The sequence below is a fragment of the Polypterus senegalus genome, chromosome 2 (genome assembly GCF_016835505.1).
Source record: "Polypterus senegalus isolate Bchr_013 chromosome 2, ASM1683550v1, whole genome shotgun sequence".
Lineage (NCBI taxonomy): Eukaryota > Metazoa > Chordata > Cladistia > Polypteriformes > Polypteridae > Polypterus > Polypterus senegalus.
Genome location: NC_053155.1, coordinates 10,866,779 through 11,010,957, shown reverse-complemented (window position 1 = coordinate 11,010,957; position 144,179 = coordinate 10,866,779). Strand labels below are relative to the sequence as shown.

General features: G+C 46.6%; 2 protein-coding genes across 2 annotated transcripts; both read left to right on the top strand.

Annotated features, from left to right (window-relative positions):
- The first annotated feature begins 24,500 nt into the window (after positions 1-24,500).
- LOC120522645 (A disintegrin and metalloproteinase with thrombospondin motifs 5) lies at positions 24,501-95,463 on the top strand. The gene is made up of 8 exons (XM_039743456.1): positions 24,501-26,038; positions 75,375-75,507; positions 82,954-83,121; positions 86,162-86,445; positions 88,790-88,973; positions 89,064-89,239; positions 89,395-89,570; positions 93,119-95,463. The coding sequence occupies exons 1-8, from the start codon at positions 25,016-25,018 to the stop codon at positions 93,675-93,677; spliced, it is 2,703 nt and encodes a 900-aa protein (XP_039599390.1). The 5' UTR covers positions 24,501-25,015; the 3' UTR covers positions 93,678-95,463.
- Positions 95,464-115,338: 19,875 nt separating this feature from the next.
- adamts1 (ADAM metallopeptidase with thrombospondin type 1 motif, 1) lies at positions 115,339-121,535 on the top strand. The gene is made up of 9 exons (XM_039743454.1): positions 115,339-116,095; positions 117,358-117,698; positions 117,801-117,933; positions 118,046-118,213; positions 118,324-118,613; positions 118,732-118,918; positions 119,007-119,182; positions 119,288-119,463; positions 119,562-121,535. The coding sequence occupies exons 1-9, from the start codon at positions 115,549-115,551 to the stop codon at positions 120,277-120,279; spliced, it is 2,736 nt and encodes a 911-aa protein (XP_039599388.1). The 5' UTR covers positions 115,339-115,548; the 3' UTR covers positions 120,280-121,535.
- The last annotated feature ends 22,644 nt before the right edge of the window (positions 121,536-144,179 follow it).

Below are 144,179 nucleotides of genomic sequence, written 5' to 3'. Positions count from 1 at the left end.
TAGTGCTAATGACTGATAAGAGAGATGCAGTCTCTACAGTTAATCAGCAGCTCTAGTCAGGGTGTGCTAAACTGAAGTCGTGAGTCTTCTGAAGCTGAGACTGAAGGGGCATCTCTTATAGTAACAGGCAGACCACTCCACGTTTTAGGGGGCCCTGTAACTAAAGGCTCGACCCCCCCACTGTTATTTTATTAACCCTTGGAATCCTAAGCAGACCGCCATCTTGAGATCTTAATGTGCGCTCGGGTTTGTACGTCATGATAAAGTTCAGACGAGTAAGCCAGACCTCGGCCATGTAAGGCTTTATATGTTAAAAGGAGGATTTTGATAATCTGCCCTAAACTTAACCGGGCGCCAGTGTAACGACTCTAGGACTGGAGTGATGTGTTCGTATTTTCTTGTCCTTGTAATGATTCTTAAACTGGAGGCTAAATAAAGAACAGTTAGAACATCCGGTGAACACAGCACTGCAGTATTCAATCCTACTAGAGATAAAGGCAGGAATGAATTTCTCAGAATCCTGCTTATTTAGAAATCGCCCTTAATTTCCCAACCTTTTTTTTTTTACTAAAGCCTTAAGTCCGGGCACTGACGTGTCTCTCTAGCGCCGATGAGCTGCATAGGTTTATGAAGAAGAGGGAGACAGATAACAAAACTCCACATCTAGAAGCCACAAAATCGCACTCTGGCTTCTAGAGTCTACAGTGGCTATAGAAACCACAGTCACAGGGCACCAGTTTTCTTAAGCCTATAGTCGTCCTCACAGGCATCCTCACCCCAGGTGGTCCTGGGTACTAAAGCCTTAAGTCCGGGCACTGACATCACTCTAGAGCCGCTGCGTAGGTTTATGAAGAACAGAACTCGACACCTAGAAGCCATACGTCTCCTTTCCGGCTTCTCGAGTCAGTGGGAGCTATGGAGTCTAGATCCAGTTGCTTGGTTCAAGCAGTCCCAGTTGTGTCAAGTGCAGCCGAACTTCGTCACTCCAGCTGGTCCTGGGTGCTGAGGGTTCGATTTTATAGCCTTTTGATGTTTCTCTCTAAAGCCTTTTTACAGGGAACTGCAGTCTAGAACCCGGTACCGCCATTCTGGAGCCTAAAGCCACACTCTTAGTTCTCTTCAATGGGCGAGTCCAGATTCAAGGCTTGTCTATAGGCCACCATGACCCCATCGTCTCAATTCCAGTACTTATTGAGCTGCCATAGTTTTACTGGGCACAGGGCACCACATAACGTGCCCTCCCAGTTCTAGAAGGTACTCTTCACTGGGGTCCTTGTGCAGTACATTCAGGGCTAGAAGCAGTAAGCAGTTGAGATGGCAGTCCTCTGGCTCCTTCAGGTGGCACACAAGCCAAAGCCCCCACCTTGATGCCCTCTAGCGACACGCCGCCCCTGTCAGTTCCCGCTCTCCAAAGTGCAGTGCCACCCGGCCGCCCCGCTGAGCTGCTGATCTCACAGCATTACCTCATTGCTGGCTGCTGCCAACCCATAATGCCTCTAGGAGGCTGGCTACTGCTTTATTGGCTTTGGCTCCGATACACAGCGTTGCCCGTTCCCAGCCATTCCCTCTTCACTTTGGGACTTATAAAGAAGATGCAGCCCCAGGGTGATGGAGCAAAGCTGCCTTTGATAGGCCTCGCCTTGCACTGGCATCCTGGGGGAACACTGGCGATGCATGAATGGGCTCACCTCTCGTGTGTTCACCGGGCTTAGCAGGGACCTACCTGTTCAATTGACTCACAGGGCCTTCCAGATGAGCGGCTGGGACATGGCAGCGGCACCCCTCTCAGATCCTGCCCGTTGCCAGCGGCTCGGTGATTCGTTGCGCGCCTTTGTCAGGCGTGATTTGTCAGCGTTTTTTTTTTTTTTCAAGAAGGCCCCCCTGTTTACACGTCGCTAATTTCATTCAGATTGAAATCTTGGCCGGGCTTCACACCTCCGCGCTGTCGCTTCCGGGTGTTTCTTGGAGGTCTGAGATCTCATCCAAACCCGGCAGCTGCTTTCGAAATTTTCACGGCACTTCCATCTAAAAGAGATTAACAGAGCCGTCTGCTTAGTTTAGCTGGAGCCTTCGTGTTGAATCGGAGCTTCCTGAAGAAGACTGGCATCCAGGGTGGTGGGAGAAAAAGTCAGGCAGGTGCCAACCCCACGGGCAGTGCCAGTCAATAATATGGCACCAAACACATCTCATCACCATCCATCCATCCCTCTGCTATTGAACCTACTTAATTGAGTTCAGAATTGATGGGCTCTGGGGCTGTTAAAGCACACACAGCAGAACTAACACCATACAGTGGGCACCATTCCATTGTTGGGCACCACTTCTGTTTCAACTCCATTTTTAAACATCCTCTGTTAAACCTGCTTCAGAGTTAAGGGGCTCTGGGCCAATCTCAGAAGCACAGGGCAGAGATAAGAGAACCCGTTCACAGCTGAGTGGGTCACACCCTATCACAGGGGGCAAGCCCTGTAGGAAGTGCCAGTCCATCATATGGTAACAAACCACGCCGTCACCATTTTACCTGAGCAGAGCCATGCTCCCCCACTTGTTCTTAAAGCTTACTTAATCCAGTTCAGAGTTGAATGGGATTCAGCCCATCCCAGGGTGCAAGACAGGAACCACGCTTGTATCAAGTCCATCTCAAGCTGGCAGACTCATCTCATCGCCATCCATCCATCCATTCATACACCTGCTGCTCAGTCTGCTTCGTTCACTTCTGAATTGGAGGCTCTGCAGGCAGAGGTCACCAGCCCTGTACAGTAGAAGGTGCCACTCCAATGGGGTTGGGGGCGTCATGCCCGTATTGTCTCCAACCCTGTATTAGTTATTAAACCTGCTTATTTCAGTTCAGAGTTGAGGGGTCTCGGGATCTATCCCATGATACTCAGAGGTTTTTCCAGCACCATTCCCTTGTGGAGCGCCACTCCTGTGTCATCTCCATTCCTCTATCTGTTATTAAGCCTGCTTATTTCAATTCAGAGCTGAGGGGTCCTGCACCTCTCCCAGCATCAGTGGGCACAGGGCTGGAATAAACCCTGCAAGGGGGCCCTCAGTCCACACCTTTATCATCGCCATCCACCCATCTGCCTAATACAGTTCAGAGTTACTGGAGGGGGCCTGTCCCGAGAGCCCTGGACACAAGGTGGAAACAACCCCAACAGGAGGGGTGCCAGTCCATCATACATCACCAGTGTGTCTCAGCCTTTACTGTCTTGTGCCCCAGTTTTACCTTTTTAAATGTACTGGTGTCCCAGAAGTGAGGGTGGTTCCCCCTGACTGTAAGAGCTGTTGGGGTCGGCGGGGGGGTGGGGGTCCCCATTCATTACAGACACAAACAAGAACAAATACCACATAGCACTGTTGTTCACTTAGGCAACCCACTTGTGCTCCTAACAATGGCAACCTATGACCCGCTGGAGGCTGCCAACCAACCCACAAGTGGGTCGTGACCAAATGGTTGAGAAGTTCTGTAAACACCATACCTGCATCGTCACCAGCCATTCTTTACCCTTTTTGAACTAATTTAGAGGTGAATGGGCCACAGCCTATCCTGGGGTGCAAGAGAGGAACCAGGCCTGTAGGAAGTGCCAGTTCGTTATGTGGCACCAGAGCCATATCATCACCACCACCCATCCGTTCATCCATCTGCTACTAAGAGATGAGGGGTCCTGGGCCTATCCCATGATGCTCAGAGGTTTTCCAGCCCTGTAGAGGGCACCATTCCCTTGTAGGGCACCACTCCTGTGTCATCTCCAATTTGCCAGCTGTAAGGCGAAGTAATTAAGGTTTTGGACTTCAAACCGTGAGGTTGTGGGTTCAAATCCCGACCATGAGTGACTCACTTTACCAATCCTCTGCACCAACTGAAAAAACAAAAGAAATGGAGCCAATTGTATTTCAAATATTGTAGGTTGTCTTTCGAAAAAGCCAAATAATAAGTAATAATTATAAGTCGAGCTCAAAATGGTTGGCAGATTAGGCCCCTGGGTGTTGGACTAAACTGGTTTACCCAGGTGCTGTCCTTAATTAGGCTGCTGTCCCTTGAGTGTGTACCGCTTCAGATTGTTTGGCAAACAGACTCAAACCGAGTGGCCATGGGCACCACGGTGGTGGTTTGAGTGCCAGCTACCCCCTGCATGGAGTCTGCGTGTCCTCCCTGTCACTTTGCAGATCTCCTCCTGGTGCTCAGGTTTCCTTGCACTGTCCAGAGAAATGCAGGTTAGGTGAACTGGTGACACTCATTTGGTCCCAGTGTGTGTGTGTGTGTGTCGGTGTGCCCCCTGTCCAGTATGTGTTCCTGCCATGCACCCTATGCTACCTGAGTTAGGCTCCAGCCCACCCCTGACCCTGGTGTAGTTTGAGCTGATTACAAAATAACATGACAGGTGCTGGGGTCAGTTAGCCTGCAGTCACCTGAGAGCCCACTAATTCAAGCTTAAAGCGGTTGGCAAATAGGATTCTCAGGGGATTGGTTGACATAAACAATCCTTATGATGCCAAACTGGATTATAAAAGTCTATACCTTTAGTACAGGGTGCAAGCCAGGAGGTGCCAGTCCATCATACTACACCATACCCATCTCATCACCATCTGTCCGTCCTGTGTTATTAGACCCTCTTAATGCTGTTTAGAGTTTCAGGGGCTCAGCAGCTTTGGGCCCCCAATTATGAGACACCAGGCTCATATCATTATCATCCATCTGTCCATCTCTGTTATTAGACCCACTTAATCCAGTTCAGATTTTCAGGGTATGGGGTCACAGCTTGTTCTGGTGGCAATGGGCACAGGGCAGGATTAAATAAATTTAAATAGAGTTGCCCTATTGTGACAGTGTGGCAGAGTCTATTTAGATAACCCCGCCCTATCATCACATTGTATTACATCGTATTACAAGGTCTATTTAAATAACCCTGTCCATTCATCACTATATTACAAGGTCTAGTTAAATAGAGCTGCCCTATCGTGAAAGTGTGGCAGAGTCTATTTAAATATTACAGTATTGTATTATTAAGGTCTATTTAAATAGAGCTGCCCTATCTTTATAGTGTAGCAGAGTCTAGTTAAAAGGACTTACCACCCAGGGGTCATAGTAATACATTACAGAGACTATTTAAATAGATCCGCTCTGACGTAACAATGTAACAGAGTGCAGAGTCTATTTAAATAACTCCGCCCATTCATTATTGTATTATTAAGGTCTATTTAAATAACCCCGCCCATTTATCACTGCATTACAAGGTCTATTTAAATAACCCCCCCCTATCATCACGGTATTACAAGGTCTGTTTAATAGAGCTGAACTATCATGACAGTGTAGCAGAGTCTATTTAAATAACCCCGCCCATTCATTATTGTATTATTAAGGTCTATTTAAATAACCCCGCCCTATCATCATGGTATTACAAGGTCTATTTAATAGAGCTGAACTATCATGACAGTGTAGCAGAGTCTTTTTAAATAACCCCGCCCATTCATTATTGTATTATTAAGGTCTATTTAAATAACCCCGCCCATTCATTATTGTATTATTAAGGTCTATTTAAATAGAGCTGCCCTATCTTTATAGTGTAGCAGAGTCTAGTTAAAAGGGCTTATACACCCCCCGTCATAGTAATACATTACAGAGACTATTTAAATAGTTCCGCCCTGATGTAACAGTGTAACAGAATGTATTTAAATAGCACTGCCCCATGGTCATAGTGAATCAGGTTTTATTTTGATAGCCTCTCCCTATCATTACAATATTAATAGTGTCAATTTGAATAGCCCCACCCTATCACTATAGTATAGCATAGCCTATCTAAACCCATTTCCTGTCACACTACAGTAGGGTGTATTTAAATAGCCTCTCCGTATCACTACAGTATAACAGGTTGTATTCTAATAGCCCCATCACTACAGTCTTTGGTCATCTATTTGAATTGCTCAACCCACAGGAGGTGCCAGCCTATGTCACAAAATTCACTTGACCTTCATCCACCCCTCTGTTACTACATCTGGTTGTAAAATGCTGCTGGGCTCAGAGCAGGAACCATCCAGGGGGTGCCAGTCAAAACACCTGGCCAATATAAAGTCACCAGTTCACCTAAGAAATACAAGTCAGAGATTTTTTTTTTGTGGTCAGAACCTAAACAATCAGCTCAGGGTGAAAGGCAAGAATAAACCCTGCAGGGGGCTGCAGTCTAACAAATCCACAAGCTATCCATTCATCCATACATTAATCAGCTTATTCCACTTCAGAGCCATAATGGGGTGTTATAGCTTATCTCTGCCCTGTTTGGCACAAGGGAGGAATCAATACTGCAGGGGGCGCCATTCCTGATTTCATACCTCATATTAGATCTGCCCTTAAATATCAGTGTAACATAGTCTATTTAAATAACCCCGCCCATTCCTCTTATACTATACTTGCCTAATCCAATGTCAATTGACCTCCAGGGGGCACAAGTCCATCATATGTAAGAGTTTATGAGTTGACCGGAACTGACCCTGGAAGTGCTTATGGGCCGTGGCTTAAAATGGACCCTGGGCCAGAAGGCCATTGAGCTGAGTCAATAGGAGAGGCAGACAAGGGTTCAACTGCCCTATGCGTTTAAGTGAAGGCATCGGGGTTAAGAAAATGGAGTGCCTGATATTAGTCTGAGGTGGGCTTATTTTTTTTTTATTAGGCAGTGCCTAAAGGGCCAGGTGTATGGTTTCTTTTTTTGTTCCTGTTACGTGGATACCTTGAGTCCTCGCTTGTATTGTCCCTCCTTTTGTTTATTTTTAATTATTTGAGTGGTCTCCTTGGAGTATTACCCATATTCAAAGAGTGCCAACCAAAACCCCTGTTCCAAAAACTTAGAGGTTTCCAGTTCTATTTACAAGGGTTCAATTTCTGGCTCCCTTCAGGCCGGTGCTGTGCCTTCCTGACGCCCCAAGATAGGACAGAATGGTAGTACCTGAGGGTCTTGAAGACCCCCACCCCCAAAGTCCTTCACAAGGTGCTGAGGTTAAATCTCTGACTGGGGACAGTTAATATGGGTAGAAGTCACAGGTCAGGACTGCAGGAGGGTGGCCTCACCTTCAGGCGTGGTGCCCGGCCATCGACTCTCATTAGCGCTCACGCTCGGAAGATGCGGGGACTTTGGAATGAATAAGCAGACCAAACGAAACAAGGCAGGCAGGCCTCGACAAGCAGAGAAACGAAGAACAACAAGGTGACGCTAATGAGCTCTTGGCGGCAATCCTCATTCTCACCTTTTAATTGCCCACCTACACTTGAAAGGTAAAAATAGAAAAGGAAAGAAGGCAAACGGGAGCTGAAATCTCCTCACATGGCTCTAGGGGGTTTTCTTTCTTTCTTTTTTTCTTTCTTTCTTTCTTTCTTTCTTTCTTTCTTATTGAACCCAAGTCACTCCATTCCATCACTTGCCTATTCATCTCTGCTCTAGAAGTGTTCTATTTTGCTTCACTGCAGGATTCCTGCTGGGGGGGCGACACTTCCATACATCCCTGCACAGCTGTGGTACATTTGCATAGCAGGGTCTGTGTTGAATAGCCCCACACCATCTTCAACAAAGGACTCAAATCCAAGTGGATGGCACCTAATAATAATAATCATTACAGTACAATCGGCCCAGCCTATCCTAAAAGTGTAACAGGGTCTATTTGAATAACCCCGTCCTAACATTACTGAATAATAGGTTGTATCTTATTAGCCCCTCCCCATCATTACAGTACAAAAGGTTTTATTCTAGTGGACCCCTCATCATTGTAGTCTTTTTGAATAGCCCACCCTATCATTACAGTATAACAGGATCTGTTTAAATATACCCGGCCTATCATAACAGCGTATGTAGAGCCTATTTAATTTGCCACGCCCATCCCGCTGATATTCTTTTCACTCTGACACAGTATATCTGACTAGCCCTGCCCTATCACTACAGTATCACAGGGGTCTATTTAAATAGACACGCCTCGTTATGATGGCGTTAGAGTCTATTTGAATAACCCCGCCCTGTTATTACAATTTGACAGGGTCTTTTTAATGCATCATTACAGTATAACAGGTTCTATTAAAATAGACCCCCATGCTCCCATCACTACAGCCTAAGAGTATATATTTAAATAGCTCTGCCCGATAATTATAATATATTACATAGGTTGTATCTTATTATCCTCTCCCTTCATTACCTCTTTAAATACACCCACCCTATTATAGTATCATAGTAGTCAAACAAAGTCTATTTAAATAACCCTGCCCTACCATTACTGTATAATAGGTTGTATCTTATTAGCCCTCCCGCTGATATTCCCTCTCATTACAGTATAAGATGTTCTATTCTAATAGACCCCTCATCATTATAGTCTAAGAGCATCTTTTTGAATAACCCACCCTATTATAGTAGTGAAACAAAGTCTATTTGAATAACCCCGCCCTAATTTTACAGTATAATAGGTTGTATTTTTTTAGCCTCTCCCCTTCATTACAGTACAAGAGGTTTTATTGTAGTGGACCCTTCATCATTATAGTCTAAGAGCATCTTTTTGAATAACCCACCCTATCATTACAGTATAACAGGATCTGTTTAAATATACCCGGCCTATCATAACAGCGTTTGTAGAGCCTATTTAATTAGCCACGCCCATCCTGCTGATATTAAACCATCACTTCACTCTGACACAGTAGATCTGACTAGCCCTGCCCTATCACTACAATATCACAGGGGTCTATTTAAATAGACACGCCTCGTTATGATGGCGTTAGAGTCTATTTGAATAACCCCACCCTGTTGTTACAATTTGACAAGTAACAAGTTCTATTAAAATAGACCCCCATGCTCCCATCACTACAGCCTAAGAGTATATATTTGAATAGCTCTGCCCGATAATTTATAATATAACAGGGCCTCTTTAAATACACCCACCCTATCAAAGTAGTAAATTGAAGTCTATTTGAATAACCCTGCCCTATCATTACCATATTACAGATTCTATTCACTACAGTTTAGGAGAATCTTCTTTATCATTACAGACTCCTAGGGTTTATTTAAATAGATCCTCTTTGTCATCACAATTTGAAAGGGTGTATTTAAATAGCCCTTCCCTAGCACTACAGTATAACAGGGTACCATCACAGTGTAAGAGAGTCTATTTACATAACCCTGATCTATCCGAACAGTATGACAGGCTCTATTTACATGGATCTGCCCAATCACAACAGTGTAGTAGAGTCTATTTAAATAACCCCACCTCATGGTCACAGTCACACAGTCGGAGCGGAGTGGTGGCTCTGAGGCTAGGGATCTGCACTGGCAAATCCCATAAATGGCAAAAGTTACTCTACTTCATTGAGCCCTTGAGCAAGGCCCTTAACCTGGAATTGCTCCATCCTGGGCATGACGTTAATCTGCATCCAGCACTGCAACTTGTACCCGTTAAATGGCTTCACTTAGGCCCTAATCTGGGATCCTGAGTTGGTTTGTCATGTGGTGGGTGTGGCAATGTGCTGTATCAGCGCCCACTCCTAACCTCTAATGTCTATGGTCACAGTATAACATGTTCTATTTAAATAATCCCATCCTATCATAACTGTATCACAGGGTCTATTTAAATAGATCTGTCCTATCATGACAATGTAGCAGAGTCTATTTAAATAACCCTGCCCATTTATCACTGTATTGCAAGGTGTGTTTAAATAGCTCCGCCCTATTTTTATAGCGTAGCAGAGTCTAGTTAAAAGGGCTGACCCCACCCCCCGGTCATAGTAATACATTACAGAGACTGTTTAAATAGTTCCGCCCTGATGTAACAGTGTAGCAGAGTGTATTTAAATAGCCCCACCCCCCGGTCATAGTAATACAGGTTCTATTTTGATAGCCTCTCCCTATCATTACAATATTAATAATGTCAATTTGAATAGCCCCGCCCTATCACTGCAGTATATCAGAGCCTATTTAAATCTAATCTCATTTCTTGTCACAGTATAGTAGGGTGTATTTAAATAGCCCCTCCTTACCACTATAGTATAACACTACAGTCTTCGGCCATCTATTTGAATTGCCCAACCCCAGAATATGACTGGACCTATTTGAATAGACCCACCCAATTTTAATAGTTTAAAAGAATCTGTGCATATACAGTAGGTACATCCTCACCATTATAGTAAAATAGGGTCTGTTTGAATAACCCCACCTCATCCTTATAGTATCACAGGGTCTAGTTCAATAGCCTCTATTTATCGTTACCTCATTACACGGTCTATTTAGATAGCCCTGCCACCATTAACATCTAACAGGATCAACAGTAATTAAAAATGAAGAATAACAATTGAGTTGAATTAAATATTATAAAAAAAATAAGAGAGTTTAACAGGGTCAAATTAAATACACACCACCCAGTCATTACCAATAAGTAAGGTCTATTTAAGTAGCCCCGCCCCTTACTATAATAGGCCCGATTGGTGTACCTCAGTTGGTCAGGTGGTCACGTCTTCTATTTCATTACGTGACATCCTCTGATACAGGGTGACACAGAAAAACGTGAACTTTTAAAAAACCCAATAAAATAGAAGAAATCCAACCAAAACAAATGTATTGACCGCAATTGAACCACAACTTGCCTTTTAAGAGACAGAAATCCAAATTATCGATGTCTGAAAATGACGTCCCGTCGATGGCGTCCTCCTGTACGTATGCATTCTTCCAATCTGCTGTTGAGGTTCCCCATTGGTCGCTGCAACATCTCAGCTGGGATACCACGAATTTCGTCTTGAATTCTTTGTTTCAGTTCATTCAGCGTCCTTGGCCGAGTCGTGTAGACCCGACTCTTAAGGGATCCCCACAAGAAAAAAAATCACAAACGGACAAATCCAGTGATCTGGAGGGCCAGGGAATGTCACCGAATCTTGAGAGGACACGGTTACGAACAATTCTTGCAGAGCTGCCATTGATTGCCTTGCAATTGATTACTAAATTACTAAACGGTAGACTGTTTACAGCTCCAGGTCCCAGTTCCGCAGTGCTGCCAACTGCACATGGCTGCCACTACGCATTTCAAAAGTTCCCGTTTCTGTTACACACTGTTATATTAGAATAGCCCCTCCCCTTTTACATAATTAGGAAGTCTATTTAAATAGCTCCGCCCCACACTGTTGTGGACTAATTGCTGAGCTGCCCTCACTCTGTCCTGACCCTTTTCCACCGGTCCCAGTTTATGTTCTCTTTGCCTCTCGTCTCTCATCCCGTGTGCGCATGACTCCTGCCGTGTCTTCTGTTCCTGTCACATCTTCCATATTTGATCAATTTTAATTCTGTTTCCTATGATGGATGGTTTCCATATTTGAGAGAAGTTAATAACCGCCTTTCTATTGCTGTTTTACATGAGGGTGCCTCAGAGCTGCAGAGTTTTGAGAGCAGGCGAGTGGTCATGCATGGTTAGGGTGGTTTGCAGCTCTCAGTTGGGCTACTGTGGGTGATTATACCCCATGATGGACGGGCAAAAAATGGCTTTGTGAATGCTTTGTATGTGTAAATCAGGAGAGTGCTATGCAATGATTAAGCATGAACTAGACATTGTTATATAGCGCCTTTCCAATGTTCTACTTCATCCATTGTTGCCAGTGATCTCCCAAGTGCGGCCTACACCGGTTAGGTGATTCAGTGATGGCCAACTGACCCCCAACAGGAGAATCAGCCCCCTAATGGTGTGTGAGTTTCAGAATCTGCAGATCTTAATTGGATGGTACGCCAGTATCGGGGGTCCTCAGAGGGGCTGCTGCGTTCTTCTCCTCCTCCTGCCTGCACTTCACACAGGACACCAGACCCTCATTACTGGCCATTTCCTCTGTTTACGGTTGGTCACAGCCTGCTGCAAATTGCACGTTAGCGTTACGATTGAACCCGGCTCTGCTGACTCAGCACGACATTTACGGGCTGCACCTCCGTGGCACCAGCCAGCCAGCACCTTGGGGACTTGGAAAGGAAAAACAACTCCAGAATGCCATTGAAAATCCCCCGAGCTGTTTGAAGACGATGCTTGTGTGGCTGCAAGAGCAACAGGCGCTGCCGCCCAGATGAAAGGAGACAAGTCGAGACCTCGGCCGGCGTGCGCGCTGACACTCGGTGAGCCCCCCGGCGCTGCTGCTGCTGCTCCTGTCATCGTCTGCCTGTCATCCCCTCCTCTCTCGCAGCTCATTTCGGCAGCTTATCAGCCTGCAGGAGAGCGGCCGGGTGGGGCTGAGCAAAGGAGGAGGTGACGGGAAAGAAACTCGGGTTAGGATTACGTTTTATAGCGCCTTTCATGCGGTGTCATTTGAGGAAGGAGTAAAGCACACAGCGTAATGCAACACTCTCCGAGGGTGAGTGTGCACCTGCAGTACATAGTGCTTCCTGACTCGGACTTGGTACTGCTGGGACAAACAGCCGAAACTGTCACTTTACACATCCATGAGTCAATCGCTGAAAAAGACCCTCTGCGATATCATAGGCTGGACATCTAAAACACGTTCTGATTGGGCTGACGCTTTGGAAATCCAGCTGCTTCCATTTCTCCAGCTGGAGTGCAGGGCACAGCTCAAGACAAGCCCCATCATCTGGGCCCATTCTGTTGGTTTACAAAGGGGTCTTGAAATCCAGCCATCCAACCATTTATCGAATCTGCTTATTAATCGAGGTCAGTTAGAGTGGGTGGCACAAAGGCCTACAACTTCAAAACAAAGAGCTGAATCCTACAATGGGCCTAAGCCCGGCTCAGATGTCTTTATATCATTTTAGTCATCTTAAACATTATTTTGTTATTGAATATCTTGCTGTTTCCTGTTTTCTGAAGATTATGCACTCTTTACTTTGGACTACTCTGTGCTTTTATTACAGTGTTGGGTGGCGCAGTGGTTAGCGCTGCTGCCTCGCAGTTAGGAGACCCATCTGAGTTCACTTCCCGGGTCCTCCCTGTGTGGAGTTTGCATGTTCTCCCCGTGTCTGCGTGGGGTTTCATGCAGGTTAGGTGCATTGGCGATCCTAAGTTGTCCTTGGTGTGAGGGTGTGTGTGTGTCCTGCGGTGGGCTGGCGCCCTGCCCGGGATTTGTTCCTGCCGTGCGCCCTGGGATTGGCTTCAGCAGAGCCTTTGTTAGGATACAGCGGGTTGGACAAGGACTGACTGACTGATTACAGTGTTACTACTGATAGGTCGCTTTCCTGAGCTTAAGGGGCGGGGCCTCCTGAGAGTGCAGCTGTGGCTCCACCCCCCAGGCCTGTTTAAGTGAGTTGCTTCAGCTCTGCCTTGGACTTAAGGAGTTAACTATTAATGTTTCTTTGCCACCATATACCCAAAACTGTCGCATTCTTTAAAACAAATGTATACCTCGAGTGCACATACAATGCATACGTGACTGTGAGCCTATAAATCAGTCTGTCGTCCATTTAAACTTCCATCAGCGCGTTCTGCAGGTGACACCATATCAATGGGTATTACAAAATAAGCAACAAGAATCCTCCATTTATGAAACTGCTGTGTCCCATGACTGGCTGGCGCTGGTGCCAGTTACAGCCAGACCTCTCAAGTTAGCCCCGAGTAGGGGACTGGGTGAGAGTATCTAGGAGTGAATGACAGAGTGTGTATGCGTTGAGGGTCTCTGAGGGAATTTGGGCCAAATCGATCTGACTGATGAGCCCTGCTGTAACGTGTCACATGGCTTTGAGACTGGCAGCTGTCATCAGACTACAGTGACGTGTCACTTTGGACCCCCAACTCCGCGCGTCTTGTCAGCTCAATGTCAGATTTTCCCAGCACCCATTTGAGACCATCTCAAAACATCTCCAAACCAGATGGACCTTCGAGAGAAGTCTTCTGATGTGACAAGTCACATCTCTGGTTGTGTGGCATGAAAGGCAATTCCAGCCTGGCATCTTTATTTTACTCTATGGTTTCAAGGAGCTCCTCCCATTCCCCCGAGGTCACAGTGCCCCCCTCAGAACACCTGCCTTGACTTTTCCCACTTGTCTTTCTTCCAAAAGTGCTGTAGGAGAGCAGAGTGGAGCGTCTCCCGCTGCCTGCGCATGTTACATAAGACGTGAGCATTATGCACGGCCGGCCACGCTTCACTGAAATTAATAACAGATACAAAAAAAAAAGAAGGCTTCACTTGTAATCTATACGTTGGCGTTTTTTGGGGGGGCTGGAGGGGGCTCTATGAATTATTTGCAGTCTAATCAGGCAACTGTGGCTTGTCTTGACAAAGGGCTGAAAAATAAGAGCTTTATGGGATGCAAATTACATGGCGTCCCTTACCTGTCAGCACAGAAATATCAGGACGCACGGCAATCAGAGCTCACGAGCTGCTAGGCCTGCTCGGCGGCCCCCTTCACGTCTAATCACAGTGAAATCAATGTGTCTGGGGGTGGGTGCCTGTGTGTGTGTGGGGGGGTCACTTACCTGCCTTTAAAAATCCTGGAATGGAGAGAAAATCAGGGCAGGGTCACATTTACACTGCGCACCCCACAGTGCTCAGGCCTGGCTAACGACAAAGACCCTCAAGTAGGACGACCATAGGTGTTCAGAGCTGCGCTGACTTGGTGTTTAAAGGCTCTTTAAGGGCACAACTGAGGCCATGGCGCATTGAGCAGGGGAGCTCTGAGAGCTCTCTGATATATAATAATAATAAGAAGAAGAAGAATCATATAAATAATCATAATAATAATAATAATAATAAAAATAACAAAAATAATAATGAAGTGTTGTCTATATAGCACCATTCCCACGCTCAAGTGCCTTTCACATGTCTGTGTATTATATAGTGCCTTTCATGACTCTCATGCTGTTATCAGTCTTTCTATTACAAACTGTCTTTAATATTCGTCAGTTATGTAGTGACTTTCATATTTATCAATTATACAGTGCCTGTTACGTCTGTCTGTCAATTTAATTTAATTTGATAGATAGATAGATAGATAGATAGATAGATAGATAGATAGATAGATAGATAGAGTGAAAGGCACTATATAATAGACAGATAGATAGATAGATAGATAGATAGATAGATAGATAGATAGATAGATAGATAGATAGATAGATAGATAGATAGATAGATAGATAGAGTGAAAGGCACTATATAATAGATAGATAGAATAGATAGATAGATAGATAGATAGATAGATAGATAGATAGATAGATAGATAGATTAGATGAAAGGCACTATATAATAGATAGATAGATAGATAGATAGATAGATAGATAGATAGATAGATAGATAGATAGATAGATAGATAGATAGATAGATAGATAGATAGATAGATAGATAGATACTTTATTAATGAAATGAGGACACTAAAGGGTCAGATCAAGTTGGAAGACAAAGTCAGAGTGGCAAAATTGCGTTGGTTTGGATATGTGCAGAAGAGAGATGCATGCTGGGTATACGGAGAGAAGGGTGCGAAGGATAGAGCTTACAGGCAAGAGGAGAAGAGGAAGACCTAAGAGAAGGTTTATGGATGTGGTGAGAGAAGACATGCAGCTGATGGGTGTGACAGAACAAGATGACGAGGACAGGAAGAGATGGAACAAGATGATCTGCTGTGGCACCGTCTCCAGCCCTTATCACACAGCTGGGCTCACTGCCGTTCTCTTGCTGATACCCATCTGTCACAATGAAATGCAAAATTGACTTTCATCTGAAAAGTGGACTTTGGACCACCGAGCTTTTAACAGTCCAGTCCTTCTCCTTAGCCCAGGTAAGACGCTTCTGACATGTTCTCTGGTTGACACTTTGGGAATCCCCCCAAATTCTTCACAATCCTCTCCAGGCTGCGCTTATCTCTGATGCTTGGGCACCTTTGTTCCTTCCACTCCACTTTCCATTAATCTGCTTGGATATGTCACCCTGCTAACAGCCAGCTTCTTCAGCAGTGACCTTTAACGGTGTCCCTTCCTGTCAGTGACCATCTTCTGGACGACTGTCAAGTCAGCAGTCTGAGGGTGTGGCCAACTGAACAAGACTGAGGGACCATTTCAAGGCTCAGGACCCCCTTTGCAGGTGTTTTGGGTTCATTGCCTGAGTGGAGTGGGACACCAGGAGTCTACAATTTGTCACAATATTCTAATTTTCTGAGATACTGAATTTTGGGTTTTCATTACCTGTTGGCCATAATCAGCAAAATGCAAAGAAATAAACCAGTTAAATCTTTCACTCTGTGTGTAATGAATCTCTAGAAAATACGCGTTTCACTTTTTGAATTGAATTACTGAAATAATGTCATTTTGTGACGATATTCTAATTTATTGAGATGCACCTGTATATCTAGCAACACGGTTCTGTTACTTCACGCCACCTCCCGCTGCAATACAGTGGACTGATGGTGTAGCCGCCGAGGCGTAAGGCGTTGTCAAGCACGGGTAAAACGCGTCTCGAAAGAAATCTCACAGTCCAAAAGTATGTTTTAAAATATTTTGTGAAAGTTAAAAGCAAATAATCCACACGAGAATAAAAGAAAAGATAGTTACACGTGTAGAATAAAAGGCAAAAAAAGGGGAAAATGTATCTTCTCGAAACGTAGCTTTTCTTGAGAAACTTTAGTTATTTCTGTACTTAAAAGTTCTTTACTTCTTCTTCTTTACTTAAAGATTCTTAGCTTCTTCTTCTGTATGCTTTAAACGTACGGCACAGCACATAAATGAAGAGCTGTTTTCTTCCATATTTACTTGACACACCCAAAAGGCCCGTAGGCCGGTTGGCATGGTTTAAAACCTTATGCCTTCCACACCTTACTCATGGCAAGGCTGTCACTAACTGAACTATAATGTTTACTCAAAGCTGTTAGAAACGGCAAGAATATACCAATACAGTTCTATTTATAGGGGTTATAGGAACCTCCCACAGATTATGCTTTGTCATCTAGTAAAATATTTATGAATCTTATCGAACTAGGAAAATGGCTCTTATCGATGGTATAACAGTAAAACCCCTCGACTTGACTCTTTATTGTGTGTGGTTGGCACACATGCCACCCACATCTGCAAGCTGTGCCCACTTTCCCAGGCTGAGTCGCTTGCAGCGCCTTGTCCCGCCAAGCCTTCTGAGAATCACCTGATCCCCCATGGTAGGGTCACAAGTCAAAGGCCGTTGCAATGGTCAAGCAGGTTCACCCCATTCCACCTTGTGACTCGCCTAGACCTGAAACCGAAGCGGGCAGGCGGGCATCATCTGAGTCTGGGGAGACAGACGCACAACACGTCTTGACATCCAGCTGGGCGAGGCAGCCGACCATAAGCTGGGAGATGAAGCCCCCCTGCTGAGTTATGTGCAGTCATGTGGATACCCAGTGATCGGTAGGGGGGGTTGTGGGGTCTTTACTGGACTCAATATCCCCGGCGTGAGGATTTGAAGAGAAATGTGAGTGCGGCTGCTGGAGGAAGAAGAGACAGAAAGTGAGCAGGAGATGAATATGAATAAGGAGAAAAGAATAGAAGAGGGAGTGTCACACATGCCAGCTGGGGGTCTAACTCCATCCAGGGGTCTAACTTTCTATTTTAGTGGTGCCTCCCTGGCTTTACGTTTTGTTCATTCTGTTGGGTAGATAAAGCAGGACCCCCGAGTTCCCGAGGGCTCTGGATACTGTTGTGCTGTTTTACCTGACAGGCCTCATCAACATCACATTGAGGTTGAGTACAACGCCTCGAGATTGGCAAACTGGTTTCGTGGCCCCCCCTATTTTTTCTGATCATTTATTTAGTGATTCCCAATTTTAAGAAGGTGTGCTTCAACTTTGAGGTTGGTGTCACACGACTCAGCCTCCCTGAAAATGAATTTCCCCTTGGGATTAATAAAGTATCTATCTATCTATCTATCTATCTATCTATCTATCTATCTATCTATCTATCTATCTATCTATCTATTATATAGTGCCTTTCACATATCTATCTATCTATCTATCTATCTATCTATCTATCTATTATATAGTGCCTTTCACATCTATCTATCTATTCTATCATATAGCGCCTTTCACATCCATCTATCTATTCTATCATATAGTGCCTTTCACATCTGTCTATCTATTCTACTATATAGTTCCATTCAAATCTGTCTATCTATTATATAGTGCCTTCCACATCTATCTGTCTATCTATCTATTATATAGTGCCTTTCACATCTATCTGACTATCTATCTATTATATAGTGCCTTTCACATCTATCTGACTATCTATTATATTATATAGTGCCTTCCACATCTATCTATTATATAGTGCCTTTCACATCTATCTGTTTTTCTGTCTATTACAGAGTGCCTTGCATGGCCAAGCATTGATGTCTGTATATATTTTATAGTGCATTTCATAGCTATTGATCTATCTCTTGACTATATAATGCCTTTTATTTTAGACATTTCATAGTATATGTTTGTGAACTTTGATTCTGAAGCACAGTTTTGGGCCGGGCCCCTACAGTGGAAGTTGGGTCACCTTCTGCTGCCCCTCCTCTGGGTGTACTGGGGAGACTCAAAGCCTGCTTCTTTGGCTGTTTTTGAAGGCCTCACACCACTCTTTCCACTATAAATCATAACTGTCGGTTACACAATACGTATCAACATGAAGGGCGATGTTTCTTGCTAGTCGCCCATTCTCGTATATGAAAGCAGCTCAAAGTGCTGTACAATATTAGTAGCTAAAAACAGTTGAACATATCAAGTGACAACTACAGAACTGCTTTTGGTGTGGGCACCACATGTCAAATCTTTGAGGTGCGTTTGTGACTTTTGCTTGTTTTTTAACTTTTCTGTCTTGCCTTTGGTTGTGTTCTCGTGTGAGAGGTGGTCCGTGGCCCAGAACAGGGTGGTAAATAGATGATCGAGGCTCAGAACGGGTGCAGGTGAGCACGTCACAGCGCTCCTGCTCCGGTAGGTGATCACGCTCTTATGTGCAAATGTGAGCAGATCAGTCAGGTAGGTGGCATTCACACCTTGGATTGGGCAGAGGGTGACAATAAACCATACACAACAAGAGCCCACACAGCTGACGGGGTCAGACAGAGAGACAAGGAACAACAGAGAAAGAAAAGAACAAAAAGAAGAGAGAGTCAGAGGTGAAAAGAGATCATGGAGACGGACGGCGGGATGGGTTGCGGAGGAAAAGAGGTGGGCAGGCAACCGAGAGGAGAGCCCCCAGAAAGAGAGTAGGGCCGGCGCTCGAGGGGGGCTGAAGAGGGTCACTCGAAATGAACAATTCTTGGGATCCGCTACTCTTTCCCCACATAAGGCTGAGGAGTGGCAGTGGCAGCAGAAGGAGTGAAGTGAGGTGAGGCGCGGCCCCCTGCTGGGGGTCCGGGGTGATAGCAGTCTCCTGACTTGGGGTTTTGGCCTCGTTTCTTATTTATTGATTGTTTTAACCTCCACCATCACAGCCATTATTTTTTATAGATATATTTATTGGATGGGCAGCACGGTGGCGCAGTGGGTAGCGCTGCTGCAGTTAGGAGACTGCGTGGGTTTCCTCCCAAAGTCCAAAGACATGCAGGTGAGGTGGATTGGTGATCCTAAATTGTCCCTAGTGTGTGCCCTGCCTGGGGTTTGTTTCCTGCCTTGCGCCCTGTGTTGGCTGAGATTGGCTCCAGCAGACCCCCCGTGACCCTCTAGTTAGGTTATAGCGGGTTGGATAATGGATGGATGGATGGATATATTTACTGGATTGATTGATTGATGCAAAGAAGATTGCACCGCACAGTGTTTGCTTTGAGACACCTTATTGATAATAAAAGTCAGGGCCATCTTAACTCATGGGCACATTGGGCACGAGCATAGAGACCCCCTGTTAATCTTTGTATGTTGTGACTTGCTGAGTGGTTGTGCACTGCTTTTCCCCTGGGGGGGCCTATAATGCTATTAAGATGGCCCTGATCTGATAAAAGCCCTGACACTTTTACACCTGCCCCATGGTGTGTGTGTGTGTGTGTGTTTTCCTGGCTCATCTCGGTCCCTGACCATTGACGGTTTCAGGTTGGAAAGGCTAAGGGAGCGTGGAGCCGACCTGGACCGTCATATCTAGTAATGTGGCTGAAGCCGAAAAAAAATGGCAAAACCAGGTCTCAAAATACACCAAAATCCAGGGCCGGGACGTGACGGGGGTCTACCATGAAGCAGGCCTCACCTCTTCAGCCGTGCCCCAGATTTTAAAAGGCGAGCTTTAAAGGCTTCAAAAAATTCAATACACCAAATACAACAAAAAAAATGTCCTTCAAGTGAGAGGATTACTGTAAACCTCTGGCTTGAAAAGACAAGAGGTAATGAAGAACCGTCACCAATACAGGCTTACTTTATAATGAATGATGAAAGAAAGGCAATGACAAGCCAAACAATAATAAGAAAAGAGGGTATGCCGAAAAGAGCGACCCAAGAGAAATCTGTAATCTGAAGGGAACAAAAAAAAAAACAATAAACAGAAACAAGAAATCCACAATAATCGGAAAATCCACTGCAATACTCACAAAACAAATCTTCACGAACCTCTGAGGGACCTGCAGCTCACCCGCAGAACACAAGGAACATAAATTAGGAGCGCACAGTAACGAGGCAATGCCTTCACGCTAACCAAGAAATAAGCGTAACATTATTAACAAATAATAAGATATGACAAATAAAAACAAAAAGAACAAAAAAATCTTGACTGAAATAGAACGGCTCCTTCCATAAGAAAGCACAAAAAAAAAAAATCAACAGACGATCTCCAAAAAGCCACACGTCACCCGACCCCAGGGTCTCACCTCATGTCACATGTCAGCTCGTTCCTCGGGGTCAGACTGTTTTTAAACACCTCACGGCCATGTGGATTGTAAGCTCAGCTCTATAGTGTAGCTTCACGTTGACCCCCGGGGTCATCCAGCCACTGAGGTCTGCCTGTTCACCTCAGGGTCACACCACCTATACACGGTTAGACATTGACCCCAAGATCACTTGACCACGGCCCCATATTGTCAGTCACTAAGGTCTCCATGTTTACACTGGTGACACATGGAGGACAGAGTCTGCCACTTGACTTCAGGGTCTCACGGTCACTAAGGGCTACACGTTTAACTCGGGGTCACACCACCTATAAAGTTTCACAGTGATCTTGGGGTCACACGCTCACTAAGGTCTGCTTCTTTACCTCAAGGTCCTACTGAACACAGGGTCTGCCACTTGACCCCGGGGTCATACCTTTTTGCCGTCTCTACAATTTGACATTCACCTTGGGGTCTTACAGTCAGTAAGGTCTGCATGTTATCTTTGGTGACACATTGAGCACAGAGTCTGCCACTTGACCCCCGGGTCTCACAGTCACTGAAGTCTGCATGTCTACCTCGGGGTCCCATTGAGCACAGGGTCTGCCACTTCACTCCTCATGCTGTCCCTACAATTTGACATTGACCTCGAGGTCCCACAGTCACTAAGGTCTACACATTTAACTGCCACGGGGTCACACCACCTATAAAGTTTGACATTGACCTTGTGGTCTTACACTCATTAAGGTCTGCTTCTTTACCTCAGGGTCCTATTGAGCACAGGGTCTGCCACTCGACCCCCGGGTCTCACAGTCACTAAGGTCTGCATGTCTACCTCGGGGTCCCATTGAGCACAGGGTCTGCCACTTCACTCCTCATGCTGTCCCTACAATTTGACATTGACCTCGGGGTCCCACAGTCACTAAGGTCTACACATTTAACTTGGGGTCACACCACCTATAAAGTTTCACAGTAATCTTGGGGTCACACCGTCACTAAGGTCTGCATGTTAGCTTTGGTGACACATTAAGCACTGGGTCTGCCACTTGACCCCAGGGTCATACCTTTTTGCCGTCTCTACAATTTGACATTCACCTTGGGGTCTTACAGTCAGTAAGGTCTGCATGTTATCTTTGGTGACACATTGAGCACAGGGTCTGCCACTTGACCCCTGGGTCTCACAGTCACTAAGGGCTACACGTTTAACTTGGGGTCACACTGCCTATAAAGTTTCACAGTGATCTTGGGGTCTTACAGTCGCTGAAGTCTGTATATTTACCTCGGGGTCACACTGAACACAGATCCTACCACTTGACCCCCGGGTCTCACAGTCACTAAGGTCTGCATGTTAGCTTTGGTGACACATTAAGCACAGGGTCTGCCACTTGACCCTGGGGTCTCACAGTCACTAAGGTCTACACATTTGACTCGGGGTCACACCACCTATAAAGTATGACATTCACCTTATGGTCTTACACTCACTAAGGTCTGCTTCTTTACCTCAGGGTCCTATTGAGCACAGGGTCTGCCACTTGACCCCCGGGTCATACCCTCTCACCATCTCTACAATTTGACATTGACCTTGTGGTCTTACAGTCACTAAGCTCTGCACGTCTACCTCAGGCCCACACTGAGCATATGGTCTGTCACTTGACCACAGGGTGACACTTTACTCTCCTGTCACCCGAGCATTGAGCTGCCTTTTCAGGGCACCACCAGATACAACTGCCCATAATGGCCTTGACTTGTGGCTCAGATGGCCAGTCAGGTGTGACATTTGACCACCAGGCCGATCCAGCTTCCCTCCCCATCCTGATGTCTGACTACAGGGCCCTGCCTCTCTCCGCTCTTATTCCCCAGTCCTCACCTTTGATCGCAGATCTCCCTGCTTCCTAGTCCTCTGCAGAAGACGTTTATTTTTCCAAAGTCGGACCTCATTTTACCCTCACCTTCCTCGTGATGGATTAAGAGTTGATATTGAGAGGAAAGAGAGTGCCGGACACATCCCGCGCAGTGTTTGTTTAACAGCGAGAGACGGAAAAGTGAAGCGGCCATCCTGTGAATCGCAGTGTGAGCCCCCAGCTCAGGAAGCCCCTCTCTTTGCTTGCTTGTCTGCACCCAGCCGAGCTCCAAGAGGAAAGCCTGCCTGAACATTTATGATCCGTCCGCTCGGCACTCCCAGAATGACATTCAAAGTGGGCCCCAGAGTCACGAACCTGCCCGCTCAATAAGGCGGCACACCAGTCTCCTGCAACTGCTACTCTGCTCCCGTCAATACCAATCTCTGAAATGGTGCCACAAAGAGGTCCATGGTATAACGGGTTTGCTGCACTACCACCTTTCCCTCCATCAATACCAGCGCATGAAATGGTGTCACAATATGTCCCTTAGACACTGATCTGCCCAATCGACAAAAAGACACACCAGTCTCCCACACTGCCACCTTTCTCTCATTAATACCAATTAATAAAATGGTGCCACCCTCCTTATTACTTGTGAATCACACTGTACTCCATCAGTAACCTTACATTCCTCCAACCTACTATATTTTTATACACTGGTGCCAGGCCATTTTAATTATAAAAACACTATCCAGCTCCTGTCTTCCCTCCGAATCTGAGAATGGCAGTCAATGCACTGCACACAGCCCAGTGGTGGCCATGACCCGCTCTCCTAATCAAAACCTGAAGCACATGACTCATCCTCACCATCTCTTAGTACTATGAAGTATATCGCTCTTCGGCGCTGCCACCCTGTGCCCTCTGAATAAATGAAACCCCCTTTCCTCTTTGTCCTCATGTCATAATGAAGTACATCACTCTTCCCAGCTCGTCAACGCCGCTCAAGTGCGTGACTCTTTAATAGGATCGCATAACAGCAAGAATAAAGTGCGTCGCTCTCCGAGGATGATCCGTCTTTGGCAATGCCACTTGGTTTCTCCATTACGGCTTTGACACTGGCATAAATAACCAAATAAACTTTCTTCGGCTCACCCTGCTGTTGTGGGGACACGCGGTCGCGTGACAACATTTCTCATTTCAAAAAGCTCGCAAACAGCTCTGGCACCAACAACCAAGCCCTCAGGTAAAGAGGTATCAGCAGCATAGGGGGGCTACCCAGTCAACAGGTGGACGCGCCCATTGACAATGTAGGCAAACGCGAGTGTTTTGCTTTAAATTCTTGAAGTTGCGGAGCCGAGGAGAGCGCTCCCCCGGGTGTCAGCGCTTAGCGAGCTGGCGCGCGTCCCAGTCAGCGTATATTTCCAAACTGTTAACTAATTGCGCCCCGGCCTGTTTACATCGTCATCAAACATTTGGAGGATGGAGTCATCCTGCACTCGCGTTACGGCCGCTGGAGTCGGATCACCGCAACCCACCCACCCCCCACCTAACGCGCATCAGTAAGTGTGTCTAGCGCAAGCTCGTCTATTGAAAAACCAAATGGAGTAAAAGAGCAAAGGAATGAAAGAAGGGAGGGGGCAGCGATGTTGTTGGGAGATGGTTTGAGTTTACCCTGCCTTGAAAAGAGCGCGCTGTAGAAAGGGATTCGGAAAATGTCTGTGTGTGTGTGCGCGAGCGCGAGCGCGTGTGTGTGTGTGTGTGTGTTCGTGTGATGGGAGGGTGCAGATATAACCCAGCCTTGAAGAATGTCCTACTCCTTGCAAGCATCATTTCTTGTCTGGAGTGTGTGTGTGTGTGTGTGTGTGTGTGTGTGTACACGAAGTAGTGTGGGAGTGGTGTGTGTGTGAGAGAGAGAGAGGGATTCTCTCTCTCTCTCTCGCTCTCTCTCTCGCTCTCGCTCGCCCTGCTGTGACCAATTGCTGAAATAGCCCAGGCAGCAATGTCATTCCGCTATAAATTCATTGTTCAGCCTCTTCTCATCTTCACATTACACCCTGCGCTCTCCGCGTTCACATCTGGAGATTTGGGGAGCGCCGGCGGCCTCGAGTGCGGGCGCCCGACTTATTTATGTCTTGTTAAAATTGTGCGTGTGTGTTTGTGTGCGCGCTTTAATGCTTGTTCACTTACGCTTGTTTTTCATTCCCCTACTTCTGCGTGGAGGGCTTCCTACCTGCGAGCAGGAGAGTTTCCACATGCTCAAGTTTGCGACGGCTCCGCCGCTCTTTCTACCGATGTGCCGGTTTTTCGGGACCTCGCGACGACTGCTGCTGGAGCTCTCAGAGGGGATTGAGCGCCAGCACACCAATTAAAGCGCTGGCGCCGGTGGAGCCGCAAGCTGCTTTTATTTATTTATTTTTTTTTAATACACATATAAATTTTTTCCTACTTCACCATGGTGTCTCCGAGGCTGCTTTGGAGGTTCGTGCTTCTTTGCTCCGTGAGCGCGCACCTGGAAGAGTCGGATTTATCCCAGTCGAACTTTCCTGCCCGAACTGCCCTGCCACCTGTCGCGGGAGGCAGGCTGCAAAGCCAGCATCGGACACACCGACCACCCCGCAGGAAAAATGGCATCGTGCAGAACATCGACCAGATCTACTCTGGGGATGGCAAGGTGGGATACCTGCTGTACGCCGACGGCAAGAAGTTCCTGTTGGATATGGAAAGGGATGAGTCCGTCTTGTCCCACCACTTCAACAGCAAATACGTGGACGCGATCCAGGGAGACCCGGCGCATAGGGAGTGCTACTATCGGGGGACAGTGGACTCGCACCCGGAGTCGTTGGCCCTCTTCAACCTGTGCGGGGGGCTGGACGGCTTTTTTGCCCTTAGACACGCCCGCTACACCGTAAAGCCCCTCATCAGGGCTAAGGGAGCGGAGAACGAGGTGTACGGCTCGGACCAGGACTCGCACCGGGGTCTGCACTACTACACGCGGGAGAGCTTTCGCTTCGAGGCTTCCGTCCCCGCTCTTGACACCTGCGGGACGCGTTCCCGGAAGGGAAGATGGGGGTGGCACCATCAGGAGCAGGTGCTGGCGAGGCAACGCTTGCGGAGATCCCAGGAGGGAAGCGTCCACGGAGGACGAAATCGGAGATCGGTCTCCAGGGCGAGACACGTCGAGCTGCTCTTGGTGGCCGACGAGTCCATGTCTAAGAAGTACGGGAAGGACCTGCAACACTATCTGCTGACATTGGCGTCCATCGCGTCCAGACTGTACGGACACGCCAGCATTGAAAACCCGATCCGACTGGCGGTGGTCAAGGTAGTGGTGCTCAGTGACAAGGAAAAGGGCATCGAGGTGAACAAAAACGCCGCCACCACTCTGAAGAGCTTCTGTAAGTGGCAGAACCAGCAGAATCAACTGGACGACGACCACGAGGAACACTACGACGCGGCCATTCTGTTCACCAGACAGGTAAGCCCACCACTGGGGCTGGGATCGCGGGGCTCGAGGCGGGACTCTGATTCCCATCTGCTTGTGACGCCACATTTGGCGCGTCACGCGACTCTCCGGCACACCTGTTGCTGTGGCCGCCAACACGATTGGATTCGACAAGTAAACGGTGCCAATCCGCTCATTACACCGATGAAAAGTGAGCCGAAGGAGTGGCTCCAGTCCTCCCCTGCGGTTTTACAGAGCAGACAGAGTGCCCCGCTTACGGGGTCGTGAGAGAGATCTGTAAAGTCTACTCGACCCAGTGCGCGCACCCCGCCACGTTTATTTTGGAAGCCGCGCGCTTCCGAAAACTGTTTTCCATTACGGCCATTCCAGGGTGAGCGGTTCAGGCGGCGCGTTTCATCGAGGCCGCGCTCCCGCACGCTCCTTGAAAACTTCATGAAACTCTTGTTACATTCAATATCCTCGGCTGCGCGGCTATTATTGTAGGCACAGAGCCCACCCTTTAATCTGAGAGCCCCTCCCAGGCCGACCCCCAAAGCACTCTTGCATAGGCGTTATTTGATGTTAGGCAGCAGCTCGTTGCAGATGCCGGGGCTTGTTGAGTTTTGACAAGTTTGCGTTGCGTTCCTGTTGTTCGGGATTCGAGGGTCGTTTAGGGAGAGGGACTGCGAGGAAGTTCAGGAGTTGGCTGCTGTGTTTCTGCGCTAGGCTGTCGTATTTGTCGACTTATCAGTTGTATGTGGCGTCCTTCATAACATCAATATATCCGTCTTTCAATCTATCATTTGTATATAGCGCCTTTCATATGTCGATCTAGTTGTTACATATAGCGTCTTTGCTTTCTCTCTAGTTTACAGCGCCTTTGATATCTGTCTATTATATAGCGCCTATCAAATCTATTATATATAGCACATTTGTTTTCTAGATCTTATTGCGCCTTTCATATCTACCAGTCTATCATATAGCACCTTTTCTATTTATCGATCTAAAATATAGCGCTTGTCAAATCTAACAGTAGTATATAGCACTTTTTGATTTATCTTTATCTTACAATGTCTTTCATATTGATGTGTATTATATGGCACATTTCGTATCTATCCATCGTTTTATATTAGCCTATTTATTATATAGCGCCTTTCCTATCTACACACACACACACACACACACACACACATATATATTAGTACCTTATATATAACACCTTTCAATTTTTTTTATCAATAGTAAATAGCACTTTTCAAACTCGTGTATTGTACAGTGCCTTCCATATCTATCAGTCGCATATAGTGACACTGCTTTCTGTCTTATAGCGCCTTTCATATAGCGCCTTACGTAGCTATCAGTTGTATATAGTGCATTTTGCTTTCTAGCTTATTCCGCTTTTCATATCTGTTTATCAGATGTATATATTGTCAATGTTTATCTGTCTTGTAGCATCTTTCATATCTTTTAGCATTATATAGCACTTATTGCGTTCTAGCTTATACTACTTGTTATATCTATCAGATGTATAAAGCACCTTTCTCTCTTATAGCGCCTTTCATATGTCAGTTGCATATAGCGCCTTTCACATCTATCAGTTGTGTATAGTGCCATTACGTTTAACTGTCTTACAGAACCGTTCATATCTGTTTAAGTATTATATAGCGCCTTATTATCTATCTATCATTTGTGTATAGTGCCATTACTTTTATCCGTCTTACAGCAACGTTCATATCTGTTATATAGTACCTTTTTATATCTCAGTTGTATATATTGCCCTTTGCTTTCTAGCTTATTGAATCACTCATGTCCATCTATCGTATAGATAAATCCCGTTTCACATCTCTCTCTCTCTTTCTCTATCTATCTACCAGATGTACACATCGCCTTTCCTATCGGTTTATCTACCTATTCAAATCTTCCGTATCTCCTCCCTACACCCCCCGGCTTGGCTCCTTTCCACGCTCGGTTTGCCTTTTTTCCTCTGCGCTCCGTGATAATCATTTGCACGCACAGTTTGCACAAATCACCTCCGCACACCGACAGCTGCACTCTGGCCCAAAACACCCACCCCACTCCTTTCCTTCAATGTGGCCGCTCCACCAATTTGCGCGGTAGAATATTTGGGTGGTAAACCACGGCAGTTGAACACGCACGCTCCCGCGACTGCCGTGCACGCCGCTCGACACCTGCCTCCTCCTTGCTAATGGGCTCGCGCATCAAAATTCGTGAGAGGAGAGGTGTTGCAAAAATAAATATATATATTAAAAAAAAAGTCTCGAGCCAGCACAAATTTGGTGTCCTTCCCAAGCTCGTTAGTTTTATTTACAGTTTTTACTTAAGACTGAAGCGAGCAGACGGGCTCCAGAGCGACTGCAGTGCACTCTAGCGGGCGTTTGAGAATCGTGCCTTCGTGCGCCGGAGCTCCGGTTCAAATCTGTAGGTTTGCCCGACCATTTCAGTGTTTTTTTTTTTGTTTTTTTTTATCAATTCACTTGTTTGTACGAGTTCAACACACAGCGCTACTAAATACACTGAAATATTTTTGGTGTGCGAGCTCTCTTTTAAGTCTCCCGGTCTCGTATCTGATCTTTATTTAGGTCATGACGCTAAGTTATTTTTAGCTCTTTCAGTTGGCACTGTTCTACCATTACACCGTACTTCACGTCAGAGGAGGCTACAGCATGGCACGGGGCACAGCTTCTTCTTTACCTTATCACTACAAGCCCGAGGCTGTCCCAGCTGCAACGGACAGAGTTCGGGAGCAAACCCTGGACTGGTGGTCAGTTCCCCGCCATGCACTCGTCCTGGGCCACGTGTGAATATCAAACTGTGTGGCAGTAAGCCAGACTTCCAAAATACCACAAATGCAGGAAAAGGAACACAGAAACACCCCAGACTGAAGTCCATCCAGAGTGTGCTATTGTGTCACCTATTCCTGAAGGAATGTGTTATTTACATTGCAAACTTTGGCACAAAGGATAACCACCTAAAGAGCTCCTCAAGATTAAACAGACAAACAGTCATATACATTATAAAGTGATCCGCCGTGGATACAAGACTACCGCAAAGAGTTTTAGAATGCGTTTGACGTAACAACAAATGGCGTCCGCTCCTTCATTGAATCGCTGTGTTTATAACGGAGCCTCCTCACGGAGAGCACGCGGGACAGAGCGGCGGGCAACACCGGGCAAGTAATGCAGCAGCACGCCGCACGTGGTACACCGGCGCTCTGATAACGAACACAGATGCCGTTCATTTGATATGGCCCTACTCTTACACTCCCATCACGGAGAGCTTTGTGTGACAGCTCACAGTACAGAGGCGTACCATCCTGGCCTCTGATGATCTGTTTAATGTTAACTCTGTATAGCGCCTTTCACTGCAAGCAGTATCACTGAACACATTATGGACACTAAACTGTAAGGTTCTTCAGCAGTGCCATCTAACACTTGTCAGTATTTATTTAATAAGGACATAAGTAACAAGCCTTCGCACATACAGTAGCTGTGGTCAAAAATGTTCACGATAGATAAGTCAGGAAAGGCGCTATATAGGAGATAGATAGATAGACATGTAAGGGACTATATGACAGATAGATAGATATATATGAAAGGCACTATATAAGATAGATAGATAGATAGATAGACAGACAGCTGCGCCCTGCCCAGGGTTTGTTTCCTGCCTTGCGCCCTGTTGGCTGGGATTGGCTCCAGTAGACCCCGTGACCCTGTAATTAGGATATAGCGGGTTGAATAATGGATGAATGGATAGACAGATAGATATGAAAGGCACTATATAGTTTTAGATAGACAGATATGAAAGGCACTATAAAAGATAGATATGAAAGGCACTATATAATTTTAAATAGACAGATAGATATGAAAGGCACTATATATTTTTAAATAGACAGCTAGATAGATATGAAAAGCACTATATAATTTTAAATAGACAGATAGATATGAAAGGCACTATATAATTTTAGATAGACAGATAGATAGATAGATATTAAAGGCACTATAATAGATAGATAGATAGATAGATAGATAGATAGATAGATAGATAGATAGATAGATAGATAGATAGATAGATAATGAAACACACTATATAATTAATAGATATGAAAGGCACTATTTAAGATAGATAGATAGTAAAGGCACTGTATAATAGATCGATAGACATGATGTGAAAGGCACTATATGATAGAGAGACATGAAAGGCGCTATATAAGACAGATAAATAATGAAGCACACTATATTATTAATAGATATTAGGCAATATATGATAGATAGATAGATAGATAGATAGATTTGAAAGGCACTATATGATAGATAGATAGATAGATAGATAGATAATTTGAAAGGGATAGAGAGACATGAAAGGCGCTATATAAGACAGATAAATAATGAAGCACACTATATTATTAATAGATATTAGGCAATATATGATAGATAGATAGATAGATAGATAGATAGATGAAATACACTATATAATTAATAGATGTGAAAGGCACTATTTGATTGATAGAATGAAAGGCGCTATATAATAGACAGACAGACAGTACTTTCTTTCTGTATCTTTTTTATTGTAGTACTAGGACACGCCGGTCCTCACATTTCCTTTTTCTTTCCCAGTCCTTGACGAGTGATTTGTTCCTTCTCTCATTTTATTAATGCCCTCATTCCTGGCGTCAGTTATGAGGATGCTTTCCTTCATATTTCTTTCACACAGCGCCTTTCCCAGTAAGTACTCACTCAAAGTGTATTTCTAGTCCTTCACACAGCGTGTGCCTGGCGAGCTCATCCGTGGCCGCGTCTTGATTTTAGGCCGGGTGTCCTCCGGCTCTGGAAATGGCCGTCTGGCTGGCTGCCTCATAGTAAACGCTGTGCTGTACAGTTCAGTGTGATGCCGAGTACAACATGTATACAGAAATGTGTCAATCAATATTTACTTTCTAAATTATCTTTCATATAAAAGAGCAGACCACAAAGCTCCCAATAACAGAATCAGTACCACTGCTGAAATTCTCTCCAAGAGTGACTGAATGAATGTGCCGGTCTGAGCTCTTAGTGACCATTTAATTCCTGGCCCGATTCACAAATCACTTGAGAAGGACGCATGTCTGAAGGTCGTTGCATGCATGCAGGCAGGCAGTCCATTACATAGCACTTTATATAACAAATCCTATGACAAAAGTGTTATCCAAGCCGTTGACAGGAGAGAGCGCCACCAAGCACTTCAAGCACAATATGCACTCAGTTAATAAAAGAATGGCTGGCCGTGTCTTCGGCACACCCCTCAATGTCAGCCACACATACTGTAGCAGCACAAAGTGTCCCACGTGAACTGTGCGTATTGGAATCCAGCTTTAGTTTACAGAGCATTATAATAATAGATAGTTTCACAAAATAATTCACATTACCATTCATTCATTAATTCATTGTGTGTCATAGAGTGTCTTTACGGCAAGTAATTAATGCATCAGTCAATATTGCATATAGCACATTTTATAACAAGTGGTCCCTGCACTTTTTAATCTATCATGTAGCACCCTTCACAGTGAGCGTCATCAAAACTCTCAGAGAGAACACTTCACGTTACCATTGAAGAAGCACCTCATGAACAGAGTCTGCCTATCTGTTCAATCACTCATTAAATATATTATATAGCGCCTTTCATGGGAAACACTGTCAAAAGTCTCTTAACAAAGCAATTCACATTACCATTCAAGAAATGTTTGTAGCCTTCATCCTTAAATTAATGCATCATATAGCATCTTTATGGTAAGCGACTAATTCATTTATACGTAGAATACATGGCACCTTTTTACAGTAAGTGATTCAGTAACTAGTCGATATATCATAACGCACGTTTCATAGTGATAGCTGTCTCTTACTAGGAAAGGAGCTTAGCATCTTTTAGAGCAAGTTATGCCAATGTATTAATCGATATGTCGTATAGTGCCTTTCAAAGTTAAACACCTTATAAAACAATTCAGGTTCAAAAAGAGTGAATGCACCCCTTGGACACTGATCAAATGTCATATAGCGCCTTTTATACTAAGCTCTATCAAAAGGCTCTTGACAAAGCAATTCACATTAAAATGAGTGCCAGTCCAGGCATTCACTTATTAAATGTCACATCCTGTAGCATCTTTATGGCAAGCAACGAATGCATTGATTAAATATTATATAGCGCCTTTCATGGTAAGCACTATCAAAAAATCTCAATACAAAACAACTCACACATTAACACTGAAGAAGACAAAAGGTGACTCATGGGATAGAGTCGGTCCACCTCTCAAATGACTGACCAAATATATCATATAGCGCCTTTCATAGGAAGCACTATTAAAAGTCTCAAGCTATTCGTGTTACAATTCCAGAAGACTCAGTGGCCCCCATCCTATACTCGTAGCCAGTCCAGGTATTCATTCATTCATTAATGTATCAGATGGCATCTTTATGGTAAGCCACTAATGCCTCAATCAACATAACATACAGCAAATTTTATAATATGTGATTTATGCACTGACCTGCGGTGGGCTGGCGCCCTGCCCGGGGTTTGTTTCCTGCCTTGCGCCCTGTGTTGGCTGGGATTGGCTCCAGCAGACCCTGTATTTAGGATAGAGTAGGTCGGATAATGGATGGATGGATGGATTTATGCACTGATCAATATATAGCGCCTTTCACAGTGAGCACTATCAAAACTCTCTGCACAACACAACTTACATTACCCTTGAAGAAGAAAAGTCAGTGCAATGAATGTGTTAATCAGTATGCCATATAGCGCCTTTCATAGTAAGCCCTTTCAAAAGTCTCTTAATAAAGCAATTCACATTACCATTCAAGAAGATGCAGTAATCCCCCCCCAAATGGTCACAGTGAGTCCAGCTATTCATGCATTCATTCATTCATGTACCACAGTACCACATAGCATCCTTATGGTAAGCAATGAAGGCACCAATCAGCATATCGGGAAGTTTGTTTCATGGTAAGCTCTGTCAAAACAAGTCACTTTAACACCGAGGACACAAAGCACCTCATGAACAGTCTGCCCATCGATATAAATCATATAGCGCCTTTCGTAGTAAGCACTATTAAAAGTCTCAAGCGATTTACATTGCCATTCAAGAAGATTCAATGAACCCCATGCTCACACTTAGTCCAGATATTCATTCATTCATTAATGTACTGCATAGCATCTTTATGGTAAGCAATGAAAGCATCAATCAGTATATCATACAGCAAGTTTCATGGTAACCTCATGAACAGTCGATACATATCATATAGTGCCTTTATAGTAAGCACTATTAAAAGTCTCAAGCAATTCACGTTACCACTCAAGAAGGCTCAATGCCCACCATGGTGGTAGTCAGTGCAGGTCTTCAGTTCATATATTAAGGAGATGGCATCTTTATGGCAAGCTACTAACGCCTCAATCAATACAAAGCACAACAACTTTTATTATGAGTGATTTATGCACAGATCGATATATCATATATAGTGCCTTTCACGGTGAACGCTATTAATAAAATGCTCTGCACAGAACTCACATTAACATTGAAGACATAAAGTCCCTCATGAACGGAGTCTGCCCATCGATATATATCATATACTGTAGCACCTTTCATGGTAAGCACTGCTTTTCACAGCAGTTCACATTACAATACAGTCATTCATCAGTCAGTCGGTCAGTCATCATCCAACCCGCTATATCCTAACACAGGGTCACGGGGGTCTGCTGGAGCCAATCCCAGCCAATACAGGGCACATTACAATACAATACAATTTATTTTTGTATAATAGCCCAAAAGACTTTTGACAGCCCCCCTTCCCTCAGCCTAAAAAAAAAAACTCTTGTAAGGGGAAAGAAATGGAAGAAACCTTAGGAAAGGCAATTCAAAGACAGACCCCTTTTCCAGGAAGGCTGGGAGTGCAGTGGGTGTAAAAATAAAAGGGGGTACTATACAATACACAGAACAGAACAAAAGTATTCCTCAATACAATATAATAGTAAAATCGAAATATTACAAATATTCAACAGTAGGTGATATCCCATAATACGGTTTGGATTTGTTCAGAAGATGCACTGCACCCCATGGATGTTGCCCGTAACATTTTTTTGTGGTAATCAATGAATTCATTAACATGTCCCATAATGTAACACCTTTTATTGCTAACAATGGATGTATTAATCAGTATAACACACAGCAACTTTCATAACAAGCTCTGTCACAGATCTCTCTTTACAAATAGAGTTTACATTGCAGCACAAAATGACGCGAACATCTCCGTGAGTGAAACGTCATCCATTGTAGAGTGCCTTTCATCTCTCTATATATAAAATCCAACGTTTTGTGTCGGGGCCATCTTCATTCGCGCGCCAGCCTTAGGGCGTGCACCATACCTTCACTTACCTAGCGAACGATACTACCACTGAATGAATTTAGATCGGGCTTTTTTTTTTTCTAGAATTTTCTTGAATGTTCCGGTTGATTTGGCGACTTATCTCATCACGCTAAGTATCATAGTTCAGTTGCGGCACCGATATATATTAGCGCACCTCTGAGACGCTTCGGGCCAAGGGGAGGGGGGAGTGGGCGTGGTCCTCCTCACTCACCCCCCAGTCGCTCTAACTTCTCACCACGTGTTCTCTCAGCTAGCGATGCCTGTTTGTTCAGCAGACATGATCATCTATCCATCCATCCATTATCCAACCCGCTATATCCTAACTACAGGGTCACGGGGGTCTGCTGGAGCCAAACCCTGGGCAGGGCGCCAGCCCATCACAGGACACACACAATTTAGGATCGCCAATTCACCTAATCTGCATGTCTTTGCACTGTGGGAGGAAACCCACGCAGACACGGGGAGAACATGCAAATTCCACGCAGGGTGGACCTGGGAAGCAAACCCCAGGTCTCCTAACTGCGGGGCAGCAGCGCTACCATTGCGCCACCCTGCCTCCCTCATTATCATCTACAGATTGTTAATTTTGAGAGAGAAAGAGAGATCAGAACTACTGTACTTGTGTTTTAGAGGGTCGGAGATATCACGGCGACACACAGGGGACGCTCTCCCGTCAGAGCTGAACACGATCGGATACAATGCCAACGTTTCACGTGGAAGCGTACCTACCTTCTGTTTGGCCAGAGATACCTTGCCAACTTTTTCCATTTCTGGCAAAGAGATCACAGCTATACTGTCTCGCCCCAACAGCAAAACCAAAAATAATGTATATGAAGAGACCCTCAGATACCAAAGCTATCAATATACTTTCTTCTCAATATAAATTGCATTTGTTTTAATTGATTTTTAAATTTTGTCCTGTTTCACTACACGGGACAGCTAGTACTAAATACCTATGCAGGGTATATCTAAAATACCACTGACACACTCATCACGAAATCTCTCGAACCATGAGGACTTGGGATTTGAAATTTGGAATGTAGGTTACCCTTGGCCCAAAGGTGCTCGCTAAGAAACAGCTTTAAAAATGTCGTGGTCCAAGCACGTTCTGTCCACTTTTACCGAGAGAACTACTTCACGGATTTAGATCGGGTTTTTTTTTTTCTTCATATAATTTTCTTGAACATTCCGGTTGATTTTGTGACTTCTCTCATCGCGATAAGTATCGTAGTTTGCTTGCGGTACTAATTTATTTGCGCAAATACAAGGGGAGGGGCCCCTCCTCACTCACACGCCAGCCTTGGCATGATTCGTACCTCCACTTATCTAGCAAATGAGAGAACTACTTAACGGATTTCGATCGGGCTTTTTTTCTAGAATTCCCTTGAACATTCTGGTTGATTTTACGACTTCTCTCATTGCGCGAAGAATCACGATTCGCTTGTGGGAGCGGTGTATTCACGCTACTCCAAGACAGAGGCTGTGGGCCGAGGGCAGGGCCCTCCTCACTCACGTGCTAGCCTGGATTCGAGCCGCTCCACCTCCGCTTAGTTAGCGAACGAGAGAATTACTTCACGGATTTAGATCGGGTTTTTTTTCTATAATTTTCTTTAACATTCCGGTTGATTTTGTGACTTCTCTCATCGCACTAAGTATCGTAGTTCGCTTGCGGTACCGATTTATTAGTGCGAATCCGAGACAGGGAGACTCATCGGGCCGCGGGGCCCTCCTCACTCAGGCGTCTGCCTCGGGGCGTAACCTTAATTCCGCTTAGTTAGCGAACGAGAGAACCATTTCACGGATTGAGATCTTTTGTTTCTATAATTTGCTTGAACATTCCGGTTGATTTTGCGCTAGGAAGCAAAGTTCGCTTTCAGGAGCGATATATTCACAGTAAACCAAGAGACAGACGCTGCGGACCGAAGGGTGAAGAATGACGTCAGCAGTAGGGAGCTGGGGTGTTTTAGTAACTGTATATAACCCTTTATGTTAAATAACAGCCTGTGCATTAATCAGTGCCACCAAGCAAATTTCAAAGACTCTCTTGTCACAATGCAGGGTGACCTGAGGCTCTTCGTGACTGGAGAAGTCAAGCAGTGAAGTGTTTCTTTTCTGTCCTGCACATTATTGTGGGCACTGTTGTATCCAAACACAAAAACTCGTCACACACGGGTTGTGCCCAAATGTTTTCTTATTGTTTTTTTTATTTCAACCTTTTTTCCCACAAACCATCAGTTCACCACACCCTCTTTATTCCCATCCTGCCTTGTCTTTTAGTAAATCAACTATGTACAAACTCTTAAAGAAACACAGGGTTAAATTCTGGACATAACAGTCACCTTTTAAATGCACACAGACAGGCAGTGGTCGGATGAATGAATGAATCTTTATTTAATAAGACCGACAGCATTGTAAGCACGTGTCACCAAACATTTGATAAGGTGGCGGAAGAATGAATGATCTGGAATGTCCCTTTGACACAACACACAAGTGCAGGTCAGAATATAAAATCCAAGCAACATGGCAGCACAATGCAGAGAGCAGCCGATCGACCGCGCCCCGGCTTAAGTGGGGATTCATTACAGCGTGTAAGAGCAGCTGGCAGACATACCCTCGTATATAGAGATGCCGCGTTAACACTTTTGGGCGAGTGTGCAGCTGAGGGCGCTCCTCTGTTTGGTAGACAGTGACAATGAATGTGAACTTGAGCCCGGGTGCCATTCTTCAGCATTTCACACGGCAGTACCAAGCGAGTCGGTGAAGGGATGAACGAATGAATGAATGAATCGGCGCCACTGACAGATTAACAGTGTGCATCATTACAAGGTGCATTAGAGAATAAACAATGGAGGCTCACTGACTCAAGAGATCAGAGCTAAAGCAGCAAATGCAAATAAGAATACAAACATGACGCTGATGGAAGCCAGAAGGAGAATGCCATGCAACTACAAGGAGATGCATTTAAAACTACACAGAAGACTAAAGGGGTGCAAGCCGTGGGCCAGCTGAAAACTCAAATCTTCAGGACAGTCCATTGGCCAGCATTGGGGGGTTCACTGCTCTCCAAATGACCGCCTGAAGCTCCCGAAATGCAAGATGCAAACAAGACAGGCGCGCCTGGAGTCTAAATTTGAGCGTCTGCAGAGACGGAGCCTCGCAAATAGACCTGGAAGGAGAGGCTCAGTCAGGCGGGCCGCGTGTAACGAATACCACTAGCGAATCGATACCTCCAGCTCTATTTATAGAGCGTCTTTCATGGTGCGCGGTCGCAAAGAGCTTTTTAGAGCCGCTCGTGTTACAGTAGAAAATGGTGCCGCGCATAGAGTCACTCGATCAATGGACTGATTGCTTATATTACATCCCATCCTTATCGACATAAATCCCTTTATGAAGACATTCTCAGAGAATTTTAATCCAATTCAAAGTGCTGAATGGCCAGGGCATGTAGAGGAAACACTGGGTGTATAGGACTGGACACAACACCCCGGACGGGATGAAACTCCATGACAGAGTCTGTGCACTCGATCACACTGGCGGACGATTCACCCAGCAGCCCAATCTGTGATACCTCAGCTGCACACTCATCTGTTTACCTGTTTATTTGACCAAAGAGCTTCTGTAAAAAGCCAAGGGACAAATAAAGTTATATCTATCTATCTACCTAGTGCCTCTCACTCTATCTATCTATTATATAACGCCTTTCACATCTATCTATCTGTTATATAGTGCCTATTCTATCTATCTATCTACTGTATCTACTGTATCTATCTATCTATCTATTATATAGAGCCTTTCACGTCTATCTATCTATTATATAGTGCCTTTCATCTATCTATCTATCTATCTATAGTGCCATTCACATCTATCTATCTGTTAAATTGAGCCTTTCATATCTATGTATCTATCTATCTATCTATCTATTATATAGAGCCTTTCATATCTGTCTTTCTATCTATCTATCTATCTGTTATATTGTGCAATTCATATCTATCTATCTGTCATATAGCACCTTTCACATCTATCTATCTATTATATAACGCCTTTCACTCTATCTATCTATCTATCTATCTATCTATCTATCTATCTATCTATCTATCTGTTTATAGTGCCTTTCACATCTATCTATCTGTTAAATAGAGCCTATTCTATCTATCTACTGTATCTACTGTATCTATCTATCTATCTATCTATCTATTATATAGAGCCTTTCACTCTATCTATCTATCTATCTATCTATCTATCTATCTATCTATCTATCTATCTATCTATCTATCTATCTAGTGCCTTTCACTCTATCTATCTATCTCTCTCTCTCTCTCTCTCTCTCACTAGCTGGCCAGTCCCTGAGAGATCACTCAAAGTGCAGAAATGTCATCCAACAAAGTTACTGGTGACATTCCCAGTGCAAAGCATTTGTCATGTGTACTAATAAAATGTATTGCATTTTTCATTCAAACACATGGAGCATAAAACCAACATGACAACCTAGTAAAGGAAATTTTACACAGGAAATATAGAAAAAATAAAAAAGGCTGATCTCACTGGGGCCCACTGACCACCACTGAGGTAACAAACTCTGGACCCTCAACTGAGCGCTTTCCATTTTTATTTTCCGGAAGTTGTTTTGTTTAACAGTAACATGCCTTTGTGACATTGTAAGTCTACAAATAACCGAGGCTGATTAGATTTTTAGTAAAACTCTGAATGGTAAATTGTGAACACATAACAATGCGGGATGCCTACAGTTGATCTCTTAGACATGGGCGGCTAGGTATTATGATCTTTTAAAATGCCTTCTTAAAAAGGCTCCATGACAGAATGCCAGAAACGGGGCTACCAACTGACATGTCCGCCTTAATACGGAGCGATACAGAGCACGTAAATGACCACCATTCAATAAGCACATTAAAGACTTAACTTAGCCTTTAATTTGATTATTTAGTGCCACATTAGAACAGCGGCCATCTACACTGTGTCAGCAAGTCACTAACTGCTATACAACAAGAGCCAAACAACGGCTTTACTTGGTGTTAATTTGATTTACAAATGTCGAATGAGAACGCAGAACAACGTGGGCTGCCTACCGTTCATCTCTCAGTCAGTCACCGACTGCTATGTTTCAAGGTCTTAATACTGTAAATGTGTGGTCTGGTTCTGCCTCCATGACAGCACACTAGAAACGGGTCTTCTGTAGTACAACAGACAATCACACTTTAAAACTGAGCAATAAGGAGCACCCTGGGTATAAAGCCACTGACCGCCATTCAATAAGCAAATGAAAGACTGAAATCAGCAGCCATCTGTAGTGTGAAGTGTAAGTCGCTTAGTGCTGTACTGTATAGCGAGACCTTAACAAAGGCTCTATTAGATGTTAATAACACTTAACTAAGGTCAAATGATGACATGTTGGAGTGTAGGCAGCTGAAACTGACACCTTGATCACTGACCGCTGCGTATCGAGATCTCAGTAATGGCCGTGTGTGATATTGATAAGAATTACTAAGTGACAATGACAGCACGCTAGAGCAGGGGGTGACCTGCAGTCCAAAGCACAATCACACTTTAATACTGAGCAATAAGGAGCACCCCAGCTAAATAAGCAAATGAAAGACTGAAATCAGCAGCCATCTGTAGTGTGAAGTGTAAGTCGCTTAGTGCTGCACAACAAGACCTTAATAAAGGCTCTGTTAGATGTTAGTAACACTTACTAAGGTCAAATGATGACCTGCTAGAGCACAGGTGTCGAACTCCAGGCCTGGAGGGCCGCAGTGGCTGCAGGTTTTCATTCTAACCATCTCCTTCATTAGTGACCAGTTTTTGCTGCCAATTAACTTCTTTTGCTTTAGTTTTAATTAACTTGACTCCGGCCCCTTAGTTTTCTCTTTTTTAATCAGCAGCCAGACAATAATGAGACACGACCAGCTCACCTGTGCCTGTCACACAATATCTGAACATAAAGAAAGGTGAAGGTCTCAGTAAGGTTGATCTGCTCAGGTCACCAAAACACCTTGACGAAGAGAAAATTCTGTAGCAGAATAAGAGCAGCAACAGACCACACAATTAAACAACAGGCAAGAATCAGCATCTCATTAATAGACTGGTTGGAGTGAAATTGGTTGGAATTTGACATCCCAGTTCAGCTGCTCATCTGTTGGCTCGCTTCATGTCTCATTTCTGTTTGACTGCCATTTCATGAAGAAACGAATCAATTCAAATGAAGGGGAAAGAAGTTAATTAGCAGTGAAAACTGGTCAATGGTTAGGAAAAGGGTTCGAATGAAAACCTGCAGCCACTGCGGCCCTCCAGGCCTGGAGTTTGACACCCCTGTGCTAGAGTGTAGGCGGCTGAAATTGACACCTTGATCACTGACTGCTGCGTATCGAGATCTTAATAAAGGCCGTGTCTGATATTGATAAGAATTACTAAGTGACAATGACAACACGCTAGAGCAGGGGGTGACCTGCAGTCCAATGGACAATCACACTTTAATACTGAGCAATAAGGAGCACCCCAGCTAAATAAGCAAATGAAAGACTGAAATCGGCAGCCGTCTGCAGTGTGAAGTGTAAGTCGCTTAGTGCTGTACAATGAGACCCTAACAAAGGCTCTGTTAGATGTTAGTAACACTTAACTAAGGTCAAATGATGACATGTTGGAGTGTAGGCTGCCTAAATTGACACCTGGATGACGGACTGCTACGCATCAGGATCTCAGTAATGGCCGTGTGTGATATTAATAAGAACTACTAAGTGACAATGACAGCACGCTAGAGCTGGGGGCGCCCTGCAGTCCAACGGACAATTCCACGGGTGACCTTCATTGAGTGTGATAAATGCGCATGGTCTAATAAAGAAATTAAAACGGGTAGCACATTAAGAAGAGGGACTAACTACAGCGTGCGTCTGCATGTCACTTCATGATCTACAACGAGGCCTTCACAAAGGCTCAATCAGGGGTTAATACAGTCTATTCAGGCCGTGTTAGAGTGTAGGGAGCTGAAATTTACCTCTTGATCACAGACTACTGCGCATCAAGATCTTAATAATGGCCGTGTGTGACACTAAGTGACAATGACAGCACGCTAGAACTGGGGTGACAACGGACAATGTTCCGGGTGACCTTCACCGACAGCAATACACAGCACCCCGCCTGAGCTTAAAAAGTGAAAGATGAAAATTGGTAGCACATTAGGACATCGGCGGAGCTTCTTTGCTCCGAAAGACTCCAAAGAAAAGCTTTACTTTGCGTTAATAAAACTCAGCGAGGTCCTACAATGACGTGTGGACTTACACTTCATTGTCCTTTTGGTGATCGGAAACACTATGCAGAATACCATGCATTGGGTCGCTCTGTCATTAATGAGTTAAAGACTCATCTTTATCTGATGTTACACCCAGCTCCAGCACAAGGTGTTCGTTCACCCTTTTTCCATACCCGGTTACCCCATTCAGGTTTCACCATGGGCACTGGAGCCTGCTTCCCCGGGCATCATCATCATCATGTTCAAGACAGGACCCAGCCCTTAATGGGGCACCAGAGTATCACGCGTACACACCTGCACTCTTTAATACAGAGCTGGTTTAAAGTCGCATTCATTTATTAAACATGTGGTAAGAGTTGGAGAAGGCTTGTCTGCCATTGGAGAAATGCCACCATGGCACTGTAGAGTAGCAACATCTTTTTTCTTTCAGCTGCTTTGCCACAGCGGATCATCTTCTTCCATTTTTTTCTGTCCTTGTCATCTTGCTCTGTCACCCCCATCACCTGCATGTCCTCTCCCACCACATCCATAAACCTCCTCTTAGGCCTTCCCCGTCTCCTTTTGCCCAGCAGCTCCATCCTTAGTATCCATCTCCCAATATACCCAGCATGCATCTCTCCTCTGTACATGTCCAAACCAACTCGATCTCACCTCTCTGACTTTGTCTCCCAACCGTCCAACTTGAGCTGTCCCTCCAATGTCCTCATTTCTAATTCTGTCCATCCTCGTCACACCCAATGCCAATCTTAGCATCTTTAACTCTGCCACCTCCAGCTCTGTCTCCTGTGCCACCGTCTCCAGCCCATATAACATAGCTGGTCTCACTACCGTCCTGTAGACCTTCCTTCCCTTTCACTCTTGCTGATACCCGTCTGTCACAAATCACTCCTGACACTCTTCTCCACCCTGCCTTCACTCTCTTCTTCACTTCTCTACCCCAATCCCCTGTTACTCTGTACTGTTGATCCCAAGTATTTAAACTCATCCACCTTCGCCAGCATCCCCACTAGAGTAGCAACATGTTGTATGTTGCAGATTTGCACCTGGACTAACCAGTAAACCAAATGGGGGCACTAAACGGCCAACCTCATGCACAGAATAGCCAGTGGGGGCCACGCCACCTGCTTCTCATTTAAAAAGCAGTAGCGGTTGTGTGTGAGTGGGACTGGTGCCCTTTCTGGAGTTGGCACCTGCATCCACCCAGTTCCGACTCCCTGACATCCCCAAATTGGATTTGAGTAAGGTATAAATGTATGTGTGCCCACAAGGGTAGGCATTTACTGGCTTCCTGGCACCAGTGACCCCTTTCTTAATACTTGAATCCCTGAAGCCTATGAAAATAGTCGTAATGCCGGGCCACCTTAAATTCCTTCGCACCTCTCCATCGGTGTCTTTTGTTTTGCAAATGTGTCAATCAGCAGCAGACAGCCTGCTATCCCATCGCCCCCCAAAAGTCTGTTTATTTGGGAGTGAGGTGCCTGGAGTTGCAGAGGGTCAATAATATGTCGTCTTTTGGAACACAAGCATTTCACGTGTGTGTTCCGTGTGTAACAAAAGACACTAATGGAGAGGAATTTAAGGTGGCCCGGGATTACGACTTTTCTCGTTTTGGCTTCAGGGATTCCAGTGTTAACTGGGATCATTTTGCCCCACCGGCCCATATACGTGGCATCAGAAAGCCTCATCGCTCGTTTTTAGAGATGGGCTTGAAATCACAGTCGGGGGAGAAAAAAAAAAAGACACAAACATAATAAGCTTTTAATGTCGATTACATAAATCTAAAATGTCAAAAAGAGGCGGGCAGCTTGCAAAGCACAATGTGAACCTTTCACTCCCCCACATCAACCCTGGGGTGGGGTTGTCAGCCCACCGTGGGACATCTGAATATCAGAACAAAGTGTTTGGTTATCCCTCTCGAGGCCGTATTCAGTGTGCAGCCAACTGAAGCTCACTGATCCGATGAGGACATGCCCAAGGGCGCACTGGCACTGCCACCATTCCCACTGGAGTGCACGTTAGCGAAAGGCTGGAGACTTCATTTTGTTATGTACATCTTGTGCTTGTGGATCAATTAGTCCATGTGACATTGGCAATTCTAAATTGTCCCTAGTGTGTGCTTGGTGTGTGTGCCCTGCAGTGGGCTGGCACCCGGCCCAGGGTTTGTTTCCTGCCTTGCACCCTGTGTTGGCTGGGATTGGCTCCAGCAGACCCCCCTTGACCCTGTAGTTAGGATATAGCAGATTGGATAATGGATGGATGGATGGATCCATCAACAAGAGCCTGCCACTTTGAACCTGTGCGGGACAGGACTGGCCAAGGCCTTGGATTTGGTTTAACTCAGCGCCATTCACTCCCCTAGTCAGCTCCGGACCTGCAGAAGTCTTAATTGGAAATGGAAATCGAGAGAAGTCACAAAGTCAAAATGACGAGGCAGAGGTCAGAACCGTGACGACGTGAGATAAATAAAACAAAGTTTAATTAAACAATTAAAGTCGGGATTTCAGAGCCAAAATGGGGAGAAGCAAGCAAACGATCATCGCAGTCACGCAATGGGGGGGGAGACCAGGACGCTAGCAGGAGTGGCCGCTAGAGGCCTTAACTTGGGAAGGATCTGGAATTTCAGATTGACGAGAAGTGCACGACACTGACCTTTACGCAGTTGCACTGATGATGATGATGTCACGTGTTGCACACTCCCTGGTAACCGCATAGCAACCGTCAACAGAAATGGCGGCGCCTGTAAGAAAGCAATACAGCGTCATGGATGCACAGAAACCATTTAACAAACAATAAATGTAAGACTCTTTGCAAAGAATGAAAAAAAACAAAAAAAAAACAAAACAAGCATCCCAGCCAGATCATGTGTCTTGGGGTCACGTTCACAATACAATAGGCGCTACATACTGTGAAGTTATGTACTATGACATTCCCAGACGCCCCTTCTTGGATACCTCCAGCATCCTTATCTGTCTATACACACACACACACATCACCCTGTGCCAAGACTCTCCACTTCAGACCCCCAGCCGCAGACCCCTGAATGGTGTCACACAGGTCTGCAGCCAGACTCCATTGGCTTCATCGCAGTTTATAACAACAGCAGTAGGCGTGAAACCCTAGATAGGTTGCTGGTCCAAAACAGGTGCCACCCATGGGAAACACCCACATCATGCCCCTTAACGCCAACCACATAAGTATTTTAATAGAAATCATCTCTTATTTTGGGATGCCAGGAGACCAGGGTTCGTGTCCCAGGTCCTCCCACCATCCAAAGACATGCCGGCTGGGTGGATTGGCGATGGTAAACTGGCTCTAGTGTGTGGCTGGGGTGGGTTTATGTGTGTGTTTGCATTGCAATGTACTGGCATCCATTCCAGGGGTTTAATCCTGCCTTGGGCACTATGCTGGCTGGGGTAGGCGACCCTGTTCAGGACTATGCAGGTTAGATAATGACAACTGATTTGGGATCCTGCACTGACCCTTTAAATCAGGGCTGTTCCTGGCATAAGCAATCTATGCCAGTGCCCCCCAACTCACACGGAGGAGGAAAGGTGACAAACCCTAATATTCTGTTTAAGGCTCCAAAAAAGGCAAACCATTCAGCCCTAGAGTGCATCTGCTGCTGTTCTTCTTATACTAAATCGTATCTATGGGATTGGTAAAAGGAAAATGAACCAACTGTCCTGTTGTTTTTAACAATTTTTGCTACAATGCATCTGATGATTAAAATCTAAAGGCGTCACAGTAGTCAGAGTAGTTTGTCGTAATTCAATACAGGGCAGTCCAGTCAATGCTCTCACCTTCACCCCTCAGGATCACACAATGTGATATTAGCTTAGCAAGCAGCACCCCCTACTGATATCAGCTGGGACTGCAGATTACCAGTATCGCCCAGGACAGTACAGTGGTTTGACTGCACTGGTGACTGGAGCTCCGTGTGTGTGTGTGTGTGTCCTGCAGTATCTCTGTGTGTACCTGCACTTCAGTGTTAATCCCCGATGGGCTTTGCCGAGGACGGTCCTGTAAAGTCGGGGAAAGTCGGATCAGGGGGCTAGATGTGTAGTCGGGATGATCATCTTGCACTCATGCATGACGTGAGTTTGGTTGTTTCATTCCAATGGCCGTCTCCCCACCTGTTTTTAGCAGCCAAAAATAATCCATCCATTCATCATCCTGCTTATCCAGGGGCAGGGTCTCGTGGTGGCAAAGCTGGAGCCTACAACAACAACAACATTTATTTCTATAGCAAATTTTTTCATACAAAAAAGTAGCTCAAAGTGCTTTACATAATGAAGAAAAGAAACATTAAAGCCAAAATGAGAAATTAAAATAAGACAACATTAGTTAACATAGAAAAGGAGTAAGGTCCGATGGCCAGGGTGGACAGAAAAAGACAAAAAAAATAAACTCCAGACGGCTGGAGAAAAAATAAATAAATAAATAAATGAAATCCCAGCAAGCACTGGGCACAAGGCAGGAGCGACACTTGGACAGAGCTGGCAGTCCATCGCTCGCGGAGTGCAGCATATCAATAAGATTCGTGAACTCACTTGAAAGGGAAAGCGTACTTTGGATTAAATGAATGCCTTCTGATTGTTTTTATTTGCGGTCAAAGTTAAACGTACGTGAACCCTTTTGGACTGATCTGGTTTACTGCATGACATGGTCATAAAAAGTGATGTGATCTTCATCTACGTCACAGGTCCTGATATACACAATGAGTCTCAAGCCAATGACACACAAACAATTCTACTCTTTCACGTCTTTATTTTACAAACTCATTCAACGTTCACAGTGGTAGTGGAAAAAGTACAGTAAGTGAACCTTGGGATTTAATAACTGGCTGACCCTCCTTTGGCAGCAATGACCTCAACCAGGCGCTTCCTGTCACTGCAGATCAGACCTGCACATCGTGTGGGGGGATTTGAGCCCATTCTTCCCTGCAGAACTGACTGAACTCTCCCATAGTCTTTGGTCATCTTCTGTGTGTGGCTCTCTCTCTCTCTTCAAGTCCATAGCACTGAGATCTGGGCCACTCCAAAAGGCGCAGTTTGTTCTTCTGAAGCCATTGTGCTGTGGATTTGCTGCGATGTTTTGGAGGTCATTGTCCTGTCCTGTCACATCACCCAGCCTCTTCTGAGCTGAAGTTGACGGACAGACATCCTTACATTATCCTGGAGAATTTGTTGAGAAACTTATGAATTCATTTTCCCCTCAATGATGGCAGGCTGTCCAGGCCCTGATGCAGCAAAGCAGGCCCAAATCCTGATGTTCCCTCCACCATACTTTACTGTAGGGATGATGATGTTGATATGCAGTTCCCTTTTTACGCCAAATGAAGTTCTGCTTGTTCCTCCCAAATAGTTCAGTTTTGGTTTCTTCACTTCACAAAACATTTTCCCAGTACCGTTGTGGAGTGTCCAAGTGCTCTTTCACAAACTTCTGGCGTTCAGCAATGTTCTTTTTTGATAGCAGTGGCTTCCTTCTTGGTGTCCTGCCGTGGACTCCTTTCTTGTTCAATGTTTTGTGTATAGTTGACTCATAAACAGAGATGTTAATCAGTTCTAATGACTTCTTCAAGTCCTTTGCTGTCACTCTAGGGTTCTTCTTTATCTCATTGCTGAGTTGGCGTTGTGCTCTTGGGGTCATCTTGGCAGGGCGCCCACTTCTAGGCAGAGTCGCCACAATAACAAATTGTCTCCGTTTACAGTCCTATGAAAAGGTTTGGGACCCCCTCTGAATTCTTTGGATTTTTGTTTCTCATTGGCTGAGCTTTCAAAGTAGCAACTTCCTTTTAATATCTGACATAACTTATGGACACAGTGGTATTTCAGCAGTGACATGAAGTTTATTGGATTAACAGAAAATATGCGATATGCATCATAACAAAATTAGACAGGTGCATAAATGTGGGCACCCAACAGAGATATGACATCAATACTTAGTGGAGCCTCCTTTTGCTCCTTTGAGCCTCCAGACGCTGTCCTCCTGTAGCCTGTGATGAGTGTCTGGACTCTGGATGGAGGTATTTCTGACCATTCTTCATACAAAATCTCTCCAGTTCAGTTCAATTTGATGGACAGCCTGCTTCAAACCATCCCATAGATTGTCGACGATATTCAAGTCAGGGGACTGTGACGGCCATTCCAGAACATTGTACTTCTCCCTCTGCATGAATGCCTTTGTAGATTTCCAACTGTGTTTTGGGTCATTGTCTTGTTGGAATATCCAACCCCTGCGTAACTTCAACTTTGTGACTGATGCTTGAACATTATCCTGAAGAATTTGTTGATATTGGGTTGAATTCATCGACCCTCGACTTTAACAAGGGCCCCAGTCCCTGAACTGGCCACACAGCCCCACAGCATGATGGGACCTCCACCAAATCTGACAGGTGTTTTTACTGGATTGCGTGTTCTTCTTCCTACATTCAAAGCGCTTTTTGTTCTGACCAAATAACTCCATTTGTGTCTCATCAGTCCAAAGCACTTTGTTCCCAAAATGAATCTGACTTGTCTAAATGAGCATTTGATACAGCAAGCGACTCTGTTTGTGGCGTGAGTGCAGAAAGGGCTTCTTTCTCATCACCCTGCCATACTGATGCTCTGAATTGCAGAACGATGTACAGATACACCATCTGCAGCGAGATGTTCTTGCAGGTCTTTGGAGGTGATCTGTGGGTTGTCTGTACCCATTCTCACAATCCTGCCATATGCCGCTCCTGTATTTGTCTTGGCCTGCCAGACCTGCTGGGTTGGTTTAACAGCAACTGTGCCTGTGGCCTTCCATTTTCTGATTCCATTACTTACACTTGAAACTGACAGTTTAAACCTCTGAGATGGCTTTTGTAGCCTTCCCCTAAACCAGGAGACTCAACAATCTTTGTTGTCAGATCTTTTGAGAGTTGCTTTGAGGATCCCATGCTGTCTGTCACTCTTCAGAGGAGAGTCAAAGGGAAGGAAGCACAACTTGCAATTGACCACCTTAAATACCTTTGACCACTCGTGATTGGACACTCCTGTCTATGAAGTTCAAGGCTTCACGAGCTCATCCAACCAAGTCATCAGCATTGAGCAGTGACAGGCATTCAAATCAGCACAATGACAAGGGGACCCACATTTGTGCACAGCCAGTTTTTCACATTTGATTTCATTTCATTCAACTGCATCACTAAAAATCTTTGTTCGGAAAACACCGCAGTGCTCTGATGTTCCTAGGAATGAAAGACAAGCCACTGGTATCTTTAGTGTTGAAAGGAGAGTCCATTATTATGCAGGCTGAGAGGGGCTCAAAAACCTTTTCATATGACCGTATACACAACTTGCCTAACAGCAGACTGATGAAGATCTCAAATCTTTGAGAGGACTTTGTAACCCTTTCCAGCCTTATGTAGATGAATTCTCCATCGTAGCTCTTCAGACAGCTCTTTTGTGTGAGGCATGATTCCCATCTGGATATGTTTCTTGTCAATAACTCAAACTTTTATAGTGTTTATTTATCAATCAAAGTCATTCTAGGCCACCTCACCTCTGAACTCGTTTCATTAAATGGACTCCAGGTGTGCTAAATTCGGACTGCAGTGAGCTTTTTAAAAAGTCATTATCTTAGGCTTCACTTATATGTCCAACCTTCAGTTTCACAGTTTGAATGATTTATTCAATATGGTCAAAAATTCTCTGAAAATCTGTGTATCTTTAGTTATAGGAGACTGTGTTTGTTCATTATTGGGGCTGACATGAAGATTCGGCCATGTTTTATATGGGAATTAGACATAAATAGAGAGAATTCCTAAGGGTTCACATACTTTTTACTTTGACTGTACATTCTCCTCCTGATATTTACATGTGGACCATTCTGCGGCTGCTCAGGCCTCCATATCTACCTGTACAGACAGTGTGGTAAGACAGCCCCCCGTACACAGACAGACATGACACCAGATGTCCAAACACACCTACTATTGATGATGTTTTTCTTTTATTCAGCACCTCACAATGCCCTTCCAGCCAACCTCAGCCCCTTCTTTTCTTCACTCTTCCAATACTTCAGCCGCCCCTACTCCTCTCAAGCTCCGTCTTCTCCCCCAGTGGAGTGAGGCGGCCCCCTTTACACTGCACCCGGAACTGCTCCAGGTGCTTCCTAATTAACATCCAGCAGCACTTCTGGGACCACCACAGTCACCGAGAATACCACTGGTAACACACTACACCGTAATGGATTGAAATCTGGCAACACCTGCAAGGTTCCCCCCCCCCTGCTCAAGAAGGTACATGTATAGGCCCGGATGTTCACTGGCAATCTTAAGCCAGACCGACCAATAGCTGTCACCTTGTCACCAAGCTTCTTGCTGATGGCCTTGTTCCTGACGTCCTTTGACAGCTCTTTGGTGTGTGCCGGCCGTGGTGGAGAAGCTGTGGACAGGTGGGCTTTATAGACAACAGGAATTGACATCAGGAGTATCTGATTGATTGATTGTAAACTGTGTGCCATGTGGGCACACATCTAGTCTGTGGGAGGCAGAATTCTGGCTGGGTTGTAGGGCATCAAATCCTTATTTCTCTCCATGGCATGCAAATCATGTATAACTTTTATGTGATGTGTCTTTTCTGGATTTTTGGTTGTCCATTACAATGAAACGACCATCAAAATTCGAGACTCTTCATTTCTTGGTAAGCGAGCAAATGTACAAATTCAGCAGGGGGGTCAAATACTTCTTTCCCCCACTGTACATATGTTGTGTTGTGAAAGGCACTATATCAGCGCCGACCCAACACAGACTGACACCGGAGGCACACGTAAAATAAAACACAAAGATTTATTTTCTTCACCCGTGGGGCACATCTTCTCCGTGTGCCACAGGCACTACACAGTGCCACACCAAAGCACACCAAAAAAATGGTCTTCCACTCCTCTCAGGCAGCTTCGTCCTCCTCCTCCCTTTATAGCCCACCCGGAAGTGCTTCAGGTGGTAATTAACCTAAATTAGGCGTCACTTCCGGGTGTCCACACGGGCTCAGGAAGCCTTGCAGCTCCCCCTGGCGGTGGCCATGGAACCCAACGAGGATGAGCTCCGGTGTTCCAATGCAACCCAGGGGCGCTGCCACCAAGTGTTCCGGGGGACGTAGTGCGCATCCCATGGCTGCTCTCCCTGATCCAGTGTTGAAGGGTTGTCCCAGCCAGGCATGCCGCCACAGTGCCCACATGTGTGTGCCCCATACTTCATTCTATTTACACGCGGACATGTGTATGAAGTGATGAGCTGTGCATATTCACATTTATTTAATTTATCTGTTTGGCTGATGCCTTTCTCCAAAGCGATACAACTGGTTACATTTCTTTTTTCTTTACCCAATTAGAGCGCAGGCAGATGAAGTGCCTTGCTCGGGGTCACCCAGTGCAGTGTCTGTGGGGGCATTTGAACCACCAACCTCAGGGTGTCTGAGGCCCAAAGCCTTAAACCTTAACGCGCTACACGGCTTGCATATGCTTACTGAACTGCGATACTCCCACACAGAAAACCTCGAAGTGTCAGTTTAACAAGTTAAATGTGTATATCGGGCCACTCTTGCCATATGGTATACTGTAAAGACAACCCCTGGGGTGCCAGAGATGGAGGAATGAAATTAACACTCAAGGCAGCACTCTTGGTAACGAATGGTTCATTTGCGGCCGAAACCGCCATCTTACCTCTCTGGCCGCGCTCCGGTAGTCTTCCGTGAACATCTGCCGTCTCCCATGCCGGCGCATTCACACCACCGACTCGGCCTCACAATGGGGTCAATGGGGACACCCTCTGCCACACTGTGCCAAGATCCTACCCGAGAGTCTTTGGTGTCACACCTAGGCAGGGGAGAGGTGCACGTGGCATTATAAACCAAGAACTGCACAAAAAGGGCACACAGACTCCCTACTTTTTATCACTCTTGCCGATACCCGTCTGTCACCAATCACTCCTGACACTCTTCTCCACCCACGCCACCCTGCCTGCACTCTCTCCTTCACCTCTCATTCACACTCCCTGTTGATCCCAAGTATTTAAACTCATCCACCTTCGCCAACTCTGCTCCCTCATCCTCGCCATTCCACTGACCTCCCTCTCATTCTCACACATGTATTCTGTCTTGGTGGTCCTACTGACCTTCATTCCTCTCCTCTCCATAGCAGATCTCCACCTCTCCAGGGTCTCTTCGACCTGTTCCTTACTATCACTACAGATCACCATGTCATCAGCAAACATCACAGTCCACGGGGACTCCTGTCTAATCTCATCTGTAATCCGGGCCTCGACCAGACTGATTCGGTATGGAACTCTTTATTGTGGTCCGCATTTTAATCTGGCAAAATTTTACACCGGATGCCCTTCCTGACATAACCCTCGCCATTTATCTGGGCTTGGGACCAACATGAAGAAAACACACTGGTTTGTGCATCCCCTGTGGCTGGGTTTATAAAGTACATCTCTCTCTCTCTCTCTCTATTTTATATATATATATATATATATATATATATATATATATATATATATATATATATATATACAGTGGTGTGAAAAACTATTTGCCCCCTTCCTGATTTCTTATTCTTTTGCATGTTTGTCACACAAAATGTTTCTGATCATCAAACACATTTAACCATTAGTCAAATATAACACAAGTAAACACAAAATGCAGTTTTTAAATGATGGTTTTATTATTTAGGAGAAAAAAATCCAAACCTACATGGCCCTGTGTGAAAAAGTAATTGCCCCTGAACCTAATAACTGGTTGGGCCACCCTTAGCAGCAATAACTGCAATCAAGCGTTTGCGATAACTTGCAATGAGTCTTTTACAGCTCTGGAGGAATTTTGGCCCACTCATCTTTGCAGAATTGTTGTAATTCAGCTTTATTTGAGGTTTTCTAGCATGAAGCCTTTTTAAGGTCATGCCATAGCATCTCAATTGGATTCAGGTCAGGACTTTGACTAGGCCACTCCAAAGTCTTCATTTTGTTTTTCTTCAGCCATTCAGAGGTGGATTTGCTGGTGTGTTTTGGGTCATTGTCCTGTTGCAGCACCCAAGATCGCTTCAGCTTGAGTTGACGAACAGATGGCGGACATTCTCCTTCAGGATTTTTGGTAGACAGTAGAATTCATGGTTCCATCTATCACAGCAAGCCTTCCAGGTCCTGAAGCAGCAAAACAACCCCAGACCATCACACTACCACCACCATATTTTACTGTTGGTATGAAGTTCTTTTTCTGAAATGCTGTGTTCCTTTTACGCCAGATGTAACGGGACATTTGCCTTCCAAAAAGTTCAACTTTTGTCTCATCAGTCCACAAGGTATTTTCCCAAAAGTCTTGGCAATCATTGAGATGTTTCTTAGCAAAATTGAGACGAGCCCTAATGTTCTTTTGCTTAACAGTGGTTTGCGTCTTGGAAATCTGCCATGCAGGCCGTATTTGCAGGCCAGTCTCTTTCTTATGGTGGAGTCGTGAACACTGACCTTAATTGAGGCAAGTGAGGCCTGCAGTTCTTTAGACGTTGTCCTGGGGTCTTTGTGACCTCTCGGATGAGTCGCCTCTGCGCTCTTGGGGTAATTTTGGTCGGCCGCCACTCCTGGGAAGGTTCACCACTGTTCCATGTTTTTGCCATTTGTGGATAATGGCTCTCACTGTGGTTCGCTGGAGTCCCAAAGCTTTAGAAATGGCTTTATAACCTTTACCAGACTGATAGATCTCAATTACTTCTGTTCTCATTTGTTCCTGAATTTCTTTGGATCTTGGCATGATGTCTAGCTTTTGAGGTGCTTTTGGTCTACTTCTCTGTGTCAGGCAGCTCCTATTGAAGTGATTTCTTGATTGAAACAGGTGTGGCAGTAATCAGGCCGGGGGGTGGCTACGGAAATTGAACTCAGGTGTGATGCACCACAGTTAGGTGATTTTTAACACCGGGGCAATTACTTTTTCACACAGGCCCATGTAGGTTTGGATTTTTTGTTCTCCCTAAATAATAAAAACCATCATTTAAAAACTGCATTTTGTGTTTACTTGTGTTATATTTGACTAATGGTTAAATGTGTTTGATGATCAGAAACATTTTGTGTGACAAACTTGCAAAAGAATAAGAAATCAGGAAGGGGGCAAATAGTTTTTCACACCACTGTATATATATATATATATATATATATATATATATATATATATATATATATATATATATATATATCCATCCATCCATTATCCAACCCGCTATATCCTAACTACTAGGGTCTGCTGGAGCCAATCCCAGCCAACACAAGGTGCAAGGCAGGTAACAAACCAGGCAGGGCGCCAGCCCAGCACAGAGCACACACACACCCACACACCCAGCTCTCTCTCTCTCTATATATATATATATATATATATACATATATACTGTATATATAAAATCCAGCAAATGTCTGTCGGCTTTTCATAAGAATTTATAGCTATTTGAAATTTGGTCTCTTTTTTTTTTTTTGTTTAAATTTTTATCCTCTGGCATTTGCTTTGTATACAACTAATGTAAATTGTCTGTGCAAATATTTTATTTTTCTCAAATACTACTGACTCCCACATCATGAAATCTAGTGAACCCTGAGGATTTGGGACTTTAAATTTGGAATGTAGGTTACCCTTGACCCAAAAGTGCTCACTAAGAAACGGTTTTAAAAATGTCGTGGTCTGAGCGCGTTCTGTCTGTACGTCTGTCCGCTTTCACGAGAGAACTCCTTCACGGATTGAGATCGGGTTGTTTTCTAGAATTTGCTTGAACGTTCCGGTTGATCTTGCGACTTCTCTCATTGCGCTAAGTAGCGGAGTTCACTTGTGCAAATCCAACAGAGTGGCTGTGGGCGGGGCCTTCCTCATTCACTCGCCAGCCTCTGTTCGAGACGCCCTAACCTCACGCCACGTGTTGGAGCGCACCTCGTCTCCACTTAGCTAGAGATACCTGTTTGTTCAGCAGACATTATCGTCTAGAGATTGTTAAGGAGTAACGCTTGACGTTTTTGAGAGCGAGAGATCAGAGCTACGTGTGTTTTAGAGGGTAGCTGCTGATTGCCAGAGATATCACGGCCATGTGCTTTTCTCCCCTGGTGGGGAATGCTCTCCCATTACAGCTGAACACGATCAGATACGGTACCAACATCTATTGATTTTTAAAGTTTGTCCTGCTTCATTACTATGTGGGTGTAGCCACGGGGTACAGCTATATATATGTATATATAAAATTCAACATCTGTCTGTCTGTCCGCTTTTCAAGAGATCTACTTAACAGATTTAGATTTTTTTTTTCCTATAATTTGCTTGAACATTCCGGTTAATTTTGTGACTTCTCTCATTGCGCTAAGTGCCATAGTTTGGGTGCAACACCGAATTTATTCACACAAATCCATGAGAGCAGCTGGGTGCAGGCCGAGGGGAGGGGGAAGCAGGACGTCAGGAGTGGGGAGCCAGGCAGGACCCTCCTCACTCACTCATGCGCCAGCCACCATTCGAGTCGCTGTACCTATCGCCACGTGTTGGAGCGCACCTTGCCTCCGTTTAGCTAGCGATACCCGTTTGTTCAGCAGACATTATCGTCTACAGATTGTTAAGGGGTAACCCTTGACGTTTTTGAGAGAGATAGAGATCACAGCTACGTGTGTTTTAGAGGGTCAGAGATATCGCGGCCACGTGCTCTTCTCCCGTCAGAGCTGAACACTATCGGATACACTGCCAGCGTTTGCTGTGGTAGCATACCCACCTTTCGCTTGGCCAGGGATACCTTGTCAGCTTTTTACATTTACATTACATATACATTCTCACCCCTGATAGCAAAACTGAAAATATTGTACATCAAGAGGCCCTTGGATAAGCAAAACCAAAAATATTGTACACCAAGAGGCCCTCGGATACCAAAGCTATCAATACAAATGATTACATTTTGTTCAATTTATTTTATTTTTTTTGTTGTTTTATACAGTTTGTCCTGTTTCACTGCTACATGGGCAGTGCCACGGTGGACAGCTAGTAAGTAATAAAGGATAGCTCATGATGGGAGGGCCCTTGTCCTGTGAATGTGTCTGTATCTGTATTGTGTATTCTTTCCAGGAAACTCTGTTCACCCCACGTGACTAACGGTGCGTTGTTTCAAACGGCTCCGATTCTTCAGATTCTTGAGGATTTTTAAAAGAGTGTACAGCCATTTTGACTTAGCTGACACATGCCATGACTCAATTAAATTACAAAGACATTCAGGTCGGAGTTTATTAAATGACATGCGGACAGTCAAACGCTTGCATAAATGATCTCCTCTTCAAGTTCTCTGGCCTACCTGGCATGCCTTCTCTTTTCTTTTCTTTCAGTACGCTGAGTAATATTTCTGCGCTCTCTACGGGAAATACAACGTTCACCTCCACGTTTTTAGCAGGTCGGTCAGTTGTTCTCGAAGCCAAACACATTTCGTTTCGGAAATTTCGATGCCATTTGAAGTTGTTTCTCAAGCGAGCCCACACGCGGAATCGTATTGAAGGATTAAAGCGCGTGGCCGCCTCCCAACTTCGCGCTATTATGTCGCGCATGCGCAGTTCACAGTACGTATGCTTCGCGCCATAAAAACAGAATGTCTGATTGGCCCGCTACTGACAGCTTTGAACAGAATTGATATGATTGGCGGTTTGTAATTGTTTGACTGGCTGGATGTGCCAAAGCGTGCGCAGTTAATAGTTCGTTGGCGTCGCGCTACAAATACAGAATATCTGATTGGTTCGCTAATTTCCCGTTTTGAATAGAATTGATGGAATTGGCGGTTTGAATTAAGTTGCGGGATGGACGCGTCAAAGTGCTTCTTTTCAACAGCGGCCTGTAGTGCTAAGCCCTTTAAATTGGGAAAGGAGTCATGTTTTTAAAAAATGGGACAAGAAAGAAAAAAAGATTGGGTTTAAAGAACGGGCGACCAAGAGAGCGAAATAGCACTAGACGCACAAACTCTTCCTCCGGCGGATGTTTTTGACGTTTTTTCTTTTCACATCAAGATGACAGCTGAGAATATTGGGTGGCGGTATATCTGCCCTCCAGCCTGCCTTTCACCGTCTTGCATCGAGCACGCGAGAAATGTGAAGTGATGACCCTGTCAGCAGTGCCGCTGAATGTCTGATCCTAAAGGCACCGCAGGCATTGTGCGTGAGCGTGAGACGCCTCTTCTCATCTTCTCTCCTGCAGGTGGCGCTGCTCTTGTGCGTCGTTGTGCCTTCTTGACTCTTAAATGGGCAGAGCGCACGTCTGCCACTCGGATGATTTCAGCCCCCGTAACATGGTCTCCGTTTAGGGCAGTGATTTCTTAACCTATTTTGAGTCACTGACCCCTTTAAGAATCTGATGAAAGCTATGGACCCCTTCCCCAGAAATATTCACATAAACACCAGTCTGCATGCAATGAATATAATGTACATTATTTATCGAGGTTTGATTGTCTCATACAAATATGACATACACAAAGTATTAGTAAACTTTAAAGAAATAATCTAAAAAAAAGCGAAAATGCGAAAAGTAATGGCCCCTCAGAATTATGAGATTCAATCCTCTTCCGCAAATTAAATCAGATCAACTACTTCTACATTTTCTACTACCATTACTGCTACATCTCCTCTAAGTTAACACTACAGGGCTATATAGTTAATATAATTTTTATCAGACCTTAACGGACCCCCAGAAACCCATCCATGGACCCCCAATAGTGAATATAATATTTATCAGACCTTCACGGACCCCCTGAAACCCATCCATGGACCCCCAAGGGGACCTCAGGTTATGAACCCCTGGGTTAGGGTATGACTGGGTATGGTGGCTGTCCGGATGTACCCACCACGTGATCGGACACACTTGTCCACCGGCAAGGCTGTTCTTAGGACGCTGGGAGCCCTGGGCATAGTTAGACTATGGGGGCTATTATGTGTATTATTAGCTACAGTTCAGCCAGATTTGATCTGTTTCCACTGGGCACCGCGTGGAGGTATGTATCTAAGCCCAGCGTGTGCAGTGGTGCATATTTTTATACATTTTAGCGCATTTTATTTATTTTTTGTCACAATTAAAAACTATCTATCTATCTATCTATCTATCTATCTATCTATCTATCTATCTATCTATCCATTATATAGTGCCTTTCCTATCTATCTATCTATCTATCTATCTATCTATCTATCTATCTATCTATCTATCTATCTATCTATTATATAGTGCCTTTCACTCTATCTATCTATCTATCTATCTATCTATCTATCTATCTATCTATCTATCTATTATATAGTGTCTTTCATATCTATCTATCTATCTATCTATCTTTTATATAGTGCCTTTCCTATCTATCTATCTATCTATCTATCTATCTATCTATCTATCTATCTATCTATCTATCTATCTATCTATCTATTATATAGTGCCTTTCACTCTATCTATCTATCTATCTATCTATCTATCTATCTATCTATCTATCTATCTATCTAATACCATCCCTATGGTGAAGCATGGTGGTGCCAGCAGCATGGGTGTCACAATAAGGGACACTGGTCAGAATTGACGGCAGCCCCATTCAGAGAGGTCCCTGACGATAACAGCACCTCAGACTGGGGTGACAGTTCAATGACATGAAGTATAAAGCCAGGACATTGCGCTAGGGTGGCTTTGGTGTAAGTCATTGTGTGTCCATGAGTGGCCCAGTCACAGCCCAGACTTAAATCTCATAATGGAGTGAGTGCCACCTGAAGTTGGCAGTTTACAGACTTTAATGGAGTGGATCTGCCAGGAAGAATGGGCTAAACTACCCAATTCCAGGTGTGCAAAGCTTGTAGAGCCTCACCAAGAAGACTCCGAACTGGAATTGCTGCCAAAGGCTGTGCCATCTTATCGTATGGGCACACTTGGGCACTGGCCAGGGGGTCCCCAGGAGCATAGGGGACCCACAATGTTTCTGATGCCTGTGTATGTTTCTGTTTTACTGTCAAAACAGGGGTCCCAGCACACTACTTTGCCCGGGGGTCTATGATGCTGTTAATTAGTGTTCTGAATTTCAATTTCTGATTTTTGGTAATCTTGGACACTTTTCTGAGAACACGTTTTCACTTTGTCAGTATGGGATATCGAGTATAGAAGGATGGGGAGAAATGTCAAACGTGTCCATTTCAAATGACATCTGCAACACGGTAAAGCGCACAGAAAGTGACAGGGTCAAGATCGCGTTCTCAATCCACTGCAATGTTTTCATTTTGGCAAAGAAAATACTGACGTGATGTCTTGTTAAAGACGCTCGATGGCATCACCATCGAGTCTGTGACAAAAGGCCCTTGGGGTGGCATCATGACATCACATCACTCATTGTCTTTCTGAGACATGCCCTGTAACTTTCTGTGACAGCGCGTCTTTATTTACTATCCCGGTGTGACATTTGTCATTGTCCCTTAGGTTGCCGCCTGATGGCCATTCTTCCAAAACGAAGCTCTCTATAGATGGTAGCATTGTAAATAGCCGGCAGATGTCAGCCGGTGTGTGTGTGTGTGTGTGTGTGTGACATCCAGCTCGTGCACTTAAGGGTCTAACTGAGTATCCTCTGTCTGGACTACTAGATAATTACCAGAGCAAAATGTTCTGCCTGTCCCCCCGGTGAAACGTTTTCATCCTAAATAGCTCACTTTGCTCTCATTACCCTCTAATTATCTTGTCATGTACTGTTAGTGATGTGTCTTCAGTCCTGGCACTGGCACCTGCCCGCATCCCCCCAGAGTGAGTGACACATCTGATCCAGTCCGCTCCGAGATGAATGGCCCCTCAATTGTCTGATTAGTCTGTCTGATGAGTGACACGCCATGCGGGCAGGACTTGTTTGTCCCCTGAATGGACGGACATCTTCTGTATGGACAGCATGGATTTAAAATACCTGCCTCCTCCATGGATAGCATGTCCTCTGATTTTGTGACACCCCGGGACTGGAGTGTCCTGTGTCTAGAAAGCTTGTCCATTGAGTAGCATCCTTCTAGTAGGTGCTGCTTCTTCAAGTTTGTCCCTTGGGCTGGACCCTCCTCTGATTTCAGCAAATAGTTACTGCCCTGCGGTGGGTGGCCTGCCCCCTGATTAGGGTGGCCCCTTCACTGGCAAGCCGACACTTTAGCTCTAATTATTCCGTCTTTTTACACCTCATGTTCCACTCCTCTCGGGGACATCTTGGGATGCCAACCTGGACAGTGATGTTCTGGGGGGGGTCATCAAGGGTCTCGGGTCTGTTGATATCAGACCCTAATACACGGGTGACTGGACTTGTGCCCCCTCTCCCATGGCAAAGCAGTACATTGGAAGCCCCTACCTACACAACCACTCAGCAAGTCACAACATATGGGGTGCCCAGCGTGCCCATGCGTTATGCCAGCCCTGAGTCCAAGCGTTTCTTGGCTTAGTGGGTTACTACCCCGATTTTCTAAGACAGCGGCGCCCTTGACTGATTTTTCTAAGAAGAGGGGCCCAAACAATGTGGCATGGACTGGTAAGGCAGACACTGCGTTTGGTGACTTAAAGCAGACCCTTACGTCAGCGCCAGTCTTATCCCTACCTTTCATTCTCCAGATGGACGTTTCAGACACAGGCCTGGGTGCCAGAGCCGTCTTAACAGCATTATAGGCCCTCCTGGGGCAAAGCTGTGCACTGGGACCCCTACCTACACAACCAGTTGGCAAGTCACAACATATGTGGGGGGGCAACTGCCCAGCGTGCCCGTGCATTAAGATGGCCCTGAGTGCAAGCGTTTCTTGGCTTAGTGGGTTACTACCACCAGTTTGTACCCCAAATTCCTACGACAGCGGCGCCCTTGACTGATTTGTCTAAGAAGAGGGGCCCAAACAATGTGGCATGGACTGGTAAGGCAGACACTGCGTTTGGTGACTTAAAGCAGACCTTTACGTCAGTGCCAGTCTTATCAATACCATTCATTCTCCAGATGGACGTTTCAGACACAGGCCTGGGTGCCAGAGCCGTCTTAACTGCATTATAGGCCCTCCTCGGGCAAAGCTGTGCACTGGGACCCCTACCTACACAACCACTCAGCTCAGCAAGTCACAACATCACATAGATTAGCATGGGGGCTCGTGGGGTCCACACGCCCTGTGGAGAACGTGCCAGCTCCACATAGAAATCGACAGGGTGAGAGGTGCTGGATCAGGAGACCACAGCTCCAAGCATTGGACCACCATATTGCTTTGGTATGGACTGGCATCCCAACCAGGATGGAGAGTAACATCTTACCCGGCCAGGAGGTCATAATGGATGGACTACATTAGTGTAGTCAGCGTGCCCATACGTTATGATGGCCCATGCACTACTGTCCACTCCCATTCAGTGGCTGTCTTTACAGATCTTAGCTCATAGCTGCCAAGGATGGTAAGACTGGCCAGTGAACTTCAGTCTGCTCACACGTTGCCCGCCAGCCGTTCTCCCTGCACTGCCCGTCCAGCTCGACATGTCCCGCTCACTTCGTTTTGTTGGCCTCTCGGATCCAATCCAACCACCAAACAGTAAGCTCCATGACAATAACCCACTTGGAGGGTCTGGTCTCTGTGATGTTGGTATGATCTCTCCTGGGAGTCTCAGTTTTTTTCCGTCTACAGGTCACCAGTCAGGTGCTGTGCCCAGTAAACCTGCAAACGTGGAGTTGGTGGCTTCTTCCCTGCTCTAATAAGGGTGGTGGTCCTCGCTGATGTTGGCTGGGTGACAATACTGGGAATGGTGCCTACTATGGCCTCCAAACCTGATCGTGCCACCACCCAAGCCATTAGGATTTACACCAGGATGCCCATCTCAGGGGCTGGGTCTCAGTCTCCGCCATCCCCTAGCATAACAGGGTGGAAGACCTTGATAGAACATCCTAGACAGCCAGGATCAAGAAGTTCAAACAAGCCTTCCAAAGCTCTGAGTTATGAGTCTTTGCCCTCCACTGCATGTCCCCATCTTTGTTATCACCTACCAACTGCCCTGCTGGCTCTTCCTCAATGGCAGTTGCATTAGGAGCCCCGTCTCCTATTATTTATTATTTATTATTATGCCATTTGAGATCCAATGGGTTCCATTTCTTTTGTCTTTCCAGTTGGAGCACAGGCGGGCTGAAGTGACCTGCTCAGGGTCACACAGGTGTCAGCAGTGGGATCGGCATTTCAAGGCCTTAGTGTGCTGCCCCTCACTTGGTGCCCCACCAGGTCTGCCAATGTATGCATGTCCCCTCTGAATGTTGGCTGACTGGCCTGTCCCCAGAGTGATGTGACCTTTTGTCCCCACCGTGTCCTCTTTTGTGGCTTTCTTTTTGTTTGTTATTTCTCTCGCTCTCGTTACTGACGTTAGGCCCATAAGACCCCCCGTTCACCCCTCGTGCTGGACTTCAATGAACCCATTTTCTGCATATTATTTTTATTTTTTTTTTTTTTAGTTTATAATTAGACACCGCCACATCTTTTGCAACTCGTCAAGGACAGAAAGCACAAGCTGTGCCACCGCGTCTGCAGAGCTCCCTGAAAGCAGATCTCCATGGGAAATGGGTGGGGATGAGCAACGTTCACACCACATTGGCTGTGCCGCAGGGCTGAGCTTCACGTCGTGGTTTCTGTCCTCTGCGTGGTCCCTGGCACGGTCCCTCTGGCCGCCAGAGCGTGATGGGCGTGGGCTTGTAGGACGGGAGCAGATGGAGTGTGTATGCGTGTGTGTGGACCAGCAGAGCGTGGCCATGCCTGTGTGTGTGTGTGTGTGTGTGTGAGGACACGTGCCTAGAACTGCCGTGTAAGCTCACATATCAGGTCGGGTCTAGCTGGTCTGCACATCTTGTTTGGAGCCTGGCTGGTGCCAGGGGAAGATATATGTGAGGCTGTGCCATGTCAGCTGAAACTGTGCCCCTGCAAGCTAACAATGGTTGCCGACTTTTGGTGTTATAAAATCAGTGAGGTGTTCTTTATTTTTTTCATTAATTCATCTAGCGTTATCTCGGGTCCTGCCTGTGTGGAGTTTGCGTGTTCTCCCTGTGTCACTTCAGTTTGCCCCCTTCATATTCCTTAGGTGGGTTGCCCACCCCATGCCGATGTGTGTCTGTGTGACCACCTTGTGATGGACTGGCACCCTCTCCAGGGTTTGTTCCTGCCATGTGCTCAGAGCTTTCTGGGATAGGCTTCACCCCGGGACCCTGAGTGTTAGGAAATGCTGTGACACTTTGTGGCCAGCAGAGGGCACTGTAAAGCATAAGGTGGCCTGTTTATTGAAGTTAGTGATCCCCTGTGGACCCTGAGGCCCCCCAACTTAGCCTACAAGGAAACAGTTGAGTGTACCCTGGGATGGGGCGCTATATACATTAAAAACTGAGGAACACAAGATGGTTGTTTCTATGCCCGTCATTTACTTTCTGAAGCCTTGCCTGCCTGTGCCCACCTGGCAGAAAGCCTGGAAGCATTTTGACTTGATATGAGCGACTCACTGGGAAAGACGTGATTCTCAAAGAATCGGTTTTATTTATATAGCGCCTTTCACATGCTCGAGGCACTTAAGTACATGTCTGGGAACACGTTAATAGTGAATAGCGGCCGAGGAAAGGCTCCACCCCCCAAACACTTTTAAACCGCCAGGGTTACAGGGAGAGTGGGACTCGAAACTGAACAGGAGACTCGCCAGGTCGGGAGTGCCGAAGAGGGCAGCAACAGACACCCCGACACATATGTGGACCACCGCAGCTACTTGGCCCCACGTGTTGGAGAAGGGCTTCTGTCTGATATGTCTTTTGGACGATTGCATCACATGATGACATAACATCAGCAAGTCGAATTTAGACGAGTGTTGTGGTCCGTCGATGGACGACGTGCTGGAAATCACGATGTGTTTGACACTACTAAATACTTTCATTTGCAATTTGCACAGCTGTTGACATAACACACTTAAATAACTCCAGAAAAAAAAATATTGTTTTAGAGTGTGCGACACGGGTTTAGATGTGCGGTCAGAGGGTGCAGCCTCATCTGTGCAGATTTGGGTGTTTTGAGTATTGAAATCAGCATCGCCTGGGGTTCTTCGTTATCCTCTCTCTTAACGGCAGTCCTTTTGATGGAATGTGAGCCGCCGTTTACTTCAAATTCATATTTTGCAGCTCAGATTTTCATGATTTTAGCTTTGAAGCTTACATCGACTCCGACCGTGTTGTTGTAACGCCGAACATCCTTCACGCTTACCGCTCGCCCATCAGTGTTGTCCAATGTCAGTGCGTTATTCGAAACGTTTTTCTTTTCCCTGGAATCAGGATTGTTTATTATTAACACGTGCAGCTTCCTCTCCTCATATTTACAAATGTACTGTATGTGTCTCCTAGGGGTCTTTTTGGGAGACTTTTCGGCTCTAGACAGTTTGTCAGCCCAGGTTAATTGAGAGCACCTCTGCTCTCTGCAGGATCCAAATCTCCGCCCCTACTTTAAACACCGCCTTCTATGAGGCGTAGGATTGGTTTAGAAATGTGACACTCAGGGAGCCGTCTAATTGTTCACACCCACATTTGTGCAAAATTCACTCTTGGCTGTCTCCAGACACACACACACAATCATATATATTTATATATATATATATATATAAAATATATATGCATATACATATATACTGTATATATACATACTATATATAAATATGTATATTGCCACCCTAACACCGACACAGACAGACACAGAGATGCGTTTTGCCACACTACACCCGGTTTATTTACAAACCCCACAGTCCAACACACAGTGCACAAGTCACCAATCGGGCACCAATAGGGCACCAATCGGGCAGTGCACAGTCCCAGTCCATCAGCCTCCACTCTTGCTCAGGCTTTGTCCTCTTCCTCCTGACTCTGGTCATCGAGTGCTGCTAACTGGTCCCTTTTCTTATAGGGCACCCGGATGGACTCCAGGTGCCCAACGAGCTTCTACCGGCAGCACTTCCGGGTGTGGCAGGGGTGTGGCCAAAGAAAGGCCCTGGAAATATATATGCCCGGTGGTGGCCACGGGTTGAGCTCCTCTGCTCATGACCCGTGGCCCCTCTGTCAGCCCGGAGGAGAAACTGTCCTGAAAATACTCTCTCCCCAACTCCCCTCGGTCCATCCGCATTCAGGATGTCCTGGTCAGGTAAGGGTTCCAGCAACCTATCACTATATATATATATATATATATTATATATATAATATATATATCTTGTGGACTGGGACCCGGACACAGACAGACAGACATCATAAGTTACACCACACAGTTTATTTTCACTAATATTTACAATAATTACGTGCACTTTCAACCCCAGTGCCTCCAGCACCGATTCCCCCAATGTCCAGGCCTCACAGTTCCACTGTCTTTCTCCTGGCCGCCTCCCGTCCTCTCTCCAGCTCTGTCCACTTCCACCCGACATCCACTGCTTACTGGAGGGAGGCGACCCCTTAAATGGGAACCCGGATGGGCTCCAGCTGCTTCCCGGCACTCCTCCGCAGACACGCCCTTGTGTGGCGGAAGTTCCGGCTGCGCACCCGGGAGCCGTCTGGGTGTCCCCTGTCGTCTTCCCCAAAGCACTTCCTGGTGTGGCGGAAGTGCTGGGTTCCATGGTTCCTCAGGCACCTGGGCGCCGCCTGGCGGTGGCCACGGGTCCCTACAGGGCTGGGCTTCCAAGCCCTCTACCCGTGGCCCCCAATACAACCAGGATGAACGCCCCCTCGCGGTCTGGAGGAGGCACAAGCCCTCCTCTGGTCCTCCTGGGTGTCCCGGCCGGGGACCACAATAGATATATATATATACACATACACACATATTTTTTATATTATTTATTTATTATATTAATAAGCCAAACATAATATATGTAATTAACATATGTATGCAGTATATGTTTTGCAAACATACATACAATAAATATATATATATATGTTATATATATTAGAACATTAGAACACTCTAGACGAGAACAGGCCATTCAGTCCAACAAATCTGTATATACTGTAATAGATATATAATATATACTACTGTTAATACTATATATATATATATATTTATATATATAATGTTGGGGTGGCACGGTGGCGCAGTGGTAGTGCTGCTGCCTCGCAGTAAGGGGGTTCGCTTCCCGGGTCCTCCCTTTGTGGTGTTTGTATGTCCTCCGCGTGTCTGCGTGGGTTTCCTCCCACAGACCACCATAACACTCCAAATCGTAACCTTAGATCTTCAAATGAGGGTCTGCCTAGAATTCCAAGGGCTTTTATTTTCAGTCGACTAGATTACTGTAACGCACTCCTCTCAGGACCACCCTAAAAAAGACATCAGTCGATTGCAACGAGTGCAGCTGCCAGAATCTTAACTAGGAGAAGAAAATCTGAGCACATCACACCAGTCTGAGCGTCACTACACTGGTTACCAGTGCCATTTAGAATTGACTTGAAAATACTGCTGATGGTTTACAAAGCCATCCTATAGTTCAGAATGCCGGTCACCATACACTCCAAATCGTAACTTTAGATCTTCAAATGAGGGTCTGCTTAGAATTCCAAGGGCTAAACTTAAAAGGCAGGGTGGCACGGTGGCATAGTGGGTGGCACTGCTGAATGGCACTTAGGAGACCCAGGTTCACTTCCCTTTGTGGAGTTTGTATGTCCTCCGCGTGTCTGCGTGGGTTTCCTCCTACAGACCACCATAACACTCCAAATCGTAACCTTAGATCTTCAAATGAGGGTCTGCTTAGAATTCCAAGGGCTAAACTTAAAAGGCAGGGTGGCACGGTGGCATAGTGGGTGGCACTGCTGAATCGCACTTAGGAGAGCCAGGTTCACTTCCCTTTGTGGAGTTTGCATGTTCTCCCCGTGTCTGCTCCGGTTTCCTCCCACAGTCCAAAGACATGCAGGTGAGGTGGGTTGGCGGTCCTAAATTGTCCCTACTGTGTGTGTGATTGGTGTGTGTGTCTGTCTGTTCCCAGTGGTGGGCTGGGATTTGCTCCAGCAGACCCCCATGAATCTGTAGTTAGGATGCAGTGGGATGGATAATGGATGGATAAATAATGTTGACTTAATAATATAATATTATTAAAATTTGGCTTATTACCATTAATATCAAATATTACATTTGAATAACATATGGGATAGATGGACGGATATTTAAGAGTGGAGTGCTGGCTCTGAGACTAAGGATCTGCGCTGGTATCCAGAAGGTTGCCGGTTTAAATCCCCGTTACTGCCAAAGGAGATCCTACTCTGGTGGGCTCTTGAGCATGACCCTTAACCTGCAGTGGCTCCCGGGGCACTCGCTGTACAATGGCTGACCCCAAGGAGTATACAAAAACTAACAAATTCCTAATACAAGAAATTGCATATGTTAAAATAAAGAACAATAAAAATATCATTGTCCTACTAATAGTCTCTCCTGTAAAAAAGAAAAGCATAATGCGCCAGTGCGCCCCTGCCTTCAAGACATGTTAGTAAATGTTAATGCAAGGTGCAGGTCCAGCGTAACAGTAGTATAGGACCCCCAAACCCCCCTTCGGGCAAAGCCGTGCACTGGCACCCCTACCTACACAAGTCACAACATACATAGATTATCATGGGGCCCCTATGCTCGTGCCCAGTGTGCCAATGCGGTAAGACGGCCCTGGCAAGGTGTGACATGGTGACTGTCCACATCTGTGTCATGTAGGGAAGCTGAACAGCCCAAATCACAAATGACGCACTTGCAGTAAGGAGTCAGCATCTTCCCTGTGTGGAGTTTGGATGTTCTCCTGGTGTCTGAAGACAAGCAGGTTAGGTGAAATGGTGATGTGTGGGTGTGTGTGTTGATTCTGTGTTCACCCCAGCAATGGACTGGCGCCCCGTCCACCGTTTCTTTCTGCCTTGCCCCCTTATGCCACCTCAGCCGAATACCCGCAGTCCTTAAGGTTAGAAAGTGCAGTGACGCTTTGTGGCCACCTGGTGGCCAACATAGGAAACTGTGACCCTGTTCTTTCAAGCCAGTGACCCCGACGTGTAAACTGAGCTCCCCTCCAAGGATTTCCGTTTTAGGAACATGAAAACAAGAGAGTGCACCATGGGAAGATGCTCACCTTGAAAGGCGCTATATAAAACTAAGCTATTTAATCTCTGAGACAGAAGGTGGCTGTTTCCATCCCCATCATTGACTTTCTTGAAGGCTCCCCTGCCTGTGCCCACCGTGCAGGAAGCCTGGCAGCACTTTGACCATACACAGGGAATCTCAATGATAGGAATGCGCCCAGCAATTAACTGGTGCCACGTCCAGGTCGGTTCCTGCAACCACCTGATGCTGCTGGGTAAGTGGGTGACAAGAAGGTGACCCCAGGGTGTCTATTTTGATACCCTGTAATGCTGTATGCCCACCCGTCCAGCACGCCTGACAGACTGCGGCCTTTGCGGTCCCCCTTAGCTAGAATGTCTGCAGCCCATCATCTCTGTGTCTGCACGGTATAGTTGGGGGCGTCATTTAGCGACAACACCAAATGTTGACAGGCTGTCTTCAGGGGCAGCGTGCGTTTCCTGCGCGCCTGCCATGTGGTGGTCCTCCGCCATCTGTTAACAATTTTTGTGTGATTGCAAAGAGACTAAACAACACCCCAGGTTCCCCCTCATAAAGCTTCTGGTTGGAAATGTCGGCCCGGAGACATGAAGTGCATCATTGTGTGTCTAACTCAGCTGCTCCGTACTCGACAAAAGGGAGCATCAGGGCCCTCCGACGGTGCCCGCAGGGCATCGCTGACACTCTGACCCAGCGAGCCAGAGCATTCCAGGTCAGCGTGACCAACCCGACTGTCTGTCTCTGTGCGTGTGTGTGTGTGTGTGTGAGCTCACCCGCCTGCGTCTCGGGCCGCCCTCTCAGTCTTGGAATGTGATGTGGCAGCAGCCTGAAGGCAACGCTGTCTGAGACCCCTGACCTACTGGGCACCGACACACCGAGGAATGTGTCCATTCCTGAAGGTGGGAAAAAAAGGAAGCCTGGCAATGAATGTGAGTGCAACTAAAGAAATAAAAAAAGAAGAAGTGAGTCGTGCCTGTCCAGTGTGCCCAGCTCACAGTTAAACTGGCAGTGGGACTGCCGCCCAATGGACGGTTCAAGTACTGCAGATGAGCCAGCGTTTGAGTGACCACCACAGATTAGGAGTCCTCTAGTACTCCATACCATCACCTGGCACAAGTCATGCCCATTCGGAAGGAGCGGGGGTCTGGGTGGGATCTAGTCTGCCGGCTGAAGAGAGAGATCAGCGGGCTCACTGCAGTAAGAGGGGGTGCTCAGGACGTGAGGGTGGGCTCATTCACCAATCCAGTCATTCACTGGAAGTTGGGTGGTCACTCGTTTATTTATTAATCGGTGAATGGATTAATTGTTTCATTCATTCATTTGTCCAAAGTTGGGCGAACTAACTGATGAATTTCTTCATTCCTTCATTTACTAATAGACTGATTGATTCATGTACTCGTTCGTTATTGGTCGGGTGGATTGGTTGATTCATCCACTTGTTGTAAGCTCTGTGGACTGATTGATTCATTTGTTCATTCATTCATTTATTAATCTTTGGATGGACTGACGGATTCATTCGTTGTAAACTGGGTGCATCTGGCGGGACTCGCAGTGCACTGTGGGTGTGTTGCTCTCTCAGTCCACTTTCTTGTGTGACCCATTAATGGCTTAAACATTGTAATGCATAATAAGAGGGTGCCAATTCAATGCCCACCATTAACTCCTTGTGTAACTTCACTGAGTCTGATCACCTGCCTGGACGTTTACCTTGATACAATATGTGATCTATTCAGTCTTTCTGTGTTGCCGGGTGGTAAAAGTGTGGCCCCCAACGGCTCAGCACATCTACTCTTTGATTTGACGAAAACCATTTCTGTGCTCACTGGGGATGTCCTGCATAAAGTGAGCAACCCATTTGGCTTGGCTGGACCCTAACTACACAGTCTGATACTGTATGGGTGCTGTTCATTCGGTCTGCTGTGACTTGGAAGGGCAGTAAGCCGCCTCTGGTGGCCCCCTAGTGGCTAAGCACTTGTACTAAAACAAAAAAGAGCATGCCAGTTCAATGCCCACCTTAGACTGTTTGTCTGTCTTGACTGAGTCTGATCACCTGGCTGGACTCAGAGTGTACTGTAGGTGTGCAGCTGAGACTGTCCGCTGTCCTGTGAGAGAACCGTGCGCCCCCTAGTGGCTAAGCAGCTGTATTGTGTAATAAGAGGATAGATAGATAGATAGATAATGAAAGGCACTATATAACAGATAGATAGATAGATAGATAGATAGATAGATAGATAGATAGATAGATAGATAGATAGATAGATAGCCATAATTTTGGCTTCATCAGTGCGTATCCTACCCCGACCTTTCCATTAGACCAAGTTCACAGGTAATCATGTGACAGACAGATAGATACGACCCTTAGCATATTAGCAAACGTTCATAGTTGAGAAATGCACTGCATTTGTCATTCTACCTGATGACACATCACAAACATCTGTAGTAGTAAAATGCATTTCATTTTTCATTCCAGCAGGTGGTGCATCACAAACATAGTAATAAAATGGCAGTAAAATTCACTCCAACAGATGGTGCTTCAAAAAACATCTGTAGTAATAAAATACATTGCATGTGGCATTTCAACAGATGGCATATCTCAAACATCTGTGGTAATAGAATTAATTTAATTTACCATTACAACAAATGACGCATCACAAACATAGTAATCAAATGGCATGGCAAATATCATTGCAGCAGATGGTGCATCAGAAACACCTGTAGTAATAAAATGCATTGCATGTGGCATTCCAACAGATGGCGCATCTCAAACATTAGCACTGCTTTTGCAAATCCCATACCAAGTAGCATATAACAAAAAGGTAGCAACTTGGCAGATGCACAGCCACACAGATGAACAGACAGACACATGACATTTTATTAAATGATCTGGACAGAACTGTAAAGCCCAATCTGGCTAAGTGTGCAGATGATTTCAAGATAGGTGGATTGGCAGATAATTGAGAATCTGTTGGGACTTGGACAGCAGACAGGGTTTTGGGCAGATTTGTGGCAGATGAAAATTAATGTCAGTAAATGTAAAGTGTTACACATAGGAAATAAAAAATGTGAGGTTTGAATGCACAATAGGAGGTCTGAAAATCGAGAGCCCACCTTATGAGAAGGATTTAGGAGTCGCAGTGGACTATCAACTGGCAAACAGTGTTCAGAAGCCATTAAGAAGGCTAACAGCATGTCAGGTTATATAGCGCCTTGATGTGTGGAGTACAAGTCACAGGAGGTTAAACTCAAGCTTTTTAATACACTTGTTAAGGGTAAATTTCGCACAAACCTTAGGAAGTTTTTCCTTACACGGAGAAGCACAGACACGTGGAATGCGTGACCAAGTAGTGTGGTGGACAGCAGGACTTTAGGGACCATCAGAACTCGACTTGAAGTGACAAGGCCTGGCACACTTGGTTGGGTTGAATGGCCTAAAGTTTTCCTAACAAATCTAATGTTCTAAAAGCAAGGCACCGAGCTGAATGCAGTTAAGCTCAAGTCAGCTAATCGGAGTGTGGGTGCCAACATCCTGGCAAAGCCATGCTGAAGCGGCACCTTGGTCATTATCGTTAAGCCAATCCCAGTGGAGCTCTTCTTTCTGTAGGCTGTGATTGCAGGCTGTTTGTGCCCAGCAGGGTGCCAGCACTGGCTTTACGGTACTGTACTGGCAGTGTGTAAGTGTGTGTGAGGCCTGGGTTTCCCATTACCCACATGGAGGTGGCACTGTACCAAAGGCCCCTTTGGACAGTGCATGCTCTGTTTCGTTGCTGTCTCTGGACCCCATGGCAGTTTCCTATGCTGTGCCACCCTTTGAACTTTAAGCTGAAGTCTATGGCCACCACCCCCCATCTGGCTGGAGTGATGTCACTCAGAATTTCTGCAGCGGCTACATAAACAAATAAGAGGCTGGCAATTTACTAAATCAACACGGGCAGCTGCAATCACAAAAACAGGCCTGCATCTGGCAGCGGCATTTCCAACGTTCCACGACACGGCCAAGCTGGCACAGAAGGCGCGTGCTGTTGGGGGGATGTGGATGCCCGGCATGAGGTAGGGTTGTGTGGCACCCAGAGCTGTGTCTAGCTCGTCAGAGTGGCAGACGGGGCGCTAAGACTAGAGAAGCTGAAGTCGACCATGTGTGCAGGTCATAGGGGGTCGAGCCGACACATGGTCCTCGTCAAACTATGGGAACTGAAAACCAGAAATTCGTCACAGTCGGGAGGACTTCGAGCTGTCTGGGCAGGCGTGCGCCCACGTGGAGCTAACCAGCTGCTGTTTTCACAGTCGGGACGACGCCTTAGGGAATCGACGCTGAGAGCCGGGCTTCATTGTATCGGCAAGGGGTAATCGAGTATTGGGGGACGCAGGGGCAGAACGTCTAAAACAAAAATCAAAAATCATCAGGGCACACACACTCACACACCAGGGACAATTTAGGACCGCCAACCCACCTAACCTGCATGTCTTTGGACTGTGGGAGGAAACCGGAAGCAGACACGGGGAGAACATGCAAACTCCACAAAGGGAAGTGAACCTGGATCTCCTAACTGCGATTCAGCAGTGCCACCCACTATGCCACCGTGCCACCCTGCCTTTTAAGTTTAGCCCTTGGAATTCTAAGCAGCCCCTCATTTGAAGATCTAAGGTTACGATTTGGAGTGTTATGGTGGACTGTGGGAGGAAACCCACGCAGACACGGGGAGAACATGCAAACTCCACAAAGGGAAGTGAACTGGGATCTCCTAACTGCGATTCAGCAGTGCCACCCACTATGCCACCGTGCCACCCTGCCTTTTAAGTTTAGCCCTTGGAATTCTAAGCAGCCCCTCATTTGAAAATCTAAGGTTACGATTTGGAGTGTATGGTGACCGGCATTCTGAACTATAGGATGGCTTTGTAAACCATGAGCAGTATTTTCAAGTCAATTCTAAATGGCACTGGTAACCAGTGTAGTGACGCTCAGACTGGTGTGATGTGCTCAGATTTTCTTCTCCTAGTTAAGATTCTGGCAGCTGCATTTGTTGCAATCGACTGATGTCTTTTTTAGGGTGGTCCTGAGAGCAGTGTGTTACAGTAATCTAATCGACTAAAAACAAAAGCATGAATTAATTTTTCAGCATCTTGCAATGTAATAAGAGGTCTAACTTTTGTTCTATTTCTTAAGTGAAAAAATGCCGTCCTAGTGATCTGATGAATATGCGATAATTCAGGTCAGAGTCAATAGTCAGTCAGTCATTGTAGGTTTACAGTTGTGAGCACGCCAAACAAAGCCTAGTTTTGTATTATTTTCCATCCATCCATGCATTAATCAACCCGCTATATCCTAACACAGGGTCACGGGGGTCTGCTGGAGCCAATCCCAGCCTGCACAAGGGCGCAAGGCAGGAAACAAACCCCAGCCCACCACAGCAGAGTCAATAGTTCCCCCTAAATTCTTTACCTCCATCTTGACTTTTATTCCTAATGTATCAAGTTTATTTCTCCTAACCTCATTATATCCATTTTTGCCAATCACTAAAATGTCTGTTTTCTCCTCATGACTGCTCATCCATTGAGACACTGAGAGAGTCGGGGTCATCAGGCGCCATTGATAAACACAGTTGTGTGTCGTCAGCATAGCTGTGGTGGCTCACGTTATACTAACATGCTGGGATTCTAGAAGGAGGCACCAATAGGATCAAAGTGGAGCAGATGATGATGATGATGATGATGATGAATGAATATGGCCCTTGAGAAAGTCGCTCAGATCCTTCACGCTTGCCCATATCGCCTCCTTCCAACACATCTTTGACGGGTCACTTGCTGCCTAATATATCCCACCCTATGGGTGGTGCCATTTTATCGAGATATCCCTCGTAATTCACTTCACCTGGCAGTGGTTTGAACGGTGTGGCTGGTCGGTGTCATTCCTATGACCAATGGGGGCTGCCTGTTAAAATTACAATTATGTTGTCACCATCACCGTAAGGTACCTGTGAAGATGGTGGAGAGATACCGGTCAGGTCGTTGTGAGCAGGTACTCGCTTTTTAGATCTTCTTAGAGAAACGTGAAGTGCACAAATGACAGAAGGCCTCCCGACGCAGCCCAGTTGCTCCGTGTTTTCTCACAGATCTTCCTCTCGTGCCGGACGTTTGGAGAAGGACCCAAGTGTTGGTGTTCACCCGGTGTGCGTCGTCACTGTTTTCAGATCTTTGTGTCAGATGTTTCTCTGGTAGACTGAAGTAGAATGACAAGCAGGTCAGAAGTTTCAAAGGCTTTGATTGACAATGGCATGAAGTTGATGCCCAGAGTCCATATTTGCAGTGTTGGCCCTGGCAGGCTGGCAATCAACTGACTGATGACAGCTGCCCATTCTTGCAGAATCAGAATTGGGTTTTTTTTTTTGTTTGCCCACCCGCGTCTTGAGGATTCTCAATGGGAAGTCATTAAACAGCATTATAAGACCCCCGGGCAAAGCAGTGCACTGGGACCCCTACCTACGCAACCACTCAGCAAGTAACAACATACATAGATTAGCTTGGGGGCTCATGGGGGGCAACTACCCAGTGTGCCCACGCGTTAAGACAGTCTGGGGAGTTTCCTGGCCATGGACCCCAAATTTTGTTCCCAGAGCCACTTAGTTGTCACTTTGGCCTTATGGCCCGGTGCTCCATCATGATTGATTGTTCATTGTTGGTCACCAAACTGTTTTTGGATGGTTGGCAGAAGTTGCTCTCTGAGGATGTTTGGGTCCCATTCTTTTTAGGTGGTTGGTCTTGGGGGGTTAGGACTACATGTCTGCTCCCACCAGAGATGGCACCTATGGCTGCATTGCTTGTGATTGCTCTTCCTGTGACTACCAGGCCAACACCTGTGTTGTCACTACGACAGCAATATGAAGGTGGGCATCACGCATCCCCTGTTGTCCAAGTTTCAGATTCAATTCTCGTTTTCGTGGTGTTTGCGATTTCCTTCCGTCAACAAACTCGACGCCTGTTTGACTTCTTGGCTGGTTGGCGCTTCGGCTTGCATTTCCATTAAACGTTTTCATGTATTTGCTTAGCAGATGCTCTCATGTAAAGTGACTTACAAAAGAGGTCAACATAATGGAATGCATGCCAGTCTGTGGAGTCTGCTTGGGAATAAGTGGGACAGGACATGGTGACAGAATCGATCACCTCAGAACTAAATGCCAGCCAGTTCCAATTCCTATCAATGCCGCCATCGGTTAGAGAGAGCATCAAGAAAAGCGCCATGAAAACCTTGAGGGCATCAGCAGCTTGAACAGAGGTTGGCATCTCACTCCATCAGCTAATAGCTACATATGAAATTTGGTGTCACATAGAAGTGCCATCACCAGATGCCCTTCATCAGCAGACTTGAGTGGGCGAGAAGGAGCAGAGGACCCCCACATGTGTCTCCATATACATACTACAGGTGCTGACCCTCTGACTAGTCTGTAGGTGAGCATTAAGGATGTACAGTTGACATGTGGTGCCAGCGTAGCCAATCTGAATAGAGGAGTGACATTTGCCCCCCTCGGCCGGGCGTTTTTCTAGTCTGACCTCCCTGGTCCTACCTCGTGTTCCCTTAACTGCTTTGACAGAAGTGCCCCCCTGCTGGCATCGGACTGACCTGTCTCTTGTTTTCCTTCACAGGACCTGTGTGGGCACCACTCCTGTGACACCCTGGGAATGGCAGACGTGGGGACCATCTGCTCCCCGGAGCGAAGCTGTGCCGTAATCGAGGACGACGGGCTGCACGCGGCCTTCACCGTGGCTCATGAGATCGGTATGTAGGCTTCACCACATTGAGGGGCATTAACGGGCTGCATGACCAGGGCTGTGCCAACCTAGAGTGTCAATTAGTTGGAATGATAACACACAGGCACCATAAGCGAGAACCATCAGGAAATGTCAAAGAAACAAAAAAAAGGGCATAAGCCAGCACTGGAGCAGCTGGAGAGATCCAATCCCCGGCGTGTGTGGCCAGCAGGGGGCAGGTTTGATCCCACACTTTTGGCATGGAGCTCCGTGCCATTCTTGCACTGCGGCTTTCAGCTTGAATTCCAGCTGTGAGAGTCTGAAGTCATGTTTTGAAAGCGCAGGCAGAACGGCAGCCAGCGGGCTGACATATTATTACTCAACGTTTCCTTCATAAGCCCGGCTTCAAAATAAGCACTTTGGACGGCCACTTGAGCAACATTTTGTGCAATTCTAGAAGGCTCAAGGCCAACGCTGGCATCAGAAGGCGGATGCAGTGGGCTCAGAGGCTTAGGACAGGCGAGGCGGCATAGTGTGGCTCCACGTCGCCCTCAGGTGGCACTGAATGGGATCCTCATGGCCTACTATTAAGACATTCAGCTGGGGTCTCGTTGGGAACGGGTTATCGTGAAATATGTGAGAAGAAGAAAGGACTAAACAGAGGTCAGCGGGCATAAGGCCAAACCAGCAAAGCTAACGAGATGAAAAATCAGAGGGGAAGTCGATAAACAAACTAACCGAAAATATATCCCATATATGTGTGTGTACAAAAACCGAAGCACATTTGGCAAAGATTTCTCCTGGAAATCCCCAAACTAGGATAACCGGAGGTCGTGCCACTGTCTTTTTAAATGCTGGCACTGATGATGTCACTACAAGAACAAAAATGGCTGCTCAGGCCACAACAAAGGTGGCCGTCAAAATGAAATGAAAAAAACAAAAAACAATGACCTCACCAAAATGGCCTCTCCATCACAATGCTAAACAATAGATAGATAGATAGATAGATAGATAGATAGATAGATAGATAGATAGATAGATAGATAGATGTGTGAAAGGCACTATATGATAGATAGATAGATAGATAGATAGATAGATAGATAGATAGATAGATAGATAGATAGATAGATAGATAGATGAAAGGCACTATATAATAGATAGATAGATAGATAGATAGATGAAAGGCACTATATAATAGATAGATAGATAGATAGATAAAGCACTATATGATAGATAGATAGATGAAAGGCACTATATAATAGATGAATAGATAGATAGATAGATAGATAGATAGATAGATAGATAGATAGATAGATAGATAGATAGATAGATAGATAGATAGATAGATAGATAGATAGATACTTTATTAATCCCAAGGGGAAATTCAATAAAACCTAAACTGAAACTGACACGGGCGATTGACGTAAAACCGAAAAATAAATCAGGCCTGGTATGAGGTGAACCGAACATCTCCAGATCCCAAAGACGTCAAACAGCCGTGTATTTGCGTTTTGTAATACAACTTGGAGGGGAATCCACGTGCTGATTGGCCAGATGGGTGACCCTGGTATCAGTAGGGTGAGCAGATAATCCATCAGGTGTCCGTAACGAAACTGAGGTCAAAGCTAAAAGTGGCTCAAAGGACAACATTGTCTGGTCCATTAGGGTGAGGTCAAGGTTGGGCTGACCTGATTGATGCCTTGTGATATGAAGATTTAAGAGCAGATGAATTAAACGTGTCATGGGCCTGCTTAGGGGTCCGTAGGTCAGGTTAACATCTGATTCTTCGTGTACAGGAGATGAGGGTGAAGTGACCTGCAGATGGATCTGATGGACCTTGTGAAGGATGTATGTTAACAAAGAACAAATGGAAGGATGCTGTGAGTCATTAGGGGCCTGAAATTGTGGTAATTCAGCCGGCCACAGACCATATGGTGGAAAGAGGCTGAGGATAAAGTGGACAAGTCCAGAAGGAGGGGCAGATCCCAGCACCTCCATCCATCCATCCATCCATCATCTTCCAAACCCACTTATCCAAAACATGGTCGTGGGGAAGCTGGAGCCTATCCCAGTAAGCATTGGGGGCAAAGTAGGAACAATGCCTGAGGGTGATGCCAGCCTATCACATGGTGAACACACACAGACACAAACACACACACTAGGATCAAGATAGAGAGAATTTAAAAGCAGAAGAGAATTTTAAAGGATGAATAGAAACCTCAGGAATCCGGATATTGCAAGTGAAACCAGAGGTGCAGCAGGGTGACAGGACATCAAAAGGACAGCCACCTTGTTTAGGACAACGCATACCTTCAGTCCTGGGTATAGAAGAGGGTGGCTGCCTTAAGGTGACAAGTATCAGAGTATGAGGCGACCAGAAATAGAAGAGGTACCAGAACTTTCTTCTTCTGTTTCGTCAAATGCAGTGTCATTTCGTCCCCTATGGGCGCTAGGGGGTCCATCCCCGCTGGCTTTATCTGAAAAAGAAAGATAAAAATCATAAGCTTACTTGAAAATGAGTACTTAATGTTTATTTAAAAAATTCAGGGGATTCAGAAAGGGCTGAGACCCCCCCCGCCCCTCATCCCACACACACACACTTTCTGCACACTTTATTGGGTTGTAGATTTCAGTTTGGCCACTTTGACCACCAATTCACACTCAGTAACCCAGAATGACAAAGTCATGAAAACAAGGAAGGTTTGCAAATTTCCTGAAGTCTCCCCTTCCTAGACGTATTCAGACCCTTTGCAGTGTCACACCACATTGTGCTCAGATGCCTCCTGTTTGCTTCCATTCTCTTTGAGATGTTCCTAGAACTTGAGTGGAGTCCACCAGAGGCAAACTGACGTGACTGGACATCGATTAGAAAGGCACACGTGTGTACCGGAGTATAGAAGGACCCCTAAATCACACTGCTTGGCAAGACTAGTACCAAGCTGGGATCTCCAAGGGACTCTCTGTAGACCTCCTCAATCAAACTGAGGTAAGGTCCAGTCCTATTTGCTTCAGTTCATCTTGAGATGTGTCCAGAACTGGAGTAGAGTCCACCTGTGGCAAACTGCATGACTGGACATCGATTAGACTGGCACACAAGTGTAGCTGTGTGTAGAAGGTCCCACTATTCACACTGCATGTCAGCACAAAACCCAAACCACGATGTCCAAGTGACTCTCTGTACACCTCCACGGTCAAACTGTGGCCAGCTCCATCTTCAGTTCTCCTTTTCATGTGTCCAGAACAGGAGTGGAGTCCACCTGTGGCAAACTGAATGACTAGACATCAATTAGACTGACACACATGTGTAGCTGTGTGTGGAAGATCCCACTATTCACACCGCATGTCAGCACAAAAATGTCCAAGGGACTCCGTGTAGACCTCCACACTTAAATCAGGTCCATGCTGTTTGCTTATATTCTCCGTGAGATGTTCCTAGAACTTGACTGGAGTCCACCGGAGGCAAATGGAATTGACTGGACATCATTTAGAAAGGCACACGTGTGTAGCTGTGTACAGAAGGACCCCCAAATTACACTGTATGGCAGCACTAACACCAAGCTGTGATCACCTCGAACTTGATTGGAGTCCACCTGTGGCAGACTGCATTTAATGGACTTCATTTACAAAGGTGTACCTGTGTGTAGAAGGTCCTACCATTCACACTGCATGTCAGGACTAAAACCAAACCACAATGTCCAAGGGACTCTCTGTAGACCTCCATGGTCAAACTGTGGTCATCTCCATCTTCGGTTCTCCTTTTGATGTGTCCTGAACTAGAGTGTAGTCCACCTGTGGCAGACAGAATGAGTGGACATCGATTAGACAGACACACGTGTGTACCCGTGTGCAGTAGGACCCACCATTCACATTTCATGCCAGCACAAAAGTCAAACAATGATGTCCATGGGACTCTCTGTAGACCTCCAAAGTCAAACTGTGCTCAGATCCATCCTGTTTGCTTCAGTATGTGTCCAGAACTTGATTGGAGTCCACCAGTGCCAGACTGGACATTATTTATAAAAGCACATGCATGTAGCTGTGTACAGAAGGACCCACATTTCACACTGCATGTCCAACCATGTCCAAGGAACTCTCTGAGTACTTCCACAGTTAAATCAGGTCCGCCCTGTTTGCTTTAGTTCTCCTTGAGATGTATCCAGAATTTGACTGGAATCAACCTGTGGCAAACTGAATTGATTGGACGTTTGTTGGAAAGGCACACGTGGACCTGTGGATAGAAGGTCTCACCATTCACACTGCATGTCAGAGCAAAAACCAAAGCCATAAAGTCCAAGGAACTCTCTGTAGACCACCATAGTCAAGCTGTGGTCAGGTCCATCCCATTTGCTTCAGTATGTATCCTGAACTTGATTGGAGTCCACCAGTGCCAGACTGGACATCATTTATAAAAGCACATGTGTATATCTGTGTACAGAAGGACCCACATTTCACACTGCATGTCCAACCATGATGTCCAAGGAACTCTCTGGGTATTTCCACAGTTAAATCAGGCCGTCCTGTTTGCATCAGTTCTCCTTGAGATGTGTCCAGAAGTTGAGTGGTGCCCACCAGTGGCAAACTGAATTGATTGGACGTCATTCAGAAAGGCACATGTGGACCTGTGGATAGAGGGTCCTTCAGTTCACAATGCATGTCAAAATATAAACCAAAGCCATAAAATCCAAGGAGCTCCCTTTAGACCACCATAGTCAGGCTATGGTGAGAGCAAGGATATAAAACGTGGAGTGTTCCCAGCAGCACGGTGGAGTCCAGAATTGTGAAATGGGAGAAGTTTGGAACCAGAAGGACTCATCCTGGAGTTGGCCGTCCAGCCAAACTGAGTATCCACACATAACGAACGGGCCAGGGTCAGGGAGATGACCAAGAACACAGTGAGCTTCGGATGTTCCTCTGCTGCAACGGCGGGTGAACCTGTCACAAGGTTGCGACCATCTCAGCTGCACTCCATCAAGCAGGTGTTCACAGTGGGGTGGCCACTCTGGACTTAAAGGCGTGTGACCGTTTAGAGGACTCGGAAAGAAGATGCCACAACAAATGGATCTCTCTGAGCAGAACTTCAAGCACTAAGTCTGAGGAAGACCAGATAGCCTGATGCCATCCCTAATATGAAGCCTGGTGGTGGTGGCAGCATCGTAATATTGGGGAGGGGTACAATGGTGGGGGGAAAGCTAGGGGGTGCTTGGACAGGGGTATTGGTCAGAACTGAAGGGGAGGACAAATGTGGCCAAACATAGCAATGGGTCAAGTCTGAATTCAGCCTTTAGCAAAGCATTCGGGAGCTGGAGTCCTGTGGCCATTTTGAGACTTTAATTGTATGATGCCATGCCTCTGTCTGCTATGCTACAGTTGGTGAATTATTATTATTATTATTAATATTATTAATATTATTATTGTTATTGTTGTTGTTGTTGTTCCTGTTATTGTTCAATGGCCCGATATAACCACCAAGCATCGCTAGTATGCAGAAGTGTTATACAACAATACAATCGGACAGTCGTATTTAGTCCAAGTGTTCAGAGATCTGTAAGTCAATGGGGGCTCTGACGGGGGCGCTGGAGAGACGGATCGAGGAGTCTGAGGGTCCGGGCTTGCGAGTGACCTGATTAATAACCAAGAGCCAGGCCTTTAATGACCTCTTGGGCACATCAGTGTGTCTGTTTGCGGAGAGAGCGTCGACCTCGTCGAGACGTTTACTTACCTTGGCAGTGACCTTCATGCCTCTGGTGACTCTTCCTATGAAGTCAGTAGACGGATTAGGGGGTCTTGAGGGGGGGTCATGAAGTCGCTGGAAAGGGTTGTGTGGCGCAAAAGGACGAAGGTCCAAGTCTTTAGAGTCTTGGTGTCCCCTGTCTTTCTATATGGTTGCGAGACATGGATGGTTTGTGATTAGGAATTTGGATTCATTCTGACGACCCACTCAGATCATTTAGAAACCCCATCGTACTGTCGGATGTATCGAGGTATTGTTATTATGGGTGACTATAATTGTGTTTGCTATGCAATAAATATTGTGATGAAAAATTCCTGCGTTGATGTCACCCACCCAACCAAAATATAAAATGAGGTCCGTGCCATTGAGGGCAAGAGAGCAGAAATCTTAGCGAGGAACTGGGAGCTGGCACTCATAGATGGAGCAATAGACGGATGTGGACCTCCGAAAGTGGGTAGGGCAGAGTTTAGGAGATGTCTGAGGAGCTTCCAGGATCAGGCTGACAGAAAAGCTCTACATTAGAAACTCAAGCCTAACTGCGGAAAAACAATTTCGATCGTTAAACATCCAACTGGCCGATCGCCCGAGTGTCCGCCATTGGAGAATCGTGCTCGATCCTTACAGTTGGACAATTGCTTAGACTAGGGAGGGTGGAGTCACCCTTGGACAATTGTGGATGATCTTCAGAGCATCTCCATAGGAGAATTGTGGGCAATCGTCCGAGCAGTGGGGGTGTGGTCACCATTTGAGAGTCCTGGTGCTTCCTGGTTGCGAGACATGGACGCCATCCAATGACCTGAATTGAAGACTGGACTCCTTTGGTGTCTCTTTGGAGAATCTTTGGGTGCCACTGGTTTGACTTTGAGGTCCCAAATGAGGCACATGACCTGCATTGTGAGGGAGCGCCAGTTACGACACTACGGCCATGTGGTACGGTTACCCGAGGGTGATCCGGCTCTTTGTTGAGGACCAGGCCAAAGGGACGCCCACGTAACGCCTGGCTGTGGCAGATAGATGGGTGGGATTGGACCGCGGTTTGGGGGTGGTTGCCAACCAGGATCCCGAGCTGTTTCGTCATGTGGTGGGTGTGGCAACGCGCAGTTACTAGTTAAAGCTCCCCGACCTGACCTGACCTGACCTGTTTGGCGGTCTGTATTGTTTAAGAAATCCCACCTACGACCACCAAGTAGAGTGGGCCCTGAGCGCGTGTCGACGTGTTATGAGCAGACATTTTGAAGGAGGCCTGAGCAATCAGACTCCACGGGGCTCAAGTTACGGGTCACTAAGTCTTAACAGAGCGTCACTGTCCATGGAGCTTCTCTCCAGGAGATTCAAGGTGCAGGCCGGTGGCTCATACAACTGGATCAGCCCATCTTGAGAAAAATCGTTGAGACTGGAGGGTCTGCTATGGACAGGTTGAGAGGACAAAGTGAAGTGGGTGGGTGTCTGGCACTCTTCCTCGTTGCTACTGAGTTATGAGACGAGGAGGCTGAAGACGTTGAGTGGAATACAGACGGGGTCGGTGTGTCTGGAGAAAAGCTTTGGGACGCACGGGTCTGTCACGCACAGATCAGGTAAAGCACTCTCAGTGGCTACCAGGCCCCCTGATCGGACACCATTTGTTCTTCTCATTCCTTTGATTTATTTACCACACTTGTCCCCCGCCGCCACCACTGCCGCCGCTGTGTGTGACCTTTTTGCCGTGACCTCCATCTCTGACTTCTTCTCCTGTTCCCTCTGCAGGACACCTATTGGGCTTATCCCATGACGACTCCAAGTACTGTGAGGAGAACTTTGGCTCCATGGAGGACAAGCGGCTCATGTCGTCCATTCTAACCAGCATCGACGCCTCCAAACCCTGGAGCAAGTGCACGTCCAGCACCATCACGGACTTCTTTGACGATGGCCATGGTATGAGGACTAAGAGTGGTGGGGGTGTGTAGGGAGTGGGTCAGGTGGCCACGGGTAGAAATCCAAATGATCCTGTTACCCTCTTGGCCAGTGAGCTGCATGCACTCCTGTTACTCGCTCTCAATGGACACATGGGCAGCTGTCTGTGGCCTTGTTTAGCCACAAAAGGCGCTATATGCACTAACAATGAATTAGGGCCCAGAAAGAGAAACAGAAAACACAGTGCAGACAGCACATGGTCATACATACAGTACATGCACACATGAATATTTACACTCGTGTGTACACGGCAGGGCACTCGCTCGACCTTACTCGCCCATATCACGGCGTTCTGCCTTTAGCCCTTGAACCCTGGCCTCATGCTCTCCAGCCTTTGCGTCGCGCCCAGAACTTGTGGCTTACTTACTTATGTGTCTACACAGGGAGTGTGTGTGCCAGCTGTCTTGTTTTTATGAAGTGTCTCCTCACACACACACACACTTAATGTGCGTGTCAGTACTCGGCTCTTTTCACTCGCACTTTCAGTATGCATCCCTCTTTTCCATTATTGTAGATGACCAATCGAAAGACTGCATTTTCTTACTTGATATAGTGCCTTTTATCACCGGCACCCTTCCACGGTTCTTTGTGACTGTGGTGTTTATGGTTTCTGCATTTCTGCAATATGAGCACCAGGGGTGAACTAACTCAGACAGGGTCACCCCAATGAGGGAAGGACAGGACTTTGAGCGGAAAAGTCGGGGCGCAGTTTCAGTCAAGTTACTCAAGTAGTCTGTGTTTGGCTTTGAACTGGCATCCTTATGCCGTGCCACTGCTTAGCCACTGGGGTGCCACACTGTTGTTTCTCAAGACAATAAACAAACTGAACAGGACACACAGCGCACAGTTATAAATTTGGAGTCCAGATAGATGAAAAAATTTGCATTAAATGGGCATCCTTATATTATGCAGTATCAGTGCTTAGCCACTGGGGGGTGCCATACTGATCTTTCTTAAGACATATGACAAGCTGAACATGACACGTGAGGTACATGGCTTTACAATTTGAGTCCAGACAGCCGATCAGACTACCTCACGTTTCACAAGTAGTCAGTGGTTGGCATTAAATGGGCATCCTTGTATTATGCAGTATCAGTGCTTAGCCACTGGGGGTGCCATACTGATCTTTCTTAAGACATATGACAAGCTGAACATGACATCTGAGGTACATGGCTTTATAATTTGAATCCAGACAGCCGATCAGACTACCTCACGTTTCACAAGTAGTCTGTTGTTGGCAGTGAACGGGCATCTTTATATTATGCAGTACCACTGTTTAGTCACTGGGGGTGCCATACTGTTCTCTCTTAAGACATATGACAGGCTGAACATGACATCTGAGGTACATGGCTTTATAATTTGAATCCAGACAGCTGATCAGACTGACCCACATTACACAAGTAGCCAGTGGTTGGCAGTGAACGGGCATCCTTATATTACGCAGTACCTCTGCTTAGCAACTGGGGGTGCTATGCTGTTGTTTCCAAAGACATATGACAAGCTGAACATGACACGTAAGGTACATGGCTTTACAATTTGAGTCCAGACAGCCGATCAGACTACCTCACATTTCACAAGTAGTCTGTTGTTGGCAGTGAACGGGCATCTTTATATTATGCAGTACCACTGTTTAGTCACTGGGGGTGCCATACTGTTCTCTCTTAAGACATATGACAGGCTGAACATGACATCTGAGGTACATGGCTTTACAATTTGAGTCCAGACAGCCGATCAGACTACCTCACGTTTCACAAGTAGTCAGTGGTTGGCATTAAATGGGCATCCTTGTATTATGCAGTATCAGTGCTTAGCCACTGGGGGTGCTATGCTGTTGTTTCCAAAGACATATGACAAGCTGAACATAACACGTGAGGTACATGGCTTTACAATTTAAGTCCAGACAGCCGATCAGACTACCTCACATTTCACAAGTAGTCTGTTGTTGGCAGTGAACGGGCATCTTTATATTATGCAGTACCACTGTTTAGTCACTGGGGGTGCCATACTGTTCTCTCTTAAGACATATGACAGGCTGAACATGACATCTGAGGTACATGGCTTTACAATTTGAGTCCAGACAGCCGATCAGACTACCTCACGCTTCACAAGTAGTCAGTGGTTGGCATTAAATGGGCATCCTTGTATTATGCAGTATCAGTGCTTAGCCACTGGGGGTGCCATACTGATCTTTCTTAAGACATATGACAAGCTGAACATGACACGTGAGGTACATGGCTTTACAATTTGAGTCCAGACAGCCGATCAGACTACCTCACATTTCACAAGTAGTCTGTTGTTGTCTTTATATTGTGCAGTACCACTGTTTAGTCACTGGGGGTGCCATACTGTTCTCTCTTATGACATTTGACAGGATGAACATGACACACACAGTACACAGCTAGACGTTCTGAGCCGAGACAGGCGATCAGGTTACACTTGGATTTAATGGTAGTCTCGGACTGGCATGTGTGTATTATTATCACATGGCTCTTTTACCAGTATGCGGAGGCCCTGGTGTAACACAAGACAGTTTAAGAATTACACTTACATCATGAGCGTCACCCGCTGGGGCTCAAAATGTGCTGCTCAGGTTGCATAAGGAGTTAAAGGGCGAGTTTGTTTTTTTTCAAGTCAAAGTTATTTCTTCACAAGCACAGTGTTTATGCATCGATGTTCTAAAGTTAAAACATTTTCTATAATTTTTTAAAAGTAAATCCACTAGATGGCAGCAGTGTGCTCTCCCGAGCCTTATTGAGATCCTAACAGCTTATCCCAAAAGACACTCGGGGTTACCCGTTTTTACCTAGAATTCCAATCCTGAGAGATGCACGGGGTTAACACCAAGTAGGTCACCACGAGGCCACCCTGCCGATTCACAGGACAACATGATGACCGAAGTAGTGGCATTAGACCTGGCATTGTCTTGTTATAAAGTACAGTACAGCTCATGGTGGGCATGTTTACTGACCCTCCTCTGTCTCTCTCCTTCCATTACTCACAGGGGAGTGCCTTCTCGATCCTCCACGGCGCCATCTGCTGGGCCCTGAGGAGCTTCCTGGCCAGAGCTACGATGCCATCCGACAGTGTAAGCTGGCTTTTGGACCCGAGTACACGGTGTGTCCCGGCATGGACGTGTGTGCACGACTCTGGTGTGCCGTCATTCGCCAAGGACAGATGGTCTGCCTCACCAAGAAACTACCCGCTGTGGAGGGCACGCCGTGTGGTAAAGGGCGCATCTGTCTCCATGGCAAGTGCGTGGACAAGACCAGGAAGAAGTACTATTCGGTGAGTGGGAGTGGAGGGACAGCAGGGGGACATTGGCCGTTTAGGCTCTAGGTGGCCATCCCAGGCTGGCATGGCCTTAAGATGCAAGCCACCCTGACCTTTCACCTTTCCTAACAGCCAGTGACATCAAAGACGTCACCAGGCTGCGGCCTCTAAGTGGATCATCTTTGGTCCATCCAGTCAGCGTTGCCCACTTAGAAGTTTGTCCTTTCAGATGTCACCTCGGTGGTGTCCATTTGGCTTCTGCTTTGCCAATCAGTTAACTTCTCTTAGTATTCCCGAGGTCAGTGTGCTGGTCACTCTGTGTCAGTCTGGTGGTCATTCAAAGAATATGTTGCTTATTTTCAGAATACAAATTCCACCAGACATAGGCTCCAGCCCAGCATGTCCACTCAGCTGACCACTCAAGGGTCAGTCAACTGTGTGGAGAGCTTAATGGGATTTGCAGCCCATTTGATGGTCAGTAGAAGAGGCAGGTTGGGTGGTCGTGAAGGGCTAACTGCGTACTTCACCCCACACAGGGTGGTCAGCAGAACACATCCGTCCACTCTGTGGTCATCTGAGTGAGTGGTCGGCCTTGTGGATGGTGAAGGAACACCTGCGTTATGTTAAGGTGTCAGGCTCCAGTCATCTCAGTATGTCCACTCATGTGTCCAGGGAAGTGAAACTAACTAGCTCAGCACTAAAGTGTCCTCTGGTGGGTAGCCAGTGGTCACTGAAGGACTATCCATCTGCAGGTCCAACAAGAGGGAACCTTACGGCCATTAAAGCCTGTCCACTCTACTCCGCTGAACGGGTCTGGACAGGACTCCACCATTGTGGAGAGTTTACTGTGATGGCGTTTGGTGACCAGCACAGCACGCAAAACCTTGAGGTTAGTGAGGGTTTCACTGCCTTTTGGTTGGTTTAAAGGCCGTCATCTCCCTTATACACTTTACGGGATCCACCAAGGTAAATGTCCACCAGGTGGACAGTTTCATGGGATGGACACTTGAGTAGACAAGACTTGCATTTACAATGACACTGGAAAATGGCAGTTTAACTGTAGTGTCTCTGTAACGTGTCCACTCTGTGGGCTTCCTGAGAAGGTCCACCTTGTGGTCAGTGAGGAGCTACTCTCATAGTTCTAGGAAAGCAGAGTCCGCCAAGTGAAATGCCCATGTTGCGGGTGGTTTAATGCCCTCCTGTGGTGTCTCTGCAACATTTACCCTCTGTGGGCTCCTGAGTAGGTCCCCTTTGTGGTCAGTGAGGTTTTGAGCACAGACTCCTCCAATTGAAATGTCCACTTTGTGTAGAATTTCATGAGATAGTGTGACTATGTGGTCAACTACTTAGTGGTCAGTGAAGGGCTTTATGAATATGACTTTGAATAGAGACCCCACCAAGTGAAGTGTCCATGTTTGAGCCATGGCATGACTCTGTGGTCACCTGAGTAGGCCTACCCTGAGGTCAGCGAGGGGCTACCTGTTTGTGCATAGTCCAAAAACAGAAATGTCGACTTGGTGTAGAGTCTCATAAGATGGTGGTCAGTGGCCAATGAAGGACTATCTCTGCGGCATTTTGAATACTGAGTCCACCAAGTGAAAGGTCCACTTTTGGGTTGGCACAGTATGACCCTAATGACATGTCCATTTGCACAGTTCTAAGAAAGCAGAGTCCACCAAGTGAAATGCCCACTTTGAGTGGAGCTTCATGAGGTACATTATGATGAGAAGGACGTGTCCACTCTGTGATCTCCTGAGTGGGCCTACCTTGTGGTCAGTGAGGAGCTGCCTTCATAGTTCCAAGTCCACCAAAGGAAAGGTCCACTTTGTGTAGCGTTTCATGACATAGTGTCTGTTCAGAATGTCCTGTCCACTCTGTGGCCACCTGAACAGGGCCTGCCTTCTGGTCATTGAAGGGATAATTGTCTTGTAATTAGAATGCAGGCTCAGCATTTTGGTCATTTCAGTAGGCCCAGCATATCCACACTGTGGTCATTGTTGAAGCTGAAGTGTCCAGCGTGTCCACACTGTGGTCATTGTTGAAGTGTTCAGCGTGTCCTCATTGTGGTCATTGTTGAAGTGTCCAGCGTGTCCCCATTGTGATCATTGTTGAAGTGTTCAGCGTGTCCACACTGTGCCCATTGTTGAAGTGTCCAGCGTGTCCCCATTGTGATCATTGTTGAAGTTGAAGTGTCCAAGGTGTCCACACTGTGGTCATTGTTGAAGCTGAAGTGTCCAAGGTGTCCACACTGTGCCCATTGTTGAAGTGTCCAGCGCGTCCCCGTTGTGGTCACTGTTTGACAGCTCATCTGTCTTGTCCACCTCTTTCATGCCAGTCTCTTCCTCTCTTTGTTCCTCAGGTCACCAATCATGGCAGCTGGAGCTCCTGGGGTCCCTGGGGTCAATGCTCCCGCACGTGTGGCGGAGGGGTACAGTTTGCCCACCGGCTGTGTAATAATCCCCCACCTCGCAACAACGGGCGATTCTGCACTGGCAAGCGGTCCATCTACCGGTCCTGCAATGTGGAGGCGTGCCCAGCGAGCAGTAAGTCCGGTCCGGTTCGGGTGAGGTGGGGTCAGACGCGGGCCTATCACGGCCAAAGTCTTCAAAATGTCTCCTGTGTTCTCCTGCCAGGCAAGAGCTTCCGCCAAGAGCAGTGCGAGGCCCGCAACGGCTTTCAGACGGACCCCAAGGGCGTCAAGACCTTTGTGGAGTGGGTGCCCAAGTATGCCGGCGTGCTGCCAGGGGATGTGTGCAAGCTGACGTGTCGCGCCAAGGGCACTGGCTACTATGTTGTGTTTTCTCCAAGGGTAAGATGATGTCACACGGTCATGCGGCGGGTGGTGGATGGCACGTGATTTCCATGTGCCAGTCTGCTGCATTTTGCAGGACCCTTCCTGTTTACTAAACACTTAGTGTGGCGATGCCCACTTTGACTCACCGCTCTCCACTCTCATCCTGGCAGGTGACAGATGGCACCGAGTGTCGACCTTACAGCAACTCCGTCTGTGTGAGAGGCAAGTGCGTGCGCACGGGCTGTGATGGCATCATTGGCTCCAAACTGATGTTCGACAAATGTGGCATCTGTGGCGGAGACAACTCAGGATGCATCAAAGTGGTGGGCAACTTCACCAAGAAGAGGTAATGGCCTTTCAGCTTTGGACCGCGGGAAGTGAGGGGTGGACATGTGAAGGGGCTGCGTTTGTATGTCGAGTCGTGCCAGGGAGAGCTCAGCTTGACTTTACTTACCTGAAGATTTACTTTGAGGCGTTCGGAGTTCATCAAGTCACCACCTGGTGACATTTTGGGGTCTTAATAAACATCAGAAGTAGTCAGAGATCGATGTTCAATTCTGTGTTTCTGCCATTAAGTACAATTACAAAAATGGGGCTTGAGTGGGAACAGCGCTCCATGTAAAGTGGGCACCAAAGGCAAAAAGAAGATCCTCTTCATCAAATTGAGCACACACATCGGCGGCTTTTTATTTTACACACCGTTGTTACCCAAAGCGACTTCCAAATCACAGGTGCAAATTCTACATTCCAACATTAGGAGCTGCAGAAGAATAAGAGACTCACAGGTGGGGCGTCAGGGGTTAGTGGGATGGAGCGGGGACAGGATAAAATGGCATCTCCTGGCTTGCTGTGCAGCATCTTAGCCACTAGGGGGCCAAATCTTAATGTTCAGACTTGTTCATCCAATTAGGCCAATAATGGGCACTGGGGGGCATGGTGGGACCTGAGCCTGAACGGATGTCCCAGTACACCACAGGGCTAATGACGATGCAGTGTTGAATAAGGCTGCTACCTCAAAGCTACACGATCTCGGGTTCAAATCTCACACAGGTCAAGGCCGAGAGTTTCATTCCACATCCCAAAAATCCAAATCAAAAATCAAAAAGAAGGGAAACTTTAGTTTATATAGCGCCTTACCATAGCAAAGTGAGCGTGCCTGCCCAACCAACATGGCACTGCTCTCCGTTGCCATGGAAACTATTCTTTTTATTGTACAAGGTAGATAGATGTGAAAGGCACTATATAACAGATACACAAAGAGAAAGATATGACACAGGCTATATAATGGATATATATTATCAATAAAAATAAAAATCTATAGAATTGAAAGGGAATATATATTAGATAGACAAGAAAGGCACCGTATGATTGATAGATAGATAGATAGATAGATAGATAGATAGAAAAAGCACTATATAATAGATAGATAGATAGATAGATAGATAGATAGATAGATAGATAGATAGAGATGAAAGGCACTATATAATAATAGATAGATAGAGATGAAAGGCACTATATAATAATAGATAGATAGATAGATAGATAGATAGATAGATAGATAGATAGATAGATAGAGATGAAAGGCGCTATATAATAATAGATAGATAGAGATGAAAGGCACTATATAATAATAGATAGATAGATAGATAGATAGGAAAGGCACTATATAATAATAGATAGATAGAGATGAAAGGCGCTATATAATAGATAGATAGATAGATAGAGATGAAAGGCACTATATAATAATAGATAGATAGAGATGAAAGGCACTATATAACATTCAGATATAGATATCAAAGTAACAAGTTGATAGACAGAAGTGAAAGGCACTGCATTATAGATATGAATGGCTGTCTATAACAGAGAGATATGAAAGGCGCTATATAACAAGAGATAGATGTGAAGGATGCCGTATAAAAGACAGATAGAGCGTAACTTACAGGATGTCCTTCTCCACATCTTAACATGCAGACTTTACAAAACAAATCCCACTTAAAATTCTGAGCCAATGGAAGGAGTCGTCAGACTTCAGTTTGCCTCATTTTATGTGACAGCCAATGACGTCCCCGGGCGCTTTGCAGACACATGGCATGTGCTTCATTGTGAATGCTGGGTGGTTTGAATGGCTCAGTCTAGCCTGGGACATTGTGATGTTATGTAGTGTCACACATAATGGTGTCAGTAAAGCTTGTGTGACAAAAAGATCCTTAATGTCATCGTCTATTTTATATGGTGCCTTACTGTAAGAGGCAACACCCCAAGATGCTCTTCACAAACATATCTCTACAATGTGAGCCCGGGCAGATGAAGTGAGTCAATTGGGGGTCTCAGTTGTCCATCTCGCCAACGTTGTGTTTTTCAGCCTAAAAGCCACAGAAGCCGATGTCGCGCTGCACAACTTCTGATCGTAGGTTTCTGTCAGATTTGCCAACTACAGCTGCTGATCGTGTCAAAAGACCATAACAATGCCCACGGCTGAATGTCACTGCCCTTGTCACATTTACCAATTGCATGACAATTTTCCAGCATTGTCGTGCTTGCCCCTTTATGTGGCAGCCAATAGCGTGCTGCCGGACTCATGCTTTGCAATTTTCCAGATGAGCGCTCATTGGTTGTCCGCTCTCATGCACACGAAGCCCACCTCAGTGATTAAAGACACAATCCGACCGGTTAGAGGGGCGAGCCGTGGATTAGCTGGTGTGAGTCACCGTGAATGGCGCATTTCATGACTGACTTCACAGAAGTGCTCAGCTGATCGCCTCTGAATTGTTAGGATTACGTAAATGAAAATCAGTGAAACAGTGGCATGATGTGACGTGGCCTGTGGTCAGTTCTGTACGATATCATAAACAGTCGAGAGACCATCAAGGAGAAAAACAATAAATAAATAAATAAAAAGCATCATTAAAGAACACCTTTCTATTGTGCTTATATTTCATGGGGCACACCGGTTGGCACGCTTATGCTGTGCAGTGTTTTAGCCACTAGGGGGCCACGTTGCCCTCTTTAAAGTGTGTCTGAGTGAATGCCTTCAGTGACACTTTAAACAATGAGGGGTAAACACCTGCAGAGCGGCATTGTCATTCACCCTGCTGCCTCATGAGTCCGGGTTCAAATCGGGCACCTGGCTGCTATCATTGTGGAGTTTTCATCGTATTGGCCTGATGGTTTTACCCAAGATGACTTACAGCATTTGGCTCAATTCCTTTTGTTTTTTGTGGTGGTGTCAGCAGTGGGATTTCATCCTACAGCCTCAAGGTTTGGAGTCCAAAAGCCTTAACCACTTTGCCACTTTCGCCGTGTCTCTCTCACTTATACATGGGGTTTGGGCTTCTTCCCTTCAGGTGCCCCCATTTTCCTACGCATCCCCTCCAAACATTCATTAGCAATTTCTAATCAGGGCTGGTTCCTGCATTGAACCCGGCGCAGCTAGGATAGACTCCAGCTTTTCCATTAACCTGTCAAGTAGATCAGGGTGGGTTGGAGAACATTCTGTGAAAACATCTAAAGGTGTATGCCAAACTGAGTTTTTGGTGCCGATGGCACATTCCTAACAAAGGTCCCGAAGGGTCTACTGGCGGTCCAGCTGAGCTCATCCTCGGGGCTCTACCCATCCCAACCCTTACCCATTTGGCATTCACATGGCTGCCAAGAGCAGGCCACAGCGCCTTCTTAAGTCAGGGAGGACTTCTATCGAGTTGCCATCACCCATATCACCAGACCAATGGGAGTGTCCCTTGATTATTCAAAGACTCCACCCTTCCTATTTAGCACTGTGGAACAAACAGAAATGATGCCAGCTTTGCTCTTAGCATTGCCTGGCATCTGCTGTGCCACACCCCACCTTGTTCTAACTGCCCATTCTCTCTCTCTTCTGTTTCCCTCCTGCCACAGCAAAGGCTACACTGACGTGGTGAAGATCCCCGAGGGGGCGACACACATCAAGGTGCGCCAATACAAGGCCAAGGACCAGCAGCGCTACACCGCCTACCTGGCACTGCGCAAGCAGGGCGGCGATTACCTGCTGAACGGCAAGTTCATGATCTCCACCTCGGAGACCATCATCGACCTCAACGGCACGGTGATGAACTACAGCGGCTGGAGCCAGCGCGACGACTTCCTGCACACCATGGGACCGGGCGCGCTGCGGGAAGGCCTCACTGTGCAGATCCTGGCCACCGATGCCCGTCACCCTCTGGATGTACGTTACAGCTTCTTCGTGCCCCAGAAGCCGGCGGCACCCCCCGGGAAGGGACCGAAGGGCAACGAGGCCCTCCTGCCCGCCCCGCCGGGGTGGATAACGGGACCCTGGCTGGCCTGCTCTCGGACCTGCGACACCGGCTGGCAGACGAGGACTGTCCAGTGTCATGACAGCCAGAATAAGCTGGCGAAAGGCTGCCAGGCGCAGCAGAGACCCTCCGCCTTCAGACAGTGCCTGATTAAGCGATGCTAAAACCTGTGGATCGGAACTTTATTTTTGTATTGCGCTACGAGGAATATTATTGTCCGTATTTTTACTATACAGACCAACTATTTTTAAAGCAGCAGAGGGGCGGTGGTCCGTTCTGGTGCCCCCAAACTTGCTGGTGGATTTTTGGAGCTACTGGAGGTGGGATGGGGAGTCGTCTGGCGGACATGTTTTTGCACAAGTGAACCTGACCCGAGGCTCCCATCTGTGCCCATCGGAGCCTTCTTTGCCCCTGAATGGCATCACTTGGAGTCCTTGGGGGGGATTGGAGCACATACAATATGTCGTCCAGTGGTGCGGACCCCCAGCGATCCTCCTCCCTGACCAGGACTTGAACTGGAAACAGGACACGGGGGGGCTGTCGTCGGATGTCTCTCTTACCCCTTGGACCATACTGTGGGTGGGTCGGGAGGGCTGGGTTACGACAGCAGTCCCGAGCATTATGGGTATTATGACAATGTGTGCCATGGACTCCTGAGGAAAAGTCCATCTGGAAATAGAATGGCTGGACCACCCCTCCCCTAACATACACACACACACACACATAAGGAGTGAACATAAGCCACACACACTCACAGACCACCACCCCCTTCCCTGACATGCCCACCCTCCCGCTCATTTATATCAATTCAAATCACTTGAACCTTTCTCTCAGGACCAATCGTGCCACTCATAACCACGATGCCAATGCTTGCCCTCTCGCTTTTGGAAGGCTGATGTCTTTTGCAGGTGAGGTGGGGGTGGCAGTGGCGGTGGGCTTCATAACTCCACTTCAGAGAGGGTTGCGGGTCAAAGTTTATGGACACGCCTGTCAGCCGAACGAGATAAAAAGACGTCCATGCTTTCATCCCAGTAATGCCTTTGACAGACATGCTCCCCACCCCCCCGCCCCCGTTTTCCGTATGCCCGCCTGACGTTTGGTTTTCACATAAGCCCCCTGCTGGCAGGCCTGCAAATCCCGTCATGATACACCGAGGCGTGAGATGGGACACTTCAAAAGGGACGCTGATGGAAAATGCAGGCCAGCTGAACCCATGGGACGTTTCTCATTCGTTTGTCTGCTTCTCACGCCTGGCCTCGTCACCAACGGGTCACCTAAAATGACACTAAGTTTAGAGCCAGCTGGATGGGAAAGGGCAAAGGGCGTCAAACATGTCCCTTAGAGCCCACCTCCCTCACATGCCAGTCACTTGAGTAGGAGCTGTATCGAGGTGGTGACCCAATAACCGAACACAAGGATGGGCACTTCGACAGAGCGCCCCCTGGCATCCACTTTCTTTAGTGCAGAAGCGACAACGTGAGACGCAGAGGGCATGAAGAAGCCCAACATGCACTGACACAGGCAGCCTGTTGTGGTTCAGGATTTTAAGATGGCAGGAGGGTCTCATAATTCTTGTAATTCTACAACCCCCCATACTTCATAATGGGACCACCCATTTCTCAGTGATTGTGTAAAGATTGCGGTGACACAGAAGAGCTTGCACCTCAGTTCTCAACCACACAGAGGGCGCTGTGGAGTATGTGTGGTCACTGCCAGCAGGCAGCCGAGGTGAACCACAAGGCACTGAGCCTTAAAGAGTGCCAGGGGTGTGGGTGTGGCGCATGGGGTGTGGGCAGCAGGGCGTCGAGCTGAGCCACCGGTTCTGCCCTATCAAGCCATCATCATTGCGCTGTGTTGGAGCAGAGAGGGTAGTGAGACCCCTAGAGAGCTGGCGTGTTCATCCAAGGACACTGCTGCTAGCTTGGCCTCTGTGTGGCGCCCCCTCCTGGGTTGGTTCTTTTTTCTCCCAGTATACCTCACCGCTTTTGAGCCGGGTGGAAGGTGCCAGTAGGGGGCGCTCCTTAGTTGACGTATGTTGGGTTATTTTGCCAGGGTGCCTCCGTAAAGTCCCCTCTCGCCGTTAGCAGTTTCACCTCACTGCCGAAAGAAACCACAGAAGTGTCTGGGGGGGAATGGGGGTCCGTCACAGGAGATAACAAAAGGCCACACCCCACTGCCTACCCGACGCTGAGGCCGATCACAGCCCAACCCCCCCGCCACACGCACCTCGACGACGCCTCAGAGCCCCCCGAGTCCTTCACGCCAGGGGAGGGGACGCCAGAGAAAGAGTGAAACACAGCACTGAAATAATTTATTGTTTGTTCGTACAACTGCTATGTGAAATCGATGTGATGAATTTATTTATTATTCTAATTATTATTATTATTATTTAACAAGAAATGCTGCCCATGGCTTTGTGTTCTTGACGAAAACGCGCCGAGTGTTCACAGTTTGTGACGACTCTCCTCAGAGGGTGTGACGCACACACACACACACACACACAGACCGACATATAAAGACCTGTTCACACACTCGATATAAAGACACACACACACACACAATCTCACTAACGTGCACACGGTTACACACACATTCACACTCACACACTGACATAAAGGCATGAACACACACACACACACACTCTCACTAACGTGCACACGGTTACACACACACGCACACACACACACTCTCATGCAGGCACACACACACACACACACACTTGCCTTCAGTCACACACACTCATTTACACAGTTACACACACACACACAGACTGACATATAAAGACCTGTTCACACACTCAATATAAAGACACACACACAATCTCACTAACGTGCACATGGTTACACACACATTCACACTCACACACTGACATAAAGGCATGAACACACACACACACACACTCTCATGCAGGCACACACACACACACACTTGCCTTCAGTCACACACACTCATTTATACAGTTACACACACACACACAGACTGACATATAAAGACCTGTTCACACACTCGATATAAAGACACACACACACAATCTCACTAACGTGCACACGGTTACACACACACGCACACACACACACTCTCATGCAGGCACACACACACACACACACACACAGACCGACATATAAAGACCTGTTCACACACTCAATATAAAGACACACACACAATCTCACTAACGTGCACACGGTTACACACACATTCACACTCACACACTGACATAAAGGCATGAACACACACACACACACTCTCATGCAGGCACACACACACACACACACACACAGACCGACATATAAAGACCTGTTCACACACTCGATATACACACACACACACACACACTCTCATGCAGGCACACACACACACACAAACACACTTGCCTTCAGTCACACACACTTATTTACACAGTTACACACACACACACGTGTACATGCGCACACATATTCACACACACACACTCAATTACACAGTTTCACACACACACATATGCATACACTCATGCCCACTTGCACAGATATGCCCGGATACAGAGACACATTCACACACACACACACAGATGCTCATCCACAGATTGCGGCTCCACTTGCAGCAGGCTCGGTTACTGGGGACCTCCCTGTGTGCCCACCCAATGGTGAGCTTGTTCTCCTCCTCTTCCTCCGCCCCAGAAGCCCACATCTTGCATTCCAACTCAAACACGTGCGCCACTTTACACGTTCCTATGTGTGTGCATCATTTGGGGGGATGTCACAATCTGTGTGCAGCTCTCGTGTTCCCCCCTTTGCCCACTTGAGTTTTCTTCAGGTGACCCCCCCCCGCCTTACGTCACTCTGCATTCTGAGTGAGTGCTAATAAGGCTTGGGCTTGTTGTGGAGACTGAAGTGGCAAATTAAAACCACTAGGGGGCCTCACTGTCTGCAGTACTAGATGGAGGAAAAAAAAAACTGGGTACAATTAAATGGAGAAGACCACCACCACCACCACCACCACTAGCCTCTCCAAAGACATGATGTTGGGTTTGAAAGGAGTCTAAACTGGAGAGAGCTGCAGTGTAAGGTAGGTCTTGGTGGTGTCCAGCAGGGGGCAGCTATTGGAACATTCTGGACCAGAATACAAATACAGCTGGTCAGGCTGGACAAGGTGGATGGGCAGAAAATGGGAGCTGGACAGCAGACCAGCTAGGGCTCATTTGTGGAAAATGAAGTTTAATGTCAATAAATGTAAAGAATTACACATAGGAACTAAAAATGTGAGGTTTGAATACACGATGGGAGATCCGAAAATTGGAAGCCATTAAGAAGGCTCACAGAATGTCAGGTTATATAGCGCCTTGATGTGTGGAGTACAAGTCACAGGAGGGTCTGCTCAAGCTTTGTAACACACTGGTGAGGCCTCATCTGGAGTCCTGTGTGCAGTTTGGGTCTCCACAGAGGACATAGCAGCACTAGAGAAGGTCCAGAGAAGAGCGACTAGGCTGAGTCCAGGGATACAGGCGATAAACAAAGAGGAATGACAGAAGGAGCTGAGCTTTAAGGAAATTAAGAGGAGGAGACCTGACTGAAGTGGTGAAAATGATGAAGGGAATCAGTCCAGAGGATCGAGATGGTGACTTTAAAATGAGGTCCTCAAGAACACGTGGGGCAAGAGTTGCAAAATGTTGGCTTCTTTTTTATAAATTTAGGGTGGTCTTCCTCAGCTGCTGGTGAAAAATCAGGATGCAGTGTAATGTTGCGTGAAGGATGCATTCCTGACATTTCTTTTTAAATGACTGTAGCTGCCTTTAAATCATCGAGTGGTCCAGGACTTTTCAGGGTGTGTGTTGTATGGCCTCAGAAGTGTATGTGTGAGATGATAAAAACAAGAACAGCAGGTGGTCCCGACTGGCATAGGGGCCTCGAGCCATCAAACCCGGATGGCCCCTCCACTTATGTAGTCCTCCCAGCATGGCCTCCTAGCCAGGTAAGTCATCGCTCTCCACCCCCAGTCGGGGTCCCAGTCCAGCTGTTCCAGCAGTTACACAAACAAATGCAGTATGGTGGTCCAATGGCTGGTATTATGGCCTCCCGATGCAACATCCATCAACACTGTTGATTTCTAAGTGGCGTTGGCATGTTCTCCTTGTGCCCACGTGAGTGTTCCTGCCACCTGCCCAAAGGCGTTGCAACTCTAAACTGTCCCCTCATTTAAAGAGAGGAGGTGACCTTCAAGCCTCATCGCTTAACATGGACGGTTCAGGTTGCACATGCACAGCCACAACACCAAGGATTTGGAGACCACTGCAGGGCCAATTGGTCCACCTCTCAAACAGAAACCATATGACACTTGGCGTTAATAGATACAATGTAAAAAAAAAACATTGGATTCTGAACACAAAGCTGGGGGTCCTTCTAGACGTTACGTAACTGAGGGAAGCGTTTGGCACCAAACATGACACTGAGCCCACCCATAGCCCTTATTGCACCACTGAGCTCCTTAAATCCCTTTCACTCTCCACCAGCAGATGGAGTCGTGGATAATTCTTCACTCTTTTTTGCAAGTGCAAGTGGGTCCTGGAATGGACTGGTGACCCACCCGGGGGAAACTCCAAAAATGAGCAAACCGAGGGGCGGGGAATTTCAAGGACTGATAATTTGATTTGCATGGCTGTGGCAGGCAGAGACGTGGAGAACATGAAAGAAACGTGAAACTCGCACAGCTGGGGTCAGACTCTAATCCCATTACTCCAAATCTCAAGCTCGGCCCCCCCTGTGCAGGTGACACACACTCACAGATGTCACGCGTCACTTCTAACAAATGGCTTCTGTGAAGTTCACTCAGCACACTTAACGCTCGGCAGACTTGATGTCATTAGCAGGTTCGCCGATTCAACATGTCTGACCGGGATGCACTTTTGATTGTGTATTGGCTACAGAAACAAACCACTCAGAACAGATTAATAAAGACGGGGGGTCACGGTGGCTGGGGCTGCAGGCCCACTACTCCGGGTTCAAATCAGGCCGCTCACCTATTCCAGATTTGCCCAAAGTGTGGAGATTCAGTGGTGTGAGGACTGCAAGTCCTGCCGTGTTCTGCAATGTAAACGGCTCTAAGAGGACCATAAAGAGGAAGGAGGTGAATTTGTTATGTAAAGTACAGTATGTGGCCACACAGGGGCGCCACCAGCAGACACAACTCCACCAAACACAGCCCCCCCAGGTTCAAATAAATGATACTGGCTTGATCACCGTACCTCGACAGCTGGACGATGGCCAAAGAAGACAACCCCGGCTCTACAAGTCCCTCTCCTTAAACTCTTCACGTGAGGTTTGCTCTCTGCCTCCCAACTCCGACTCCTCTAAGTGAGCTGAGATGATGGCTCCTCTTATGTTGGACCTTGGGGTTCTTCTGATGTCGTGACATAATACGGTGGAAGAAGCACTTCCAGGTCATGTGGAGGCTCCTCAAAGTAGGGAGATCTTCTCTGTTGGTTGCCATTTCCGAACAGAACCTTGCAGGGGTCTAAACTAGTAGCGCTGCCACCTTTCACCCTGGGGGATAAACTCATCTTGATAGCCAGTCTCCGCCCAGTCTGTCCATTATATTACCTCACCCTGACTGGGATAGGAGCTTAGAGCCAACCTGGCCAGGGTGCACCTGCACTAATGTAGTCCATCCATTATGATCACCAGCCGGGTAAGACATCACTCTCCATCCTGGTTGGCATGCCAGTCTGTACCAAAGCAGTGTGGTGGTCCAATGGTGGGGCACTGTGGCCTCCCGATCCAGCATCCCTCACCATGTCGATTTCTATGTGGAGCTGGCACGTTCTCCACATGGCCGTCTTAACGCATGGGCACGCTGGGCATAGGTGCCCCATGCTGATCTATGAATGTTGTGACTTGCTGAGTGGTTGTGTAGGTGGGGGGGGGCCCTGTGCACTGCTTTGCTTCGGGGGTCTATAATGCTGTTAAGATGGCCCTGGCACCCAGGCCTGTGTCCAAAGCATCCATCTGGTGAATGAAAGGCAGAGAAAAGTTAGGAGCTTTCAAGACTGGTACTGACGTGAGGGTCTGCTTTAAGTCACCAAATGCAGCGTCTACCTTACCAGTCCATACCACATTGTTCGGGACCCTCAAATCAGTCAAGGGTGCCACTGTCTTTGAAAATCGGGGTACAAACTGGCGGTAGTAACACACTAAGCCGAGAAACGCTTGGACTCAGGGCACTCTTAACACATGGGCACGCTGGGCATAGGGGCCCCATACGTATGTTGTGACTTGCTGAGTGGTTGTGTAGGTAGGGACCCCAGTGCACTGCTTTGCCCCCGGGGGTCTATAATGCTGTTAAGACGTCCCTGGTTCTCCTTGTTGTCTGCATGGGTTTTCTTTACACCTGCTCAAAGACTTTTGTGAGCTGGCGACTCTAAATTGTCCCTGGTGCCTGATGCTACCGGGATAGGCCCCAGTCCCCCCACAGCCCCCTAAAGTGGATCAAGAGGGTTCAAGAAGGAAGGATTGCTTATTTTACAAGGGGTAGACAAGCTAAAGTTATAAATAATGGGATTTATCACAAAATGGAGCGAACCTTCACAAAACTGATCACGTCATTAATTTGTCAATGGAGTCTCCATCCGCCTCAATGCACTGGCGCCACCTACCAGGCAGAGCCGGCATTGCAGCAGAATAAAAGGTTTTGCCTTGTCCTTGCCACCATTAGTGCCCCCGAGTTATTGTTAAACACTACAGTCACTAGTGCAAGTTCCTTTGACTTGCTGGAGACCACCGTGAAACCTGCTATTCGATCCCAGCGGCAGGGACTGCTGTCCCGAGGGGTCCTTTGGTGGGCTGCATGTCAATGGCCACACACACACACACACACACTGCCAAGAACACCAAGGCTTGTCTTTAGAAACTGAAGTTTCAGGTATCGCCACATCCTCCTTATTCGTCAGGTATGGCACCGTGTGATTTCCACCCTTGTGGACCACTGAAAAAAGCATGTGGGTGGTCATCGGTTCAAGTCAGATGAGGACGTGAAGACAGCGATGCACGAGTGTCAGTGAGGACGAGACCCATCCATCCATCCATCCATTAATTATCCAACCCGCTATATCCCAACTACAGGGTCACGGGGGTCTGCTGGAGCCAATCCCAGCCAACACAGGGAGCAAGGCAGGAAACAAACCCCGGGCAGGGTGCCAACCCACCACAGGGCACACACACACATACACACTAGGGACAATTTAGGACCACCAATGCACCTAACTTGCACGTCTTAGGAGGAAACCCACACGGGGAGAACATGCAAACTCCATGCAGGGAGGACCCGGGAAGCAAACTCAGGTCTGTATAGCTGTATAGCACTTAGTGACCACCAGACACACAATAAGTAGCCCCCACACTAACATTGCTTCCCGTACCCGCCCTATACCTTGAGTAATGGGGCCACTTGGGTTGGCTGGAATCAATGGTTCCTTACGTGGCTGCGAGGCCCTTTTAATGTGTGAATGGGCATCCCGACCAGGTTGGTAAGTTGTACCTTAACTGATCAGGAAGCCATTATAATAGATGGACTGGGAGAGACTCATTCCCTAGGACCACATGCTTCCTCAGCACCTGTAGGGTGCATTCTGATTGGACGCCCAAACGCAGGGCTGCATGGAAGTTGTAGTTTTGGTGGGAAGTTTCTCAGGTACCACTAGGGGGAGCTGCGGGAGGCAGGGCTGGTGCCACCATTCAAGTAGGGTGCAGATTCCTAAACTCAGAGGTGTAAATTAAAACAATGAAACAAAGAAAACAAAACAACAATTCTCCAAGTCAAAAATGAACCCGCCGATGCCCCCTGGGTTACCCTAGGGACTCAAAGCACTTCTCCAGAACAGGAAAATGAATCCAAAGAAAGCAACGTGCCACCTCACCATACTCGTGCCACTCCTCGGTGCTCTAGGAGAAATCCTCTAAAGAGTTCTCAACATGCTAGACTGCTGACCCCAGTGTGACAGCTCGATGGCACTGAAACATGCACAGGTTGACAAGTCTTGATGACAGATCTTAGGGAGTTTACCATTAGGAGAGTCGTACTGCTTTGTGGATGGCATGAGCTCCAATGGGAATAACAGATAGATAGATAGATAGATAGATAGATAGATAGATAGATAGATAGATAGATAGATAGATAGATAGATAGATAGATAGATAGATAGATAAAAGTGAAAGGCACTATATAATAGATAGATAGATAGATAGATAGATAGATAGATAGATAGATAGATAGATAGATAGATAGATAAAAGTGAAAGGCACTATATGATAGATAGATAGATAGATAGATAGATAGATAGATAGATAGATAGATAGATAGATAGATAGATAGATATGAAAGGCACTATATAACAGATAGATAGATAGATAGATAGATAGATAGATAGATAGCACTATATGATAGATAGATAGATAGATAGATAGAAAGATAGATAGATAGATAGATAGATAGATAGATAGAGTGAAAGGCACTATATAGATAGATAGATAGATAGATAGATAGATAGATAGAGTGATAGGCACTATATGATAGATAGATAGATAGATAGATAGATAGATAGATAGATAGATAGATAGAGTGAAAGGCACTATATGATAGATAGATAGATAGATAGATAGATAGATAGATAGATAGATAGATAGATAGATAGATATGTGAAAGGCACTATATAATAGATAGATAGATAGATAGATAGATAGATAGATAGATAGATAGATAGATAGATAGATAGATAGATAGATGTGAAATGCACTACCAACCCACTATATCCTAACTACAGGGTCACAGGGTCTGCTGGAGCCAATCCCAGCTAACACAGGGTGCAAGGCAGGAAACAAATCCCTGGCAGGGCTCCACCCACCACACACACACACCCACACCCACACACACCAAGCACACACTAAGGACAATTTAGGATCACCAGTCCACCTGACCTGCATGTCTTTGCACTGTGGGAGGAAACCCATGCAGACACGGGGAAAACATGCAAACTCCATGCAGGGAGGACCCTGGAAGCAAACCTGAGTCTCCTGCAGCGCTACCCACTGTGCTACCGTGCCGCCCCCTAGCTCCATGCCTACAATAGAGCCTGCCTTCCTCACCAGTTTGTCCCTCTTCTTTATGCTGCCTCCCCAGTACACCACCACATAGAAGATGGCGCTTGTCACAACCGTCTCATAGAACATCTGCACCATCTTAACTGTGTTTGAGTTTGAGATGTAAGTGGATGATGTTGATGGTGGTGTCACAAGTCACTTCTGACCAGTTTAGAGTGTTTATGGGTAATGAAAACCATTAACTTCCACATAATGATTCTTTAATTCTGGATTGGGACCAATGATAGGTAAGAGTTTCACACAACCATTTTAGGTACCCCAGTATTAATCACAGTCCAGGCTAAATGTGCATAATGAGTGCTTCAGTAGGACTGACTGTGGTCACATGTAACCCACAGAAAGTGTTGGGTGCCAGCTGGGTGACCCCTTTTAATAATTTGGCAATAAACAACAAAACAAGCACCCGAGGGTGCAAAACAGAACATGAAACAGCCTTTGTGGCTTTTCTTGGTCATGGCCGAGTGTGCATCTCAGAGCTCCGTCCTTTTAACTTCACCCAGTCCGGGATTGCCAGGCTTTTATAGCTGTCTGGGTGCAAGATTTGGGGCTGAGTGCCCTCCATGGGCATCGTCTCACTGCTGAGGAAGAGTAACAAAGGGCAGCACAGTTAGCCGAGGCTGCCCCTCTCATCCCAGTGGGGTATTACATATACACACATGGGTGATGCTGGCCGAGTTACACTTTTTATTGTAAGTTGATAATGCCAGGTCCAGTGTAATAACTCAGTGATGCCACAGCAACTTCAGGGACACCAATAGATGTGGAGAAGGTGACAATTAAGTTTTCCACCGTACTACTGTGCAATGGCCTGGTTCCCTCCTTGTCCAGGGTTGGTTTCTGCCTTGTGCCCTATGCCAGCTGAAATTGACTCCAGCACCCCATCACGTCACCCTGGCGTGGATTATAATGCGCTCAAACTCACTTCGTACAAGTCGGGGTCATGGAAATTGAAGTCTAAGTTGGCAGCACTGGACAGCGTGTGGAGAGGGGGTGCCAGTAAGCTGCAGGGCACACCCAGAATTCTCCAATGGGATGACATGCAAGCTGGCAGTGCCCAGCCAAGGGAGTCAGACATCCGTGCTCACCACTGCTCCAGTAAATGAAATCGGTCAAAAGAAGACCACCGTGCTTCTTGTAGGCCTAAAGGAGGTGGACGTCGGTAAGAATGCCTGCTCCGATACCCACTTTGAGGGGCGAGTATCCTGGAAAATGGCCACTAAACTGTGAGAGATGTGAGTGGGAATCCCCCCTTCTACGTGTCCACAAATCCCCCAACTGAGTTGTTTGTCCTCCAGTTCTTTGACTTTTCCCCTTCAGCTCCATCACCTCTCTCACCCACTTCCTCCCTTGAGATTCGTGCCAACCCGTCTCCGTCGCCATCTCTCCTCTGATGTTGCGAGGATTTTCTGGATGATCCCCCACAAGTCAACAGCTGCCTGACGGGCCTGGCCGATGAAATGGTCGCCCACACCTCCTGTCTGATCTGCTTCCAGGAATGAGGACTTCGTTTGTGAGCCCCTCTTTGATTTATGCTGAGCCTGGCGAGCTCCTCGTGTCTGCCCGCTCAAAGTGAGGTGCTGACAGGCCATTCCACTGAAAGGTGAACATCAGGGGAACTTGAGAGACGGAGTCAGCCATGACAGGCCATCTCTTCTGACTGGCTTATGCAGTCACTTTTGACAAGTTCAAGAAGAGTCACTGGGGGGTAAAGCCGGGACCGAGATGGTGACACCGAGTCTCACTAATACCGCTAGAGCCGCACAAGCAGGCAGCCCTTTTCATGGACATACTGTTTATAAAATTCACGGTGTGATTTTCACTTGAGTATGTCGCGTCTTCTTCCTTTACAAACGAAACAAATCAAAAGAGCTGACGTCAGCAGCAGCAACACCAGCGCCGAGCCGGGAAGGCCAAATGATGTGCGATACTTTGGTGCCACCTGCTGGTTGTGGAGTGAAGCGCACCTGAGTACCCATTCAGTGATTTGACGTTTGTCTGCGGCTGCTGAAAATGACAGCGTTGTGGAAAAGGCCAGGAGTCAGTCAGGAAAATGCCATCCTGCAAGAAAAAAACCGGGCTGTGGGGGGTATTCAGCAAGACCCTGCTTCCCGTTCCTCCAAGACCGAGCCCACCTACCCGCATTCAGTGCATTCAGCTGTGTTCTCTTGTTTTGGGAAATAAGAAAGGAGCAATATAAGAAAGAAACAGTAGAAAGAAGGGCCAAATGACAGCTTTAGTTGGCTAAATAAATAGATTACAAATGGCAACTAAAGCCACTTCATCAGTCAAGGTATATAAGAAAGAAAGAAAGAAAGAAAGAAAGAAAGAAAGAAAGAAAGAAAGAAAGAAAGAAAGAAAGAAAGTGTTTATTGTTCAGTGTTTATTTTATAGTACAGATAACAACATGGACCACCACAGCTAAACACTTAAAAGACGTAGAAACATTTAAAGGTAGACTCGCGCACACCGTCGTACTGCTGAGATGAGCACAAACGGCAAAATGAGGAACTGCGGCACAGCAGACGAAGATTACAGCCGTCCGACTCTGAGCAAGGCGGCGCTGCTAAGATTATCAGTGTTATTATTAGTAGTAGTAGTCATGTGACCGTGTGTTATAATAAGAGGATTTGGAAAAGGAGCTAATCGATACGTTATTATTATTATTATTATTATTATTATTATTATTATTATTATTATTATTATTATTATTATCATCACCTTTATCATCATTATTATTGTTGTAGTCTTCTTCTTCTTCTTCTTCTTCTTCTTCTTATTATTATTATTATTATTATTATTATTGTTGTTGTTGTTGTTGTTGTTGATATTTATGTGATCCTGTGTTATAATTGGAGTTTTGAAAATTAGTCAATAAATAAACAATTATTAATAAAAATATTGTTGTTGCCGGAAAATAAGTGTACATTATTATTATTATTATCATTGTTATTAGCATCATCATCATTTTTTAATATTACATGTTGTTTTGCCACTTCTGAAGTTTCTACTATTATTATTATTATTATTATTATTATTATTATTATTATTATTATTAGTGTTGTTGTTAGTTCCATGACCGTATTATAATTAGAATTTTGGAAAATTCGTCAATAAATGAATCATTTTTAATTATATTATTATTGTTGTTTTTATTATTCCCAGTGATTCTGTGTTAAAATAAGTGGGTTAGGAGTATAAGTGAATAAACACATTATTATTATCATCATCATTACTGTTGTTGTTACTGCTGCTTCTGAAGTTTTTGTTGTTATTATTAATATTGCTATTAGTAATATTTCTGTGATACTTTGTTATAATTAAGAGTATTGAAGGATTAGTCAATGATTAAATTATTATTGTTGATACCGTTGTTATTCCCAATCACCTTTAAAAGTGGGTTTGGAAAATAAATTAATCAATACATTATTATTATTATTATTATTATTATTATTATTATTATTATTATTCTGCAGTGGACTGGCGCCCTGCCCAGGGTTTGTTTCCTGCCTTGTGCCCTGTGTTATCTGGGATTGGCTCCAGCAGACCTCCATGACCCTGTAGTTAGGATATAGCGGGTTGGATAATGGATGGATGGATTATTATTATTATTATTATTATTATTATTGTTGTTGTTGTTGTTGTTGTTGTTGTCTTTTTATTAATGTTATCATTTCTGTGTCACTCTATTTCATAAGTGGATCTGGAAAATGAAGGAAAATGTTATTATTATTATTATTATTATTATTATTAATGATGGTTGTTATTGCAGTTATTATTCTCAGTTACTCTGTATTAATAGACTTTGACTAGAGGAGGAAGAAGCAGAGAGAGGGGGAGAGGAAGAAGATGAAGACGTCGGGAGTCCATGCGGCTCGACGGGTGTCCTGTGATCTCCCCGGCCCCTTTTTGAATGTTGTGTCACCAGCGCCCTGCTGCCGTCCTCCTTTCTGTTCCATGGCGCCTTTCACATCACGGAGCATTTCTCCGAATGATGGCCAAGTGACACGTCGTGCTCAGGGTCTCATCAGTGACAAGCAGCGACATTTTTTCCCGTTGCTCGGACCCTCGTGCCTTTCTTTTTTTTTTTTCTGGGCCGTTGACATCCTTTTTTGATGCGTGAGCGCCATCTGGTGGCCACTTGTGCAGTTTCCAGGTACCTCAGGTTGATTCTTTGAGCCGCTCTGTCCGAACTTCAAGTGGACTTGAAGCGGCAGGACCAGCAGCCCCCGTACACTTTGTGAGGACGTCTGTGAGCCCCTATGAGACTACATGAAGTCCTATCATTGAGCGACAAGGTCAGGCTGTCCAAGCAAATGATGCAGAACAGGGCAGAAGGGAGAAGTCTGAGCAGGGTCATAGTGAAGGTGGTCAAGCAGAAGTGAAGCTCATGCAAAAAGACCAGTTCTTGTAGGGGGGACGTAGGGGGCCAGTCACACCATCCCACAGTAACATGGATTGACGGAGGCCACGCTGATGTTGGAGAGCAACTGTGACAGTCCATGTCGACAGGGTGGGCGGGGGTCCTAGGATGAAGCTAATTTAGCATTTTTGGGAATATGAAAGACAGCAAAAGATGAAAAATGTCACTTGTATAAATTCCAAAAAGATGAACTGAGTCTTCAAGGACTGAACCTTCTGGACGAGAGCTGAGAGGTTTAGAAAGCACATGAATCCCAATTAGTATGATGAAGATTTCCTTGAGGGGGTGCAAATCTAAAATCCCCCCCATATTCGTGGGTCACACAAGTAGTTGGCTTTGAAGTTGAACCCCATGAGCAGGCGGGTGCGTCTCAATGCTCAGCATTAACCACTAGGTGGCCTCAGAGAGTCACAGGCCTCAATCAGAGCCATTGAGTGAACCTCAGGAGGGGCTTCAGCAAAAGTCAGTGGGCACTGCGAGTCCAGCTAGGCAGGGTCAGGTGGTAAGCTAGGAACTGGAAAAATGACCAAAACACGGTCAGCGCCAGCGTTACAGCACGTCTGGCACTGGAAGTCGATATCAGCTTTCCACTCAATCTCCTGCCCACCACAGTGAACTTCTTAGTGAACCTCCCACCACCATGTTTGAATGTGCTTTAACTTGATCAGTACTTCATGGAGGACAACACCCTCCAAGACCCTTCACAGAAGACTTTCAAGCCCACCCCACCAACATGACCAGGACTTCATGGGGGACATGATTGGGACTTTGTGGCAAAGTCTGTATGAAGTGAGATCACACACTTCTACATGAGGCAATGAGGGGGACCCCCCCAGCCGGTGCTTCAATGTGATCAGGAGTTGACAGGGACCCCCAAAACCATGATTTGAACTTCTTACTGACCCTCCCACCTATATTCTATCCCAGTGCTTTAACTTGATCAGTACTTCATGGGAGACTAACCAAGACCCTTCACATCTGTAGCCGTTTTTGGGACTGGCACTGCATGGAAACTGGCATTGCCACCAAAGCAGAAGCACCAGCCAAAGGTCCACAGCGAAGAATCAGGATGGTGGGTGACTGATTCACCACCTCAGCACCTTTAACAGCATGAAGTGGTCTTCCAGATACAACATCTAAGTTTGAATGGACTATGTGACCTTCTGGATGTTTCCATCATTTCTCTAAAGGCTTTTTCTCTGGGCGCTTCAGTTCATGGAAAAGTTCTCTGTCACTAAAGAATAGTCGAGCATCGCCATTAGCAAGTGAATCCGAGATGTCCTTCTTCTATTAGCACCGGCTTGGGGTAGTCAGGCGAGTGCACTCGATCAGCTCCCTGTGACGGGGGTCTTCGATAAGGTGGGCTCATTCACAGCACGCAGTCAGCAAGCATTGCGGCACACACAGACAAAGGGTGCCCTCTAATAACACATCTACCATACCGTTTTTGAGGCTCACTTAATCATGACCTTTACTGGAGGCAAACCCACCCAGCACAAGGCAGGAACATCTTCTAGATGGGGCCACCAAGCCACCTGACTGGACGGTGAGAGGAAATCCCACAAGGGGCACAGGGAGAACATGCCAGCTGCACAAAGGAAAGACCCCAGAGGTGAACCCTGCCAGGCAGCAATGCCACCACTGCACCACCATGTCTTAAAAGTATATTGAGGTCCTGAAACAGTTGAAGAGATTAGAAGTCGTTGGCACACACACACACACACACGTTTGCCTCTGAAGAGATCCTTCTTATTTATAAATTCTTAAAAACATAAAATATACTTATCGATTATAATTAATGTTCAGGACAGGTGAGTCACACACGAAAGGGCACACCCTGGCAGGCAGTGGGGTGTACTGGTTCAAGCTTCTCACTCCAGACCCTGAGACTGCAGACATCAAATCAACATGTAACTGCTGGCAAGTCACTTCACCCACCTGTGCCCAACTGGAAGGAGCAAACAGAAATGTAACCAACTGTATCTGCCAGCTATTGGATAAACTCATCCATCAAGGATGGACCCCCCCCCACACACACACACACACTCCATCCATGTTTTCCATGAAGTCTTCCATCATCCCTAATTGCTGGTAAGAATTTGCTTTTCCATACGTATCGTCCTCAGATGCTCCCAGACATGTTCCGTTTTTATAAATGCACCGTCCAAGTCAAAACCTGCCACCCATCACTTAAGTGAGTTAATGTCAGGGGCTCAGTGCCCTCCACATCTATGACGCGTGTGGCATAGTGGCTACCCTAAGGGCAATGGTTCAAATCCCACTACTGGGACCCTCAGCCAGTCACTTCACCTGTCTATTGTCTATCTGGGAAAAACAAAACAGAATGTAACCAATTGTATTTGGGATGTTGTACGTCACCTGGGATACTCATTCTAATATTCTGAGGGTCCGCATTAGATGTCGCCTCTTGTTTTGGTATACGACTGTGGCATCACAAAAAAAAAAGTGAGAGGAAATGGCATCACCTGGGCACACCACTGCTTTGGTGGAGCTTTACATACCTGCCATCTTTTTTAATTATTAAAATGCTCCGCATCCCAACACCTAAAAATCAAGACCCCAGCCCCCCGTAACTCTCCCCTCATTCTGGACTCCATTGACAAGCAGATGCCTTTAAACTTCTTGTAATGAATGAAAAACCGTTTCCTTGGTCAATGGACCCCCCAACCCATTTTGTTTTTTGTTCAGACAATGCTGGTTCATCTAGGCGAGTGAGTTCCAGGCTTCGTGTTTTCAGAGGGGTCTGTCACTCCATATTTTATGTAGTGCCTTTCATAAGCTTATCAAAGGCCACTTTACAAAGGAAACGCGAATACAATGCCGAGCAGCGCGATAAGGCTGAGTACGCGACACATGTTAGATCCTGTGTGTATTTTATACCCCGCAGAGAGGCCAATGGGGCGGGGGGGGAGCTGTGTGCAGGGAATGGTGAGCTCACGTGCCGCCAGGTCCTTTCAATGTGCTAGAACAAGAAGAAAGCTTTCGGGTGGATGTGCAGGTTGTTCTTTCAGGGCTGACTTCTGTTTGCCAAAGCAAAGGAGCCGCTCCAGATCAATAGACACAAATCCCTTTTGTAGACCTGCGCCGCTTCTCAATGCTAATTGACATCACTCGCGGGCCCGCCCCACCTCGCACTGTCATGAAGGTAGGCGGAAGGTGCGAGGGTCTTTGAAACCAAGGCACAATAAAGAAAGGATAAAGCTATTCAAAAGACAATGGGATGTGTTTGGTGGTGCGCCCCATGTTTAACTTCAAAGCTTCGGGACCTTCATCACCCGCAGTGAACTCCTAATCGGCTTGTCTGAAGTCGCTCCCTCTGTTCAAGAAATGCTGAGCGAGCGGCTCACACGCAGGCGACACCTGGTGGGGAAAACAGGCAAGTGCAGGCATTGTCTGGAAGCGACGCGAGGATTCTTAAGGTGGATCCGCATAATTGTTTCAGAAATGGACCGCACTTGAGAAATGGGCTATACGATGAGTCTTGGGTATTAAGAAGCCCCCCAAACCCCACCATATACGTCTGATAGAGTGTGTGTCAGATCTTGATTATGGTCTGTTCTTAGAAATACATCACATGATGATGATGATTATGGTGGATATGGATACATTATCATTTTATAATATGCATTTTAACAGTTTGGGTGACATGGTGGTGCAGTGGTAGATAGGAGTAAGGAGATCGAAATCCATGCCCCGTGTCCTCCTTCTGTGCATTTTGCATCTTCTCCCTGTGTCTGTGTGGGTTTTCTCCAGTCTCCTTCTGCAGGTGAGATGAACTGGTCGCACTGATTTTGGTCTTTTGATGTGTTTGCCCTGCGACGGACTGGCACTCTGTCCAGGGTTTGGTCCTGCCTTGCTGCATATGCTGGGTGGGATAGGCTCCAGCACCCCTGATCTGGATTAAGTAGGTTAGAAAATAACAGTCAGACCACAGGTGAGTGACGTCACCTGTTCAGGGTCACACGGCCTGCTGGATGTTAAAGTCAATAGCCTCTGCCCCCCTGGCACACTTACATGGGGTGCCATTGGCCGAGTCCGGACCAGCCAGGATATGTCCCGCTCTCATGACCGAATGGCTGTCTGTGTCACCAACATTCACGTCAGGGCTCTTTGTTCCCAGCACTCAATGTCTAATTTCTGACTCAATTTGTCCCCTCTCAGGGGACTCGGTGACATCATCCATTGAGTGACCTCATTGAGAAAAAAATATGTGGGGCTGGGGTAGTAACATGGGAGTAAATGTGTAGCTGTGCTGGGGGGAGATCAAAACAATCGCGGGGGGCTGAACTCTGGGCTACGTGCTGGCACAGGCAGCGTCCTTGGCGGGCATTGCTGTGTAACACTGGGAGTCTTCTAAAACCGAAAGGAAATGCGGAGAGAAGGAGCGGAAAGCCATTGGCAGAAGAAAGCAGGTCAACTTGGAGAGCTGCTGAGTTGCCGGTGTCCAAAGTAAACCATCTGCATCTTCTCATTGTTATAAAAACGAGGTGGGGGGGAGCAACTGGAGTTAACAGGGCGCTCAGATCTGAACACAGTTACACAGTTAATGTAAAATATCCTGGCAGACCACAGCAACGGACCCCCACCCCCTACCCCCCTCCAGAAACAAGCAAACGAGTAAATAAGTGAAATCTGCCAAGGAATGCAACAAAACATAAACTACGACTGGGAAAAACCGACGGAACACTCACAAGGGGGTGTGCTGGGATGAGGGGCACTTCCTCTGACCTGGTTAATGTCATGTGACATGAGGGCATCTCGGTAGCACTTGGCGTAGGACAAGAGCGCCAGTCCATCGTAGGGCCCAGCGACACTCACGTATCTACACTGGAGCCAGTTTAGAAACGCAGAATAACGGCAGCCCTGGAGGGATAAGCAAAGGGAGAACGTGTAGACTTCACAAGGACAGCCAGAGGGAAAGGCAGTCGATCCTGGGACACGGGATTCAATGTGATCACATTCACTGGTGGGCACAACAAGCCAGACCACCTCTCTTCAAATGTTAAATGGAGACCAGTGGTACAACTGGGCAGGTCTGAGCACATCTTAGCGCCACCTGTTAGAATGTTAGGAGACGAGAGCAGCAACTCTCTGAGAATCTGAGACGGACGTTCTTATGAGTTTAGGAGGGTCTGGTGTGTTAGGAGATTTATACGTCTGTGAGCTTCTGTAAAGTGTCCATTAGGGAACAATCAATCAATCAATCAATCAATCAATCAATTATATAGTGCCTTTCACATGTCTGTGATATCGTGTATTTCATATCTATCTATCTATCTATCTATCTATCTATCTATCTATCTATTATATAGTGCCTTTCACATATCTATCTATCTATCTATCTATCTATCTATCTATCTATCTATCTATCTATCTATTATATAGTGCCTTTCACATATCTATCTATCTATCTATCTATCTATCTATCTATCTATCTATCTATCTATCTATCTATTTTAGTTATATAGTGCCTTTCAATATCTATCTATCTATCTATCTATCTATCTATCTATTATATAGTGCCTTTCACATATCTATCTATCTATCTATCTATCGATCTATCTATTTTAGTTATATAGTGCCTTTCAATATCTATCTATCTATCTATCTATCTATCTATCTATCTATCTATCTATTTTAGTTATATAGTGCCTTTCACATATCTATCTATCTATCTATCTATCTATCTATCTATCTATCTATCTATCTATCTATTATATAGTGCCTTTCACATATCTATCTATCTATCTATCTATCTATCTATCTATCTATCTATCTATCTATCTATCTGTTATATAGTGCCTTTCACATATCTATCTATCTAGAACCCCACCTTCTCGGCTCAGATTTGCTGGGTCTGCTGATATCCTGCCTACTACGCCTGTTTTAGGGTCAGTTTCCCAGAGGACCCGTCCACATGAAGGTTCCAGAACCAGTCACTAGCCATGAAGAGACGGTAACAGATTTGCGAGACCACTGAGTTTAGAAGGACGTGTGCTGCATACGTGGGGCTAAGCTCGGGTTTACTTGCTCTCTTAGTGTCCTGCCATATGTGAAAGTTTTTCTTTTCTGCCACCTAATATGCAGAGCACCCTGCCCAGAATGAAAAGCTGCTTTGTCGAGCTGGTGCCACCCAACCCAGTGCAGAACCATAAAGTGATTTTTAAGAGAGAGGCAGTGCGGGAGGCAGGCCTGCACGTCAGCAGCGGGGTCGCGGTGGCGCTGCACACAGTAAGGCTGAGGTACCACATGGCATGGAGAAGAAATCAGTAACTACAAGGTCAAGTCTGTAGTCTGTGGTTGAAATTCAACCAAATTTAGTAATTGGTTAAAAAAAAGATTAACATCTTCGGGTATAATTAGAGTTTAAAGCCCAGCCAAATGTTAACTTAATTGGACTCCATTGTAATTATGCTGACAAGTTGCTCTTTGTGTAGCCCACCACACTCGGGGCCGAGGGCTGCGCTGCTTCACTGCTGCCAGCCAGGCAATCTCATCTCGCAGTCCCGCCGGCCGCCCCACGCAAGTTTACTTTGCTGTGACGCGGCGACGTGCGGATATCGAATGGTGGGCTGCACACTTGAATTGTTTGTCCAAGGACCTCATATATTTATAAATATAATTGTTTTTTAACGATAAAACAGAAGTGCTGTTTTCCGGCTTCTTTTTCTCAGTTTCTTACAACTTGTCTTGAATCTGTGCCAGCCGGATGAGAAAGCGAGTCGTCGTCCCCTAATCCCCCCCCTACATAAACCCACCCCCCCTCCCCACGACTCGACCCGCCCCGCCCCGACGCTTTTTTTTTTTTAAGTGTGCCAAAGTCGCGAGTCGCTTAGTGGGCAGCGGGCCAGGTGACAGTGTGCCTGAGAAAAGTGAAGGGGGGCGCAGATCGAAAGGTCCGCTGCGGACGTGTCCCCTGCAACTCTCGACTGGGCCCCTTCTTGCGAGTGTAAAGGTGGTGGGAGGTGTGTGTGTGTGGGGGTGGGAGTCAGCTTGTGAACTGCACGTCAGCGGAACACAGCGACTCTGAGTGAAAAATCTCCTAAAGTGAGCCAAGCCCTAGCGCGGCCCTCCTCCACCTCCTCCTCCTCCAGACCCCCCATTACACGCCTTGCTCCCCCACCCCCTTGATTGATTATTATGGCAAGGCTCCAGCGAATGTATTTTTTTTTTAAGTACGTTTTGGTTGCGCACGAATGTCGTTTCTCGACTTCAAAGGGGTCTACTGAAAGGGGCGGGACTGGGCGGCATATAAGAGGGGCGCAGAGAGAGCCGCTTCAGCAAAGTAAGCGCGAGTGCGGAGTGTGCAGAAGGAGAAGGAGCAGGACGAGGAGACCCCCGTGTGCCGCACAAGTACACAGACAGACAGACAGTCAGACGGACGGACAGCCCCCCGAGCCCACTCGTCTCTAGCGCTCTCCGGACTTGCCACTCTTGTCACTTCTCCTTCTCGGTGTCCGCTCAGCGGGAATGCGATCGCTTGTGCGCCTCGTCTCCGTGCTCTGCTGCGCCGCGTTCTGGAGCCGCACGGTGCGCTGCGCCTGGGACGAGGAGACCGCGGTTCCCGTGCAATTGGACTCCGCCGACGACCACCACAAGCGCCTCTTCCAGCTGGACGCCTTTGGGAAGCGACTTGTCCTGGAACTGGAGCCCGACCAGAGTTTCCTCGCTCCCGGCTTTACTTTCCAGGTGGTGGGGCGCAGCGGCTCGGGCTTGCCGGTAGATGCCGAAGGGGACGTGCTGGCACGCTGCTTCTTCTCGGGAACTGTCAACGGGGACCCGGACTCCATGGCGGCGCTTAACCTCTGCCAGGGACTGCAGGGCGGCTTTTACACCCAAGGAGAGGAGTACTTCATTCAGCCGCGGAACGGCAGCCACGACGGCGCTCACCTTCTCCGCCGGAGGAGCCGGGATTCTCGGAGAGGGGAGTGCGGCGTGGTGGATGCGGAGCGGCAGCCGGGCGACCAGCAGCAGCAGCCGTCGCCTAACACAAGGGAGGCACCTGCGGGATTTGCAGGTAGGCATCTCCCCCTTTTCGTCTGCAGTGCTTGGACTAACGCGTGGGTGACTAACGCAAATAAAGGTGGCACTGGCGCACACCCTGTTCGGGAGTGGCATGTAGTGGGCACCTGAGCCTTGTTTGGAAACTGGGTACAGAAGGGGCACCTCCCTGCCTCGGACGCCATCCCAGGGTGAGCAGCGGAGCCCAAAGATAAATTAGGAGGGCATTGGTTTGTGTGTGTGTGGGCACAGTAGCGCGTGGTGTAGCAAAGCTGGGCACAGTGGTGCCCAAATAATTTTTAAAAAGACCATCCGGTACATTCTTAATAGTAAAGGGGGTCATTTTACCGGGCTCCACCGGTAGATGATCACCGATTTAAGGAAATCCCAAAGGCACTTTTTTTTTTTTTTTAACAAGACCCTCGCTGCCACCCAATCACGCGGGCACAGTTCCGGTTTTTCTTGATTTGGAGGTCACCTCCTTAGACCTTCAGGATGTCCCGTTTTCGTCCACAGATTATGAAACGTGTTTAAAGCCCACAGGACCACCGGCATACGCGGAGAGCCCCTTGTTAAGTCCTATTAAGAACTTTTCTGTTTTCAAGAGTGTGGGGGTCTCTCAGCGTGGGGACAGGACCCTCCTGGGGTGGGTAGAGGGGTCAGCACCATTCCGTTATCTGCAAACTTTTTATCAGTTTTGTCAGTTTAATGCCAGGCAGAACAACCCATTATGTGTGCCAACGCTACCATCAGGTTTGAGCTTAGAGGTGGCAGGCATGTGGGCACTTCTTCAGAGTGGAGGAATATCGCCTGAGAGCAGAAAGTGGCGGAGGAAATATCTGACAGAAATCCAGGACTGAGATGAAAACAACAAATAAAATTCCATTCCGTTTGGGGCATCCGTGTTGGTTGTTTGTTTTGAGCAGCCGGGCATGCGGGGCACCACTCTGTTATTCGAGAATGTGCCCATCGTCAGATCTCTTGGACAGTCATGCCCTAATGTGAGCAGCAGGGGGCAGCAGACTCCCTGCCAACTTGCAGCACGCGCCTCATCTGTCAACTTCCTGTTTCCTCTCCCGCATGCCACCCGTGGGCACAGAGCCTCCTGTGGTGCCCGGCGTGGGGGTTTCCTTTTTGTTTGAGTGCCAGACAGGGGGATGACTGTGCCTTTGAGATTTTCTCTGTTTATTGTGAAGGAATCTTTCTGACTCTTGTGCCCACTTGGGTGTGGCCAGGGTGCCCTTCCCTCACCTTTTGCTTTCCTATCTGGTCCTGTAGGTCGAAGCCGTGCCAAGCGCTTTGTATCCACCCCTCGCTACGTGGAGACTTTACTAGTGGCAGACACGTCCATGGCGGAGTTCCATGGCGCCGGGCTCAAGCAGTACCTGCTAACAGTGATGGCGGTGGCAGCTAAACTGTACAAGCATCCCAGCATCCACAACCCCATCAGCCTGGCAGTGGTGAAGCTGATGGTGATCTACGAAGAGGAGAAGGGTCCCGACGTGTCGTCTAATGCTGCCCTCACCCTGCGCAACTTCTGCAAGTGGCAGCAGCAGCACAATCCTCCACAGGACCGCCACCCGGAGCACTACGACACTGCCATCCTCTTCACCCGGCAGGTAAGGGTGCCACGCTTTGGAGGTGGTGGGAGTCGGTTCCAGTGCTTGGTTTAATCCTGAAGCTTATTGGTTCTTTGTTTTTTCTCCTCCCTCTCTCATCAGGACCTTTGTGGTTCCCATACCTGTGACACGCTGGGCATGGCAGATGTTGGCACAGTGTGCGACCCCCAACGCAGCTGCTCAGTTATAGAGGACGATGGTCTCCAGGCTGCCTTCACCACTGCGCATGAGCTTGGTAAGACGCTCTTTTGCCCCCCTCTTCAACAAAGTGGGCACATAAAATGAGCAAAACGCTGACGTGTGCTTGAATCTGGGCACCAATCAGTTTCTTTCGTTCCTTTCTGTAGGCCACGTGTTTAACATGCCCCACGATGAGTCCAAGCAGTGTGCCAGCACCAACGGACCCAACTGGAGCTCGCACATGATGGCATCAACCCTTTCCAGCCTCAACCGCCAACAGCCTTGGTCGGCCTGCAGTGCCTACATGATCACTTCTTTCTTGGATAATGGCTACGGTGAGTGCCGGGCATCATTTGTACAGTGGCATCATGTCTCGTCATACAGATTAGTGTTCCACCATGCCTCTACCACCCATGTGACATTTTCTTTCTTGTGCCATCTCTAGGAGACTGCCTACTGGACAAACCACAGAAACCCGTTGCCCTACCAAACCTTTTGCCCGGGACGCTGTACGATGCCAATAAGCAGTGCCAGTTCACTTTTGGGGAGGAGTCACGTCACTGCCCAGACCTCAGCAGCACTTGCACCACCCTGTGGTGTACGGGCACCTCGGCCGGCGGTCTCCTTGTCTGCCAGACCAAGCACTTCCCCTGGGCTGATGGCACCTCGTGTGGGGAGGGCCGTTGGTGCATGGGGGGCCAGTGTGTGGATCAGAGAGACGCTCACTTGTACCAGGTAGGTGGGCACTTCAACCCAAGGCAATGGGCATTTTGTGGCTTTGGCTTTGAGGTAATGGCTTATTAACCATGCCACGTGTATTTATTTATTTATTTATTTATTTATTTATTTTCAGACCCCTGTGAATGGAGGTTGGGGGCAATGGGGACCCTGGAGTGACTGCTCCCGGACGTGTGGCGGCGGGGTGCAGTACTCCTACCGAGACTGTAACAATCCGCTCCCAAAAAACGACGGCAAGTACTGCGAAGGCAAGCGAGTGCAGTACCGCTCCTGCAACACACTGGAGTGCCCCGTTACCAATGGTGAGCCTGGCGCCTCCTTTGGCACCACAATGTTGGCAGCTGCCCGGCCTGCTCCGTTTGTACTCATCTGTGTCTCTCGTCCTGCCAGGTCTGTCCTACCGTGAGGAGCAGTGTCTGGCCCACAACGACTTTGCCCAGAGCTCCTTTGGGGGCGGCTCTGCCGTGGAGTGGGTGCCCAAGTATGCGGGTGTGTCGCCCAAGGACCGCTGCAAGCTGATCTGCCGCGTGAAGAAGACAGGGTACTTCTACATGCTGCAGCCCAAGGTATGCCGGGTCACAATGAGGGGCTGCTAAAGGGTGACCCACCCAGTCTTCTTAGCTTTGCCAGTCTCGACCAGCCTAACATTTCTTTGTCTGCCATGTTCTCAGGTGGCAGATGGCACGCCATGCAGTCCGGATTCCACCTCCGTGTGTGTCCAAGGGCAGTGCGTGAAGGCCGGCTGTGACCGGGTCATCGGCTCCAGCAAAAAGTTTGACAAGTGTGGCGTGTGTGGCGGCGATGGCACCACCTGCAAAAAGGTGTCCGGCTCCCTGGAACGATCCAAGTGAGTGCCACTTGTAAAGGTGCTATATGATGATGATGATGATGATGATGGACTTCTCAACATCTTTCTCTCCATTTGTGTTTTTTCCCAATGTTTAGGCCTGGCTACCAAGATGTGGTGGTCATTCCAGCGGGTGCCACCAATATCGACGTGAAGCAGAGGAGTGCTGGCGGCTCGAGACACGATGGCAGCTACCTGGCCATCAAGACTCAGGATGGCTCGTACCTGCTCAACGGCGATTACACCCTCTCCACCCTGGAGCAGGACATCTTTTTCCGCGGTTCTCTCCTTCGGTACAGTGGCTCGTCGGTCCAGCTGGAGCGCATCCGTAGTTTCGGCCCCCTCCCGGAGGCCCTCACCCTCCAGGTGCTGTCGGTGGGAGACCTCAACCGGCCCCGCGTCAAGTACACCTACTTTGTCAAGCGGCCCGTCTCCAGTGGCAAAAAGAGCTTCAACGCCATCCAACAGACGGACTCCTCCGAATGGGCCATCAGGGAATGGGGCAGCTGTTCCCGGACCTGCGGTGGTGGCATCCAGCGGCGGCAAGTCGAGTGCAAGAACGCCAGGGGCCTGCCGGCAAACGACTGCCCGCCCGAGCTGCGACCCGCCGACTCCAGGCCGTGTACCAACGTGCCCTGCCCGCACTGGTTACTCGGCGAATGGTCGCCCTGCTCAAAGACCTGCGGGATGGGCTACCGCAAGCGGCCGCTCAAGTGCGTGGGCTCGGATGGCAGGGCGACATCTCAGGAGGAGTGCGACGCGAAGGACAGGCCACGGCCCCTCATCGACATCTGCGTCAACAGGGAGTGCCAGTGAGGGCCGGCGGGCAGAAAGGACCGAATTGAACCAGACTGCACTGAAAACACACACACACACACACACACACAATGCACAGACGCTCCTCTCGCTTTGCTTCGGTTTACCAGCCAGGGTTACGTCTGACCGCCAACCTCATGACCTGTGACCCTGGCATGCAAAAGACTGCAGACGATGGGCATTCTGATGATTCAATAGAAAAGTGGAGAGAAAGAGAGATGAACCCGCCGGGGTGTGGTCCAAAGTGTACGGGCAAAGGGTTTATGGGTCTTCAGGAGAATGTCTGCCATGCTGTGCCAGTCTCAGGGTGGGGTGGGCAGGCAGGCAGGGACCTCTTAAGGTGGTACTGCAACTCATGGCTCTGGCGGCCAGAAATCGCTGCCAACCTACCTCAGTCCTGCAGGCAGAGTATGAGGGTGGGGGGATTATGGGGGCGGGGGATTGGGGGCGGGGTGTCCGTTTTCTACAAGCTGCTATTTTTGGAATTTTTGGAAGAAAAAAAAAAAAAAAAACAGGCCTTGTTCTCCCAAAACACAAACAGAAAAAAAAATAAGGGAGGTAAGGACGTTAGTTTGAAGGTGCTGACTGATGGCGTCCTAATTTTTCTAGGAAGCCAAGTGGCGCAGGCTTTGCCCCTCCGCCCTCCCACCCTTCCATTATACCAGGGCTTCCAGTGGCACCTGTCCATCCCACATATGAGTATCGGCTATATTTGAGGTGGTGCCCATGTTGGCACTGTCTTCTTTTTGGGTGGGATGCCCGAGTTTAGGATGGGTGGGACTTGGGGAGGGGGCGACATTTCAATTTGGGTTTTATTTACAGTCTCTGGCATCTCATTGGCTGAAGTAGAAAGGAAAAAAACTATTTTTTTCCAAGTTTGGGGTGGGAGGCGTCCCTCTATATAGTGCCTTTCATTGGTGTTTTCGCTGCCCGTTTTTCCCCTGGTTTGGGAACACGGCTGCTGAAATGTGTTTTTTTTTTGTGCCTGGCATGGCCCGCGCCAGCTCTACTTTATAAGTATTGGTGGGTTATCTGACGTTACTTCTGTGAAGGATTGATTTTTTTATTTTTCTTCCGTCTCTTTATTTTGTAAAGATATTCCAAACATTATTTATTTTTGTACAGCTTTTTATAATATAATCTCGATAAGTTATCGCATTTTTAAAGAAGGAGAAAGTACACGTTGTAAAGAGTATTTATGCAATATTATATTATGTTTAGATCTATGACTTAATAAAAGGTTGCCTGCGACCCGCTCTGGTGGTTGTGTGTTTCATTGATGTTGATGGGGGGCTGGCCGAGGGACTTCTTCATCAATCCCTGCAAAAAACGCATCCATTGACTCCCCTGCCCACCCAGTACCTTTCTGAAGGTGACGAGGACCCCTATTGGCTGTCTTATGTGAATTACAGGAAGACCAAGATGGCCTCACTTACTAACTCCTGAGTGCCAATGCCAGTATTCCAGTTTATAGAAGCAACTGGCATGGAGTTTTGTATACATGGCAATGACTCCACTTAACATTTGTATGCCATGAGCAAAAGTTTAACACGGTGTCCCTGCTTCAGTTTACATTCCAGAATTGATCACCCAAAGCCCCCAATTCAGTTTGTTACTGTGCAGTCAAAAAAAGGTGTGTGCTGCTCACTGGGAGCCCCCAGTGGCTGACGTGTAGAACTGCACTGCATAGAGCTTAATCTACAGAATAGAGTGACAGGGGACATCTTACAGGTGTCCTGTACAAAATGGCTCTCATAGTACTGAAGGTGCTTTAAGAAAACTCCAAATGAACCCAACGTCTCCTTCATTTAAAAGCACTTATGGTCAGACATTGTGGAGAAAGAGGTGATGATAAAGATGGTAAAGAGATCAGAACGGGGTATGAAATGGGGATGAGAACACGTGGCAAGCTGGGCACAGACCTCGTATAGTGCTACCATATAGTGCCTACACATCACTCTACAGTATCTATCTATCTATCTATCTATCTATCTATCTATCTATCTATCTATCTATCTATCTATCTATTATATAGTGCCTTTCACTCTATCTATCTATCTATCATTTAGAGCCTTTCATCTATCTATCTATCTATCTATCTATCTATCTATCTATCTATCTATCTATCTATCTATCTATCTATCTATTATATAGTGCCTTTCACATCTATCTATCTATCTATCTATCTATCTATCTATCTATCTATCTATCTGTCTATCTATCTATCTATCTATCTATCTATCTTTCTGTTATATAGTGCCTTTCACCTATAACCTACGTATAGATATTTCAAAAACTGTTTGGATCCCTTCCTGTTGTGCCCACTTTATTGTGCTGTAGATTTAATTTTAAATTAATACGTTTGCCATTTTTGCCTATCAATCTACACTCAATAGCCCTAGAGACATATTTTCAGAAAGGTTTGACAAATGTATTAAAAATGAAAAGCTGAAATGTCACCCATATAGAAGTGTTCAGACCTTTAATTCAGCACTTTGTAGAGGTCTCTTTTGGCAGCTGGGGTGGCACAGGGGTGGCACTTCTGCCTCAAAGTAAGTAAGGAGACCAGAATGAATGTCCCTGGTCCTCCCTGTGTGGAGTCTGCTTGTCGAGGGTTGTGTTTGCCCAGTGATGGACTGGCTCCGTGTTTTATGGTTTATTCCTCCTCATACCCGATTCTGGCTCCAGCGACTCCTTGGCAGCAGTTTCAGCTGTGCGTCTTCTTGTGTGAGACTCTACAAGCTTTGCAGACCTGAGCCGTTTATTCCTCTCTTCCTGGCAGATCATCTGAAGCTCCATTACATTTTTGGTCTCTCCACAGATCCGGACCCCCAAGGCCACTCACGCTCTCGTCCCAAAGCCTCCTCGGCGTTGTCTTGGCTGTGTGTTTCGGGTCAAGTGTAACAGTCTCTCCAGTCTGAGGTGGTGTGCCCTGCACGTCAGGTTTTCTTTGTGGACCACCACTCCACCCGTATTTGTCTCCACTCGTCCTTCCCTCAGCCCTGACCAAGTTCACCTGACCCTGCAACCCTGTGGTTCACCCAGCATGAGTCTGGGCACCGGCTTTTTCAAGAGCAGGGACTGGATACCTGAAATCATGAATTGGGGTGGGCTTAGGAAGTTGGGGGGTCTCTTTGGACACTTTGAGATCTCAAACACTAGTGTGGCACTACCAGGATCCCTGGGCGTTCATTCATTCATTTATAGAGCGCTTTTCTCACTAACTCAACGCACTTAGACAGAGGGTAGCACCCTCAACCAGCACTAGCGTGCAGCACCCACCTAGGTGATGTGATGGCAGCCATTTTTGTGCCAGCATGGTCTCCACACATTAGCTGTTAGGTGGTGACGTGATGAGAGAGAAAGAGAGACAATTCTAGACAGGGGATGATTAAGGGGGCCAGAATGACTCGGCCATGGTGGGCATCGGGATACACCCCACTCTTTATGAAGGATGCCCAAGGATTGAGGGATGACAATGTAAATGGATATGGAGGACCACCAAAGGCCAACAGCCCCTTATTTACTGTAAATCCTGTGCCAGGAGTGCCACATTCTTTCTTCTGCAGGTAAACAAAAAGAAACATAACGTCCCAAGGTGCAAAGCAGAAGGCAGCCCTCGGACTCGGACATTAGGACAATCAGGACTAGAACGGGGCCTTTGAAATGTGAGAGAAAACGGAACTGCGTTCAAACCGCTAAAGGGCTAAGCGCTGCAGGTGATTCATCGAGACGTCTGTCGTAAGCTGACCGAGGACAACTTCCTTCTTTAGGAACGCATCTGCTATGAAAACAGGAACGATGACCTTACCTTCTTTGGGGCCCCTCTGACAAGACAGAAATGGTTGGCCGATTTGCGCAACACAAGATGAAATGCTGAGACGCTGTTTCATAAGTAAGGAACATGAATATAGAAAGGCTGGCCAAAAAGGGACATCTGCACTTCTGCTTTGCAAAGCATGAATCTCATGAACTCATCGGTGACCGAATAAAGACTGATTGATTGAACTATTTCTGTCTTCCTTCGAAGGTCACTTCTACACACACGGACCAACAACGTTCACCAGTCCATCTACTGAATTCTGTTAAAATAACATCAAGTCGAGTTCTGAGGGTGCCTGAAGTCCTCCTGTCCAGCACACAACTTGGCCACTTACTCCAGGTGTCTATGGGTCTCGTTGTGACAAATAAAAGTCCTGATGTTTGTATGAAGGTTTCCAGCTGTGTCATCGTGTTCTTGATGGCCTCATTTTAAAGTCAACATCTGGACTGATTCCCTTCATCATTTTAAACACCTCAGGCAGGTCTCCTCTTCACCTCCTTAAGGCTCAGCTCCTTCTGTCATTCCTCTTTGTTCATCCCCTGGACTTGGCCTAGTCCTGGTCTTCTCTGGACCTTTTCTAGCGCTGCTATGTCCTTTATGAAGCCTGGAGACCAAAACTGCACCCAGGACTCCAGATGAGGCCTCACCAGTGTGTTATAAAGACTAAGCAGAACCTCCTGTGACTTGTACTCCACACATCAAGGCGCTATATAACCTGACATTCTGTGAGCCTTATTAATGGTTTCTGAACACTTTCTGGATTTACTAGAACATTAGAGAGATTTAGATGAGAACAAGCCATTCAGACCAACAAAGTTCACCAGTCCTGTCCTCTTAATTCTTCTCAAGTAACATCAAGTCTAGTTTTGAAGGTCCCTGAAGTCCTCCAGTCCACCACACTGATAGGTCATTTATTCTATGTGTCTGTGGGTCTCTTTGTGACAAATAAAAATCCTGATGTTTGTGTGAAATTTCCCCTTCACAAGTTTCCAACGGTGCCCCCCGTGTTCTTGATGACCTCATTTTAAAGTCACCGTCTCGATCCACTGGACTGATTCCATTCATTATTTTAAACAATTTCAGTCAGGTCTCCTCTCCATCTCCTTAAGGCTCAGCTCCTTCTGTCATTCCTCTTTGTTCGTCCCCTCCTGGTCTTCTCTGGACCTTCTCTAGCACTGCTATGTCCTTTATGAAGTCTGGAGACCCAAACTGCACCCAGGACTCCAGATGAGGCCTCACCAGTGTGTTACAAAGGTGGAGCAGAACCTCCTGTGACTTGTACTCCACACTTCAAGGCACTACAGTGGTGTGAAAAACTATTTGCCCCCTTCCTGATTTCTTATTCTTTTGCATGTTTGTCACACAAAATGTTTCCGATCATCAAACACATTTAACCATTAGTCAAATATAACACAAGTAAACACAAAATGCAGTTTTTAAATGATGGTTTTTATTATTTAGCGAGAAAAAATCCAAACCTACATGGCCCTGTGTGAAAAAGTAATTGCCCCCTTGTTCAAAAATAACCTAACTGTGGTGTATCACACCTGAGTTCAATTTCCGTAGCCACCCCCAGGCCTGATTACTGCCACACCTGTTTCAATCAAGAAATCACTTCAATAGGAGCTGCCTGACACAGAGAAGTAGACCAAAAGCACCTCAAAAGCTAGACATCATGCCAAGATCCAAAGAAATTCAGGAACAAATGAGAACAGAAGTCATTGAGATCTATCAGTCTGGTAAAGGTTATAAAGCCATTTCTAAAGCTTTGGGACTCCAGCGAACCACAGTGAGAGCCATTATCCACAAATGGCAAAAACATGGAACAGTGGTGAACCTTCCCAGGAGTGGCCGGCCGACCAAAATTACCCCAAGAGCGCAGAGACGACTCATCCGAGAGGTCACAAAAGACCCCAGGACAACGTCTAAAGAACTGCAGGCCTCACTTGCCTCAATTAAGGTCAGTGTTCACGACTCCACCATAAGAAAGAGACTGGGCAAAACGGCCTGCATGGCAGATTTCCAAGACGCAAACCACTGTTAAGCAAAAGAACATTAGGGCTCGTCTCAATTTTGCTAAGAAACATCTCAATGATTGCCAAGACTTTTGGGAAAATACCTTGTGGACTGATGAGACAAAAGTTGAACTTTTGGAAGGCAAATGTCCCGTTACATCTGGCGTAAAAGGAACACAGCATTTCAGAAAAAGAACATCATACCAACAGTAAAATATGGTGGTGGTAGTGTGATGGTCTGGGGTTGTTTTGCTGCTTCAGGACCTGGAAGGCTTGCTGTGATAGATGGAACCATGAATTCTACTGTCTACCAAAAAATCCTGAAGGAGAATGTCCGGCCATCTGTTCGTCAACTCAAGCTGAAGCGATCTTGGGTGCTGCAACAGGACAATGACCCAAAACACACCAGCAAATCCACCTCTGAATGGCTGAAGAAAAACAAAATGAAGACTTTGGAGTGGCCTAGTCAAAGTCCTGACCTGAATCCAATTGAGATGCTATGGCATGACCTTAAAAAGGCGGTTCATGCTAGAAAACCCTCAAATAAAGCTGAATTACAACAATTCTGCAAAGATGAGTGGGCCAAAATTCCTCCAGAGCGCTGTAAAAGACTCATTGCAAGTTATAAACGCTTGATTGCAGTTATTGCTGCTAAGGGTGGCCCAACCAGTTATTAGGTTCTGGGGGCAATTACTTTTTCACACAGGGCCATGTAGGTTTGGATTATTTTTTTCTCCCTAAATAATAAAAACCATCATTTAAAAACTGCATTTTGTGTTTACTTGTGTTATATTTGACTAATGGTTAAAATGATCAGAAACATTTTGTGTGACAAACATGCAAAAGAATAAGAAATCAGGAAGGGGGCAAATAGTTTTTCACACCACTGTATAACCTGACATTCTGTGAACCTTCTTCATGGCTTCTGAACTCTGGATTTATTAGGACATTAGAAAGATTTAGATGAGAACAAGCCATTCAGACCAACAAAGTTCACCAGTCCTGTCCACTTAGTTCTTCTCAAGTAGCATCAAGTCAAGTTTTGAAGGTCCCTGAAGTCCTCCTGTCCACCACACTGATCGGTCACTTACTCCAGGTGTCTGTGGTTCTCTGATTGAAGACAAACATCTTCATGCTGGTGTGAATTTCCCCTTCACAAGTTTCCAACTGTGCCCCCCGTGTTCTTGATGACCTCATTTTAAAGTCACCGTCTCGGCCCACTGGACTGATTCCCTTCATCATTTTAAACACCTCAGTCAGGTCTCCTCTTCATTTCTGTAAAGCCTGATGACTGAAAACACGAGATTGTCAAATGAGTTTCCTCCACATGGTGGCTGCAGGGCTCTCCCTTGGTGGTGTGAGGGTGAGAAGTGCAGACATCCAGAAGAGCAACCGGACCCTTGGCATCGACAGGAGCCAACTGAGGGGGTTCAGGCATCGGAGAAATGGATACCCGGGGCTCACTGGGAGGATTACTGGGAATGCCTTGGGATCCCACAGTAGCAGTGCGGCTGAGGAATGGAACGTGTGGGGTTCACTGCTAAAACTGTTGCCCCCCGACCCCAGGCTCGGATACGCGATGTAAAATGAATGAATGAGTTACACGTCAAAAGTGATGAATACGATGGAGAGCCCACATTTTAGCTCCCTTTTTAAAGAGGGCGGAGTGGTGGGTTTGAGGGTGGGGCTCTGTGCCACCAATCAGAAGGTTGCAGGTTCAAATCCCGTAAACACCAGAAGTGACTCTACTCTGTTGGGCCCTTGAGCGAGACCCTTAACTGCCCAGTCCTGGGTATGACGTTGACTGGCATCCAGCTTACAGGGACAACTTGAAGGGTGGTGGCAGGATTGGCAAAAAAAAAAAAAACACACAGTGTTCCAGTGTGGTGCTGAGGTGTCACCCACTGCATGAGGGTGGTTGGTGTGGTGGCAATGTGCCCACGCTCCCCAAACTTCTCGCTCTTTAAGAGGGCCAATGCTAAGTATTTGCACTGCAGACCGTTCCTGTTTCTTCGTCAATTTATTTCAACTACAGTAAGTGTTGTCACTTCGCATGTTAGGAATGTCTCGGCCAAGCTTCACTCCACCATGCCTGCAGTTTCTGGAAGCCATCGATCAACCGGCAAGGCGGTAGAGTGGGCACACATACAGCCGTGGCCAGACGTTTGGAGAAGGACCCAAGTGTTGGTGTTCACCTGGTGTCCGTCTTCACTGTTTTCAGATCTTTGTGTCTGATGTTTCTCTGGCAGACTGAAGTAGAATGACAAGCAGGTCAGAAGTTCCAAAGGCTTTGAGTGACAATGACATGAAGTTGATGCCCAGCGTCCATATTTGCTTTCTTTTTCAATTGGCCCTGACAGGCTGCCAATCAACTTCTGGGCCCAATCCTGACTGATGGCAGCTGCCCATTCTTGCAGAATCAGAATTGGGGGGGTTTATGTTTGTTTGCCCACCCGCCTCTTGAGGATTCTCAATGGGCCGTCATTAACAGTATTATAGATACCCCCAAGGCAAAGCAGTGCACTGGGACCCCTACCTACACAACCACTCAGCAAGTCATAACATATATAGATTAGCACAGGGGCTCATGGGGGGCATCTGCCCAGTGTGCCCATGTGTTAAGACAGTCTGGGGAGTTTACTGGCCATGGACCCCCAAATGTTGATGTTTTGTTCTCCGGGCCACTTAGTTGTCACTTTGGCCCGGTGCTCCGTCATGCTGGATTGTTCATTGTTGGTCACCAAGCTGTCCTTGGATGGTTGGCAGGAGTTGCTCTCAGAGGATGTTTGGGTGCCATTCTTTATTCATGGCTGTGTTCTTAGGCACAATTGTGAGTGAGCCCTGCACTGCCTTGGCTGGCATGAGTGGTCTCAGGATGCTTTACTGTTGGCGTGGCACAGGACTGATGGTAGCGCCGCTCACCTTTTCTTCTCAAACAATCCGAGACAATGACTTGACCCCAGCAGTCCAATCCCAGAATATCAGTCTGTCCCTGATGGCTTCTTTGCTGCCCTTCTTAAAACCCACCAGGCCATCCTCCCAAAGTCTTCACCTCACTCCCACCTGCCTGCTGCCATTCCTGAGCCAGCTCTGCCCTGGCGGTGCCCGCAGCTGAATCCACTTTAGGAGACGGTCCTGGCACTCCCTGGACTTTCTTGGGCGCCCTGACGCCTTCTCCACCTCTCTATGGTAACTCAGTCAGCGTGACAGAGTGACCTCCACCCTCGTCATCGTCGACACTCTCACCTTTGTCACTGAAGTGATGTCAGCTCAGCGGTGGGCTGGCGCCCTGCCCGGGGTTTGTTTCCTGCCTTGCGCCCTGTGTTGGCTGGGATTGGCTCCAGCAGACCCCCGTGACCCTGTAGTTAGGATATAGCGGGTTGGATAATGGATGGATGGATGGATGGGTGACGTCAGCAGGTCCTTTGGTGGCAGGGCTGGCATGCAGTGGGTTTTTTGGGGATGAAGTTCATTTTCATGGCAAAGAGGGATTTTACCTTTCATTACAATTCATCTGATCCCTCGTCAGAACATTCTGGAGTCGATGCAAACTGAAAATCCATATCGGTGTCCTTCTCAAAACCTTTGGCCATGATGGTACATTAAACATGACACGTTTTTGCCAACCAGAGAAGCCAGTTCTCCTGACGTAATGGGAGCCCCTTTACTGAATTCGTATTGCGAGAAGGACGCTGCTTTTGTCAACCCGTGAGCAGTGACATTCCATTCACACACAAAGTGTCCGCTTTGCCAAGATGATAGAGACAAACATTATGGCTCGCTAGCCCGTGCCAGCCTGCGATTCATTTATTTTGAGTCCAAGCAGCATTGGCAGGCATGACGGGGCTGTACATGATGGCTGATTTATTGGTGCTGTAACTGGCCGGACCCTCAGTGTTTCATGTGGTCTGCAGCATTCATTGTGACCGCCACGTCATTACATGTGCCGGGTGATGGTGGCTACCTGCTCTTACACCTTTTCCGAGACCCTTCCGATCACAGAGGAGAGGCGCTATACTGCTGCGCATGAGCTGAGACCCTCAGTTGAGGAGCACAGCCAGATACTCCTGAATGCAGGAGGCGGGGTTTTAACATGTCAGGAGGGAGGCTGCTCTACCAACCAATGACGTTCCCTTCCAGCGTAATTGCATATGCATGAGTATGATGAGCAATGGGACGGCACGGTGGCGCAGTGTGTAGTTCGCTTCCCGGGTCCCATCTGTGTGGAGTTTGCATGTTCTCCTCGTGTCTGCGTGGGTTTCCTTCCACAGTCCAAAGACATGCAGGTGAAGTTCACTGGCGATCCTAAATTGTCCCTAGTGTGTGCTCTGCGGTGAGGTGCCCAGGGCTTGTGACTAGAAGTGGCATCATCTGGACCGGAAGTGATGTCATCGGGCTCATGACCGGGGATGGCATCGTCTGGCTCATGACCAGATGTGAAGTTAGCAGGCTCATGACTGGAAGTGACATCATCGGCCTTGTGGCTGGAATTGGCTTCATCTGGCTTATGACCAGAAGTGACGTCATCGGGCTCCTGATCGACAGTGATGTAATCGCTCTCCTCACCAGAAAGGGATGCCATGAAGGCCAGCTGGAAATTTACTATAATGGGTCTGCAGTGGAAAGAGAGCCCTTTAGTTGCCTCCCATGCAGTACGTGTCTGACACCAGGTACTCAGCCGTGCCCGCCTAAAAGGAACTCCGATGCCGGTTTTACGTTTCCAGTCCCAGGTGACCCATGACAAAGCCTCTGGGACGCCGTCACGGTGCCCACGTCAGAAGCAGCACGGGTCTCCGTCCATAGGGGGGGATTGCTGTGGCCTGGGCTGAACACTTGAGGTGGATTTAACAGAAGAGTGCCATGTCATGAAGCGGTTAGGCTGGAAGGGGAGGAGAGACTGCGAGATGAAGACATGGCAAAGAGGAGAAAGAGAGGAAGCAGTCGCTGGAGTCTAACAGGGCTGGAGGAGGAAGCCAAGGATGTTGTGCAGACAGAGAGTGCAGAGGCCGGGGATACGTCGAGCCATTTCATTTCTCGTCTCTTTAAAGAATGATGACCTCCTGGCACATGCTCGTGTACCACCACACTAATACTATCAGAGATGCCCCTTCACTCTCAGGCTGACGACTCACGACCTCAGTTTAGCACACCCTGACTAGAGCTGCTGAGTAACTGTACAGACTGCATCTCTCTTATCCGTCATTAGCAATAAAACATAAGGAACAGGATAGTTAGAACTTGTTATAAACCCTCCTCACCTCTTCTGTTTCTCTTCTCGGTACCCAAATGTGGCACTTGGTGCCCACGGCCAGCCTAAGGTAAAGTCATCCCTGATGGAGGAGCGCAGGAATCATAGGGTAGAGGGGTCCTGTCATCTGATTGGCCGGCCCAGTGCTGACTCAGCTGTGGAATGGCCAATAGGGTGAGGTGGCTTGATGGCTGAGGTCACCAGGACTCTGAACAAATCTTATTATGGGATATCATCTACTGCTGAATTCTGCTCTGTCCTTGTCATATTTCTATTGTATTGAGGATGTCTTGTGTTCTCTTCTGTGTATTGTGATGTATGGACCCCCATATTTTGACACCTACCTGGAAAAGGGGTCTCTCTCTCTCTCTCTAAACTGCCTTTTTGGGAGTTTTTCCTTGTCTTCTTAGAGAGTCAAGGCTGCTGTTAAAGCCCATTGCGGCCCTCCTTGTGTGATTGTCAGGCTACTACTGTATATATTGTGTTGTAGTGGTCGAGTGCCACTAAGGAGATCTCAGGGACAACCCCAGCCTTGGATCGACCCACACACACTCACAACAGAGGCCAAATGAAGTACACTGGGAACATTAAACAATTAAGAATAGAATGAAATTAAAGTAACTAAATGAAAACAATAATACCACCCCTGACCCTTTCAGCGATATTACAATTAACAGATAAACACAAACACCACACAGCAAAGTCCATGGAAAAACCAAACCGGATGACATGGGAAGTGACAAGATTAAGTCCAGAGATCTGTATGTTGAAAGGGAAGGGAAAAACACAGTCCTTCCGGTAGTTGCTGAAAGGATGAAGACGGATGGATGGTTCAGGAGCGCTCCTCCTTTTCTTGCGGGAAAGCCAATGAATCCAAACACATTCCTCAGTTATACAGGTCGACAGACGATCCGGACCCCAAGAAACGAATACAATCCAGGACACGATGATGAAATATGGCAGAATTAACAGCAGGCAGTCACACAACGTACAGCAACAAAAAGAACTTTTTTTTTTATCTCTTTTGGCCACCTGCCCACCTTTTAACCTCATGTGACCACCTTTGACCCCAACAGCCCCTGAAGGGACTGCTGGGAGATGCAGTTTTAATTCATAGTAGCACTGCTACAGTGTGTTGTAATATGAAGCCAGTACTTGATCCTGGAGCTGGGAGGTGGTGACAGAAAAAGGAAACCGGACTTGACAGAAGTGGAGGTGATGCTGGGTGTGCTTCACGTCCTCATGAGTTAGCCACCCCTACACTGGATGTCGGTGCACCACCCACCTAGACAAGGCCAGAGGGGCCGCCTGGTTACCATTTTCATACCCTTAGTTCGCCCTGCCATCATTTTTCTCCCAGTAGACTAATGAGAAATAGGGCATGATGGCCTCCTCGGCGTCCTTGGCCACAGCTGTCCGTGACCAAGTGACAAGTGAGTGACCTCATGTGAGCTGAGCTGGCATCTCCCAGGGACCTCCGAGTCCCGCTGCCCTCGGTGCGGAGGTAGGTCGCCACCCTCTGACCGCACACACTATAACACCAGAGCCTTTGTCCTCCCCTCAGTCTCACGTGTCTCTCGGCAGCTTTGCTCGCTGGGGGCTCCAGGCACGCAGGGGCTCGGTGTGACTCGGCCCCCCCGCCGCTCAGCAGATTTAGCCGTCTGCTTAATGAGGAGGTGCAAGTTTCTGCCTGGTTTAGGCTGGAGCAGAGTAATCCGCTCCTTACTGTTCTTGTCACTCGGGCAGATTGATCTTTTAAGACCCCCGAATCCCACTCAGGGAAAAAGACGGCTGTTGTTAAAAAAAAAAAAAGCTCCCAAGGTGACATTATGAGAAAAGAAAGTCGACCTCCTGGTGACATCAGGTGTGTCACTCAGAAACGATGACATGTAATGGCCCGAGCTGTTCTTGTTTAGAGCTGGGGGACCAGATGGGCGACTGATGGCACTGAATGGCCGCACCTTCTGAACTGCTAAGGCTATCAGAGATTCTTCTGTCTGCCTAAGACCAGACTTTACCCGCAGTGCCCTTTAGGACCCCCAAAATGTATGGCATTGCCCTTACTATTATAAGACCTGCCAGCCTTTTACAACTTTCCAGTGTCCTCCTCCGCTGGGAGGCCCTGAGGTGTGGCACACAGAGGGCACTGGATGGTGACAGTGACAAGATGTGCTTTCCTTCATTGTTACCCCCACACTGTTCCTCAAGTTTCAGCCTGATGTGCTTTCATTCTTTGTTTCCACTTAAACTCTTATTCTCGAGGGATCACCAAGACCCTGGACTTGATCTTCTAAGTCCCTGGAGTGGATGTCACAGGTGACAGGATCTGCCGGACGTGACGTCGTTACTGGGGGGCTGGGAGTGACGTCGTTTGCAAGACCAGGAAGTGATGTCATCACTGATTGACCGGACAGTGGTGTCATCCTGAAGGGTCAGAGGTGGAATTGATATGAAGTGTCCCTTGTCACAAACCGGGAGTGTTGTGGGTGAGTGAGTGAGATTATTTATCTTCTTTTGTTCTGTAGAGTAAGTGAGTGAGGCACGAGTACCCAAAATCAGCCCTTTATCTTGCGTTAGGTCGCTCACCTCGGGGCTTGTCGACTGCCTCCTAAACGCACGTGTGTGTCCGGGTGAACTAACGTCTATCTTAATAAAAGCAAATAAAGTAAAACGCCTGCCGTAAGTGCGGTGCCGGGATGGAGGGGATGATTACTTGCCTGCCCAGGAGGCCACAATGCCGGGACAACTGACAATCTTCATCCAAACTGGGACAGACCTACAAGGAATGAACTGGGCAAACAGGAGCACCAGGAGCACTGCAGTCCTCCACACAGCAGGTGGCGGTGCTCCTCGGGGCTAAACCCCATTAGGACACTTGCATCATGGGAATCGTAGTCCGGAAACGTAATGCAGCCCTGCCTGTCGGGGTCCTTAGGTGCCACTAGAGGGTGCTGCCCTGACTTCCACACGACCCCGAAGTTTAAAGTCCAATTTTAAAAGAAGCCCACAGCCTCAGAGTCAGGGGGCAGCGGGAGACGCTCACTCGGAGGAAGAAGCAGGGAAGAGTTTATGATCTCCTGGTGTTGATTTTATTTGGTGATTATTGGAAATGTGTGGTGTGACAGATAAGGGGGGTGTTGTCCCCTTGAACCCCCGAGACAATACGTCAGACACCAAGTAACAGTCCAATAGCTGACTTCTTTATTACAATAATGTGCACAAAGCCCCCGACACTCCACAATACTCATATAAATAAACAATACACAATAATCCTCCAACTCCCAGACGCGTTGCCACCCTTCCACCCGGCTCAACTCAACCCTGGGATCTCCCACAGTCCCTTGAATAGTCCGTGACCCGGAAGTACTCCTGATCCCCTGTCCATGTGACTTCTTAGCACTTCCGGGTCAGATCAAAACTCCTCTTCTTCAACCCGGAAGCACGTCATTCCCTTTGTCCATGTGACTCGGACGCACTTCCGGGTTGCTGCTCCTCCCTGCAGCGCCTCCTAGAGGCCCCCATGGTATCCAGCAGGGCTGTAAAGGAAAACTCCTGCTGGCATTCGGGGCACCTCCGGGCTCCACCTGGTGGCCTGGGGGTATTGGGTACCACAGTGGGTAGCAAATAATTTATACGAGACCGGAAGTCATGTTGGGTGACATTGTGTGTGTGTTGGGGGCTCAGTGGTCCCCCCTTGTGGGGCAGCACCGTGTGTAAGGCAGGAAGCACACGTCCTGGTATGACGCTGCTTGGCACAGCCAAGAAGATAAAAGGGAGCCATGTCTAGAAACTTCTAGATAAGGCGTCAGTCTGACAAAACGTCTTTATAAAACACAAGGAGATCCAAAATGTTGAGACTCACGGCGGCCGATCGTGACACCTCACTCTTTCTTGTCTGCGGCTTCATGACAATGGAGCGTTTTGACAGCAGAACTCCAGAAGCTTACTCGCCAATGTAGATTTTTAAGACACCGGGTTTGTGACCTAACTGGGTCATTCCCAGTTATTCCAGTGTAGGCATACAGGACAGCACTGAGGGGGTCACGGGGTGGAGATAAAGAGGGGACTCACACAATATCACCTATGGATCTCATTGCCACTTGAGCTGTCTAGTCGGACCCCATTATTAATGGTAAACAGTGTCAATGCTGCGCGTGCTTGGAGACTGCGGAGATCTAATCGTCCAACACCCCTCTGGTGGTCATCTCTGATGGAAATCATCGGGTAGGAGGGTCCTGTCATCTGACTAGAGCTGCTGATTAACTGTGCAGCTCTGTTGTTAGTCAACTATCAACTAATGTGACAGCTAGAATTTGTCACTAACCCTCCTCACCTCTTCTGTTTCTCTTCTCGGTACCCAAATGTGCCACTTGGTGCCCACCTGCCAAGATGTTCCGCCTGCCTAACTTAAAGTCAGCTCTGATGGAGGATCGCAGGAATCATCGGGTAGGAGGGTCCTGCCATCTGATTGGCCGGCCCAGCGCTGACTGAGCTGTGGAATGGCCAATAGGGGGAGGCGGCTTGATGGCCGAGGTCTCCAGGACTCTCTGAACAAATCCAAATCCTATTATGGGATATCAGTGACTGTTCAGTTTTGCTCTGTCCTTGTCATATTTCTATTGCATTGAGGGTGACTTGTATTGACCCCCAATATACCTGGAAAGGGGTCTTTCTCTGAATTGCCTGTCAAAAGGCAGGGTCTGTTAAAGCCCATTGCGGCCCACCTTGTGTGATTTTGGGCAAATATACAAAAATAAATTGTATTGTATTCTATTACTGCGGTGGGTTGGCACCCTGCCCGGGGTTTGTTTCCTGCTTTGCGCCCTGTGTTGGCTGGGATTGGCTCCAGCAGACCCCCGTGACCCTGTAGTTAGGATATAGCGGGTTGGATAATGGATGGATGGATGTATTGTATTATATAATGGAGACCCCCCCACCACCACCAATCATGAAACTGCTCCCCTTTTCACTGATAAACGAGACCCACTGCACCTCCTCCATGGTGAGTTGAGACCCTTCTGCCGTTTCCCTCCCAGTCAGACAAGATTTCCTGACGATCGTCAGCTCGTTACTGAGACCCCCATGTCACCTAAATCTGTTAAATGGAGTCTTGGATCAATAATCGAGTTCTCACCGATTCTCCAGTAAAAGAAGGGGACGAGGACAAAGCTAAGGCCTTCATCCATTTTTTTCATAGATTGTCCATCCCAGTGCCACCTTAATGCCGTCCCTCCCACTTCAATGAACAGTTCACGACGAGCCCACCTCTGACCAACAGTATGGCCGTCCGTGACTGAAGATAAGGCGAGTGGACAACTGAGGAAGCTACACACAAGAAAAGCGGTAGGACCAGATGAGCTCAGTCCCCCCAGTTCTTAAGGCCTGTGCTGACCAACTGTGTGGTGTCCCCTGTCACCTGATCAGTCTGTCCCTAAGACTCCAGAAAGTGCCACCACCACACCCTGTATTGTGGTGGGCGTCTCTTCACCTCACGACTACAGCCCAGTGGCACTGACGTCTCGCATCGTGAACACCTTTGACAGGCTGGTCCTGAACTATAGGAGTCCTCTTGTGGTAGACCACCTGGACCACCTGCAGTTTGCCTGTTGGACGGTGCAATTATCTGTCTGTCGGCCCCCCAAAGGTTTATTGTCATCTGGACCAAGCTGGCAGCACTGGGAGCTGCATCATCCAGGTGGGTGCTACACGGTAGAGGGGGTGGAAGTGGAGGACCAATGAAAATGCTATAGAAATGTGAAGAATTAATTATTATTATTATTATTATTACTATTATTATTATTATTAGTATTATTAGTAGTAGTAGTAGTATTAGTATTATTATTATTATTTTTAGTAGTAGTATTAGTATTATTATTATTAGTAGTATTATTAGTATTATTATTAGTAGTATTATTAGTAGTAGTAGTAGTATTATTAGTATTATTAGTAGTATTATTATTATTATTATTATTATTATTATTATTATTATTAGTAGTAGTAGTAGTAGTATTATTATTATTATTATTAGTAGTAGTAGTATTAGTGGTATTATTATTATTATTAGTAGTAGTATTAGTAGTTATTAGTAGTAGTATTATTATTATTATTATTAGTATTATTATTAGTATTAGTATTATTATTATTATTATTAGTATTATTATTATTAGTAGTATTATTATTAGTATTAGTATTATTAGTTGTAGTAGTAGTATTAGTAGTAGTATTATTAGTATTATTATTATTAGTAGTAGTAGTAGTAGTATTATTAGTATTATTAGTAGTAGTATTATTATTATTATTATTATTATTATTAACTTGTTAAGAAACACCAGGTGGAAGCACGTTCAGGCTACTTTTGAAGAAAGGACTTTCTCCAGCGCCTTCAATATAGGAGGGTGAGCCTGTGGGGTCCTGTTGATGGACCATCTGACAGGCGGACCACTATCTGTGAGACTCAAGGTCTGTGTGAGCACCAGCAGGACCAGGCCTGTCTGCTTTACTCTTCACTTTGTGACACATCAGACTAGAAATAGAACAACAGGTCAGGTCACTTGGAGAAAGTGGGGGGGTGGGGGGGACTGATAAGGGGGACGAGACAAGGTGGAGGAGTCAGGGGAGAACTGTGAGGATTGTCTGCACCTTCACATCAGCAAAACTAAAGACCTGCTCATTGACTTTCACCACACCGAAGAGCCTCGGTGTCCAGTGTGAATACTGAGGTGGTCCACTCCTACAAGTATTTGGGGGTCCATATCAATGACAAGCTGGACTGGTCTTGGAAGACAGAGGAGCTACTAAAGAAAGGGCAAAGCAGACTCTTTTTCCCTCAGGACACTGGATTTCTTCAATGTGGGAAGTGACATCCATCGCATCTTCTGCAATTCTGTGATAGCCAATGTGGTGTGCTAGGCTGGTGACATCACTTCAAGAGAAGACCACCGAATCAATAAATTAATTGAAAGGGCAGCCTCAGTTATGGGACACACTCTGGACCTCCTAGTGTTCATAGCAAAGGCGAGAATTAAAACAAAACTGAGTGCCATTATGAACAATGCTGCACATCCTCTCACTGAGACAACAACACTGAGGACTTTCAGCTCAAGTTTGTCAAGAAAGTGCATTGTGAAGCCCATGGCCGTGTATAGCTGCTCTAACCCATCACAGACAGGCAGAGGCACGTGTTTGTCACACAGCTCACCTTTATTCATGTGAAGGAGGACTTCTTCTCTGCTCCCCACAGCACAGTACAGAAACCACTTGACACAGTCCAGCACAAAAGCCTTTCCTCCATCTTCTTCTTTGTCCGCCTCCACTCCTCTCCTGGTAAGCGTCGACCATCTCCTAGTGACTCTGACTCCCTGAGTACTTTTACAGGATATCTGGAAAGACTCCAGGTGTCTGATGAGGTTCTTCTGGTAGCACTTCTGGGTGTGGGGCTCGGGAAACATCTAGGCGTCCAAAGGCAGTGGCCTATGGCCCCAGTAGGGCTGAGCTTCCATACTCCAAACCCGGGGCCCCTCTGCAAGCCAAGGGGACTGCTCTTTAGCATTCTGTGGGAGAAAATGTCTGGAATAGGTTCCATCTCCCAGTCCTTTCATGATCAAGGCATCCTGGCCAGGTAGGGAACCGGTTATTTATCTTCCTGTCTATTTAGCATCAATCGAAAAATCAATCAATCTATTATACAGTGCCTTTCACATCTATCTATCTATCTATCATATAGTGCCTTTCACTATCTATCAAGCTATCTATCTATCTATCTATCATATGGTGCCTATCTATCTCTCTATCTATCTATCTATCATATAGTGCCTTTCACTCTATCTCTCTATTTATCTATCTATTATATAGTGCTTTTCATATCTATCTATCTATCTATTTATCTATCATATAGTGCCTTTCATGTCTATCTATCTATGTTTTTAGTGTTACAGCAAAGCCCTTCGGAGAGTCATGTGGAAAGCAGTGTTATCCACAGACATAGAACTACTAGACGCCGCATGACCAGCAGCATCAGTACGCCAACGCCGCCATATTGCGAGTGGCACTGCTGTGTAGTGAAGTAATGGATAATGTGCTGCTTGGGATTGGACAAACCGCTGTACGCTCCACACCAGATCCCGGGGGATTACATTTCATAGGTAAGGCGGAACAATTGTTTTAGTTATATTTGGCCATTAGAAAATCTTCTTTTATAATCTTAGCACTCAAGGTCACCTTACAGTAAAATTAAACAACATAAAGTAAAATTAAAACAAGAGAATGACAAATCAAAAAGCAATAATTAGCAAACAAACAAAGATAACCCCAAAGATTTAGTTACAGGGCCCCTAAACTGTGGAATGGTCTGCCTGCTACTATAAGAGATGCCTTCAGTCTCAGCCTTTAAATCCCGGCTGAAGACTCACTACTTCAGTTTAGCATATCCTGACTAGAGCTGCTGATTAACTGTACAGACTGCATCTCTGTTGTCAGTCATTAGCACTATAACATAAGTAACATGATAATTATATTTGAATACTAACCCTCACCTATTCTGTTTCTTTTCTCGGTACCCAAATGTGGCCATTGGTGCCACGGCCCACCTGCCAAGTTGTTTGCCTGCCTATGGTAAAGTCATCCCTGATGGAGGATCACAGGAATCATGGGAAAGAGGGGTCCTTTCATCGGAGCAACGTTTCAGCCGTGGCATGGCCAAATGGGGAGGCAGCTAGATGGATGAGGTCTCCAGGACTCTAAAAATATCCAAACCTAATTATGTCATATCATCTACTGTTAAACCGTACTTCTAAAATGTTTATTATTATGCTGTCTTAAGGAATTGTTCTGTTCTGTATATTGTATTGTATTGACCCCCTACTTTTGACACCCACTGCACGCCCAACCTACCTGGAAAGGGTCTCTCTTTGAACTGCCTTTCCGAGGTTTCTTCCATTTTTCCCTACAAGGTTTTTATTGGGAGTTTTTCCTTGTCTTCTCAGAGAGTCAAGGCTGGGGGGCTGTCAAAAGGCAGGGCCTGTTAAAGCCCATTGCGGCACTTCCTGTGTGATTTTGGGCTATACAAAAAATAAACTGTATTGTATAACTGGCAGTAACAGTGCAAAATTCACAATTGGTATGCCAGTTTGAAAAGATACGTTTTGATGGTCAGTTTTAAAATGTGTTATCGAATCGAGCTGACGAATATGAGAGAGAAGAGAATTCCTGAGTTGAGGAGCACCAGGAGAGACGCTCGAGCTCCCATAGCACTGAGTCTGATGTGAGGTACAGAAAGTCGAGCTGCAGATGAGGATCAGAGTGCCAGTCTGGAGGAGATCAGTGAGGCTGTGGAGAGCTTTAAATGTTCAGAGCGGGTATTTAGTATTGGATTCTGTAGTGAACAGGGAGCCAGTGACGTTGAGAGAGAATCGGTGTGATACGTTCAGTGGATTTAGAACAGCAGGTTGTTATCCTGGCAGCAGAATTTTGGAAAAATTGTGTATGGATACGCTTTTGTGGGATAAAAGATAGAATAGCGTTACAGTAATCAATACGCGCGTGACTCGCCATTAACCGATACTTCAGTACTGTGTTACGTAAGAACAGGAGGAAGTCTAGAAATGTTTCGAGATGGAAGAAGGCAGTCAGAGAAATGTTATTTATATGGGAATAATAATAATAATAATAATAATATTATTTAATAATTGCCATTATTAATGTATAAATGGATATAAATAATTGCATATAAACGATTCGCCAAAATCTGCTGTATGTAAACGATACTGTTTTAAACGTTATTGTTTCTTCATCAGAACACCCGGTTTCCACGTCTACGTGTATTAGTTTAAATGGCACTTTTGCCACTCGCAATATGGCGGACGCGCTGACGTGTCATGTCGACTGCTCAACACAGTGAATGTGGTGTCTCTCTCTATATGTCTGTGGTGTTATCTCCTCTGACAGCACCCTCTGCTGGTGCCCAAGGACCTGTACTTCCACACTCCAATTCCCTTAAAGCCATGCAGGTGGTCAACCTCAAGGCAATGCTGCCACCTTCTGTGTGGGTGTCCACGATCAGCCAGTCTATTCATTCTACCCCAGCCTGGACAAACGGCTCCACTTCTGTAGTTTTGCCATTAAGGCCTTCTGGCCAGGCAAGATCTCAGTCTCTGTCTGTCCTCCGCGTCACTTACAACGTGCATATTATTTATCTCATCTTTTATATTCGAAGTATTCCTTGTGATTCTGATCTAAATTTCAGTTCTGTTTCTCAGAAAGGATGCACTTTGAGCTCCATGCTTTGTATACAAATGTGCTTTAGAAAGAAACATTGCTGTTGTTGTTTGAAATGTGGTTGTTGAGGCTGTTAGACAAATTAAAGATGAAAATGTACAAAATCTGCAAAGTCCAAGCAATCACCCTCGGGGTAACATTGAAACAGTAAAGTCAGGCATAGTTAAGGTTGCTCCGAACGTGTCTCCATTTTAAGTCGGGCGACTTCACAAATTCCTCGATGCTCTTCAGTGGGAAATTGTGAACCTTCGTAGAGCGTCGTCAGTTTGAGAGATTGGAACAAAAATTCAACTGATTTCTTAGCAGGGAACAAGACTGGCCCTCTTTTGAGTTGGTTCATGTGGGCAGACGGAGCAGTGACGTGCACTGAGGTTCATGGCTGGTGAGGCACTGACTCCTTCAGAGTGAGATTTACAAATATGTGAACCCAAAAGAGTCGCTAATTCACAATTCAAATGGCAGCCTGCACACTGACTACGGCTTAGGTTTGAGATCTCGTCAGCATTCTTTAACCACACGCTTAGGTAAGTTACATATGCTGAACGATAGATAGATAGATAGATAGATAGATAGATAGATAGATAGATAGATAGATAGATAGATAGATAGATAGATAGATAGATAGAGTGAAAGGCACTATATAACAGATAGATAGATAGATAAGGCACTATATAACAGATAGATAGAGATAGATACTGTAGATAGATATGTGAAAGGCACTATTAGATAGATAGATAGATAGATAGATAGATAGATAGATAGATAGATAGATAGATAGATAGATAGAGTGAAAGGCACTATATAACAGATAGATAGATAGATAGTGTGAAAGGCACTATGTAACAGATAGATAGATAGATAGAGTGAAAGGCACTATATAACAGATAGATAGATAGATAGAGTGAAAGGCACTATAATAGATAGATATGTGAAAGGCACTATATGATAGATATGTGAAAGGCACTACAATAGATAGATAGATATGTGAAAGGCACTATATAATAGATAGAGCGGAGACAGCGCATTTGCTCCTCACCCTCCAGGTGTTCTAAATTTGCCGTTGTAATTCCACAATTCATATTCATTCAATACAAAGTATAGAGAGGTGTACAAAATGAAAAAAAAAAACGGATTTCAATTTTGACCTTAACTGAAATATTTAGTTGTTTTTAAAAGCTTTTAATTCTGATGTTTTAATCAATTTTAATACACACTGCACAACAAAAGGATATTTCATTTAAGGTCAAAATTTAGTTTTTAAATATGGGATTGTTTATTTTTCTTAGTCTGATCCCATCCATCGCTGTGTCCTAACTCCAGTGTCACGGGGGTCTGCTGGAGCCAATCCCATCCAACACAGGGCGCAAGGCAGGAAACAAACCCCGGGCAGGGCGTCAGCCCACCACAGGGCGCACACACATACCAGGGACAATTTTGGATCACCAATGCACCTCACCTGCATGTCTTTGGATTGTGGGAGGAAACCCACGCAGATAACATGCAAACTCCACGCAGGGAGGAGCCGTGAAGCGAACCCACTGCGCCACCGTACCGCCCTAGTCCGATCCCATTTTTTATATAAAATTAAAACCGTTTATGATCTTGACCTTTATTTGTAAATAAAGTCCATGCGCCATTTCTTCTCCACGAAAATCTCGATCACTTCCTTTATTTTCCTTTAGTTTTTAAAAATCTTAATCTTTCATTTTGGCAGTCAGTCGGAACAAAAAAAAAAAAAAGAACACTAAACGGCCCGCTGCAGTGCACTTGACTTTCTGATGTCGCTAACTTATCGGCGCCTCTGCGTACAACTGCGCAACGAGCACCTGTTGGGCTCACATGCGCCCCCTTCGGTGTGACACGGTACCGCCTCCCTGACCTTGTGCCTTTTCACTGCGGTTTTATGTCCGATCAGCAAGACTAAATATGTCACACACGTTCCTTGAGGATTCTAGTCAGACTGTGGAAAGTCAGGGTGTGTAATAAACGTGTCTGCACACATTATATTGGCGACATGCTGAATGACAGCGACAGGCACGTGACCAATCAACCCCCGTTCAGGCAGTCCGAGGCTCGGCTTGTCTCGTCGCTGCCGCACCTCACGTTCCTCCCATGTATTTGAACAGCACCAATTCAGCGATTTTAACAATAAAAAGGATCATTGGAATCATACAGAAAACACATTTACAGCACAGACCGGTGGACACATTATTATCTTTGTTAGTTTTTGTTTTTACTTTTCATGATCAGAGCCCGAGTCAGACAGATGTGCGTTTATAGGTGAACGCACCCGACTGACTGATTCCCACCGACCTAACTTTTAAATCACATTTGACAAGCAGGCAGCTGAAAAGAAACGCAGAGAAAGACAAAACAGCAAGAGACGAGCCCTCGAGACTGGCAGTGCTCAACAGGTTAACGTGCCCCGGGGGTGCCGCGCCACCTTCGCTGCTCTTTATGTTCCTCTCGCACATCTGGTTTGTGTTGCACAAAGTAAATTTCATCGAGCGGGCCTGCTGCTGCTGCTGCCGCTGCTGTTGCT

Excerpts from the sequence above, each read along its gene's own strand:
- LOC120522645 (XM_039743456.1), top strand. The coding sequence starts at position 25,016 with ATGGTGTCTCCGAGGCTGCTTTGGAGGTTCGTGCTTCTTTGCTCCGTG. Across the intron at positions 83,122-86,161 it reads CTTCTTTGACGATGGCCATG|GGGAGTGCCTTCTCGATCCT; the intron begins GTATGAGGACTA and ends CATTACTCACAG. Across the intron at positions 88,974-89,063 it reads GGAGGCGTGCCCAGCGAGCA|GCAAGAGCTTCCGCCAAGAG; the intron begins GTAAGTCCGGTC and ends TTCTCCTGCCAG.
- adamts1 (XM_039743454.1), top strand. The coding sequence starts at position 115,549 with ATGCGATCGCTTGTGCGCCTCGTCTCCGTGCTCTGCTGCGCCGCGTTC. Across the intron at positions 118,614-118,731 it reads GAGACGCTCACTTGTACCAG|ACCCCTGTGAATGGAGGTTG; the intron begins GTAGGTGGGCAC and ends ATTTATTTTCAG. Across the intron at positions 119,464-119,561 it reads GGCTCCCTGGAACGATCCAA|GCCTGGCTACCAAGATGTGG; the intron begins GTGAGTGCCACT and ends CCCAATGTTTAG.